General features: G+C 40.9%; 3 protein-coding genes across 4 annotated transcripts in view; 2 read left to right on the forward strand and 1 right to left on the reverse strand.

The window, feature by feature from the left end:
* The first annotated feature begins 1,730 nt into the window (after nt 1-1,730).
* spon1b (spondin 1b) lies at nt 1,731-75,714 on the forward strand. Of its 2 annotated transcripts, none has more exons than XM_054776211.1 (16): nt 1,731-2,184; nt 4,207-4,313; nt 17,756-17,889; nt 36,543-36,616; nt 37,790-37,912; nt 38,552-38,700; nt 63,021-63,085; nt 64,475-64,676; nt 65,669-65,809; nt 66,896-66,971; nt 68,179-68,361; nt 71,152-71,322; nt 71,966-72,130; nt 72,244-72,402; nt 74,879-75,130; nt 75,211-75,714. In XM_054776211.1, the coding sequence occupies exons 1-16, from the start codon at nt 1,965-1,967 to the stop codon at nt 75,372-75,374; spliced, it is 2,385 nt and encodes a 794-aa protein (XP_054632186.1). In that variant the 5' UTR covers nt 1,731-1,964; the 3' UTR covers nt 75,375-75,714. The 2 variants fall into 2 exon arrangements, with proteins under 2 accessions (XP_054632186.1, XP_054632185.1); XM_054776210.1 differs by having other exon boundaries at nt 1,735-2,184; nt 71,963-72,130.
* A 12,408-nt stretch (nt 75,715-88,122) lies between these two features.
* On the reverse strand, nt 88,123-127,509 carry syt9b (synaptotagmin IXb). Its single transcript, XM_054777325.1, has 8 exons — nt 127,065-127,509; nt 107,640-107,815; nt 106,582-106,799; nt 105,131-105,671; nt 94,192-94,312; nt 93,908-94,079; nt 93,694-93,823; nt 88,123-92,326 (listed from the first exon to the last, which is right to left on the reverse strand). The coding sequence occupies exons 1-8, from the start codon at nt 127,210-127,212 to the stop codon at nt 92,249-92,251; spliced, it is 1,584 nt and encodes a 527-aa protein (XP_054633300.1). The 5' UTR covers nt 127,213-127,509; the 3' UTR covers nt 88,123-92,248.
* Nucleotides 127,510-139,923: 12,414 nt separating this feature from the next.
* The window catches only part of olfml1 (olfactomedin-like 1), an 8,584-nt gene continuing 4,328 nt past the window's right edge, over nt 139,924-144,179 (forward strand). The window contains exons 1-4 of the mRNA XM_054776789.1: nt 139,924-140,505; nt 141,767-141,870; nt 142,958-143,148; nt 143,340-143,443. Of these exons, the coding sequence (XP_054632764.1) occupies nt 140,362-140,505; nt 141,767-141,870; nt 142,958-143,148; nt 143,340-143,443 (543 nt within the window). The 5' untranslated portion in view covers nt 139,924-140,361. The remainder of the gene's footprint in view (nt 140,506-141,766; nt 141,871-142,957; nt 143,149-143,339; nt 143,444-144,179) is intronic.

A 144,179-nucleotide genomic window follows, 5' to 3' on the forward strand; every position in this document is an offset into this window, starting at 1 on the left:
TAGTTTTGTGCAGTGCACTGAACATTTGTGCCTTGGCCGGTTTGCTTGTGCCATTACTTGTACACCGCTGTATATCTGCAACTTTCCTGACTTTGTGGCTTATTTCCAGTCTTATTTCAAGTCATTATATTTATTTGTATTGTGCAAGGTGGCAGCCGTCATTCATGACTTGCAAGAGCAGTGCTCACGTTAATTAAATGACATGTCGTTGTTATGTATGCAAGTGTATCTGGCGAGTGTGCCGTGGGTTTGGCTTTTGTTCCTTATTTGGAGTCTTCCTCTTTATTTCTATTATGAGATGTGAATGTTTTCATTATGAAACGGCAAGAGGCGATCACAGTAGGCCTACAGTCATTCTGTAAGAAGTTTCAGGTGGTCTTGGCACAAAGTCAGTCTAACTTTAGTTCTTTTTTTTTTTGCTGAATTAAAAAGATGATTTGCAAATGTCAAAAAGGAACTAAATCTGAGAGTGAAAAATGCATCCAGCTATATTGCAGTCTGCTTCAAGCCACGCAGCAAAGATAAGAGTTTAAACCCTGCATTTCCATAATCCCTTCTGACTTTGTCTTTTACTATGTAATAAAACTTGAGGAAAAGAAAGAGCGAAGGAGTTGCTGCGAAGAGTGTGACACAAAAGCTTCTGAAACTCTTATGGCTTAAAGGTACTCTAGCCCCCCCGCTGGTTACAGTAGACAGTGCACTTTAGTGCGGAATTGGCACAGCATGCATGTGATCCTGTGTGAAAGGAAAATAGTTTATCTGATGGAAGCAGCTCCCATTTAAATGAATGAGTTGCATTTTAAAGTTGTCTCAGATATACTGTCTAGATTTACCGAAAACAAGACTAATTTATCACTGATTGATAAAAACTAGCGTTTCAAGAGGTCCTCCTTTACGAATGAGTTGCGTTTCTTGGAGGTGTCGCAAGTTGAATTTCGGTGTAATTCAGAATTTATAGCCAAATTAACACCAAGTCACTCACACCGTGCACAAAAAAGATACAGAAAATACAGTAATCTATACATTCAACATATTTATACAAAGATGCAAGCTATTGCTTTCGATTTCATAGAAGCGAACCATTTCATCCAACCTTTATTCTTGATGATGTTTGGAGTGGTGAAGTGGTTTGAACCGGTCGTGCAACCAGTGATGATCTGCGTTTTTCCCCCTTATTGAGCATTTTAGTGATGTCTGGTTTCACTTCCATGGTGGTGGCTTTCCTTTTCTTTGGCGCACTGCCTTCGGGGGAGTCTGCCTTGGGTTTGGGTGATATGAAGACGGGTGGGAGGCTGACGGCTGATGTTGCCCTTCGTCAGTGTAGCTGTGCGTGAGTACGCATTGTTCTGCTGCGCATACAACTCTCGCGAGGCTCATATTTTTTAACCAAAACGCTTAAGTCGGAACTAAGTTATATTATGAGACTTATGTAACCACTCGGCCTTTTAAACCGAGGACCGCCTGTATTTAAAATTCCCTCTGAAATTTTCACCTCTGATGGCATTCAATGGGATAGGTTTGCATCTATGAGTGCGATTTTTTTTTATTTGCTGTTTTATGGCTACTTTTGTCGCGCAATATTGAACAAAACCTGCTAAAAAAACAGTTAACGAGAAGCTCCAGCACACTGTGTGTGTGTGTGTGTGTGTGTGTGTTGGAAGGAGAGTTCCTTCCCTCGCTCTGAGCCTACGAGACAAGTGTGTGCGCTCACTTATTGTCAGTTATAGGCAGCTTCACTGATCTGGGATCAGCAGCAGCTCCTGTCACTGCCCCTTCTTTCTCTCCTCTCCTCCAAAGAAGTGCGCTCGCAGTCTATGGCGCCATCCCCACCTCTTCACCTTCACTTGTGACTGACACGCTGCTGAGGATCGCTGCGTGCGAGTTTCTTCAAAAAGGAGCTGAACGACTTTTTTCTGTTGATTAAAAGACCACCGCGTCGTCGCCTACGGGCTTCTGGCATCGCGATGGGAATGCTGCTGCTGCTTTTGTATTATTATGCGCTGTCGAGTTTTGTGTGCAACGCGATTGCTTTCGTGGAGGAGCCATCCGGAGGTAGATCGGACGGGTACTGCGGGCGTATCCTCCGGGGTCAGACACATGGGACCCGGCGGGATGGGCACCATGAGTTCCGTCTCAGAGTGGAGGGGGATCCTGAAACCTACCAACCTGGCAGCACCTACAGAGGTAGGGTTTGGTTTTTGCCTCCGAATCTGTGCTTATTACTCCTGGTGGTAAGTCCAATGGAGTGCTAAGAAGTTTTTTAAAAGATCAAGAAGCATGTGGGCTTGGAGTATTTTTCCAAGTTCAATGACAAGCCACACCTTGACGGTGTCCAAAATAAACATACATTTAAGAGATATATGTAAAGTTTTAATATGAAATATGAGTTTATCGCATCCAGCACATATATTTACCTTGGACAATTCAATTTTACACACGCAGGCAGCTTCATTTTGTTCTGCTCATTATATTACTAGCATATACTGTATCATGTCAATTATCAAATCAGCAAGTGGTTACTTGTTAAGAAGTCACTCATTCTTGTGAATTAAATGTATTAGAATTGGTGCCAAATTCCTCAAACCACTCACACACCCTCCGGGCTTCAGCAAGAACAGAGATAATTAGACTGCTTAATGTTGTAATGCCTGACCTATATTCACTTCCTCACCTCTTCCTGCTGGAAAGTGGACACACACACGCACACACACACACACACACACACACAAGGATCAGCAAAGATCTGGCTCCAATTAAGCTGACCCCCAGTATTTAACCATCAAACATCCTGCTCACAGATATGATTTTAAAACACAAAGACACAAAGCTCAACTGAACAGAATTGATTCAATGTTTTAAAAATTTCACCACCACATTTAAGTTCGGAAAGTCCAGTTTTGATTTTTTGTCGCCTTGTTTACACTCTCCTTGAATTCATTCTTATTTTCACACTTAACCTGTGCAGGGTCACAGTTGAGCTTGACACTATCTTTGGTAAGAGGCGGGGCACATCCACTGGTCACCAGTCAATCACAGGGCACATACAAACCATTCACACTCACACCTAATGAAGGGGGTATACGGCGAAGCGAGTTTAGTGGGTTAGCGAGCTGTGTTGAGTTGAAAGCCAGACTTGCGTGTCCAGTGAAGTGAGCTCTCTTTTAAAGCAGCTCTATCACCATGGTAACTTGGGCTAAACTCATAACCTGGTCGGGACCAAGAAGACAAGAAGACACGGGACAAGAAGACACACTGCAAAGGTTTAAAAAAAGAAGTTTTGCTCCAATGTATTTATTTTTAAAATGGATAAGTGTTAAAATGTCAAAGTTATGCAATGTTGAGCGTTGATAAATTAAGTGACTAGTCGGGTATAGTTAGTATAATAAATCAGCGTTAACTTGCCCGTTACATGCTCAGCGTTATTCTGTCATTCCTGGCTCTATTGGCGGCAACAGTGTTGCTTTTAGCAGTCATAATCTTCAGGGGTCTCCTCATAACGCTCCATAATAATTACGTATTCATTTTTTGTAAAATACACTGGCTGGGATCGTTTCACTTTTCAGCGGAAGTAGAATAATATGACGTCAAACACCCCCTTTCATGTGAACGGGCACTTAACACAAAGCCGAAAACTGGACTTGACAAAGTAAGTTGATAACCACCATTGCGGGACCAATTGGGATGACTGATTGCGGATGTTAGGTTTTGTCGAGTTACATCTTGAGCACAAAGCCTGGGTTTGTTGAGCCAATTTTGCCGTATACCCCCCCCCCCCCCCCCCCCCCCCCCCCCGTCTCCAATTAACATAACATGCATATATTTAGATCGTGGGAAAAAACAGAATCAAACCAAAAACAAAAGCACGGAAAGTGTGATCTCTGGCTGCGAGGCAACTAGTTAATCACATCTTCTGCTTTGCTGTTGCAGCTTTTATGAAACAAATTGTTACACTTAAAGGAAACAATAAAGTTACAAAACTCAACACTGAAAAAAAATGCATTCAAATATGCATTTGCTGGCTTATTCGTTGCAATTTCCCTTGCTTTTGGATGTTAAGTCACTATTTACAGTGTTCTGCGGTAGTAATGCTACTTTCTCACCAGCATCTTGCAGGGTGATCCTGCATCATTGCAGCATGAACCTGATAGGCAGGCTTTACTGCTCAGTGTCGGAGGTGTTAATATACACTCTCTGTCCTCCCTACAGTGATCCTCTTGGCAACCAGCCCTGCTTATTTCAGAGGTTTCACCCTTATTGCATTGAAGGAGGGCAGGGAGGGCACCGTAGATGATGACTACACCGGCCAGTTCCAGGTGAGACACCGCAGAAGACTCTCTGCACTTTAAGTTTGAACTTTCGATTGAATGAAACTATTTGCATGATTTAATGCAATAAGGGGTCCTTGCTGTCTTCTGAAACTGTGGTTATAATGAGGTGTTGCTGAGAGATGTAAGACGAGTCTACATTGGAAGCCAAAAAGCAAACATCTCATGTTGTGGTGTAGGAAGAAACGGAACTCTTCCAACTGTTTGGTGCTGCTTGACTTAGAGACTGACGTGGCGTTCTTCCAGATAAGTAACAGATATCTGTTCTAGCAGAAGATGGGGAGGAAGGAGTGGGAAAGGAGACTAGGGAGAAAGTTATGGCGCACAAAGAGGTAAATAGAGGGAGTTTGAAAGAGCACAGACCAGAGATGTGAGTGATTTTGCTAAGTAGTAACATAGCTCCTGCTGAGAAGCTGCGAGCCACCAAGGAGAAAGCCAGATTTCCTCAATTACCTCCTGTGCAGTGTAAACAGGAACACACATCTGTGGTTGTGTTTGTACATACGGACTGTAACCGGACTCCAAGCAAACAGAACAGGGGGTTTCTTTTATGGTGCTAGCAGCTTAGAAAGGAAACCCTCCCTTCTTGGTTGTGACGTCTCTCTTTAGTTGTTTTGTTTGCACTTTTTATGGTCCAAAATTAAACTATTCTGCTCAAGTGGGGCGTCCAGGAAGTCCTTTTTAAATGTTCTTCTATTTCTTATGAAAGCAATTTCGATGTATTAATAAGTGCATTTGCGTGCAGCATGATGAGATGTCATGATCATGTTCTGGATCCACACGGAAACGTTTTCAGGTCAAAACAGCAAATCATTTTACCGTTTCAGCCACTCATCCACACGGAAATGGCGTTCTAGGTGCCCTGAAATAGTATTTTTTGACAACGGCTTCCAGAGGGGGAAAATCTGAAAACGCCGGCTTATATCGCGATATGTCGATATTTAATAAAATATTGATATTTCTTTTAAGTACGTTATCAAAAACAAGCATATCGTTCATATCGATATAGACTGGATTTGCCGGTTTCATGTTTCAAGATGGTGCCGCCCGAGGGGCAGCTAGTGACAGCAGCTCCATTATTTTCCTCTGCGTTTTTAGTGTTTAATAGTGTTTTAGTCGTATTTTCTTTTTTTTTGTACCATACTGACCTCTTAAGCAAGTGTGCAGCTATGGATATTAATTACTGTTGGCACACAATAAACCTTGCAATCCTACCTGCACTCAGCACTCGCAGCGTCACTTTTTTGCTTGGGTGAGCCAGATACTCTTTTTAGACGAGTATCAGTTACGGATAATGCATTTTTGCTGTGTACGAGCATGAAATGAATACAGCGTCATGGAAAATTCTCATTGGGTTACTGATGTATTCACTCTTCGCGCTCTGTGATTGGCCAGTCACACACAGTGACTCGCGCCTCCCTAGACAGACTCGCTTGGTGTCCCATTAATACCAAAATTTGCGTGCAAAAAGACCACTCTCCTCGCACTCACAATGTCTGAATTTGCGGCTCCCTGTGCTCGCTACTCACTCTCGGTGGCTGAATAAGCGCTCACTGCTTCTTATTGGTCTGTATGATTTTTTATTTCCGTCTGCTTGCTTCTAATTCGGCTGGTGATATAAAGTCAGTTGGAAAACGTTGCTTGTAGTACTGAACGTGGTGATTTTGAGAAAAATACAGTGAACATGGCTGACAGATTATTTTCCTGTTTGCCATCACTGGATGTTTGCAAGAATCACAAATCACAATCACACAAATCATCCATCCATCGATTTTCTGTGCCTTTTATCCTAATTAGGCGTAGCACACACAAATCATTAAAAAACTTAAAAACTTCATTAAAAAATATGTTCTGTAAGTGGTTATTTTACGTTTGTGATTAAAAAATGTAATTTGAATTTCAATTTTGAGGCTGTTCTGTAAATAGTTTTTAAACAAAGAATAAATATAGCAACTTCTGATCAATCCATGTCAATTACAGACTTAAAATAATGTACTGATTTAAGCCCCACCCATTCCGATTAAACCACGCCCACTACCGGTTTATTCCCCGCCCGCAGATTAGATTGGTGAACAGATACAGATAGTGGTGTACTCCCTTGTTTCTACTGTAGTAATTCTGTACTGTTTAAACTTACTTACGATTTGTCAGATCAAAATATGATCACTGCATAAGACTTTTGTCCAAGCGTGTGATAGTAGCATGGTTCCGCACTCTCAGCATAATGGGTCTGTAGTTCTTTTAGCATAAACATAAAACTGAACTACTGTACGTCCCTTCCTGTTGAAGGAAATTAATATTTACTGGCTGAACTCCAGAGCAACAGGTGGTCAGCTTTCTGCAATCAAAGGAGATGGAAGTGGATTTTCATAACGCCAATACATGCATTCAGCTGTACAGAGGAAATTACAACACCACATCGTCATCATAAAATTCAATAAAGACAAAACAGTGCTGCTGAAGCAAATAGAAAGAAACCAAGTGCATTCCTTTTCAGGTCAATACAGGGCACATATTTTTGGTTCTAAATACGGGACAATTCTGTTTTTCAAGGGACCCCGATTGAGGACTGATTTAAGGCAACCTTCATGGAAATTAGCTTTGGGACATCGGACCACCTCGAGGGATTGTTCCTAATGGGCACCATTACAGGGTGTGGTCCCCACAAGCTTTTAAGCCGTGCATAAAACTACACAGACTTATCCACAAATTGTGTTTAAGCTAAGTTAGTTTGACACACACTAGCTAACTACAAGGTGAAAGGCTACTTAAAGATCAAGAAGCAATTTGTGAAGTTGAGAGAACATCACATTAAAAAAATACAGCTCAAAGTGAATAAAGCAAAACAATGGATGGATGGAAGGATGGAGAAAGTCAGAGTAACCGGAGAGAACCCACACAAGCATAGGAGAGTAGAACTGCAACAATTAATTGATTAATCGATGGTTAATCGATGAATTGGGTAACCAGCCTCTCAATCAGCCTTTCAGCCTCTCAAATGTGAATATTTTTTATATATTCATAGGTCATCCATGAAAGCAGACCTATTATCTTTGTGTTTTAGCCAAAACAAGATATTCACACATATCAGCTTTGACTTTAGAAAACAGTGATGGGCATTTTTGCCTCTCTTCTGGTATGTTGTGGACCCAACCACTAACTGTAGGCGTTTGCTTCATATTAATTTGGTCCATCTATGGCCTAACCGATTACTGCATTAATTGAAACAACAAGCTTCAGATTAATCGACTAGGAAAATGAACATGATTGTATTTTTTGTACCTTTATTGTTTCACTGAAGCTATTTGACAAACATTTGGATTTTTTATTATTTAACATTATTTTAACAGACAACCTGGTGTTTGTGCGCTTAAATCTTCTATTTCTGAAGAAAGAGGTGGAAATTAAATGTGTTTTATAAAAATGCGATTAATCGAAAAAATAATCAACCGATTAATCGGTTATAAAAACAGTTAGTTGCAGCCCTATAGGAGAGCATATAACTGCCCCACAGAAGGCAGTCAAACAGAGCAAGGCAGCGGTACGAACCACTCTGTTACTATGCTGTCCACTCTCAAGCATTTTTGAAACTTCTCTTAATGTAAACATGTCAGATCTGTCGTCTCATTCTTATTAATGCCAGCACATATGTGCCTAGCAAGCACCTCAGTGCCAGGGGAAGCCCAGAATAGAAAAACCGTGGGATGAGCTTGAGTAAAATGATAGTTGATGTACTGGATTTTGTTGAATACATATTGGAGAATCCATCAGACATGTTCTATTATGGAAAATACAGTAATTATTCATACTTTCATGTTCACGCAGAAAATGATGAAGTTTTTGGGGATTTTTAGACATGTGGAACTGCGAATGTTTAGCTGTCCTGCGCTTCGTGGACTTTGGTGGTTTCTGAGATCAGTCCCGGAATGCATGTTGAATCTCTTTCACTTAAAGGACACAATTGAGAGTTACTCATCAATATTTTATTATGATAATTCTCAGTCTTTGTTTCTTGCAAGCTAATTTTTGAAATCTTTGCTAACGCTCTTATTCAATTGAAACTTATGTTCAGACTGTAAATGACAAATGTTAAAGCGTAGATAGGTAGTGTGTGAGTCTGCTTGTGTGTTTTTCCCAGCCATCCTTAGATTAGAGTGGGACATGGGTCATATTTATCTAGGGCAGCAAAGTGTTATTGCTCAGGGAGACAAACGGAGAATGTTTGGATTAGGGGAAAGATGAGCAGACGTGATATATATTACCAAGCACATTTTATCTAGGGTTGTGGTTTAGCTTGGGATAAACAAACCTAATCATTATAAGTGTCTCAACCATGGCAAACGTTTTATATCAAGACAGTTACATAAGCTAAACAGAACTCATAAGGCTTTAGGAATACGCTGCAGGGTTTCCTCTGGGATTTTTTTGAAGCTGTGGTAGTCGGCTGCATGGGAGGCGGACTGCCGCCGCTGTGTCGTCCCGCTGCGTTTCTCTCTGCCTTTTCTTCCTCTCCTTTCCTGTCAAGCGCCAACAGGACAGACAGGGGATTCCTGTGCACGTTTTTCAACATAAAGCATAGTGAAACGTTTTTATGATATTTGATATTGGAATTTGATATTATAATTCAAACTAATTGTGGTCAGTATTTAAATAATAGGCTATACATGCATCTATTATAACACAGGGGTGCTCACACTTTTAAAATGACCATGTCCCTAAGATCTACCTCCTACTATAAACATAAGGAATATATGTATCTAGTATATTTACATTATAAATCTGAGTATTTACGTACATTGTACATGTATATCAGGGGTGCACACAATCAAAATGATCTAACTGTTAGTATAAAACACAGCATATATAAAATCTAACTGGTAAACGTTGCAACTACTTAGGGCTGGGTGATATGTCGATATTTTTAAAATATCGATATTCAGTTTAAAAATGATATAAAAAACAAGCATCTCGTTCATATCGATATAGACTGGATTTCATGCGGAGGTCTCATGTTTCAAGATGGTGTCGCCCAAGTTGCAGCTAGCTAGAGCAGCTCTGTAGTGCTTTATTCGTACTTTCTTGTTTTTTGTGCCATACCGACTTCTTACGCAAGTGTGCAGCTATGGATACTAATTTTGTTACTTTTGTAGCTTGTGTCTTGTCTTGCTTGTTGGGGGAGACACATTCATTCCCGGCTCCATCGTTTCAACTTTGGAGCAGCTGTTAGCTTTGAGCCACTCACCCCTTCGCCGAACGACCTGAGATCCCCGCTGAGATGCACAGAAGAGGCTGCATAGCGGGAGTGAACAGCGGAAAAGATGTTATAAAGGTTGCTGTATAAAGACGGTATAAACCATGTTTACCGTCTGTCACCATGGGGAACGTGAGATGGAAGCGCTACCGCCGCTAACTCGCCTGCAGAGAGGCTACCGTGAGTGCAGCCTGATTATGAAGATTATATTTTACTTTTTCTGCACTGCTCAAAAAAATACAAGGGAACACTTAACACAATGTAACTGTCCACTTGGGAAGCAACACAGACTGACAATCAATTTCACATGCTGTTGCGCAAATGGAATAGACATGGAATAGTGTGTTTTTCCCGCTTTAATTTTGAGTGTGACCCCAAATCACAGTATTAAAGGGCATCAAAACAGTTGATATCATTCAGTAATTCACAATTCAAATCAATATGGCAATAAAGATTGTTACACATAATTCCTCAAGAGTTGTGTACATAAACCAAGTAGTATGTCGGTCAAAATAGCTAAGTAGCGTATCAAATATTACAGATATCTATAAGAGAAATTAAAGGGATTGCAAAAGACATTGTAGCCGAAGTGAAGGCAGCATATTAAAAAGCTTTCAGGAAAGGGCACATTTTCCAATTCATTGTGAAATAGTAGTTTGACAAACGAACGAGGAGAACACACATTTCTAACAATTGACTTTTTTTTTTACACACTGTAACTAGCCGCTACAAGTGAAAGGATCATTTTTGTTATAGATGTAGACATCTTACTGCTGAGTTGGTTGCATGAAAGTTGCATTGTCGCGGAAGCACGTTAAAAAAAACAACAACAACAACAAAAAAATCATTTCCAAGGTGTGGCGGATTTGATTTTACCGTGGCGCTGCGCCACGATCCATTACATGCAGTGGAAACCCTGGGCCGTGTAAGATGTGTGCATGGCTAGTTAGCTGATAGGAAGGATAACCACACATATGTGATTTGAAACATGCACAAATACTTTTCAAGTTCAACTCATGCAACTCTCTTTCTTTCATTTACAAAGACAAGCGTACGCTCACTTACTCTGTTCTCGTGAACAACTGTGTTATTTACACTGTTCTTATTTAACATGCATGGGTGTAATGTTTACATAAATAATACCCTGCTCTGCATTGATCTGAGTATTAAATGCATAATTAATTCAAGGACTATGGATGTGGGGATAATCTTTCCACTACACGACTTTGGCTGTGTCATATTTTACCAGTGTATACATACTATATACACTCATTAAACATTTCTTAAAATATTCACCACTCTTACCACCTACCACATTATTCAAGTGTCATTTATCCGTATCTGTTTTTCAGCATATATTAGTGTCTGAGCAAAATAATTATGGTGCATTCAACGTTTTTTTAAACATTCTTCACACGTTAGTATTTAAAAAACTTTTTTTTTTTTTTTTTTAGTAAACCGCCCACCAACTGCTCATAATTAGCAGAGGACATCAGGTTGTTGTACAAACATTAAAGGAGACATATTATGGAAAACTAACTTTTTAATTGCTTGTATCTCTGGGGTGCTTGCCAAACCGTTAATTGTAGCTCCCTTTGTTTTTCAGTAAGTTGTTCCGATTTTGTGTGGATTGTGACGTAACAGTCTGGCTAATAAGACCAGTGACATGCGGTCAGAGGAAGTAGGTGAGGCAGAGCCTGCCTGAAAAATAAACAAACGAATGATGATGACATAAAATAGCTTATTAATATTTGTCCATTAAACTGTATTATACATGTATTTTCTTGTTTTTAACATGTTCTTAATTACACAATCCTGAATTTGAACATTTCTTGATCAAATACAGTGCGGAAAACTGGCTGCCGCCAGTGTTTCCTCTTGGTTTATTCGAAAGCCCCGCCTACCGTCTGAGTGCACTCAGTGAGCGCGCTGAGTTAGGTCATCGTGCCTGCTATTTTCTGTTTGTCACCTTGTTGCCAATAATATAATGTTGCAGAAACATTTATTAAGCACAATGACTTTCTACAGCCTGTGTAATGTCGTTAATGTACAGTAAGTGTGACATCATTGTTCTAGCTAACTGGACAATAATATACACAGATACGTCATACGGACATCAGTGCAAAGTGGATGCATTTTATTCATGATTGTTAGCCCTTCTTGTTGAGATTCCGGATTTTAAACAGGAGGAGAGGAGCAGGGGAGCTCTTTCTGCCGAAGACCGAAGTGTATAATGTCTTGACTTCAGGGCTAATTTCTTTCTTTCCCTCCGGTGACTGCAGCTGTACAATACCTTTTAATTACTGTTTATAATTACAAATTGTATAATTACTAATTAAATACTTATATAACAAAGACATTGTGGCCATTAAAGGTGGAAATTAAACAAATAAGTCTCATATGGAGTACGACGAGGCTATAGAAGGACACAAGGCAAATACGTGACGTGCAGCCTGACAGGTTTTTGTTTGCACTTTGCAAAAATAAATACTGATGCCAGTAAAATGCAGTTTGAGGCACACAACAACACAAAACTGTTGTGTGTGTGGCGACACTGGAGTGCTACTCCTTTGAGTGTGAGTCTGCTTAAACACAAGAAACACATTCTTGCTAGCAGTGGGGGAAATAATCGATTCTTAGATGCATTGCGATGCGGACATTGACGATTATTAATCGATTAATAAGTGACAATAATGGATGCTGATGGAACAAAAAAACGGAACAAAAAGACGGAAAGCGGAAGTGCCACCCGAGCAGTTTATGGTGGTGCACCTAAGTGTAATGGTTGCCACACTTGGGAGGCGACAAACTACTGCGATTGGCGCAAACTCATCGCCAACGCATAGCAAACCCAGCACATGGGTGACGACGAGCGGCTGTGACCAGCTACACTGCTGAGTGACGTGTTCACATCCAGGGCGGATTGTACAAGTCTCCCACAGTTTTGATTGGCTGCCAGATGTGGAGGGAATTTGGGCGTGTCAAAGTAGTTCAGAGGAGGAAAAGCGGCCGGTGTTGATCGAGTACTCTTGCTAGTACCGGATCTTGCTCTGGATCTTGAAGATAAACTGACATAAATGTCAATTTAAATGAATGTAAACTGACCCAATATGTTTACTCTGGCGCCAACGAGTTCCCATGCCGCTGCTTTTTCGCAACGCAGGCCTCTGAATCGTAATCGCATCGAATCGTGAGGTGGCCAGAGATTCCCACCTCTAATTCTTGCCATGTTTTTTGAAGATTGATTGAATATTTAATGAAGTTGTGACACCACTGCTTTGGTTGGGGGACTCCAGCATTCAATGGGAAGTGATGCAGTACTAGTGAAGCCCTGATTTTTTGCCCGTATTCTGCATTAAATGCGAGCCTTTGAATGATGGAAAGCCCAAGGCAAAATGCCAGTGCCCCAAGGTCTTCATCGAGACTTTGTTATTTGTAAAAGTCAACTCATCTTTAAGTGTCGACGTGACATTTCAATCTGTCAGCCTCTCTTGCCTGCGCTTTACTCTGGAAAGTTTCATCTCAAATCGAATCATTAAAAGTATTTTTTTTGTCTTCAATTTTAACAGCCTATCACTGCTTTTCATTTTATTTTAAACATGCGACTGTGTTTACACCCACCAACACAAACACACAGCTGCGCACTCATAACATTCTTATTATCAGTATTCTCCTGGGATCTTGGGTGTGTTCACGCCTTTTTTTGCCTCAAGCTTTGGCTCTTTGTGTGTGATGGTGTGTGTGTGTGTGTATGTGTGTTTGCTGTAGTGTTTGAACAAGGTCTGCGTTTGCTTGTGCAGGCACTCTGTAGCTTCTGTGTTTACCGTCTCAACAGAGAGCGAGAGACTGAGGGAGAGAGATTGAGACAGACAAACCGTGGACACACACAGACATGCCAGCCGCTGCAGTGAAAACAAACGCTCCTTTGCCAGTCTCCCACACCTTTTCTCGTCCTTTATCATCCTCCATCTCTTTTTCTGTCTGAGCCTCAATCCGTTACACACACCTACAAACAAGTATCAGGATGAAAAGGACTGGCAAGCTAATTTCGACTGGAGCATCAATGACTTTTTTTTCCTTGGGATAGAGTCTGATGATTTGCACGAGTCTGCCCATCTGTACACCCAACTTTGTTTCCAGGCCAGTTGCATATGCCATGTTCCAAAAGCAAGGGAGTTTCTTTTCTGGTTATGTGATACACCCAGACAGCATGAATAGTTTATGTGCAGTCTTAAACACGTACTGTTTTTTTATACACTCTCACCTAGTTTATCACAGTGATATGTGTACAGTAGAGATAATTTAAGGGGTATGTTAGCAACTGGCTCAAGATGACCAACCAAAAATGTAAGACCACAACCACCAGCTAGCATTTGTTACCAATAGTGTTTAAAAATATATATATATATATAAAATGCATACAAATTGTCAGGCATTTCAATTCGGTCCGAATAAGATGACTGGTGTTCATGGCTGCCACTCTCATAGAAACGTACATGTCTGTAGCGATTGCACACAAACAGTTACGGACACTAAAAAACCGAACTGTTAGACCTATAACATGTTCTTTGACAATACTATTGATTACAAACAAATACAAATTATATTATTACCTTATCTAGATACTGCACGAGATTGAGCTTGCACACACACAACTGTTGTCACATGTCACTCTCGACTATCTTGGTTCAGACTGGTACAGCTGTATACATGATTCCGAGCCTTCGTAATGAACTGCCACACTTTCGACAGAATTCATAATTTAGAGAAAGCTCGCCCTCCACACGGCTGACGTTATTTAGTAAGGTACATTAACCTTAATCTCACTGATTTGCGCTACGTTAATTTAACCTTGTCTCGGATCTTCCGCTCCATTCAGGAGGAGATGATGCAACATATAACATGTGGTGTTGTGGTTTTCTGTCTGTTTTTTTTTACATTTTGTTTGCCGACAAAATTGCAACTTTATGATTTGTTTTCCTTCATTCCTTTCGCTTCCTTCTCGCATTATCTCGGCTCTTCAATCTTCCCGCGCCATCCGCTTCCTTCTTCGTCCTCTGCGTGGGTGACATTAGTGCGTTGGCGACGTAAGCGATTCGTCGAGGCAGAAAAATATCCTCGATTATTTTTTGTAATCAAGGTACTTGAATTATTCGAGGAATGCTTGCACCCCTAATTTCGTCATTTACTATATATATTAAACTATACTGCCATGTTTAGTGTCAATACGTGTTTGCACTGCAAGCAATGAAATGATGACATTTGCGACTTATTAGGTTATGATATTAACATTAACATGTCGACGCTGTACTTAAATAGTGTTATGTGCTCACACATTACTTTGATTGATGCAAAGCTATGTGAAATAGCACACGTTTTGTCACACCGGCGCCACTAACTTTAAGTCTTTACGAATATGTACAAGCATATCTGTTGTAGTCTGTGGTCAGAGTAGCAACCGAAAAGAGTGGTCGAAATTACATTAAAAACACAGACTTTCCCTTGCATGATGCATGGGCTGTTTGTTGTACATACTGAATCCATAATAATGGCAATGAGTACCAAACAGTATCAAACATCATTTGCAATTAAACTGTAAGTTATAATGTAAAACGTCTTGTAGATTAGTGTATAGAATGCTGCAATAAAGAAAGCCAGTGCAGGATGAAAAATGGAAAATGTGTACGCTCCAGGCAGGGCAGCCAGGTGTATCAGAACACCCACTGGAAGTGTCATGTGGCCTTCTGTCTTATTGCAGAGTGCAGAGTGACACAAATAATAAGTACAATATGTCTTTTGAAATATTAGAGGAACAAAAAACTTAGGGATAGACATTTTTAATAATACTGCAGTTTCTGGTCAATATTGACTAACTGAATTTTTGCCTAACTTATCATGAATTAAATTATAAATAAATACTTCAATATGGTGAAAAGACCAGCTCTAAAAGTACCAAAGTTTAAAGGGACACAGCTTTATTAACCTCACTCCATGACTTTCCATCAGTCTGTCAGTGTTGTACGTTTATACCCGGTTACAAAAAGAGATTTTGAAAAATGAAAATGATAATTTTTTTACATCAAAGTGTGGACTTTGCAGCCAACATTCACTTTTACTTTCTGCTGAAGCAGAACAGGAGATCAACACCTTTTGATAGGAATCAGAAATCCATGTATTAATTATATCAGTTTGTCATGAAACATGTTTTGCATGCCACATTCACACAGACACTTGTTTTGTATTTCTACTTGATTCTCAGCCTTCTACCCCTTGTGCTTTTCTAACGCCTTTGCTGCCTGCCTTCCTTGTCTCTCCTCACGCTCCTCAGTTTGCTTTGTCTCCCTTTTCGAATGCCTTTTAGGCACTTGTTTGTGCCTGCTTTTGATTGACACAGCTTCAGGCTTAAAGTCACAATGAGTGAATAAAGAGGCATGGGGGGGGGGGGGTCATTGCAGAAATCCAGCACCGTATTTATGTTTGCCTGAGTGTGCGTTTCCAGACTGTTGTACACACATTGTGAATTTGCATGTGGCTGTGTGCTTGTGTGTTACAGAGGAGACGTGCAAGTGTGTGTTTAGGTGGTGAGAAAAGGAAAAATAACCAGACCGGGACCGTGTCTCAAGTCAAGGCAGTTGGAGATCATTGGTTACATGTGAATGTTTGTAGGTTTAGACTTTAAAAGGCTCCAACTACCAGACACATCTTGAATACACAAGACCTCACAAAGCGACTGAAAGGGTTGCTTTCTTTCACACTTCACATTCAACTGCCAGTGTCTCTCTTTGAATTATACATTTGCATTCTAAGGTATAAGAAGGGCTCATGACACATTAGACATTTTTATACACAAAAAAAAGGCCCTGTGTGTTAATACATGATGTCATAATGAAAAAAAAACAGTACAGACACGTATGTGAGACTGTAATGAATAAAATAAACCAACCACGGCACTATCAAGAGGTTTTAATGTGAGCTACACAAGTAAACACAAAGGTATGTAAAAACTAGTGATACTCTGATCAGGTTTTTATGCTGCCGATACTGATACCGATCATCCACAAGTTAAATCGTCCGATACCGATCACATAGATTAAGTGTACATTTTTAAATTAAAAAAAACATTTATTTTCATAGTTTATTTCATCCCAAACACAGCGAATATGTTTTTTTTTACCAGAACATTGACAAAATGCTGGTATCCGCAACTCACATTTTGTATTTCAGAATACATTTCTTTCTAGTGTTCTCACATTATTAACAGAAAACCTGAATGAAAGGCTGAGATGAAAGAATAATAAATAAAATTGTAACACAAACAGTAAGAGTCCAATACAGCACCAAACTGACAAATGATGTGAATATTTTAACTCTTTCAATGCCAAAGATGTCTATTGACGTCTTTTCAAAAAGTAACGTTGACTGCCAAAGACGTCTATTGACGTCTTTTGCTTTTTTTCATCTTGTGCAGGCAATGTATTTCTGTCCCAGTAGGGGACAACAGTTCTCTTTTCCTCCGACCGGCAGTGACAGATTGTCTATGAAGAAGACGGATTGTGGGTTGAGAGAGGACAATGCATAAATTGAGCGGAGACAGAAGATACAGGCAGCTAACACTGTCACAGAGCTTGTCTGGCGGTGGAAAAGCCTTTAGTGGTGACGCGATCACAACAGATAGAGGTGACATGGGTGATGTAGGTGACGTAGACACAAATGCAGTTGACAATGGCAGCCGAAGCAACAAGCTAGTGGTTAGCGTTGCTGAGCCATGTGGCGCGACACCGGAGCCTGACACCAGAAGAAATTCAGAGTCGGGTGACTCAGAACCCGACCCTGATTCTTCTGACGTCTGGATCGGTCGGCAGACCCCACAGTCACCCTGCTCGAATTTGCTTCTCTGCAGAAAAAGCTTATTTTCTCTTTTTTTTGGTCAAAATCAGGTGCTTTTGCCGAAACTACAGTACCTTATGTTCTACCGCCAATATCTAAAGACCCAAAAATGTTGAAACAAACTTTTTTTTCCGATGAAAGAAGAGAGTCTAAAGTTTCTTTATATTCAGTGTTTATGTAGTCCTAAAACTCAAAGTTCAGCAAAGTTCCCCCAAAACTCTGGCAGGATGGAGCTCTGAACATGGCTGGCAGTCAATGAGTTAATAAAGATGTTCTGTTCTTGTTTTTTAAGATCATTGATGAAGAGGACACACAGTTCATGACCAACTGTCCCCGTGCAGTGACGGAGAGCACACCTCGCAGACGCACCAGGATCCAGGTTTACTGGACAGCGCCACCTACTGGGAGTGGTTGTGTCATACTGAAGTAGGTTTCTCTGAATCTCCAACATAATTTAGGGGGTGGGGCAAAATAGACGGAAATGTAATTGCATGTGATTTATTCTGCTTACAATGTCCTGTTCTTTTAATAATATTATGGCAATAAAAACTTGCATATGGCAATGACTTTATTTGCTTATATATTTGGCAACCAAAGTCCAAATTAGGAATTTCATATTAACATGATTGATATTTTAATTACTCACTTCTGCTGGCACCCCGTCACCTCATTATATGTTACATTGTCTTTAATAAAATTGTTTCAATAAAATTGAAACAGTGAATTTTGTATTCAACATAGTGACTTAGTTCACATGGATAGCAACACCTGGCCATTGACCTTCTTTTAATAAAAGTGTATTTTTAGTCCTGCTGTTCACACTTGGATATTTCGTCAAACTTCGAGGAACAATTGCCCCACAGATAGAAATAAAAAGTCAAAAACCCACAAGGCGTCCGTGCCAAAGTGGCAGTAAGTTAGCCCACATTTTTTCTACTAATATTCTTTGCAGTAGCCAGCCTAGCGCTGGGCAAATACAGTGCTGATTCGTAACTATAATGCATCTGTTGTAGCGTGCATAAATCCAAAGGGTTGTCTTTGATTGCAGTGTCACTTCTAATCTTAGAATAATAATGTGGGTTTTCATGCTAAATTGCTACCTAAAGAACAATCACTGTCACTCTTCTTCAGCTCTGTGCAGTGTGTTTCATGCCACGGCTAGACAAGCAGCAATGGCTGCTCACTGGTCTTGTATTTTGCAGTGTGCTTTGAGTGGTCAGTGTCACTGTCAATCCAAAAAACGTACTCGTCGACAATTTTTGGTGTGTGTTATATCATAGTCATCACATTATTGTGTTATTGTGAATATGTCACTTTCTTGGCTTTGCTGTGAGTTCGTGGCTGCGTTTGTTTGAATCTGGTTCCCGGAAGGTGTTCTGGTCACGATGTCACAGCCAAGATGGCGGCGGTTCAGAAAACTTGCTGGGGGGGCGTGTCAAATTTGTATAAAAATTACAACTTTATTTAATTTGTATTTCATAGTTGTTGACTTATCTATGACAGTAGTATGTCAAAAATGTTTTACTTACAGTAACTAATTTTGTTATTGTTTTTTTCAAACCTTTTTTGGTGTTATGAGCCCTCTAAATGTGTTTAAATGTGCAGATATAACTTTCCACCCTCAGTGTGTGACTGGAGTAAATGCATAATGGGTTTCACTGTGAAGCACCTTGGAAAAAGATGCTAAAGATGCTCCAATCCATTATGATTGTTATTTAGACAGTTCAGTTTGCAAGTTTGTTTTATATCATCTGGTCGTTCTAAGCCCGATACGCCTTACTTTCTTACAAGCACCACATATTTTTTCTTCAAATATACATAATTAGCATTCCTACCTCACCATAGACGAGTGTTTTTTTTGTGGCATTTTCTAATGCTTGTAATTGTAAGACTTGACAAGCGACATTTTCAGTCATATAAAGTGCAAAAATAAGTACATTTCAGGAAAACTGTGTACACACAGGTTAAATGGTTGCTCTTCTCTGAAATAGGTTCAAAGCGTTAAAAAGTCAAGAACTTCTTGCAAGCAGGCTCTTTCTTTCTCTTTCTTCACGACTTTCTTCTTTCTTCTTCTCCTCTGTGTTGCTTTCGCCTCCTCACCTAAATTCCCGAGGGGTATACTCTCCATGACTCTCACATGGCAGAGTGAGATGCTCCAACATGTCTTTACCTCCCATACACATGGCCAGCTGTTAGTCTAAATTTATTGGCTGCTTTGTCTTTGACAGATGGCACGCATCCATCTCCGTGTTTGTTGTCCAATAAATTTTGCTTTGCAGATAGTGGCATCTGTTCTGCAAATTCACCTCCTATTACTGTCACTGTCTCCTCATCAGCAGAAACATTCAAAATCACCGGAAAGTTCTGTCCCACTTCCTCTGTAACTTGGCTGTCACGTGACCTTTTTACTTGATAGATTCCCCTTTTCCCCATGGCGCAGTCTTCTGAATCATATTCATTATAGACAAAAAGGTTGTACTATGTAACTCATCTGTGCTCTCATATGTGGAACTAGAGTGAAAGAAGCACAAAAAGGCACATTTTCACTCAGAACTTTTAACTTATTTTATTTTTAATAATTATTAATCTGAAAATTGGTTTTATTTCGAGTATTTCATTATGTATGCTACTAAGACTAGTAAAACTTACTTAATCTTTACTTGCTGGGAGAATTTAATTAGCTGTTTTGCAATCAACATGCTGGGCTGAGAAGAAAATGCATTCAGGATTCAATGTTAACATTATTGCACTTTTAAAAAAAAAATGACAAATAATCTACGGAAATGTGACAAAGATTTGCAAAACTGCTGATCTGATTGATCTGATGTTCTCATCTATTTTGCCCATTTTGTACCAGTCCTAAGCATTTCTGTACCACTACACCCTAGAAAGCTCTCCAGCCAATCATTCAAATCAGGCGAACTCAAGTCAAGTTCAGGCTAACTTTGACTATGAACCGATTTCACCGGGAAAACCTGCCTTTCCACAGAAATGTTATGCGGTGGTAATAGACATTGAACTTTCAACATGGGTAAAAGTTATATTATTAAAACTACAGTGACAAAACAGTGAAATATTACTTGGTTTTCGTTCACTGTCTCTTTTTTCTTTTGTTGCAATTAACTTTTTATGAACATTTCTCTATAGTGCACCACACCCCAACTCACAACCCAATACCCCCACCGCCCACCATCTCCTCCTTTCCTTTTCCCCATATTCACTGTCTCTGTTATCGTATGGCCAAGCAGAACACCTAACAAAATTGTCAGCGGAATTGAATGCTCAAATGAAGCATCCACACGTTGGAGACTCAGCCTGTGAAGAATAGATAGCGGTTTCTTTTACGGTTGGGACACTAAAGGCTGATTCCGCCCAGGGAATACTTCAATCATCTTTATTATGTGTGTCTGTCTTTTATTTGTTCATTGAATGCACACAGAATGATGAGCAACTCCGCATCTGTCTCCTTTCTTCCTTCAAATAAGCACTGTGCGTTGCGCTCTGATAAGGTGTTTGACCACACTGCATGTTTCTGAGTGTTAGAGGAATCTGTGCTTTTGTATTAAATATAGCTGCAAAAAAAGTTGCAAGTGCCAGAACACTGATAAAGAAGCTGAGAAGCACTACTGAATTCAAGAAAGAAGTCGCAGCAAGGAACGAAGGTAGCGTCAGTTACAATAGGATTATAATGTAAAGTTTCCTAGTTAACTGCAGAGGGAATGGTTTCACGGGGATACATTACAGAAAGTGAGCCGGGCCAGTGTGTTTGATGATGATTGTACCTGCTGCTGAAGTTTGCAATAAAGTTCAAGTGAGCAAGTATATAGTGCTAACCATCCCCTCTTTAAAATTACGTATGTTAGCAACGGACTACAGTGAAACAGCGTCCGTGTGGCTTTTCCATCTCCTCCCCTCATCCCGTCACTCATCACCGTGTTCACCAACAAGTTTTCAATAAAGGTAGAAGTGTTGCGCGGCGTGCGCAGGAAAGCAGTTTGTAATGGATCCCAAGATGCAAAAGACAAAAGAGGTTGTAGGACAGGCTTTAATAGTCTCTGTTACCGGTCAGAACAAAAAACAACGGTGCAATAAGAAAACTCAAAAGGGCACCGCGACAAAAAGAGAGAAACTGTACCAGGCTGGAAGGAGCTACGGGACATGTAGCAGGACTGCTCAGGAGAAGGACTTGGAAGCGTGGTGTAGCCTAGTGATCCGGAGGAATAGCTGAGTGCCGGAAACAGCAACAGGTGAGTATAAGTAGGTTAGTTAATGATGAGCAGCTGCAGCACATCCCGCAGCTCCGCCCCAGGCAGGAGGGACCAGGGTCTGAATGCAAAACATCAGCCTGAGTAAATGCACCAAAACAGTGACAGTCAACAATGACCCAAACATACCAGTCTAGTCACAGCAAGGTGTGACAGTATTCCCCCCCTCCGTCAATGGACGCCCCCTGGCGGACTACCGGGCTTGTTAGGGAACCTGCGATAGAAGTCAGAAATAAGTGTTTTGTCAAGAATGAGCGACCGGGAAATCCATGACCGGTCCTCTGGACCGTAACCCTCCCAGTCGATCAGAAACTGCACACCCCTGCCCCGCCTCCTGGCATCCAGGATGGTCTTCACTGAGTAAGCCGGATGGCCCTCTATCTGTTGCGCGGGAGGAGGGGGCGCAGGTGGGGGATTCAAGGCGGAGGACGCCACCGGCTTAAGGCGGGAGACGTGAAACACTGGGTGGCACTTGAGGGATGCTGGCAGTTTAAGGCGTGCTGTGACGGGGTTGATCATCCGCTCCACTTCGTAGGGCCCGATGAATCTTGGGGCCAGTTTCTTTGACTCCCCCCCCAGGGTGATCTCCTGGGCAGATAGCCAAACCCTCTGACCGGACTTGTAGTTTGGGGCTGGTTTACGACGGCGGTTAGCCAGTCTTTGGTTGCGTCTGGCGGTGCGTAGTAGTGCGTCCCTAGTGTTGCGCCAGACGCGGTGGGCGCGGCGGAGGAACGCTGCCACTGAGGGGGTTGTACAGCCCGCCTCCTGGGATGGAAAAAGTGGGGGTTGATAGCCGTGGACAACATGGAAAGGGGAAAGGCCTGTGGAGGAACAGACGAGTGTATTATGTGCATATTCGACCCATGGAAGGTAGCTGGACCAGGAAGACGGGCGCTGGTGACACACGCACCTCAGTGCCGCCCCCAAATCTTGGTTGGCCCGTTCCGACTGTCCATTCGACTGGGGGTGATGGCCGGATGATAAACTGGCTGTGGCGCCCAGCGACTTGCAGAAGGCTTTCCAGGTAGCTGACGAGAATTGTGGGCCTCTATCGGAGACCACATCCTGGGGGATCCCGTGAAGGCGAACCACGTGTTGGACCAACAACTTGGCGGTCTCCAATGAGGAGGGAAGCTTACGGAGGGGGATAAAGTGCGTCCATTTGGAAAACCTGTCCACTATCGTCAGAATGACTGTAAATCCTCTGGAAGAAGGTAAGCCAGTGACGAAGTCTACTGCAACATGAGTCCATGGTCGGGAGGGAATGGGGAGGGGTTGGAGCAATCCCGCAGGGGCCTGATGAGAGGGCTTGCTCCTGGCACAACTGGTACAGGCCGCAACGAAGCTTCGTGTGTCCGCTTGAAAGGTCGGCCACCAGAAACGCTGGGCCAGAAGGAAGGCCGTCCGCTTGGCTCCCGGATGACAGGCAATCTTGGAGGCGTGGGCCCACATCAGCACCTCGGAACGAAGCGCCGCCGGCACAAACAGTCGGTTGGGAGGGCAACCTGCTGGGGGAGGGGAACCCTTGCAAGCCTCTGCGACGCGTCTTTCTACCTCCCATCGGAGGGCCCCCAGGATCCGGGACTGGGGGAGGATGGTCTCCGGAGAGGAGTCCTCTACGGCGGGCGCAAACATCCTCGATAGTGCATCGGGCTTCCCGTTGCGTGACCCTGGGCGAAAGGTGATGCAGAAGTTGAATCTGGTTAAGAAGAGTGCCCACCGTGCCTGTCGGGGGTTCAAGCGGTGGGCAGCGCGGATGTAGGCCAGGTTCTGGTGGTCCGTGTAGATGGTGAATGGCTGCGTAGCGCCCTCCAGCCAATGTCTCCATTCCTGAAGGGCTAGTATCACCGCCAGGAGCTCCCGGTTGCCGATGTCATAGTTCCTCTCTGCTGGGGACAGGCGTCGGGAGAAGAAGGCGCAGGGGTGCAGTTTCTGATCAATGCTGGAGTGCTGGGAGAGCACGGCCCCTACCCCTGAGTCGGACGCATCTACCTCAACAAAAAAAGGGATAGAAGGATTAGGATGTATCAACACCGGAGCAGAAGTAAACGCTGCCTTAAGACGTTTGAAAGCCCGGTCCGCCTCCAGCGACCACACAAAGGGTAGTTTGGAGGATGTAAGCTTATTCAGAGGTTCTGCTACCTTACTAAAGTTCCGTATAAAACGGCGGTAAAAATTAGCAAACCCCAGGAACCTCTGCAACAGCTTCCTTGATATAGGAGTGGGCCACTCGACCACTGCCTGGATCTTGGCAGGATCCGGCTTAAGTTGACCCTTCTCCACAATAAACCCCAGAAAAGATACTGAGGGTGCATGGAACGTACACTTCTGGGGCTTAACAAATAACTGGTTCTCCAGGAGTCTTTGAAGGACCATTCGCACCTGCTGAATGTGTAAGGACATGGAAGGGGAAAAAATTAAGATGTCGTCCAAGTAAACGAATACGAAACGGCCAATAAAGTCCCGTAAAATGTCGTTAATAAGGCACTGGAAGACGGCCGGGGCATTGGTAAGCCCAAACGGCATCACCAAATACTCAAAATGCCCGAGTGGTGTATTAAAGGCCGTCTTCCATTCATCCCCCTCTCTCACGCGCACCAAATGATAGGCGTTGCGCAGATCTAATTTTGTGAAAATTACGGCGTCATGCAGTGAAGTAAAAGCAGAATTGAGAAGGGGAAGGGGGTACTTATTCCTAACTGTGATCTTATTGAGGGCGCGGAAGTCGATGCATGGCCGCAACGACCCGTCTTTCTTTTTAACAAAAAAAAATCCGGCCGCGAGAGGGGAGGAAGAAGGGCGGATATGGCCAGCGGCCAGGGCGGTGGAAATGTACTCCTCCAGGGCTCGGTGTTCGGGTTGAGAGATATTGTACAACCGGGACGAAGGTAGTGGTGAACCAGGTAATAAGTCTATGGTACAGTCATATGGGCGGTGAGGTGGAAGTGTCATGGCTCGGTCAATAGAAAAGACATCGCTAATGGAGTGGTACTCCCTAGGAACCAAGGACAGGTCAGGAGGGGTAACAGGTAGAGACTTAACCGGAGGAGCGGGAGAAGATGCGGTGCGAAGGCAGTGACTATGGCAGAATGTACTCCAATTCGAAATCATTAATGTTTTCCAGTCTATGCCGGGACCATGCTGGCGAAGCCATGGTAGCCCGAGTACAAGCGGTGCTGAGCGCGAAGGCATGAGAAAGAAATTAATAACCTCGCGATGGTTACCCGAAAGAAGCAACGATAGGGTGCGGGTTTGATGGGTGATATTAGCCAGGAGACGTCCATCGAGCGAACGGACATTCTTGTGATTCATTAGCTCTATAGTGGGAATATTCCAAGTCTTTACAAAATCACAGTCAATAAAATTCTCGTCCGCTCCTGAGTCAATAAACGCACTAACCGGGCATGCTCCCCCTGACCATGATAGCATACCTTCCACCTGAAGTCGACCCACCATAGCCGAAGGAGCAGCAGACGCTGGTGACACCGATGGCGACTGTTGAGGAATGTCCCCGGTGGAAGAGGAGCGCTGTCTGGCGGGTCGAACCGGGCAGTGGGAGATGAGGTGTGCTGCGCTCCCGCAATACAGGCACAGCCGCAGACGAAGCCGTCGACTCCTCTCAGCTGAAGAAAGGCGACTGCCTCCCAGCTGCATGGGTACAGCGACATCCTCTGGTGGCAATCCACAACTGGAGGAGGGGGGAAGGAGCGGTGCAGGGAGGCCCCCTGGAGGTGGAAGAGGGAGCTGACGTGTCGATTCGGAAGGCTCCGTCCTCCGCTGAGCGCTGCGTTCCCGTAAACGGTTGTCCAGGCGAATGGACAGCATGATGAGCTCCTCCAACGTCTGGGTCTCGTCCCGGGAGGCCAGCTCATCCTGTAGGCGCGAGCTGAGGCTTGCCCGGTACGCGCTTCTTAGTGCCTTGTCATTCCAGCCGCTTTCAGCCGCCAAAATGCGGAAGGAGATGGAGTGATCCGCCACTGACGAGGAGCCTTGACGTGTCACGAGAAGGCGGCTTCCTGCTTCTCGTTCTCTCAACGGGTGATCGAAGACACTCCGAAGTTCAGTGACGAAGAGAGGCATACTGGAACACAATTCCGGCTTGGAGTCGCACACCGCCATTGCCCATCTGGCCGCCCGGCCGGAGAGTAGGCTGAGCATGTACGCCACCCTGGCTGCATCTGTTGTGTAGGTGTGCGGCTGCTGGGAAAAGACTAGGGAGCACTGGTGAATGAAGAGCTGGCACTGTCCAAAATCCCCTTCATAGCGCATTGGATGGGGAATGCTGGGCTCCCGTGATGAATAAGTGGCCGGTACGGCGATGTCCGTGCCTCCGGCGGCGAGCGGCGTGTGGTCGGCAGAGACGGCGGGAGGTGCACCTGCCAGCTGGGCGTGCAGCTCCCGGACGAGTGTGGTTAGCTCGTTAAGGGTTTGCTCGTGGTGGCTGATACGCTGGCCATGAGCTCGGAGCGCCATTCTCACACTTTCATCCTCCGCGGGATCCATAGTATTGACTCAGCTATTCTGTTGCGCGGCGTGCGCAGGAAAGCAGTTTGTAATGGATCCCAAGATGCAAAAGACAAAAGAGGTTGTAGGACAGGCTTTAATAGTCTCTGTTACCGGTCAGAACAAAAAACAACGGTGCAATAAGAAAACTCAAAAGGGCACCGCGACAAAAAGAGAGAAACTGTACCAGGCTGGAAGGAGCTACGGGACATGTAGCAGGACTGCTCAGGAGAAGGACTTGGAAGCGTGGTGTAGCCTAGTGATCCGGAGGAATAGCTGAGTGCCGGAAACAGCAACAGGTGAGTATAAGTAGGTTAGTTAATGATGAGCAGCTGCAGCACATCCCGCAGCTCCGCCCCAGGCAGGAGGGACCAGGGTCTGAATGCAAAACATCAGCCTGAGTAAATGCACCAAAACAGTGACAGTCAACAATGACCCAAACATACCAGTCTAGTCACAGCAAGGTGTGACAAGAAGTGATGTTAAATATTCATTTACCCATTTCATTCATCATTTATGTGTATTTCACTTTGTTTTCTGAATGTAAAACATTCACACTAAGTGTCTGCCAATGTTTAAACTAATGAAAAAGGATAAAAATGCTACTATGCTAATGTTAGTTATGCTATCAATGTTAACATGCTAACATTAGCATGCTACCACTTAGCATGACAGCATTGTGTTTCTATAAGTCTGTACTTACAAAAATGGTGAAAAGGGCTACTATGCTAACGTTAGCATGCTAACATGCTAACACCTAGCATAATAGTCCTGCTTATACTGTATAACTATAATTCTACTACGCTAATGTTAGCATGCTAGCAATGCTAAAATGCTAACAGCTATCATGCTAGCACATAGCATGATAGCACTCTAAACGATAACTCTAACTGTAACCCTAACCACCAAATGCTGGAGGCGTCGCCTTTAACAGTAAAAACACAAGACAAAACTAATTGGCTCCCAATCGGCTCCCAACGACGCGAGCCGGCTCTTGTAGTTAATTTTAAAGATCCGGCTCCAAGAGCCGATTTGTTAGCAATTGACACATCGCTACGTGCCGCTTAGGAGTGACAGACATCTTAGGAGGGGCACCTGAGGGAAGCTTTAAAGTAAAGGCCCACACCGTATGGCGTAGACCAAAAATTTTGGGTAGATATGCATTCACACAATTATTCTCTGTAAAAAGTGTTTTGTGTTAATATTTTTGGGTGTCTGGAACGGATTAATTAGATTACATTTTTTTAATGGGAAAAATGTACTTGTTTTTTGTGCATATAGATTTTCGTCGGACGTCTTTGAAGGATTAATAACAAAAACCAAGGTTCCTCTGTACATGATTAATGTCAGCAGCGTTGGGTTGAAGTAATTTTAATGGAACAAAGAAAAGCACATGAAGTTACAGCCAGATGAAATAATACTTCCTTATGACTCTTTTGTTAAATGTCCATTTGAATTTACACCGAGGTATGCAAACGCTGGACACCTGAAATATATCAGCTGTGAAACATGCACCTCAGGTTTTTTGGCAAGTAGAAGATGTCAGCAACTTTTAAATAGTGCTCTCTGTCAGGTGTTATCTCTGCTCAGCTCAGCTGCTGCCATTGGCACTGGAACTCATTGAGCACTCTCCTTGCACCTTGAGGGAGGAAGTCAAATGTCAGACCTTCCTCGGCTGGCCGTTGCTTAACTCTTCTCAATCATCCTGTAGAACTGTCTACCGCCAAGGAAACAGCAAGTGCTGAGTCTCCCCAAGGGTGAGATGAACTTGGTGCTTGTTTTGACCAATTTTGAAAACTTTTGTAGTACTTTCTTAGTTTCAATTTCTTACATACATTGTTTTTCTTTTGTTGATCACCTTAGATCAGCCGTGTCACTCATTTAGTTTCAGGGGCCACATATAGCCTACGGTAATTAGAAGGCAAGTGGGCCGGTCCAGTACAATCATAACATAATAACTACAAATAACAGTATGTTTTTCCTTTTGTTTTCATGAAAAAAGTACAAGTACAGTAGAAAACCTTTATATTTAATGAAATTTATCCTTATACAAAAGATCATGAACAACCTCAGATTTCTTAAGACAAAAATACCAAAAACATTGAAGTCAAAGGTATTTGGAAGTGAAAAATATAGTATATTGCACTTTAAAATTTAGGGCATTGCAAGAATAATAGAACTCCACCAAACCAAACACTTTATAGTGAAGCCGTTGGCTTGCATTAAATTGCACATTTTTTCAGCATTTTTTACAGCGAGAATTCATTTTTACAGAACTGTCTTCTTTCAGTGCTGTTGGTGTCCAAAGCATTATTGTAAAGGAGTTAGTCATATTTTGTTCTGCACGATTAAACAACTCTCTCTGCTTATTTCTCGTCAGACTAATGTTGGTGAATGCTCTTAGTTTCTCGTGACACGCAAGTTCTGCAGCCTTCATTCTGCATGTTTTAACAAACTCACCGCAGGAATACGGCTTTCATGCTCATGCTAATTCTTTAGCAATTAAGCAGCCGCCTTTTACTACTGCTTCATCAAAAAATGATCTCGTCTCGCCTCATTTTTCCTTGCACAATGTCATATTTTTCTCATAGTGGCGCAAATATTATATTGCTTGAGCCCATGTTGATTGCGCAACAAACACAAAGGTTTCCCGTTCATTTCTATGAATACATAGGAAGCTTGAGCCTGCTGTTCTACACAGAGTACTCCTCTGACTAATACATTACCATCCCAGCGGATGACTTAGGAATAGCATGTATTCGATTTTGAGTTTGTGTCTTTTGTGCATTTTTATACTTTCAAAATTTAACCAGCGGACCTTATTGAACTCCCTAGCAGACCGGTTGTGGCCCACGGGCTGCATGTTTGACATGTGTTCAGCGTATGTGGTAACCTCTGTGAATGTCAGTGTCTTTGCACTTTAAACGTCAGTAATCACATTATGTTGATATATAAGTAAGATGCAGACGTTCCCCGACCAACACCAGTGTTGACTAAGTTGTTGCATAGCTTTCTTGGATGAAGCCAAGTATTGCACCCCCGAAGGTTTGCAAGCACTCTTTGCGTCCTTTTTTTTTACCAGTCTAGTATACTCCTTATCTAAATTTTAAGACTAGTTGAAAAATTGCAAGAATTTACATTATGCCCTGTTGGAGCTTAAGGAGGTTCTAAACAGAGCTTCAAAATGTAAAAAGAAGAAATGGGAGTGCGACAAAAAGAACATTTAGGAAACAATTGCAAGCAACCTTGAAAATGAAATAGGCTGTTTCATCAGCTGATCAAAAGTTTAAGACCACAGCCCTTAAAAGCCAAAATCTTGGCAAACATGTGGATTCAATGTCATTTTCCGTCAGCTTTTCACACTGTCATGATCTCTTGATGGCAAAGGCAAAAACGCTTTCTCAGTCCGATTGTTGAGCTGCACAAGCAAGGCCTTTAAACTTCTTAAAAGATCCTGAGGGTTATGAAAAAAAAGCATGGTACCCCGAAAAAAGATGTCACCGGCCCTGGGCCGCAGGATCCGATTGGCTGCCTGTCAATCCTCAGCCCAAATGAAGGTTGTTACTGGTGCTGAGGGCGTCTTAAAACCATCAGATGGCATCTGTGAGAGAAGAGTTTTAAGAACAAAAAAGGCCTCAAAAACCCTGTCTCCTTCAACTACCGTCTTAAAACTTTCAGTTTAATGGTTGTTTGTAATAAATTGATTACTCAGTTTTTTTTTTGTCTGACTCACATTTCTTCTGTTTGCATTTTGAAGTTCTACTTAGAACTTCCTGAAGATCCAGCAGTGCAAAATGTAAATTCTTGCAATTTTTCAACTGTTCTTAAAATTTTGATAAGGAGAGAATTGACACCCTTCGTCAGCCAATGAATGAGAAAGTAATTAAAAGTCCCTAATGCCTCCAAGTCCACCAGTAAGTCAAGAAATGTAAGGAACATGTACAGTACCTCTTTGTTAATTATTATTCAAGTTATAGAACATTTCAAGTACCCTCAAATGGGAAATTAGACTATTAATACATGCACGCACACGTTCCGAGATGTGTCATATCATTGAAAGACTTGAAAGAAGGAGGATCTTTTTCTCGGATTGACTGTAAAGTAATAATGTTTCTAAAAGCTTGCTGCATGACGAGGACACCAGAAAGAACGGTGTGCAACAACTCAGCAGGAATGTGGCAGGGATCCATAAGAGAGTAAATATTTAACCAAGTCCAGCTGTTTAATATTCCATTAACTTCTGAGATGACATTGTATATGTGTTTGTGTTATTTATACAATTAGAGACATGTAGCGTCACAGTGCATTCATTTGTTGTATAAACTCAAACACGAGGGGTTACTAAGAACAACTCACTGGTTGAATGAACTCTTCTGCATGTGGAATATGGCATTTTGTAATCTCTTTTTAGCCAAAGTTGTTCATGGCTGATGTTGCCTTCAGCCTGATAGTTAGGTTGCAGGAAGAACGGCAAACAATCCATTTGGAGACTGGTTGGTTTAAAAGTATTTATCCCATAGGAAATAACAGTAAAATAATTAATCAGTTTCAATGTCAAACTTATAGAGTGTGTTTACTGTGAAGGAAATTATGTGCTGTTTAATATTCTAAATTGTCATACAAGTGTAAAACTATATGGAACACGGTTAATATTAATAAGCAATAAAACGTGTATTGTTAGCTAATTGTTTTATTATTCTGTACAAAAACAAGTTAATCAGTATAAAATGTAATGACAAGAAAACACTAAGTTTGACAACATGTGATGATACACATTGAGTCTGACTGCTTCAGGGCCGATTATTAACTGACTACAAGGGAAGCTGAATGTCCCCTTTAAATTTAATAAAAGAATTGGTTAAATAGTGCCCTGCGATTGGCTGGCGACCAGTCCAGGGTGTACCCCGCCTGTCGCCCGAAGTCAGCTGGGATAGGCTCCAGCATGCCCCCGCGATCCTAATGAGGAAGAAGCGGTATAGAAAATGGATGGATGGATGGAATTGGTTAAATATGCATTCTTAAACTAAATGTGTAGACTTAAAACGTCATTAAACGTGTGCTAGAGTACACTTAATTTTGTGGTATGTTGAGCATTATCTGCTGTTGAATGAGTTGCTGTCTGATGCAATATCTTACCTATTTAGCAGCACGGACGCTATGGTAAATCTTCATTGTCACCTCTTCCTAGAATTCTTGCAGCCACAGCATGAATTGAAAATGTCAACTGACTGGACAGAAGGCAGTGATCTGGATGAAGATACATACATTGCACTGCACTAACTTACTGACTTTTTGCTCTGGTTGCTACCCTCATGCTTAGGCCATGTTCACACGAACAAAAACACACATTTGCCCCTCTCCATCCACATAGTGGTGTTTTAAAAGTATTTCTGTCACCACGAATACGCATTCACATTCATGCACACGCCAGAGTAAAGGAGGCGCTGCAACAATGGACTGTTAAGGCAATTTTAATTAATCATAAGTGCTGATGACGTCAATTCCATAGGCAGCACCATAGCAAACATGGCAATTCGCAGGAGAAGACACATGTGGACTGATCACGAAGTAGCGTTTCTTTTCAGTAGTTTATTTCACATTTGTCAGCAAAATGTATTAAATATAAAACTGAAAATGGATGAAACATACGGTATGTTCTTTATTAAAATGTAGCAGAGGTTGATTATCACTACAACGCTGTGAAGTGTAGTTCATTTTATCGGTCAAGACAGAATTCCATTGGCTGTGACGCTGTCGTTGCAGAAACAATTCTTTGTGTCTGGCAAATTGTCCTTGTTTAATTGCCTTCACGACAGTAGTTATGCAGCACACGACAGCCATATATAACAACGAGGCTTTCAATGTGTGGGCAAAGCAGCTCAGGCAAATGCAATCACGATCTTCTTGCCATGCGAACATTCCGATTCTTCCAAAATGCATAGAAAAATAGCCGTTTTTTAAAAAGCCGCATTCATGTGGACAGGGACTTAGAAAGACTTAGAAAGGCTCTTTTTGGATATACTGGCCACAACTACCAGAAGGATGCTGTGACCTTAAACACACTTACAAACACTTGTCCACACTCAAAGGACTGTGAGGAATTTGCTTGTGGAGGCACAAAGTACACAAGATTAAAGTTCAATAGGAGTTATTTGTGAAAGTTTTGCAGTACAAGATATTTCCGGCTTGTTAAAAACGATACTTTGAAAATGTTGCTTCAGTGTTGCTCATTATCACTCAAGCAGTCTGAGCATATATGGCAGCCATTCATAAATATACTGTAATAAAAATAAGATAAGTAAATACTGTATATATTGTTTTGATATTGAGATGGAAACAACTATCATCTGTTTTTACAGATGTTGTTAAACATAGGGATGGATACCATCTTTTTCCAAAACCTGAACTTTAAAAAAGGGAAATATATCAATTTTGACGTAAACAGCAGCAGTGTTAAACACAAAGAATATGCAGAATGTGCGTGTGATGTTCAGAATTCCACTTTTCATGAATACACCACACTTGTCCTTACTGTTATTGGTTCATAGCAAGTGTTTTGCTAATTTAGACATGTCAAGGTATCCGGATGGTGGAATGTGTGAGCGGTGTCTGTGTATTAAGGTCAGCGATAGCGTCAGACTCTGTGTTCCTCTGTCGAGACTTACAAGACATTACTTGCGCAATAACCCCTTCTTCAATATATCACCCACTTGTTGCAGGTGGCTGCATTAATTTACCACTGAAACGAGGCACCGATAGCCACATCATTTTTTAGTCTGGTTACTATCGTTTACGCCAGTATGGAAGCAAGTTTCAGTACCCATGCCTAATTACACATTTGGATATCAAATATAATTATGGTTACATATTCTGTCTAGTTACACTTCATAGACAAAAGTATTTGGCCACAAGATCACTGCCTGTTCAGGAAGTGGATATCGTGGAACCTTGTGGTTGTGGTTACCATCGTTAGTCTGTTCCAGAAGGTCCGACTCTAACCGAAACGTACACTAACCGAATCAGTGTATGTTAACATTTTTGACAGTTGTGATGTAACTGTGTTAGTTAGCAAAGAACTACAGAGTCAACTATTGATGACATTGACCAGCGGTGGAGCTGACTTCTGGCTCCTGTTTCTGTGTAGTCACAAGCTAATAGGATGCTAACAAGGGCGTTTTGTGATAAAAATATATTAGGAACACAGATGGACTCACACACTTAATAACACAACAACACGCGCTGTATTGTACGCTAACTGGAAAATGTACGCAAGCCGACACCAAATTTTGGCGGACATTTTTTACGTTAACTGAAAAACACACTAACCAGGGCATATACTAACTGGGGTTCCACTGTATCTTTACTTACCGATCTGTCTATCTATCTAGCTATCTAGTTATTTAGTCCTGTATCTAGCATTACTAACAATTTCACAGTTGCTAAATTCCTTTAGAGGCAGGCTATATTTCCTTTTTTCTCAACCATTCAGCTACCTTGTCATAGTTCAGTTCCATGTACTGTAACACTATTTTTCCCTTTGAATAATTTATTGTGTTTTATACAGTATTTCCCCCGTAGGCCCATTTCCTGTACGAGCATGAAAGAAGGAACATAAAAGGCTAACTTTGTTTGTTTTTCCCAAGTTAAACTCTTCTTACTTGGACAAGTTTTATTTTTACAGTCATGACTTCTTTAAAGCTGATCGGTTTGTGATGTCAGCGCTCTCTTTGCCTCCCGAGATGAGTGAGACTTTGTGGTCAGGATGCACCGCGTAGTGTAAGTCAGAAGACATGTTGTGGAGATGGTGAATATATATATTTTTAACTTCCAAGGGCCATATCTTCAGAGATATGATTAATAGAAGCCTGAATGGATTGCGGCGGTAGAAAAGCTGGTAAGAACTAAATGAGCCATGTTAAGAAATTAGACACAGTTAGCTTGGCAATATGCTCTGTTTGGATTGCTGTTAGCCGTGTTTGGATGACAGCTATAACATGCCTAGAAACTTGGAAACACAAGCAGTATATCACATAAAGGATATATTCAACAACTGCAATACCAATCCAATCACTCCAAGCACAATTTTAAAAGTTATCCATGTACTGTAGCTTTCAATTAGAGATACAGTATATTAAATGTATCAGAGGAATGAGCTGTGGGGCCCTAAGCCCCCAAGGTGTGGTATTGACAGACAGGCTGTCAGTTACGATACAGTATATGCATGTTGTAGGAGTTACCCAGCTCAAGATGTGGCCGTCTGCACACCGGAGTCAGGGTTTAATAAGGAATCCAGGATGAGTAGTTACACAGGGGAAAAGAAGGAAAGACAGTGTGTGTAACTCCATCAGACAGTCCAAAGGAACCAAAGCTTCTATTGAAATATAGTGTACGGTACTAGTCTGCTACATTAAACCATTGCATTAATTGATACACACCAATTGACCATTGGATTACTGAATCTCTTCTGTCCTGTTGAATAATCAATCAGTTCAAGTGATAATGGTCTGTATAGTCCACTTCGTTTTCAATTTCATGCCTAAGCAGTCAATCTTTTTGCACCATTTGCTGTTAGATTTATACAAGCAATATAACTAATATCTTCACTATAATGTCTGCAGTTCTCCCCCCCTGTGTACAGTCAATGTGTTTTTGCTCACTTGTTTCAGTTTTATGTGTCTCTACTTGATCAAGTGCTGGCACCCTGAAAACATTCTTTCTACCTTGCTGACAATTGCAAAAGAAGAACTGGAAACGCCACAACCCTCCCAGATTTAGTGCAAATTAGATTTATTGGAATTCCAATTGCAATTTGATTACCCGTACCATGTAGTACCATGTACCATTACTTTTCAAATTACTTTTTCAAAGTGCTTTTTGTCTCACTCCCCTTCATGCTTTTGCATATTGTAGCTCTAAACCTCTTAAGCTTAAAACCTCATTAAGATCCAAATGTGCAAAATGCAAATTCTAGCAATTTTTCAACTGATGTTAAGATTTTGATCATGTCTGTAAATATATAGCTATAATTGAATGCATATATGTACTGTATATGTGTATGTATATATATACAGTATATATATATATACATTGAGCACATTGCCAGAAATCTTTTGTTTTTAAATGGAGACCACAACATTTCGACCTTGGCAGAGGTTGACGTTTGACTTTATAGTTGACTTTATAGTTTTGCTCATGCAAATACCAGAACTCTGATAAAGGCAGTCCTCGTGTTGTGGTGTACGTCCATATTAATTACTTAATTTTGGTCGTAAACATGTGACGAGAACTAGGCACAGTGCGGTGCGCCGCGGAAGAATATGCTATGTGCGGCTGACACACAGCCACAAAACTCTCAACACTGGACTGCTGCGACCGTCATTCAGGATAAAGGTAGTATCGTAACGTCTACCCGGATCTTGTCAAAATGATGAGGAGTTGGTCAATCAACAATCTCTTTATTGCAAAAACAAAACAGGCTACTGCCGGCCAAACTAAGCCAAAATCACATCAGCAAACGCAACTGTCGTCTCTCCTCTGAGCATCCTCCTTCTGCACACACATAGTCAGGACAGGTTACGTTCAACGACATTCAAAAATGACAAGTTACTACAGTATCTTTGAGGATGTTAAAGTATCTGCTCCTATGAAAGCGAAAATAAAAGCAGCAGGGCTTTGGCTTTTATTTTCTTATTACTTAAAAAAAAACTTATATTAACTTTTACATTTTCATTTAATTCTTGAATTTAGTGTTTTATTACTGTATTTTATGTCCCTCATGTGTTCTGTGTACAGTGTGCGTGACTTAGGAGTTTATTTAGGTATAAGATTTGACGTACACCAAAACTTGACTTCACAGACATCAGAGTACGGAACTTGTACGTACCCTGACGACCCCGTGTATGTAGACTATACAAAACACGCCTTTGCTGAATGAACAGTTGCCATAAAACAGATCATCAACATTAGAGTTGAATATGCAATGTATTTTCAGATTGTGTTAAACTTGCACCTGGCATTTTATGTGCAAGCTTAGTCTCAAGCCTGAGGAAAGACTTGGCTTTCCTTTCCCTCATGATTGCTCTGTTACGTTCATATTACGGTCGCATGCTTATGTATTGCAATTTAATAACTACTCAGGGAACCTTCAAGGAACCCATTACCTTTTCTGTCCACAGAAAAAGACTACACAAATTGGATTTTTAGGGGGAAACAAAATGACTGTATTAGACATGAAATATTCGGTCTCACTGATTTCTCTCCCAGAATGTAATATTTTCTACACTTTGTACGTGCAATTCTTTCTGTCTGCAGGGCGAGCATTGTCCAGAAGAAAATCATCTATTTCCAAAATGAAGGTTCTCTTACCATCCGGCTTTGTGAGAAAGGTAATGACAGCTGCCCATCACCTTACCCTGGTCCTTACTTACTGCTCATTTAGTATCCTTGGGCTTTACTCTGTAGCTCATCTTTTTTTTTATGAGAGCACAACAGCTCCCTGTCTTTCATGCCATTTTTAAAAATGAAGCGAACTGAATCAGAGGGAAGCTGCGAGGACAACATGATCTCCTGGGAGTCTGTGTGGAAATATTCTTTTTCGATTACCACAGAGATGCACTTCAGCTTTTAGCTTCCCTGTGAGGAGAAAGCCATGTCAGATTTGCAACAATCCCGCCTGCCTTAGTAAACAGTCCCTGAACAGTTGTAAGACAAACAGATTATTGGATTTATCTCTGATGAATATGCTAATTTAAACAATGAAAACTAGAGCCAGGGCAAATCGTATTGTGACATAATCTCAGAAGGATTTGAGTCATTTTTTGAAGTCCTTTTCCCCATCCAAAATCCAATTTTATGGGCTATTATGCACGCAAGTCAGTCCCCCCATTTCAATTTGCTGACAAGCTTTGTGCTTTAGAAGTTATACTCATCATGCAAGAACTTGGATGTAAAGAGATGATTTCTTATGAGTAATTTGGTAAGTCATAAATTACAATACGCCTCAACCTGTCTTTGCAAAACACTGGTCAAGGGCAGTAATGAATATTTATGACACGGCTTCAAGGCTAAAGTCGTTTATATACCATTTTATACCACGGATGCACTTAGAGGCCTACATGCATATGTGTCAAAGTTTGCACAAAGGTACTTTTGTGTGTTTTCTGTCAGGAATATGATAGATTTTTCGTTTAATATATATTATATGTATATCGGGATGACAGTAGCTCACTGTATAAGTACTTGGGCTTCAAAATTGGGGGGTCTTGGTTAAAGTGCCAACAGGGACAAAAATTTCAACTAATTGTTGGAGAGATGCTAGTTTGCTTCCTGACTACTGCCAAGCTGCCTTTGAGCAAGGCACTAAATCCCCTGGTCTCAGCTCAGGGGCACTGTACCTCACTTTAACATCTCTTTTTGCATGCCTGCATGTGTGTGGCCTAGTTCTGTGTGGCGTACAACACAATAGGCACAGCAGCATATAAGCTAAATTTCCCCTTGAGGGGTTATAATCAGTATAATAACTATATAAATAAAAGTACATATTCTTTCTCTTTGTGCAGAGCGTGTGTTTGGTGAGGCGACAGCAGATCCTGCCATGGAATGCTGTGCTTGTGGGACAGCCAAGTACAGACTAACCTTCTATGGCAACTGGTCAGAGAAAGTTCATCCCAAAGACTATCCCAGTGAGCTCAAACCACAAGCTTGCATATTCTTGTGCATATACTCTATGTGCACAGAAGTAGTGTGCAATAAAATATGCATTCTCATGGCAATATCATGTACAATTTACTTGTAATTACTGACATAATATGTTTATAGTTAGATCCGGTTACCTAAAAGTAAATGTATTACGGCAAAGAGACAAACTTCAGCAACTTTAAGTTGTGTCTTCAATTTATTGAAAACACTAGTAAGGTCACCAAGACCCACAAGCAGCAAATCAAAGTGTAAAGCATCCCCAGGGAGGATACTCAGAATTTAGTGATGTTCATGAGCTCCAGACTTTAGACTATCATTGACGGCAAAGTATTTTCATCCAAGTTTTAAGCATTTTGGTTATATTTACCATTATGTCAACTGGACAGATCCTCGAAATGTAAGACATCTTCATGCCTATAATTCCTGAATGTCTACACTTTATTGTTTTATTTCAAAATTACTGTAGTGGTGTGTGAAGACAGTTAAAATACAAATACTTCCAAATTGACTGAATTGTATTCATAACAATGGAAGTAGTGAGGATTTGCGTCCCATCCCAATAATCTAGACAACGGTCCCAAAGGTTCACTTTAGGAAAATGTACATTTTTTTCTGTCCTACAGGACGGGCCAACCATTGGTCAGCATTGATTGGTGCGTCCCACTCCAGAGGTTATGTGCTGTGGGAGTATGGAGGCTATGCCAGCGAGGGAGTCCGTCAGGTTGCTGAATTTGGCTCTCCAATCAAAATGGAAGAAGAGATTCGGCAAAAGGTAGGGTTCAGGTTACGAGCCATTTGCCAATTGTTTTTTTCTTATACTGTACTTCAAACAATCTCAAAGTGGACTTCACTCACCTGATCATTAGATTTTCCTTCAAAAGGTGTAAAACAATGAAAAAAGAAACACAAAAACTCACTCAAACCGAAACCTACCACAACCTACAACAAGGCACTTCCATTTCAGTATTGTTTTTTTAAAGGGAAAAATATTGAAGTCAGTTATTATTAAATTAGATAAAGTGTTTTGTGTTAATTTTTACCGCTTATCCTGTTCAGGGTCACAGGAGAGTTGGCGCCTATGCCAGCTTTGGTCAACCATTCAGATCTCACATTCACACCTATGGGCAATTTGGTGTGTTGAATTAACATAAAATGCATGCATGAGATTCAAAATTCCAAACATTAATAAAGATGCTTGTACGGTCCCTGCTCCAGTCGTCTGGGTGAAAGGGATGCATAACTTAAGACACAGACACAACAGATGAAGTGCTCAACTAATAACTTATTTTGCAACAAACTTCTCACAAAATAAACCAAAATAGAGACAGGGAGCCCAGCAACAAAAAGGGCTCCCTCCTCCCGTGATCATGTCGAAGTGTCTTTGGGCAAGATACTGAAACCCCAGTTGCTCCTGATGCTGCGTCATCAGTGTCAAAGCGCTTTGAGTGGTCAAGCGCTATACAAGTGAAAGACCATTTACCATCATTGTGGGGGGGATATAGATGAAGGGAGGGAGAATTGTTTCCACAAGGCAGCATTCAAACTTTAGTGGCATAATTGGCAATGGTGCATGTAATCTGCGTTCTTATACTGCTGTGACAATAATAGCTATACTGGGCCACATGAGAGAAAAACAATCATAGTTGTGTCTCGGGGTGTATCCTCACAGTTTGATATGTACCTCGGTATTTAGGTTTCAGTTCAGTTTATTTTTGGTCCAGTAAGGGAACACTAGTCACACTACCTGGGCTTGTCAAGGTGCAATGCAGAATGTATACACAGTGGGAAAAGGTGAAAGTAATCTAATATAGTAACACTAACACTATTGTCGCTGTCTGATTTCTAAAACAAAAAAAAAGCACTACAGCAAATTGGAACCACAAAATGAATACTGACTCACCATCGGGGCGATAATAGCATGGTTTGGTGTGTGTGAGTGATGGGTGAGTGTTTTTTTTTACCCCATCGGATGGGAGTGGCAACAACATTTTCAATTCCATTGTGGAAAGTTCTGGGTAGTTAATTTCTTGCTTCTGAAAGTGGTTGGTGTCAACCGCTACCTGCATGTGCTATGTTAGGAAGTTATGAGCATATGCACTCTTTCCTCTGAGTTTTTCCCCTTTCTCTCTGGCTAGTGAAAGGTGTGTTCTGGCCATTTCCAAGAGAACAATAGCGTGTTGTCAGTTTTGGTTTGGACTGTTGTGTGCAAACATTAGGGGCTGACAGGCAGTCCTAACTCTTCTCTTGGCTGCCTCTGCCTGTCTGTGTCTATTAAGTACCACAACACAATGGAAACTTCAGTCTGTTTCATCATGGAATGTAATAACTTTATTATAGCCTGAATTATAAGTCTTGCAGGGATACATTAAAAGAAATAGTGGCTTAACAACCTATAAATGACAAAATACTTCTTACTGTATACTGCAACGGTGATGATGTTCTTTTACACCAGTCTGTTATTTGCAAAAATGCAAAGGCCTACTTTAACAGAATATCTTTACAACTGCTTTACGCCCACTTTTATAAGATTACATGTTTTCACTTGTTAACTGTGAAAGAGCTACAGTTTCAATTCACTTAGCGTGTATATTTTTAAATCTTTGAAAGCTTCAAGTTCAACATGGGTGAAAACCTATGCCTGCTATAAAGGTGGATAGTTGACACGGGTCAGTAATCCCCATTTTAGGCGAGAATCCCAACTATCCCCAGGAGCAATCAGCTGTGGTGATGTGCGGACAAAGCCTTAAAAAAGCCTCTGTGCCTCTGTCTATGCTGACCTCCAATTGTCTTATTATCGGAGGAATAAAGCTGACACAAGACAGGCGGAGACAGAAAGAGACAACAAGGGAAACCTGAGGACTTTAAACACAACATGATGCAATACGTGCTCCTGTAAACTTGACGGTGTTGCAGTGCTCTACAGAAACACATTTTGGTGTTTGGTGACAACAACTAGCATAGATATCTTAGTTGATAAACAGTTAATAAGAACACATGGTAGAGTTATGTTTGTGGGCTTGCTGCTGCATGTTCATGGTGTTCAACTTGGCCACCAATCAAATCTGTCATTGAGTAAGGCATCATTGCACAGTGCCCAGCATGTATCAGCACATCACCAAAACATGCAATGAAGCTCATTTTGGAAAGCTCAGTGTTTCACACAGGGCCAAAACCAAATCTTTCTGTTTTGGCACTTACTGTACTGTACCCATTACAGGGCAGGTCCGTGTTCTACTCGCCTTTGCATGTTGCATATTCTCGCTGTGCTCGCGTGGGTTTTATCCAAGTATTCGTTGTACAAACTTGCACGTTAGGTTAATTGGAGACTTTAAATTGTCTATAGCTGTGGATGTGAATGCAAGTGGGTGTCTATATGTATGTGCCTTGCGAATGACCGTGCCATAAATAAATAAATAAAAGCCACAAATTGTCACAGCAAATTCCGGGACGATGCGGAAGCAAAATGCGTGCAGGTGAATAATATAAATTCAATTGGCACAGCTCATCTACTGTAATCATGAATTGGTTTGAATCTTATATTCAAACAAGAGGGCTTCACAATGTTGAAGTGCAGGATGTAAAAAGCACGGTCAGTAAATCCTAAGCCTTTGAGTGCCCGAGATCACTGACTCTGGACAAGACAAAATCCCTATCTAACTTAATTAATGTCAACTGTAAAATGTCATGTGCTCTTACCAAGGTTTCATCCATCTTAGATCACACAGCCAAATATCAAGAGCTGCTGGCCAAAGCCATTTGTTTCAAACTTGTTTTTTTTCAAATATGGTGCTCTGCTGTTTCTAGTAGTTGTGCTCATGAAATGCCATTCAGTGTGATTAATTTGTGTGATACAGAAGATTAGATTTCCTTTTTTAAAAAAAAAGTATTAACAGAATTATAAAGATAAGTGGACACAGTCTCAGCGGTTCTTTGCTGTTCTTTGTCTTTGAGTACCGCGCCCTGTAGCCTCTCAGGGATAAATTGCTGATGATGACATTTCCGTTCATTAAAAAATGTCAAATGTGTCACCGTGACCGTACCAGCCCATAGAAGTTGGTCATTTCTTCCGTAAATGTCTACATATTATTTAATTTTATTATTTTTATTAATTAATGTTCTTTTTTATGTTACTTCTGTTGGCCTTTTACTGTGTCCACCTTAAGTTTCACTGCTTACATTGCTTTCTTCATTGCAGCATTATTTTTATTTTCTTTATCCTTTCTTACACATTTTTATCCTTAGTTAACAAAAGGTGTGATTACTTAACTAAGGGTAAAAAACAATCACTATGCCGTAAAATTGAGCGCACAGGAATATAATATGCACCAACCAAATTCATTCATTTTCTATGCCGCTTGTCCTCCCACCAAATTTACGGAGAAAAACATTTTTGCACATATATAGGCCACACTTGTTTATAAGCCGTAGGTGTCCATGTTGTAACAGTGGCTATTTACACAGAAAGACACACTATAAACCTTGCAATCCTACCTCCACTATGTGTTTCCAGCGTCACTCGTTAGCTCCGGTGATGAGATGTGAGATGCTTTTTTTCGAGTTCAACTGTAACGGTCCAAGCAGTCCAAGCAAAAGCTGTGGCAATTATACACTTTATCAAATCGACTTGAGATTTGTCCCAAACACAATCGCTGCATAAAACTTCAAAACGTGATATTAACGTCCACTTCACTAATCCAATTCACGACTTTGTGACTCTGCACTTTAAGCATCATGGGAACTGTTAAAATATGTGTCTTAGGTGTAATTTGATTGCGATAACATTTACATTGATTTTTAAAGGCATAATTTTTACTCTGCAGCAACCAACAGAAGCAACAAACACAGCACAAACCTTTGCTGAGGAAATTTAATCTAAAGGGAAGACAGCAAGATGTGATGCAGGACATACAAGGCCTGTTGTAAACAATCCTATATTGGACACAACACAGACTGCTAAAGAGGAAATGGAGTTTCTGCTGCTGCTGCTTTTGAATTTAAATAAAAGTTATGCTACACTGTGTCACTGCTACACTGTTATTCCATTGTCTACCGCTTATCCAAGGTCAGGTCGCAGGGACAGCAGCCTAAGCAGGGAAGCTCAGACTACCCTCTCCCCGGCTACTTTGTCCAGACCCTCCCAGTGGATCCTGAGGTATTCCAAGGCTAGTTGAGAGTCATAGTCTTTCAGGCGTGTCCTGGGTCTTTCCCGAGGCCTCCTACCAGTTGGATGTGTTGGTAGACTTTCTCACCTTATCTCTAAGGGAGAGCCAGCCACCCTACGGAGAAAAGTCATTCTCCATGGCTTCCCCGAACTCTTCCCACGTCCTAGTTTTTACCTCCGCGACCACCAGAGCCGCAATCTGCTTGGCCTGCCGATACCCGTCGGCTGACTCTGAAGTCCCATGTGCCAAAAAGGCCCGTTGGGGACGGCATCTCTCAACGCTGATGTCCACCAACGGGTTCTGGGAGTACCGCCACGACAGGCACCGACCACCTTACGGCCACAGCTAAGATCAGCCGCCTCGACAATGGAGGCACGGAACATGGCCCACTCGGACTGAAAGTCCGCTGCCTCCCCTTTTTTCCCACTTAGATTAGGGTCTGTTGTGGATTAATTTAGATTAATCACAATTAATTTAGTCATTCTTGTGCTTCTTAGTGGAACCTTGCGCAATGTACATTTTGAGATGCAGCTTAATTTAATAACGCTTATGTCTTTGACAATATTAATCGGTACCGTGGCTCATGTGCCAGAGGGGTCGTCTCCCAAGCAGGTTCGATCCTCGGTGCATGTCGAAGTATCCTTGGGCAAGATACTGAACCCCCAGTTGCTGCTGATACTGCATCATCAATTAGTGACCGTGGTAAAAGTGTGACAGAGCTTTGAGTGCCATGAAAGTAAGCTGATTTATTCAGGTTTTTTTTCCAATCCACTTGGTAATTGTGTCGGTGCATTTGTCAGAAGTAGACTTCTTGAGGCCTAGACGTTATGTTGGTTTAGTGCAACCCTGGCATCATGGTTCCTGAAGTAGACACATTTTGAGTCATTGTGTGCAGTGCTTACGTTAATTGTGGTTAAATGTTGAATCGGGCTGTCAAAGTTAACGCTTTAGTCTTGAGTTTATCCAAATTATATTTAAAACCACTATTTTTTTCAACACTTTGGAGACACTTTGGAGAAATTTGGAGATAGTGGAAGCTATGTTGATGGCATGTGTATGAAACATTGAAACGCACCCCAAAAGTGTCTTATGTATGGCAAGTTAAGCTTTAAAGTCCAACCAGATGGTACTGTTGATTAGAACAAAATTGTATTGCAGCTGTGAACTATAAAAGTAGATTATAGAAGTTATATGATCGTAAAATATCAGCAATAATAAGCAATTGAGGTGTACTATCAACAGGACTGTTGCTGACTTTGTAATAAAAACGATGATGGTTGTAACAGTGCTGGTGTCTGCATCTCTGGAACCAGGAGCACGTATTATGGGCTGGCAGAAAGTGTTAGAGAGAGAGACAAGTTAGTATTGTACATAGACAATATATTAATGTTAAGCAGGTACATATAGAGAAGAGGAGAGAAGAGCTCGGTGTAGCATGAAAGATCCACAAGCAGTCTACTGTAAGCCTATGGTAGCAGCCTGGACATGCCTGACTGAGACATAAGTATAAGCTTTAGCAAATATAAAACTTTTAAAGGGGATACATTACAGAAAATTGACTTTTTAATTGCTTCTATACACATTTGGGTTTAGAGAGGGCCTGCCAAACCGTCAATTGTGAAATTACACAATTTTTATTGCCACCTTAATTCCTCTATTTGCAAAAGACCTCCAAGTTTTTGAACTCCAGAGAAAAAGCTGTCATTGCAGAAAAGAAAAGGTACGCAGCTCGCAGCTGAAGAAAGATAATGCAGAAAGAGCAGGAAAAAGGCATAACCCCAACTAGAAAAAGGAAAGCACGGATAGTGTGGGTGAGGGAATGGCTGGCTAGAAGACATCACTTTGGACATCATGATCACATATTAACAGAACTTCACAAGGAAAATTCCAAGACGCTACAGAAATGACTTGAAAATTCCCCCAGATTGTTCTGAGAGGTGGTGGAAAAGTTAACCCATGCATGTGAATGAGATACGCTTTGATGCACACCGCCCCCATTGTTTACACATACTGCAGGTAGCGATGTGTTTACACGAGTTCACGCAAGTGGCACCAAGATTATTCATGCCAGAAATTTTTAACATTTAAAAATGTTCATGCAAACTGGCGTGCAGCCCTGCACAGTTTACACATACTTCACACCTTTTTACGACCAATTTACTCATTGGCATGCAAATGTACGCACCACTGCAGGGACAAAATTGATGCATGTGTTAAAGTGGCTTATGTGAGCTGTCGATGTCAGAAAATGTGTCTTTTAACAAATTGTAGATTGCAGCGCAACCATCCGGCTTATTTGCAGAAGACCCCACAATTTTCTATGCTCTGGGCGTAGATCGGCTATTGTCTTTTCTCTCAAGCAACTACACTGAACCACTATTATGTCAAAGCTAAAAACTAAGCAGAGCTGCAGTGTGATTGGATTTCATTTGCAGGGCAGGACAGCCCTGAACAGTAGAATGTTCGTTGTGGTATTTTGACCGAACGATGTCACAGACAAGTCACCTAAGAAGTGTTTTAAACGGAAAAAAACTGCATATGTCATCTTTAAAGGCAAACTGCGCTTTTTTGGAATTTTGCCCATCATCCACAATCCTTATGTGAAACATGAGCACACATGCCCGTTTTTTGTGTGTTCTAAAGAGAGAAAAACAGTTAAAATGAGGCTGCTAACAATGCACGTCATGGGACACACCTACTTTTTGGATTATAAAACCCTCTGAAAAACCTCCAACACCGTTTTATCATTTTATATACATACTGTGACCATGCACTAACAGATATATTCATGATAAGATGTGATACTCATAGTAGTTTGCCGTATTTTGATCATTTTAAACATTACCGGAACTTCTTTTGTGGGCGCAATGATTTCACATCTAATGCTACTTCTGTCAACAACAGCAGCGTGTCAAGCGCGTGTCTGTTTGTTACTACTAATTATGGCAGACTTTGTGAGAGCCGCCGCAGACGACTACTTTTGGACAAACGAGGATCCAGAACCTCATCTTTTGGAGCCTGAATATACGGAGGATGAGCTACAGGTTTCAGAAGCTGTGCCCGCAAGAAGAGAGAGTGAAACTCCAAATGTAGCAGATCGGGGGCAAATCATTACACCGGCATGAGTTGGTGGTGTAAATGTGGAGCTTGTCAAGCCATGCCGACAGAAATGGAGTGTGGCATACAGTGTTACCATCCATGGAAAGGCCTACCACTCACACACCAGTGCGGCCACGATGCAGATGCACCTTTCTGGCTGGGGGCTCAGAGCGTGAGGGACCCATAACCCTCCTCCTCCCGTCCCTGGTTCCGGTTTCGGCCGTGAAAGACGTCTGGAATCTGTCGTTGGAAGGGTGGTCTAGTACCCATTAGTGCATTAGTGCTCTGCATCTTGGGGTCATCGCCGCACTCAACCATGACAGCGTCGTGTGTATGGCAAGGAGGACATTGCGCCAAGAGACTGCATCACAGCAAATTAAGAATTGTTAGCGCTAACAAACCCTGCAGTGATAGCAGTGATAGTAACTTTTTAAGAGTAAGAGTAAGAGTAAGTAAGAGTAAGTCACCATGATATTGATTGTGATACACGGAGCACATAGCACATAGCTGTGTATAAACAAAACATGAATGTGTGCTAATATTTATTAATGCAGATAAATTGGTTGTCTAGTCGTAGTTGTTCTAATGCTTGTTCTTGTTTTGCAGTCAGTACAGATTGGTGCCCTATCGCATTGTTTTGAACATTGTCATATCGCACTGTTTTGAACAGCGCTTGGTAGTGGCGTGAGGCACTGCACAACTACGCCAGAAAAATTGTTCTTTGTGTTATATGCTACAATAACAATGTCGCTGTAGCTCAGTTTATATACAGGTCAGTTATGTAAATTGAAGTTTTATGGAAGTTTTTGGGGGGCTTTATAGTCTCAATGCATTGTTATCTCCCACATGCTAGCTGTGTTTAAGCTGTTTTTCTCCCTGTAGAATGCGCAGAAAAGAGAAAGACAGGTGTGGTCACGTTTGACAAAGATTGTGGATGATGGGCAACATTTTTTTTAAAAGTGCAGTTTTCCTTTTGAATAGAGAGGGAAGGATCCTGATAGCATTTTACTTTCTGATTATTTTTCAATCTTGGAACCGCAAGTAAACGTGATACCTGGGAATGAAGCAAAGGTCCAACACTCCTTCACTTTTTGTCTGTTCATTCATGTTATGTCTGTTTTATGTCTTAGATGTGTCTTTTTTTCTACCTTATTTTCTTCATTTGTTTCCTCTTTTCTTCTCACATCACAAATATCTGAATGTTTTTTTTCTGAACAAGAAGAGAGTACTGGTTAGAAGAAGTACTATCCTTCAGCTTCATATCTCTTCTCAAAACACTTCACAGGAAATTGCTGCAGACGTGCCAAAGATACACACAGGCAGATAGGCAAACACACAATCACACACACAGAAGCTCTTTGGCACATCTTTATTGCTTCTCAAGAAAGGCAAAATGGCACAACTGAATGACGAATAGCGCCATGAGTGCCTTCTCCTTCCTACTTTTCACATGGTTGTCACCCCTCAGATTGAGAGCAAGGACAGTCCTACTGAATAAAGTAGTCTTTCTGGCTCTGTGTGCATGTTCACAAAACACTGCTGTTTTTCGTGAAGTTTTGAGAAAACTGTCAAGACTTTACATGCTGCTGAGAGTACTTGATTCTTTGTGGGGCTACTCAAAATGCCTCAGCATGGATTTTTTTCTGCCTGCTTGGTTGTTTGCCAGAAATACTGTTTGTCTATGGCCTTCATTGCTGTGCTGCTTTTTTCCCCGTCCTTCTTTCCTCCCATTTACATTCCATTGTTCTCGTCGCAAAAATTACAAAATGAAAAGCTGTCTCAAACAGGATTTTAATTGGCCTTGATTTTATTATGTTTTGAAAGTGTGCTGTGATTATTATGACAGTATATAAAAAATAATATTGAAACCTTAATTTTTTGTGGTAATTTAATCCCCTTTTTATGACCTACACAACGGAATCCTGTACATTGAACAAATATCACAGTTAGTAACAGATTTCTTGAGAGAAGACAAGGAAATGCTATTTAGAGTCAATGTAGCATTTTTCTGATACTCTTATTTAAGTGTATAGTCACTAGATTTAGGTTCATGTACCGTAATTTCCGGTGTACAGGCGCTACTTTTTTCTTAAACTTTGAACCCTGCGGCTTATACAGCAGTGCGGCTAATTTATGGCTTTTCTGATGTTGCGACTTCTCCTATACTTAAGAACTTGTACTAATTGTTTAAATACTGTGTCGCTTGCGAATCAGTGAGGAAACAGTAATTCTTTCTTTGGCAGGAGCCAATCACGAGCTACAAGGTAACTCCCCACGAACTTGTAAACCCATCAGAAATCACAGTAGGTCATTACTCGTATAAGCGTCTGACTCACGGTGTCATATTAGAAAGAACACTAAAATCATCACACAGCAATTTAACACTCAAAAGTTAGGTAAGAAACAATACAATATGAGTTTCGAATACAAAAACAACTATTTTACTGGCTTCCTCATCATGCATTGCTTCCCAACAAAGCAGATCATTCAGTTGCTTCACTCAGTTGCTGATTCACTCAGCTGCCTGTGGAGGACAAAGTTAACAACAAGATGAACTGTGTGACAAAATCAAGCAAATCCCATTGTCAACAGCAATAACAAGAACATCTAAAACTTTAATGATGTACTGTTGCAGCTTTTGTTTTAAAGGGACACTTATTAAATTGCTATTATTTTTTCCGGAGAAACCGGTGCAGTTTTATTTAACTTGAATATAGTCCTCTTCTGTTTATTTAATTTATTTAACTGTACAGTCAAACCTTTTTTATTAATGTGAAATTTGATGTTGTTTTCTTAATTGCAATGGAGATGCCACAATATTGTTGTAATAATGTATTGAAACAGTAATTTGATGCGCAGGATTACATTAGATTTGATATTCATATGAGCTAGTCTGTTTGATGCACTTTAAGGCAAATTGAAGTTTTGAGCTTTGCTGTGAAAAAACCGCCCATTCCGATTTTGGGCGATACCATTTTTTATTTTATTTTGTAATAAGTGACAGCATACACATTCAATGCTCCAATCTTATTTCGCTGATAAACATTTAACAATACTTGTGAAACAATACAAACTTGTGGTTTTAACTGCAGGTAGTTCTCTAAAATATAAATGAAATGTTTAGAAAATTGCTGCGTAAGCAACTAAATTATATCACTTCCTTTAGTCTTTGATTTTCCACATTTGAAATACAAAAAAAAACTTGCACAGCAGGTTACACTGAAGACTTGATTTGAGGCTATTACCAACAATAAAGTGCTCAGTGACTGAAAATGGATGGTCATCCAATTCCATGAAGTCCATAATTTTTACCATATTAGTGTAAGCAGTTTTTTTTTATGACACTTTGTTACCACAAGTAAACAATTTATTTTGAAGGCCGGACGTGTGTTGGGTGTGTTCAGAAGGTCTCTTGACCGTTGCTGTAAATAAAATAGAGATGAGCTGTAAATAAATTAATAAACATGAATAAACATGCGTCCTGCAGCCTTGGCTCCCTTCCTTTATTTACACCAAACTTCTATGAAATGAACAGGAATCTTGAAACCCTTGGTTACAGTAGCTTTGCTCTTTTCACTGCTCATAACCGTTAACAACAAGCCGCTGTTTTGGCTCCAGCCTTGATTGTTACCTAGTCTTGATTGTTAGCTGTCCATGTGGCAGAGCAAATGGGGACAGTGGCTGACTTCCAAACTTTTGCGGAGGTACAGAAGAAGATCAGTGGATAAGATCGGTTTCATATCAGGATCCGCAAATCGTCGATATCTGAAAATTTATTAAATCGGCGCCGAAATCAGTGCATGCTTCGTGCAGTCTGAGTCGCACACACATAGCCGTGCTGGCATGCTTTCTGAAAGTAAGCTAACCCAGTTAGCCTCCACTCATGTTCGGTGATGAGTAAGAGAGGAAGGTTTTTTTTGCCGACTTTGTCGATGTTTCAGGTGGCCGCTTCAACATGTTTAGTTGGCTAGCATTTATGAGGAGATGAGCGGTTTTATTGGCCAATTGTACGACTCTGGAAATCATAGGGCCCTAGTTTTAGCTTTTATGAGTGGTTATACCTATATGTGTTTTATACACGGTTCTGCGGATATAAACTAGAGACCCTGCTTAATCCTGCATATTTACGTTCGTATTTTATACACACCTGTTGATTAATGTGCAGTGTCCATTCAGTAAATTAACAGGAAATACTAGACACTGTCACAAGTTCTTGTAGTGCTGATAAACATGTCTAAATATGGGCTTATTAAATTGAAGACAGCAGGCACAGTAGTGCAAGAGATCCTATGTAATTTCATCCATCTTTGACCGCTTATCTGAGATCGGGTCGCGGGGCAGCAGCCTAAGCAAGGAGGCCCAGACTTCCCTCTTCCCAGCCACTTCGTACAGCTCCTCCCGAGGTGTTCCCAGGCCAGTTGGGAGACCTAGTCTCTCCAACGTGTCCTGGGTCTTCCTTGAGGCCTTCTACCGGTCGGACTTGCCCTCAACACCAGGGAGGCGTCCTGACCAGATACCCGAGCCACCTCATCTGGCTCCTCTCAATTCGGAGGAGTAGCGGTTCTACTCTGAGCCTCTCCCAGATGACAGTGCTTCTCACCTTATCTCTAAGGGAGAGTCCAGCCACCCTACGGAGAAAATTCATTTCGGCCGCTTGTACCCACGATCTTGTCCTTTCGGTCACTACCCAAAGCTCATGACCATAAGAGAGGGTAGGAACACTTTTTTGTGGATTTGCATAGGGTTTTTCGAGAATCGATAAAACGTTACACTCGTGCATGCAACACAGTTCTAGTTTTCTGTATGATCATGCAAAAAGGCAGACTGTTATTGATGCATATGTCATGCTTGAGGGCAATATATCAAAAGTTCACTCCAATAAAAATGCTGCTCTGCCATCAGCGTTGAAGTGCAGTGGTGCAATATTGATGATTTGACAGTCTGCTGTCAGCTGCGCTATATTTGGAATTACCGTCACTTGTCTCAGAGAACAAGAGGTGTGTGGGAAATGAGAAACACTTTTCAGCACAGTGATTTGTCTTTCTGTGTATACTGTACATTGGTCTGTCATTGAAAGTATGACTTGAGCCCACATGTAAGTATCATGTAGTGCTAACATAATAGTTGTGTTGAAAAGTGTATATCTGAAGGTAGTCCGCTGAAGTACTGGTGTTAGAACATGGATACACATACTCCCATACTCACAGTCCTGTAAAAGCACGCACAGGGTCTTGCAGGAGTTTGAGAATGCTTGTGGCAGGCTGAGTCTCGCAGTTAATTCTAATTGGCTACAGGAGGGAGACAATTGAGCAAATCAGGCAGGGATAAAGACTGTCAGCCAGGACAGAGCCTCCTCCTTGGTTTCAAAGACACTTTCCTGTTCAGTGCCTGGCCAATAACAAATGCATCGTCAGCTTGTATTTTGATGCAAATTTTTTAGGTGACAGTTGCAAGTATAAGAATGGAGACGTCCAAACCATGACTAGTTGAACATAGAGCTCTGCAAATGCAGACGAAAACTGCATGTAGTGTTGTTCGTCCTTCCTACGGGAAGAGAATCATCTTCATGCGTCATCCATCGGTGGTGTGGCATTGTTACGGAGATGGACGCGTGGATGAGGCCAATCCACAGTAGGGTAAGAGAGTTCAGCGGCAGTTTTTGTTGGAGGAGGAGAATTGCCGAAGACACAAGACTTGTGTAATGTGTGCTTTAACTTGGCAGTTTTGATGTGCTGTGCCTCGTGCGCTACTGCTCCTTTCCTGATTGCCCCTCGCCATGCTGGGTGATCCTGGAAGAGAGTCCCCCAGGAGTTGGGGTCTGTCAAAAATTTTCTGCTGGCTTCAAAATAGACAAGAGACAAGACCAGTTCTTTGAGAATAATGAGAGGTGCAATTTAATAACGTTAAGAACAATTTAAATTGTTGGCATTAGCATCGCTGAGAACATGATGCTAAAGAGTGTTGGCACCAGCAACATCCTTGTTTTTTGTTTGTTGATGAAGTTAGGCAATGGACAATGGAGGAAAGGAATGAAACCATAAATAGGAATCCTTATTTCTCACTAATGTAACTAAAAAGGAAATCACTGACATTGTCAATAATTGTAAAGCAAATGTATTAATAACAATGAATTACTCACAGATAGTCAATACGGATACAGAGCTAACATTTCAACCTCCATGGCACTGATTGAAATCACAAAGAAAATTAGTAACGCTATAGACCACAGAAAGTGTGCCGCTTCAGTATTCATGGATCTTACAAAAGCCTTTGATACAATTAATCACAACATTTTAACAACAAAATTAGAAAGTTATGGAATCAGGGGATTAGTTTTGAATTGGGTTAAAAGCTACCTACCTAACAGGAAGCAATTTGTCAAGCTAGGAGAATACACATCTGCAAGTTTAATTATTACATGTGGAGTACCCCAGGGGTCAATATTGGGACCAAAACTGTTCAATTTGTATATCAATGACATCTGTAAAGTGATGAAAGAAAGTTGGTATAAAAGGTGGCGAGAAATACTTCAATATTGAATAAAGCAAAATTTGTTCTTGATCAAAAATCACGCCACACGCTTTACTGTTCTCTGGTATTACCATATTTAACTCATTGTGTGGACATATGGGGTAATAATTAAAAAAACAATATTCACTCGCTAAATGTACTGCAAAAAAGATCGGTGAGGATCATTCATAATGCCGCGTATAGAAAACATACAAATCCTTTATTTTTAAAATCAAAAATATTAAAATTTGCTGATTTAGTAAATTTTCAAACCTAAAATAATGCATAAAATTAATAATAACTTGCTACCCAAAAATGTCATAGTATTAAATAAGCTTTGCTTATTCCTACTCCTTTGGGAAATCGTGGAATCGTGAATTGAATCATGTGATGTATTCCATTGTAACTTGCATGCATGTTCAAATAAAACTGAACCAAACCAAACCAAACATCAAAATTTGCTCATGACTTTCCATAGTCCATTAAGACTGACCGTATCAAAGGCTTTTGTCAGGTCAACAAATGTGTTGTTGATGTCAGCGTTTTGTTCCTGACATTTGCCTTGCTGCTGGCATGTAGCAAAAATGTTTTCAAGCACGCATTTTGATGCAGGCCATTTAGGTGATACTGTAGTTACAAATATGAGTAATGGAGACGAAACCATGACTAGATGTCAACGTTTAAACACGGAGAGCTGTAGATGCAGACGAAAAGGGTACATTGTACAAGCAACATTTCATTGCAACAGGGGAACAAAACCTGGACACTCATGTTGCTTTACAGACTGCTGAGGAATAGGAAATGTCCACCCTGGTGATTCTGATTGACCTCATAGCTTTCCAGTTTAAAAAAATGTAGGAGTGGTCTTTCGGTTATCACAGCAAGTCACTTGCATGATTTGTTTTGCTTTAGTTTTTATGCTGGATGATCTTCCTGGCGCGACCCAGCCATTTATCAGTGTTTGGGTCCGTCAGTAGGGAACATGACTGACAAGCTCGAGCGTGTTGTTTACTGCACCAGGTACATCTCATGATCCCAGAGGACCGTGCTTTGATTCAGACATTGAAGAGAAGAGCAGGGAGTAAAACAGATGAGGCAAATTAAATGCATTGCAAAAGAAAAAGCTTCTAAAATTTCAGTCATCACAATGGAACCTTTTAAGGCAAATAGCATGACGATTGCCGAATTCTCTGTTGAGCATCAAAGGCATACCATAACATAGCATGGGCAAGCTGTTGTGATTGACGTACTTTGTGAAAATAAATATCAACTTGTGTTGTATTTGTTTAAACAAGGAACAAAACATGCCGTTTACATTCTCTTATGAGATAAATTAGTCTGTTTTTTTTTTCTCAAAATGGTGACGCAGTGAGTGGCTGCCTTTAGAGCAGCTCTCTTGCTTTTCTCCTTTTTTAAATTTCTTTTCTATCCTGTGGATATGGACACGTCCACGTTGAGACTTGTCTATTCTTGCACATTTGTACGTGCCATGAGAGCGAGGTCCTACATTGGTGTGGTTCCCTGTTTACCCAGGGAGAAGCTGTATCGAGGCTGCAGAGCCGCCGCTAAGATGAAAGCCAAGCGGCTAGCAAGAAAGTGGAGATTTCTTCTATGATCATGGGAAATGTGAATTCACTACCGAACAAGATTGACGAGCTGGCTGCACTGACAAAGAACGTCAAGACCTTCAGGGAATGCAGCTTATTGTGCTTTACTGAAACGTGGCCAATTGCTAATGTGGAGCTAGCAGAGTTCAACACAGTCATAGCAGACAGGGACACAAGAGCCTGTGGTAAGCGCAAAGGAGGTGGGCTTGCACTGTATGTAAAGAAACAGTGGTGTCATCCTGGGCATGTGAACATTAAGATCCATCTGCAGTAGGGACATCGAACTCCTGGCTGTCAGCCTACATTCCTACTATATGCCCAGGGAATTCAGTCACGCCATTGTTATGCTTGTCTACATACCTCTGGGCTGCATGTCACGTCATCCACTGCACGACGGATAAACTCCAAACGCAGCACCCTGAGGCTCTTGTCTTGATCTCTGGGGACTTCATTCATGTGACATTTGACAGAACACTGGCTGCCTTCTACCAGTACGTGGACTGTAACACTAGGGGCAACAGCTATAGACGTAATGTACGTAAATATCAACGATGCATACATTGCTGCCCCCCTACCTGCAGTGGGGAAGGCAGACCGCAGGCTGGTCCTGCTCAAACCTCACTATATAACAAAAGTGAGGAAGTTACCCATGACGCTCATTCAGTGGTCCCTGAGGCTGAGCAGGCTCTGTTAGACTGCTTCGAGACCGCTGACCAGGATGCGCTGCAGAGCCCTCACAGTGACAATGTAAAAGAAATGATCGCTTGCATCCAGTAAGGACTGTACGCTGCTTTGCTAACAAAAAGCCCTGGATAACAAGTGACATCAAACACCTTCTGAACCTGAAGTAGAAGACCTTCAAAGACGGTGACACACAAGCACTTAAGCAGGTACAGAAGGAACTAATAGTCAAGCTAAGGGCAGCAAAGGAGCAGTTCAGAAGGAAAATACTGTACAAACGAGAACGCAGAACAACAACATGAAGGAGGTGTGGCAGGGAATGAAGAGCATCACGGGCTGCAGCTCAAAGAGGGGTGCCCACATTGAGGGGGATGTGAGAATGGAAGACCAGTTAAACCTGTCACGCCTGGTGCGTGGTCGTGCAGGTGTGAATCCTCGTATGCAGAGGCAAGACACTTCCAGGTAAGAATAACAGCTTTACTGAACACTTTTGCAAACAAAAAGCACAGCAACTTAAAACTACGGTGCAAAATAAGAGTCCGAATGCACCGCGATAAAAATGGAACAAGTACAGAGAGAGGAATTAAAGCTACCTGTGAGACAGGCAGGCCACTGGACAAGCAGGTAGGAAGGCAAGCACAGGATCAGCGTAAAACAAGGACACTAAGGTAAATGACTAGAGAGTCGGCTGACATTTTTTAACAGGATTGACCAGCCCTTCCCACACACAGCTGCCCCCAGCAGCTCAAGTAAGTGCAGAGCTAAGGAGGCTGTGCCCCAGCAAAGCAGCATGTCTGAATGGAGTATCACCTCGACTTCTGAAAGCCTGCGCGTGGGCGCTGGGAGACCCTCCACAGCGCATCTTCAAATTGAGCTTGCGGTTGGGGAGGGTTCCACAACTGTGGAAGACGTCCTGCATCGTTCCAGTCACAAAGAGACCACATCCTGGTGAGCTGAATGAATCGCATGTGATGAAGACCATGGAACGGCTGCTGCTGTATCACCTGAAGCCACCTGAGGCCATACACTCGACTCTCTGCAGTTTGCATACAGGGAGAAAGTGGGAGTTGAGGACGCCATCATCTTCTCGCTCACCTGTACAGAGGCAGTGGTGCTGTGAGGATTACATTTTTGGACTTCTCCAGTGCCTTTAACACCATCCAGCCTCAGCTCCTCAGGGACAAACTGACACAGATGGGAGTAGGCTCACACCTGGTGGCATGGATCACAGACTACCTGACTGGCATACCTCAGTACGTGTGACTGGGGAACTGCGGGTCTGACACTGTGACCAGCAGCATGGGAGCACCGCAGGGAACTGTCTCCTCTCCTGTTCTGTTTACCCTGTACACGTCCGACTTTCAGTACAACTCTGAGCTCTGCCATGTACAGAAGTACGTGGATGACACGGCCATCGTGGGACGTATCAGGAATGGACAGGATGATGAGTATAGAAAACTGATCCAGGACTTCTTTGACTGGTGCGACACAAACCACCTGCACCTCAACACCACCAAGAGCAGGGAAATGGTGGTGTACTTCAGGAGAAACAGGACACACCCAGTACCAGACTACCAGACTGTGGTAGCTAGTGACGTCCTGTATGCAGTAGTGTGCTGTGGGAGTGGCCTCAAGAAGAAGGACACCACACGCCTGGACAGACTGGTGAGGAAGGCAGGCTCTGTCATTAGCTAAGCTGGACAGCCTGACATCTGTGGCAGGACAAAGGACACTGAGGAGGCTCCTTTCCATCATGGACAACCAGCATCATCCAATGCACAGCATCATCTCCCGACGAAAGAGCAATTTCAGTGGCAGATTGCTATCACTGCCCTGCTCAACTGAAAGACTGAGCAGATCATTCTTCCCCCATGCCATGCGGCTTTTCAACATAACAGAGTGGGAGCGATAAAAACACACACAGGACTGAACTTATTAAATCTTCATGTATTACTATTATGATGTATTATTATTATGATATATTATTATTCATTATGTATTATTGCACTACAAATTTCACATGATCTGACAAAGGTTTTTTTACAGTATGTGTTTATTTATTCTTATTGTATTTCTTACGTTTCTTGTATCTCATGTCTTGCCCGGGTTGTTGAGGTTGTTTAGATCATTGGAAAGAGAAACCTAAACAGTAAATAATCCCTTTTCCACTTTAAACTCATATAATTTGGCTTTTGGTGATTTTCTGTCTGACACAGTGGGTCAAAACTATTGAAAATTACAGACACACTAATGCCCTTACTGACCACATCCTTCTTAGCCTTTCGATTAACTTTTCATTTTTGATTCATCAGCACTTTGTTTGGTTCAGTACTGCCTTTCTTGTTAGCTAGAAATTGGATAAGTTATTATCAAGACCCCCATTTCAGCCTCAGTGCTCATGTATGGGTTGACATTTACAACATGACAGCATCTTGACACAAGTCCCCTTCCGTCTTCATTAGGTACCCAGGAGCCAGTTATATTTTTTGTCCATCAGCCCACTATGTTCAACACCCTTAGACAGGTCTGTGACAAGATAATTACCATGGTGCCTAAGGGAAAACGGCTCAGAGTTGTGTGGCAGCAATTCAGTCCATAAGGAAGAATTAGATATATATTATATATGTTACAGAGAATACATAGTATAAAGAGAATTGTATATTACCTTATGATTAAACAGTGTTTTTTTTCCATCCACAAAAAAATATAAACAACAACTTCAAAATAAATCAACAGGCAAACTGACAAGAGGTAGGATACAGATCACCGGCCAATATATACGAAGCGACTGACAGAAGACCACATGGACAAAAAGTATTGCGAAGGCTGGCCATTCAACATGACCATCCATCTATCCAGTATTGATACCTCTTATCAATCTTATCCAACTTATCTAACAGGCCGCTAGTCAATTGCCGGAAGATTGAAAGAATTATGTCATTATTTTCTTGCATCCCTGACTTAGGAGTTCTTGTAGCTGTGCATCTAACCCAAGTTCCTATTAGGTAACTATTCAAGAAATATAGTATGTCTACAGCTTTTTTCTATGCAGTCTCTTATTATTATCTTCCATGCTCACTCAATTGTTTGCTAATGCATTGTTTTTCACAAAGACATCGTTAATGAACTAAATAAGGGTGTCGCAAGATCTCGTGTGATTAAAACGTGACGAGATTTCTCGTTTGGACTAAAGCTGTCTCGTGGAGCAGGGCAGCCAGAAGCCAGACTATGAACTATTGCATCGCTACTATGAATGATAATACACGTAATATCGAAGTGGCAGTGTGCAAGGCATTATTGTAAGGGCACATTAAGTGCTTAACGCACACCTTGCAACCCTCCTCAGTGTTCCCAGCATCAGTGAGTGACATGTGGCTGTTTTTTTCATTGAAGTTGAACAGTTGTTGCCGTGTTTATTGTCCAAGCATATATATATATATATATATATATATATTAGCTATTTCTTATATATTGTCATAACAGTGGTGGTTTATTTGGTCACAAAAAATGTAGATCATAATATCGTTTAGCGTCAATTTGTGGGACAATAATCATTTCCAAACGCTCCTGCATTCTTTTGTGTATCAGTTCTCGTGGACCCAATCTTAATAATAATAATAATAATCTCGTCTCATGATTTGGTCATCTTGTGACACCACTAATGGTAAATGTTGTATAATTAGCATATAGTGGCAAATTTCCTTTAGCTGGTATCAACATTATGCTGCAGAGATGTGTTACAGTCAACACCAGCTACTATAATACTATGAAATACTATTAGTAGGATAGTTTCTACTTCTCTCTCCAAGCTGTTTTACCCTGCCATCTAAACTGTTTTGCCAGGTGACCTTGTAAATAGTAAATTGCAAATACAGTATTTCTTCTGCATACCCTCTTGTTTGTCTTGAGAGCTTAAAGCTTCCCACCGCAATCCATACAACTTTCCATGGACAGCTGTGAAATGTGACTGCAAAGACCCTCTAGCTTGATCTACCTGTTTTTCCAGGTGGTCATAAACAAAAATCACTGCGAGTGTTGACTTTATTCTTGTGAAGGGGGTGAGGGCATGGGCTTGTTTTGACTGAGTTCAATCTTGTCTTAGCTCAATGTCAAAACTTTACTCCCACTTTGTCTTCTCTCAATTCAGCTTTTTACTTTTCTACAAGATCTTTCTTCACATTCTCTTTGCTGCACATATATATATATATTTTTTTTCCATCCCTTAACATGATTTTGCACTAATTTACTTGTAGTAATAGATTTGGATACAACTATTATACAGAAATGGGCTTTGGGCCTTGGAAGATTTGCTAGATTCATCTGACATTACAGGTGGGAAACCAGGGAAAAATAAAAATCAAATGAATTCACTACTGAGACGACATGTAGAGATACAAAACAAAGCTAACAAATAAAAACAATAACATAATTTCCAGACAAATCCCAGAGAACTGTTCTGTGAATGAGATGGATATATAACAATTCATACTGCAACATTTCGAGCATATTATGGACTCCATACATGGGAGGCGACGTTGCCTCTAGTCCTTTTATTTTCAAAGGAACCTGCATGACAGTATCTCCGATACGAGCAAGATCTGGTAATAGCAACTCGGTACTAGCTAGCTTTTTTTCTACTGAACTACTGTGATACCCTAAAGGTCCCTCCAAATGTGACAGCCAATCAAAACCATGGGAGATTCGTAATTCACTCTGCATGTTCGTGCGTCGCTGGCCACAACCACTCATAGCCTCCCGTTTCTACGCGTTGGCGATGGGGTTTGCCAACTGTGGTCGTTTGTCGCCCCCCTTGTGTACAGCCCATTTCTAGACTAATTTTAGCATTTTACCATAACGGTCTGAAATGTAATAGAATAAGTTAACAGGGAAACATAAAAACCTAAAAAAAAAAAGGTCTACCTTCACTTTGATAACACAAACCACAACTCTTTGTTTTGTTTGTGTGCTTAACGCATGATGTAGTAAAGCATGCATATCGTTGCTGCTTCTTTTCATGCTCTCATAAAACAGTGGTTCCTTTGAACTCAATCTATGTGATTGTTGAATTAGATCGCTGCAGTTTTTGTTTTCAGGATCAGTGATCTCAGAAGAAGATTTTGGCAGATTTTTTTGTTTTTTGAAGAGGGTGTTTCTCTAGTAAAACACAAAAAGAGCCTGCCAGAGGCATCCACATCACCCGGGCTGCCAGAAGCACACAACCAGCTCTTATAAGAGCACATAAACAGGTTTGCTTCCTTCCCAATTTTATAAGGAGAAGTGGCTTTGGACAGTTGAACAGTTCCAATCAGTTATCTGTCACCTGGAGCCACGTTACGACATTCATAACCTGGGATAAATGTGTGAACATTTATTTCCCTTGTGTTTTGTTAATGGATCCAGTTTTTATGATTTGTTTGAAAAATTGCACAGAGACAGAGACAGATGACAGGTTTGAAATACAATCCATGACACCAGCAGACAAATGAGCCCCATTCAAGTCATGAATTTCCTTTTCTAACTGTGATTACGTGATATATAGTTATACAATTTGTATTCATTCATTTATGCGTCACACTTGTAATTTCACAATATCATGCTAAAATCCTTTCACTAAGTGTATTGCCATACACTTAGTACCCTATTATGAAATAATATTTTGTAATACTATTCGCGCTTAGGCTTTTGCGGCTTCACTCTGTCACACTTTTTACAAATATACAGTATTTATTAAAAAATCATATTGCGGTTCCTCACTGCTTTGCGGTTGACTACGGCGTATTATTAGTGAAAAATATGGATATTTAAGCACATTTTATGTGTTTTTGGCCTACATTTAGCATTTTCAAGTATAATAATGGCTAAATGAACCGAAATCCATATATATGGCATACGGAAGAAATACTGTACTCACCATTCAAAGACAAATCCCTGGGTACGCGTAGCTAATGTAGCATCCTCATCATCAAACAAGTTGCAGTATTTTCACAGGATAGTGGTTGTGTGTAAGAAGTGTGTGTGTGTGTGTGTGTGTGTGTGTGTGTAAAATTATAATGTCCAAGTAGGGAACTTGGGAATTTGCAAGCGACTTTACAAAAAAAAACCAAGCCCAAAGTCGCTTCTAAAAGTCGTGTCATAAAAAATATCTTACATAGGCAGTCGGAGTCGCATCTGTGACTACATCTTCCTTAATTACATACACGGACGGCCATTACAGTTTCTGGAAGATTTTGTAGCAATGCGTGCAGAGGCTGACATGCCATTACAAAAGTTAGCCAGGCTACATCCATTTCTCAATTACTGGGCAAACTGGTCCATTCATGTATTGCATCAATAAATGTAAGAATTTTTTCTTTTAATTAACGGACATTTTATTCACTAACCCCAAAAAAAACACACATACACTATGCTGGTAAAAATAAGTGTAAAATGTAAAAAACGGAATTCTAAAAAATTTTAACGGAAAAAACGGAATTTGGAAAAAATAAAACTGATTTCATAGGGCCCTACATTATTATGCTGTATAATTCATGAAAAAGTTGTCTCAGCAAATTTTGTCAATAACAATAAATTGTAGGACAATTATCGTCCAATTATCGTCCAGCAAATTTATGTTCTAATCTCGCCTCGTCTCATACGCATGGACGCAGCTTTGTGCATTTTCTCGTCTGGTGAGTTGGGTGTCTTTGATGGCTTTGATTGATTTTTCATCTATCAGATTGACAATTGCTTATTTTTCACCCATAGAGAGCTCTCTGGTTTTTATGTCGTTTTCCGAGGAGGAGGAGATGTTTTTTGGGGGACAACTATATTAAGAAGACAAGGAGACAAAATTAAGCCAGTATTGTGAAGTGAATATTGATTAACAGTGAACAGAGTGGGAGACAACATGAATAGCAGTCATTTGTAGACTATTGCACTTAATAGATGAAATGAATACACACTTCCGAGAAGCTTTATTCTTTCCAGGCGCTTTAAGTGCATAAAAGCTGAGCCAAGGCGGTTCAAAGGTGAACTTCATGTTTGAGAGAAACAGAGTAACAGAGAGAGGAGGATTAGATGTAATGATCCAGAACTGTGTTGCATACAAAGGCCTGCTCCACATTTTAGTTTATACATCATTTCTTCCATATTAATGTAATAAAAGACACACCACATCCACAGGCTGTTATTAATGGCAGCTGTCTAGTTCTTGGGAACAATTTTCCATCATCATGTTTTCCTCTATACCTATATGTCACAGTGTTCCCCGAGGTGACCGTGTCACGTTAAACCTGACACAGGCACGATGGACCAAGTCCTTAGGTTGTTATGTGCACTCATTACAAAATCTCTGTGGTTCACCAATGCACTCAGCCAACTACATGAAAATGCACACAATGTTTATATATACAGTATATATATATATTCAATATATATATTATTATATATGCAACATATATAGTATGCATACCTGTCTAGATGTGGCCTTTTCTAAGTGCATGTGTGTGTTGCTGAGGGGATAGAGTTGCATATGGGGTCAGAGAAGCTGCAGAGCCCAAAGCTCTTGTGCGGACAAGATGGATAGATTTTTAACTAGTTTTTATCCACACCACTTATCAACAGAACAACCTCCCTCTAACACACACACACACATTTGTTTTCAGACATTTTATAATGCTGATCTAATCAGTAGCTGGACCACAGCACATCACATCTTAGTCTACTTTTGGCCGAATAAGAGATGTGATTTTACTGATGTTTTATGTGATGTGTTGTGCAGTCAGTGAATTGTCTGTGAAATAGCATTGGGTGTCAAGTTGCTGTGTCCGCTGTGAGGTTTGTCACAGGAACAACTGGGTCTCTTTATGTGTTTTTATATCTGTAGAACGCACAGAAAAGAGAAAGACATGTGTTCATGTCTCACATAAGGATTGTGGATGATGGGCAAAATTCCAAATAAAAGTGCAATTTTCCTTTAAGTCAGTGAAATATGGCATGATCTTAACCTTTTTTCTGTCCCTTTATTTAAGTGCTCCTTTTTTGTTTCCGTTTAGGGAGATGAAGTCCTGACTGTCATTAAAACCAAAGCCCAATGGCCTGCGTGGCAGCCGCTCAACCTGTAAGTAACACCCTGTCACTTTGTCTACTAAACAAAACACGTGTTCAGTCCCGCTTGGAGCAGCGCTACATTAGCAACGCGCTAGGTAGTCACCGGGAAAGATGTTCAACACATCAGCAAAACATACATACATTATAATTTGTCTCATTTGTTATCCATCCATCCATCTTCTGTGCCGCTTATCCTCACTAGGGTCGTGGGTATGCTGGAGCCTATCCCAGCTGACTTCGGGCGAGAGGCAGGGTACACCATATAGACAAACAACCATTCACACTCACATTCATACCTATGGACAATTTAGAGTCGGCAATTAACCTAACATGCATGTTTTTGGAATGTGGGAGGAAACTGGAGTACCAGAGAAAACCCACGCAAGCACAGGGAGAACATGCAAACTCCACGCAGAGATGCCCAACAGAGATTCGAACCTAGATCTTCCCGATGGCTTAAATGTCACTTTGCAGATGTCATATCAGTCAGCTGACATTAAGCTCCCCTCCTGATTCGTTTTTGAATTGAATTGACAAACGATACATATGCATCACTAAATGAAGACACAGCTGGTAGGACACAAGGGAAGGTTCCCAACTAGCTGCTTTAGTCAGGACTGGTCTGTGACAATAGGTGTCATCTCCTGCTTGAGCTTGAAGCTTGAGAAGGTTGACGGGATCCATATATTGCTTATTATTAGTTGCATAGTGGATTTATTTAAGAATTTAATGTTATTCTGTATAGGTTCAGCCAAACATTATCATCTTCCATATGGCTTAATGTTAACATATTGGGGCATTTCGAGACAGAGGCAGTGTGTGACAAAAGTCAAGTCCACAGCACAACGGAATATGCAAATTAAAAAACTAACAAGAGAAGACCAAAGTGTATCTAAAAGCACTGTGGGACAAACTAACAGCTGACATAAAGCAGAAAATACACAGCAGGGTAGGAAAATTACTGCTGTAAAATTACAAAACCATGAGCAAGAAGACACGATAAAAGGAAGAGATATCTGTACCATAACACGGAAGACAGACTAAGCAATGAGTAATGCAATAGTTATGTTTATGGTGGATTGTTAACAAGAACACATTTCTTTCTTCCACATCTGAATAATGGAAGTAAATAAATAATCAAAGTATTTATTTATTTTTTTACCTTTTTAATTTCCACCACTAACAACAGTTAGTATTAGTAATGCTAAAGTTGGAATACATTTTTATCACTTTAAGTTATTTTTACTTATGTTGTCATCCATAGTATGTGCAGCATTATTACCTACAGTACATTACGTACCCTGCTGCAGCTTCCTTGTGACCTTAAACAAATGATAGAGGAGAACGGGTGGATGGATGTACCATATTTACAGCTTGTTTCCTTCCCTTTCCACACCAGGCGTGCTGCTCCATCGGCAGAGTTTTCTGTGGACCAAACTCGTCACCTGATGTCCTTTCTCATCATGCTCGGACCTAGTCCTGACTGGAACGTAGGACTGTCAGGAGAGGACCTTTGTACCAAAGAGTGCGGCTGGGTCCAGCGACTGGAGACAGAGCTTATTCCCTGGGATGCTGGCACTGACAGTGGTATCTCGTATGAAGTAAGGTGATTTAATACTGATTTTAATTCACACTGATTTGGGCAAAAGTAGTAGGTTAGAGCAGTGGTTCCCATACCTGATTCATATCAACAGATTGTGCAGGTGCCTCTAATTCTGTGACTGTTGAGTGTAAATCAGCTGAGATAGACACAGATATTCGACGCTAGCCAGCGAAGAAACTGCCCTGCCAAATAGTGAATAGTGTGCTGAGTTAAACAGGCGACTGAAGTGCTGCTGGTGTCCCTCAAACCACCGGTGCTCATGGAAGGGAATATCCCAAAAAAGGGAGCAAGACTTATGCCTGGAATAAAAGGGCATAAAAAAACCCAGGTCCAGGCACTCAAAGAGGTTTGAAAACATCAAAAGGCCTTTAATTTGATGGGCTACAAAACAGTAAAATACACAAACAGTAAGTGCAGTCTGCACTGTACCCTGAAGAGTTACCATGACTTGCTATGCATAAGAAAGTATACAGCAATAATGCTCACAGTAGCTTACCGGTAGTTTGGAGAATTACTTACATTTGGGGACATGTACTGTACGTATAAGTTGATGGCTGTTTTTTAAGGTTGAAATAATACAGAGGCTTTTGGTTTTTCAGTGGTACTTTGAAGTATTTTTTTCTCTTTCTTTATAGAAAGTACTAATTTACTTTATTGTCTTTCAGCAGCCTGAGAATATTGTTGATTTATCAGATTCCTATTATCATCCTATTATCCTATTGACTCATCCATTAAAGACAAAGCATTTGATGTTCTTATGGATCTTAATCATGCAGTGGAGGTACTGTATATGTTTTGCCAGAGCAGATTCACTGTTCAACAGTTGAGTCTACAGTAGTACACCCCTCCTGTTGTACAGAATAGTAAGTGGAGAGCAGGCACGCCCACTCTTGACATAATGAGATTGCCATCCCAAACGACTTGTTAACTTTTCATGTCTGCCATTTTATACAATTAGTTCACTTATGTTTTGTGTGTTTATTTTTCCAGTCGCCAAACAAGGCCACAATTCCCCAAGAGAAGATTCGGCCTTTAACTAGTTTGGATCACCCTCAGAGCCCCTTCTATGACCCTGAGGGTGGGGCAATTACCCCTGTGGCCAGAGTGGTGGTGGAGCGCATTGCTCGGAAGGTAAAATATGTTCTCTGCTTTATTTCCTGGATCATTCTGGCATGTTGTGCCTTTTAAACTCACACAGTTGACATTCGGAGGTAACATGCACGGTGGTCTAATGTGGAAACCAATAATGACATTTACCATATTGTTTAGATTGTAACACCCCAGTCACACTAGAGGCAGAATGAGCCAGAATGCTGTCGGAATTGAAATTCTTGGTTTATTCTTGGATACTGTATACTGAGTGCATTCGAAATATGGATTTGAAGTGGAAAAATATAAAACAGCATTCAAAAGGTATTCTAGCTTAACTCTGACTGCATTCTAAATATTCTTGCTCGGGATGATGATGATGATCATGATGATGATTGGATTTATTTGAACATTCTTTTTTTTCCTCACATTCTTTTACATCAGTGTACATCACATATCACAATTCCAAATGTCCAAAAGGAGCAGGAAGAAGCAGAGCTTAATCAATCCTACCCCCCTCTTTGTTTCACATCCAATAGCTCATACATGTCACAATTACTAATACATTTCACATCAATTGATGATACATGTGTTCATTTCCCATACAACATGTTCCCTTTACCAGTTCTGAATAACACGAGAAATATAACAATATAACAATGTGTTACAATGAAATTGAGGTTTTTCACCACCGTTTCGACATGTATCGTAGTGTTTGTGAAGAGATTCCGCCACGATTGAGCGGCCCGCGCACAGCACAGTGAGGGGGAACTACCACTGCAGCTACAGAGCCGAATGTCCAACGTGAAACGAACTTCACCGCGGTACACCGTGGACATGTCTGCACTGTGGTGTTGCGTTTTCTTCTTCTTGCGGGTGGTGGGAGTCGAGTGGCAACCAGCTTTGAGGCGCATTACCATGCCTACCATGTTGAAGTATGGCCCAGATGTTACAAACGTTTTACGGCAATCTTGTGGCGAAAGCCAATATTATCCGATCTTCAAAACACAGCAGATCGGCAGCCGATCTCGATCCCTAATATGTTGTCATATTGTAAGAAAGAGGTTTTGAACAGATGTTTTTGGGGAGGCATTATTTGCGTTATTGTACTTGTCCTTGTCTGCACAGGGAGAGCAGTGTAATGTGGTACCAGACAGCATTGATGACATTGTAGCTGACATTGGGCAAGAGGAAACGGAGAAAGGTACAGTGTACACAATCACTCCATCACCATAGAGGATAGATGAAACTCACTTACTAGTTGAACCGTAAAGTTAAGCCTAAATTTTGTGTTGGAGGACAAACCACTTATAGTAAGCTGGCTACATACCAGAAACTAGAATATGTACAGTGTCATGTGCTTGTATTTCTTCCAATATCATTGGTCCGCATTGTTTGTATTTATTTTTTTTATTTACTTAACCTTTATTTAACCAGATGAAATACCTATTGAGACCTCTTTCACAAGGGTAATCTGGCCAAGAAAGGCAACAGCATACATAATGAAAAAAACAGACCTTGAAATATAAAGACCAAACAATTTTTTTTAAGGTGAAGGAGTTAATATTGCAGTAACAATTTAAGAACACAGGCACTTTCTGTTGTCGGTTTCTTAAGCTAGCGCAGCAGGCTTCCAATGAAACAAATTGTGACATTTAAAATTTAGGTTGGAGAGCATTCCAAGCATAGGCAGACAAACTTGATGCTTTTTTCCCTGTTTCAGTTTGAACATGGGGAGTAGAAAGATGCAAAACATCATTGGTTTTTCAGTTCTCTTCAGAAAAGTGCATAAATAAGTAGGACCCAAGCCAAGAAGAACTTTATCAACCAGAGTCATCCAAAGTGAATATCGCCTTACAGTCAAGGAGGGCATGCAAGCTTTAGCGTACAGTTCGCAGTGGTGCCTCAGCCTCAAAGCACAGCGGTAGACCGGAGTCAAGGACTGTAGGCAGCTGTATGAAGCACACATATAAACAACAGTACAGGCAAAAGAGTAGCTGACATCAGAAGCTTTCTAGCTCTGAGAGAAAAACATGAGTTGTTTCTAAAGTAGCAACCAAGTTTCACCCTTAATTTGTAATGAGGACTGTAACATTCATCACAAGATTTTGCTCAACTGCCTTTAAAGCAGTCACCACTGTTTGACATTAAATCAATTGACACATAGCACAATGTATCCTGGCATATTTAACAAATTTAAGTTTACACAATTCACTCCGTATCCATCCTCACCAAACCAGACAAAGAAAAAAACATCACCGCATATACAGTACATACAGTAGACGCAGTTTGGAATCCTATAAAGATTCAGTGTTTCAAATGAAAACAAGAGACGACCATGTGAAACTGTGGAAGTTTCTCTTTGTGACATCCAAGTCCACCCAAATCAACATTGAAATTTTCCATCCTAGATGACACCCCCGAGACGTGTATTTACTCTGGCTGGTCTCCCTGGTCAGCTTGCAGCAGCGCCTCATGTGATAAAGGCAGACGGATGAGGCAAAGGATGCTTAAGGCGCAGCTGGACCTCAGCGTTCCGTGCCCCCACACTCAAGATTTTCAGTCCTGCATGGGACCTGGATGCAGTATGCAGGGTGAGCACTCATACACATTTATCAGTTTTAAAAATTGTCCCGTGTAAAATTTGACTCTTCCTAAACTTGATCCAACCCTACTTCTGTAAAGTTGCAAAATCTCTGTATAGACAGAATGGAATAAGTATTACATAAAAGTCAGTGACATGGGGAGGCAGGTGAGGCAGAGCCTCACTTGTCATGATGAAAACAAAAAAAGAAAAATGACCAATAACATAAAATAAATATTAATATGTGTCCATTGAACTGTATTCTCCGTATGAGTCCCATCACTTTTAACATTTGCTTAAGTGAAAATCACTGAATTTGCACATTATCCGATCGAATACAGGGAAGAAACCTAAGGTGAGGACACCATCTTGGTTTAGTACGCAAGCCCTGCCTACGATAAAATAATGTTGCAGAAACATTTATTATACACCATGACCTGCTACAGCCTGTGTAATGTCTTTAATGTGAGTGTGACATTATTCTTGCTAACCAGACAATAAAATAAACAGAAATGTACTTGCAGTACCGATGAAGGGTTGGAGAGATGTGGTAGATGTCCGTGCACAGAGGAAAAGCCAGTGCTTTGTAAATTTGTTATTTTATTGAAATACCCAACCAGCAGTGCTGGCTAGAGCTAGATGCTAGACTGCCAAGATGAAGCATTACATAACCAACCTCGCCAGGAGGTGATCAGACTTTCAAAACTAAGTGTCAGCACTTTTCCTGGAGAACTGGTAAGAACACATGCTTTTCAGTTAATAAAAAGTTAATGAATGGGACTAAGAAGTATCCGAAAACAGTTTGGAAACATTTTTTAACCAAAGTTAATTACTCTTTTAATGTGTAACCTGTATTAACATTTAAAAAAACTCCAAAGTCAGTACCTCACCGTTTGTCACTGATAAAAGTCGTATTAAATAACTTACTAAAACGTTGTTCAAACCCCCGGTACCCCCACCCTCACACACCCTCTGTACTTTTAGCTTTTCTACTGAAACTTTCATTTGATGAAATGATGATCTAGTTAGTTTTAGCACATCATCATTCAAAGAAGCATCACTTTCTCCTGTTTCGCTCGTGTCGAACTTGAAGTCGCCCTCATGCTCAAACATGTTGGGCAGGTTGGGGGTGACGTTGAGGATGTACTTGATGTTGTACTTGCTTAGTTTTGTATTCAAAAGTTATACATTGATATGCACACATAAGCATAGTTATTTATCTTGCATTGACAAGTAGATAGTCTGTGACTCTTGATGATTTATTTTTGCTTAAACCAAAGGAAAGGAATGGAGAAAAAAAGTGGCTGTGTTAATTATTTTTTTCACAACCTGACAGATTGTTTTATCGGGAAATTTAATTGGGGCCAAGGTTGTACAGATACCGTGTCAACAGAGTAGATGGTTCATGAAGAGAATGTCACATAATACAGTCATCTCTAATTAGGAATTTTGGTGGTCCCTTATCTACCTCAGAGAAGCATTCGGATTAGCTATTTATTCACAGCCGTCTTTAACAAGCATAACCATTACAGTGGTGCTGTTCAATGAAAATATCGTGAGGCACCATCCACCTATGTAGCCTACATGCAAGGACTCTCTTTTATTGTCGGATTTCATTTTTTACTTCCAATTTCTCTGTCATTATATTATGAATAGCGCCCTCTAGCTAAATCACTTCTGATTTCACTCAAACATCTTCTCATTCAATACAATTTAAATTGACAAAAGACACAAAAAAAGACTAAAAACATAAGCAGTTATTGTATTTCTGGGCACTTTCTCACATCAATAAGGCATTGGATCAGAATGAAGTGAATCACTACTAAAAGCATCAGGTATCTGTTATTGAGATGAACTCTCAGGAGCACAAATGTTTTCAACAGGCATGAATCACCGCCTGCATCTTGTCTACGATGTAGCAATGACAGAAAATATCTCGTTTCAGTCCCTCCAAACATGAATAATACTAAATAAAAACAAAGATGGCGGTGTGGCTGTTTATGTGTCTTGATTTCGAATAGACGTCCAGCGAAGAAGGCAGTATGAGCGTGAGGATGACAACTGTACTATAATTCCCTCTCTCTGCTTTAGGTTAAACTGTTAAAATGGGCAAATATTTTATGCTCACTCACGCAAGTGATTCTTAGCAACACAATTTGAGAATTGCATTAAATCATGTAACCTTTACCAGAGCAACTGGAACTGTCAACTGATGTAATGACACTCCTTTGTAACTATCCATTAAAAGGTTTTACTACTACTGCATATCTGGAATACAAACATTTCGTGGGATAAAGAAAGATCTTTTTTTAGTGTCAAATGCTAAGTACAGAGAAATTAGTCTCTGTTAGCGTTTAACCCATTCTTTTGAGGAGCAGTGGGCAACCATTATGTGTGGGCGACGTGGGTGAAGTGTCTTTCCAAAACACACAACATTAGCGACTGCGATGGAGGAAGCGGGATTCAAACCAGGAACCCTCTTCACCTCCTGAGCAATGCCGCCCACAACTCCAAATCAACTCGTGTAAAAAAGTATGTTGTTTGCAATTTTGTCAACTCCCTCTGCTCAAACATGAACAGCGGGCATTTTTATTTTTTGAGTAAACAACTTAGCGTGCACATAAGCCACTGTGATATGCACTAATGGCTGCCTAATATGAAAGAACTGAACTCAAATGAACAGCAACACTTCTATAATATAAAACCTGCCAACTAGCTTAACTCCTAAATTCTTGCAAAATGAAAGTAAAATGCGTGCAACAGCCGAACGTGTTGTCATTTCTACTGTCCTGATGTGCAGAGCCATCGACATGCATGATGTCAGAATGGATAAGTTGGTCAGCCTGCAGCGTGTCCTGTGGAATGGGAATGAGGTCTCGTGAGCGTTATGTGAAACAGTACCCAGAGGATGGCTCGCTCTGCCAGCTCAACACAGAAGAGACGGAGAAGTGTGTTGTCAACGAAGAATGCTGTGAGTCGGGTGTTTTATCATTTCGCTTATTGACATTGTTCTGTATTCATTATAGGCAAATCTCAGTTCTATATATTCCTCAGACATTTGGACAATTCCATACAGGCAGTTTGGGAAGGAATTGTCACAGTGCTCAAACAAAGAGCTACGGTTGGATGAGTCTGGCAATGAAGAACTTGTCTGGCCTGCGCAGAGCCATGATCCCAATGTGATAAGACACCTTGTTAGCTGGGTCCTCTCACAAAAATGTTGGGTTAGAGAATGGACAGAAATCATATCTGTTAACCCTCCTGTTTTCACAGGGAAACTACCATATATTTGCCCTTCTTTCCCTGTGCCCTGCCGTTTTTTTTCTTCTTTTGACTTTCATGAAAAAACAGGTCGACACTCTAAATTAACAATGCCATAAAATACATCTGCTCCCGCAAAAAGTCATTGTGTCACGGACACACTAACCACTCCAAAATATTGCAGAAAGTCTTCCTGAAATCTTCTTTTCACTTTCTGAAGGTGTAATGACCAACTTTTGTCCTTAACTATGCATTTTAATTAGCACCACATTTAAGAGGCAGAAACTTAATTACACAAAGTGTCTGTTCTTTTGAGATTTTTGTGTGTGTTTTTTTTCTCCACCCCATAGCAGCCAGCAGCTGTGTGGTGACAGAGTGGGGGGAGTGGGATGCCTGCAGCGTCTCCTGTGGCATGGGCATGACAAGACGTGAGCGCATGGTTAAAATGCCTCCTATTGATGGATCAATGTGTAAATCAGAGGTGGCAGAAGTGGACAAATGCATGATGCCAGAATGCCGTGAGTTAAAAAGTATTTACTTTCTCTGTAAGATGATGGTATCAAATATGATAGGCAGCATGATAAAGCTGACTTTGTCGACTGACTGATTCCAATAGCGTATGTCTCTACAGACACCATCCCATGCATGCTGTCACCATGGTCTGACTGGAGTGACTGTAGCGTCACCTGTGGACGTGGCCTACGGACCCGCCAGAGGATGCTGAAGTCCGATCCTGCACAGTGCAATGAAGAGTTGGAGCAGACTGAGAAGTGCATGCTGCCTGAATGTCGTAAGTGACTCACTATCCCAGTTTTTACATTTGTTCATAGTCATTCAGAGTTAAATTGGAAAATGTTCTTGTTGAGAACTGGTTCCCAACATTTCAAATTTTTGGAGTCAGTTTCTAATTTTACGAACAATATTTACCAAACATCGAGGAGCCCTAGGCTGTGGGCCTCTTCAGACCTCACTGTTGGGTTTATAAGGTCATGTTACTTCTAAACTAAACAAAGTCGTTGCCAATAGACCTGTTCTTCTTTGTTCCAAATGAGAATCAATAAGACCGTCGATAAAGAACTAAATCATTAGCAGAATCTAAAATGGAATTGTAAAAATCTTATGCATTGCCATCTTTACAAATGAGAGACATCCTAAGTTCTTTTGGAGCAAATAATAACCGTTTTCAGTTTTTAAAGCTGAACATTTACTTTAAAAGCCAAACAGTGCGTGTAATATTGCTGGTTAAACAGTAGCCACCAGGAAAGTAGCTGTAATCTTCCACCTCCTCCTTCCGCACAAAAAACGCTAGTGTTCTTCTTCATTGTCGGAACCGAACATCCCCACAATTCCCTCGCCACACACCACGCCAGTCTCACTCTCTCTTTCATTGTCGCTCCTAGCGCCACCCCCACCCTCAGGCAAATAGTCCTCAGGGCTGTCCTCCCCACCACCCAGCAGTACAGCCCCCCAAAGCCCGCCAGCGACAGTGGACCTTTCGACATTGCTCCACACTGCCAAGATTCACCGGCAGACCCGAGCCAAAGCCACCAGATTGATTGCCTTGAACCTGAAAGCTGCATTGCATGCACCGCTCCACGGAGCGCAAAATGACTGCTCCAAAGTACACAAGATGTTGTGAGACCAGAACGTGACAACAAATTAGCCACATCACTGAATAAGCCACAGGGTTCAAAGCGTGACAAAAAAGTAGCAGCTTATACACTGGAAATATAGCTAATTATTACTTCAAGATACTTGTATTACTGCAAAGATGTTTATTAATTTATATATTATTGGAAAGTCATTTGTGAGTCAAAGTAACATTCACCAATAATGGCCTGAAATGAAACTGAAAGGAGAACTGAAACAGACGCAAATAAACTGGCAAAGCCTGCATCCTGCAGCTGTAGTTCCCATCGTTTATTTACACCCAACTTCCACGAAATCAGTGGGCATCTTGAAACCCTCGGTAACATTGAACATGAGACAGACGTCATTTATTGTTTGACTTCCGTGATTCTTACTGCTTAGAGGAAGTCCAGTGTAGCTCACTCGCTTCTGTCGATATCATACCATACCTGAGTCATAACGGCTTTACATAGGGGGCTGTGGGGGATATGTAAACAAACAACCGCGACTAGACTACTAAATAATTTGCGGTTGCTTGCAAATATAAAAAAATACGTTTTTTTTTTGTTTTTGTTTGTTGTTTTTTTTTGTTTACCCGAATTTAAAATGAACCCCCATATGGAGACAATGTTTATATATTATTACATATTATATTACATATTATTCCTGTGTTTTTTGTTAAAATATATTTCTATATCAGAAAAGAGGTTATTTCTATTTCATAACACAAACAAAAAAAATCAGAAAAATGTTAAATGATTTTAAAACTTGTCCAAAGTCACTCTCTTTTATGATTCATATTTTTCACAGACGAGAGCATAGTGAATTGTATGAAAGTAAGAAAAAAAAGTGAAGGATCATGACCATGGATTTTAGTAGAAAAAGGGATGGGATGTGCAGTTAAAATTAAAATCTCTTTCTAGAGGAGTAAAACCATGCATTGCTATAGGGGAGTGCTGAGCCAGGGTGCAGAGTAGAATTTTGTCCCAAAGGCAATGAGAATTGGAAGGGGAAAAAGTACATTTAATATAGCTAAAAGATAGAGAATAACGTATCAAATCGTTTTTAAGGGACGAAGGTTGCGTTACTTGAAGGAATGGGAGAATCTCCCCGCTTTTTCATTTAAAATATAGATGTTCTGCGAGCCTCTTCATCTGCTTTATACACAATGTATGCTGTGCCAATGTAGTCCAGATGTGAGTGGTAAGATGGCGTCTCTGTGGCGTGTGACGTATGAGCTATCCACATATATTATACAGATCAGTGAGTTAAGCCACACTTTGTAGTCTTTGTTGGTACGCGCCGCCTTCTTCTTCATTGGTGTTTGCGGTTATTTCTTCCGGTTGGTGGACAGGGCATTGAAACTAGGAATGGAAATTTAAAAATTTGAAGGATCCTGGGAGAATGTTTGTCCCAGTTGCCATCGATGCTGGAGACTGGATGCTCAACCCTAGTAGAGAGGTTCATGGCTGGTGAGGCACTGACTCTTTTGCAGGTTTTTACGTTTTAATGTCCTCATTTGAACAATTAGTTTGTGATGGTAGACTTTCACTGCAAATTTTCATCTTGTTTTTTCCTTAGTTGTTACAAATGACTTAAGTGTGTCTCTCTGTATGCACGATGTACATTTCTTCCAGCCATCGACTGCATGGTCTCAGAGTGGTCGGAATGGTCTGAGTGCAACAAGTCTTGCGGTAAAGGACACACCATCCGAACTCGCATGATAAAACTGGAGCCACAGTTTGGAGGAAGTGCTTGTCCCGAGACCATCCAGAGGAAGAAATGCAAGATCAGGAAGTGTCGATCAAAACCAAAAGACGAGAGGGGTGAAGGCAAGAGGAGAAGGAGGGGTAAACAGGGAAGAGATGCAGTTTTGGAAGAACAGGCAGGTCGGTGATGAGCTGATAAGAAGTTTGATGTGCCACATGGTACGTGAGATGCTACTCTGATTTCTTTTTTTCCCCAAAAGGATGTGGGATGCAGCCATGGACCGGCTGGACAGACTGCACCAAACCATGTGGAGGGGGCATCCAGGAGCGTTTCATGTTGAAGAAGAAAAGAGCTAAAGGCGCAATGTTGGCCAACTGCAAGGACCGGAAGGAGATACGCGCCTGTAATGTTAATCCCTGCTAGGGGGTGCTGTTGAGTTATACAAGTGTTAAAAGAGGGTATATGTATGTCACTATTGATGTATTTGATAACAATGACATGGAGGAATGTTGATGTTGTGTGTACAGGGCAGGTGACGGATGGATGTATGGTTGGTCATTATGACTTAGTGAGGTGACTCAAAGAGCAGAAGGAAGCCAGAATAGGTGAGGTGAAGCCTGTGTATAACATTAGCTCACAGGCTGATTGATTTTTTATTTTTTTTTACTTTAGAGCACTACACAATTATTAAGTAATAGCGCTGTAGTTTTCATGTATTTTGGTCATTTTTGCATCTACGGCATGAAATAAATCTGAAAAACAGCTGGGATAAAATTCATCTTGCACATTTCTCAGAATAATCAATCTGCTTTAAGTGGAAACCGTCAGCTTTTTCACTGGAGCTGTCGCTAAAATATGTTTTTCCTCTAAAAATGGATGAACGAGTGTACACAATCTGCACTTGACACCTATGGAGGTGGTCCGGCTGTCAAAAAGGAGTCGAGGCAGTCGCAATTACAATGTTTTGCAGTACCACTAGTTTAGTATGTAGCACAGAGACAGGAAGTAACATTTATACTTCTCATCTTATGTGAGAATTTTTCCCATTTTCCAGCATTGTCAACTAGCCATATGACATTACATGCAAAATAATTTCATGCTCAGTGTGGAAATAATCCCTTGCTGATTTTGTAACTTGACCCCTTATAATTATATGAACAGTCCATATTTTTGATAAGTTTAATTTAACAGAGACAGACAACATATAAAAAAATCCAGAAAACAAATAAATATGCGATGCCCAAGCAAAAATTGACTTGGTGGAGGAACACAGAGGTTAGACATTTCTTGTAGTCACCAGGTTGCACACATCCGAGGGTGGATTTTGGTCCATTCCTTTTTAAAGATATTCTCTGAATCCTTTTGGCTGCCTCCTCAGATTTTCGAAGGGTTTAAGGTCTGGAGACTTTAGTTTACGTTGGAGTACATCTTATATTTAGAGTTCCACAATTCAATGTCTGAAAAGGAGTAGGCAAGAAAAGCTTACATCATCCTTCACCTTTGAATATCACAGCAATCACGGATTAATTTGTTCACTTTGTTAATTCAATATACACAATCCACAAAGTGCTAGGGGCAGCGGGGGCCCCGGGCCTAGGAAGACTGGCTAGGCAACTTCAAGATCTCAACGTGCTTCTTCTTGTGCCACTCATTTGTCGTCTTGGCCGTATATTTTGGGTCATCGTCATGCTGGAAGACTCATCTACGGGCCCATCTTCAGTGTCATCCAAGATTTCGTTGGTACATGCCAGTCAGTCAAGGCGGTGAAGTCTTCCCCAAGACGGAATGTTTCCACTTACATGCTTGAAGTGAGGATGATGTTCTTTGTGTGAGCATTTCTCTTCCTCCTTACAGGTCGAGTCCAGTTGGAGTATGTGAGTCTAGAACACCAAAGTGAGTTACCAATGCTTTTCTTGGCAGTTGTGGTCCCAACTCGCTCCTCTCTTGTAATTCTGAGCTCGATCTCTCACTTTTGTCAGAATCTCCCTCACCTTTCTCCGATGTTGCAGGGAGCTCCAGAGTGAGCGCAATTGACTGTTACTGTGTATTTCTTCCACTTTGAAATGATCACACCGACAGTGGTCTCTATCTCACCAACACTGCTGAAGGGACAGGACTAATTTATGCGCGGGATTTTGTCAGAATACTCGCTAGTTTGTTGGACGGTGAGATATATCACATAGAAATTAATTTATAACTTGCATTTAATTCATGTTGTCTCTCTGTTAAAATAAATTACCATAAAGGGGTAAACTTTCAAAATAAGCAATTCACTCCACTTTAAAATGGTCAGATTACGCCAAGTATGCAAAAATGGGCACCATTCTTTTAAAATGTTACGGCAACTTTCATTTGTTAATGCCGGATGGATGTTGAAATGAAATGTTAGTAGTTAGAAATCACGGGAAGGCAATTAAATATTGACAGTTTTATTGAAGCACAGTAAAACCATACCTTGTCATGTTTATCTGGAAACCAACCAACATTTCTGAGTAACAAACGTACTGACTCCAGGTATACAAGTATATACTGGTCATACCAGCTAATGTAGCATTAGAACTGCAACAGACAGTATCTGCATGTGCCAGGGCAAGTTAGCTATCATCCAAAGTCTGCCTGACAGACTTTGCCAGTCTGTGCCTCAAAAATGTCATATCATACACATTGCTGTGTTCTGAATGCTAAGATAGGATTTTGTCTTGAGAGTATTCAAACGTGTCGGACAAGGAGAGCATACTGAAAGTTTGCATTGCGTTTTTTATTGGCGGTGCAAAAAAAATGATCTTAACATTTGTTGCTGTTTCGATGAAATGGGCGATCAAAGCTCTCATGACTGCAGGCATTTTCCACCAGTGAGGTCGAGAGATTTGGCAGCCGTAACAGTTTGTGTTTGTTGGTTTGCAAGCCTCTTGTTGCTTCTGTGACAGTTTTGTATGAAACCACATTTGCAATAAAAGGGGAATGTTGAAATATTGTTTTTGTCATTGTTAATACAACCATTTGTATTAAGTCATTATTTATTATTTGCTACTTTTTAAAAAGAGTTATATACAGTCATGGAAAAAAAAATATTAGACCACCCTTGTTTCTTCAGTTTATTGATCCATTTATATAATTTAATCAATTATATAAATATAATGATAACAAATATAGTTCATAAGAGTTTAACGGAAGAGCTGATATCTAGGAAGTTCCATGGTTTTCTTGATGATAACCAAAATCAATTAAATAGCTCTAGCATTGTACTGCCAAACAATGTAACTCTTATGAGCAATTTTTGTTGTCATTGTTATATTTGTCCAAACAAATGTACATTTAGTTGTATCAAGTATTCAAATGAACAAGAAACTGAACAAACGAGGGTGGTCTCATCATTTTTTCCACGACTGTATATACGACAGTATATATATTACATTATATTATATATATTTTATTATATTTATGCCCTCTGCCCTCAGGACGGAGGTACAGGATGTTTAATGCAGCACAACCCGTCTAAAGAACCCGTTCTACCCCACCGCCAACAGATTCTTAAGCAGCTGATCAGAACATTACACTACAGACACTTTCATACCAACCTGAATACTTGAAATTCTCCCTTTTTGCACAGCACACTGCAGTTCTTTCATTTGTATATACTATTTTTATGCCTTAATATTTATCTTGTTTATTTTACTTATGTCTTATCTATTTTTACACATTTTTTTTATTCTTATTCTTATATTTTTTTATGCTGATATTCTGAGGATCCAGCAAGAATTTCATTGTATAGGGAAACGTGTTTCTTTACTGTGCACATGACAATAAACATTTTGAATATTAAATAACATATATTATAACACAGTATATTGTATATTATTCTCATACGCTACAAAAATATTTTACTATCATTGTTACCTTTTTTTAAAAAACATTAACTAATCAGCTTTTTTAATATTAAAAACATACAAACGGATTCCTAAAGAGGGATGCAGACATTAAACAAAAATAATACATTTACATATTTTTTTGTCTAGGGCCATGGAAAAAATGATGAGACCACCCTTGTTTCTTCAGTTTCTTGTTCATTTTAATGCCTGATCCAACGAAATGTAGCTTTGTGTGGACAAATATAACAACGACAACAAAAATAGCTCAAGAGTTAAAGTTTTTGGCAGTACAATGCTAGAGCTATTCATGTAAGAACTTAAGTGATTTTGGTTATCATCAAGAAAACCATGGAAGTTGCGAGATATCAGCTCTTAAATTCAACTCTTATGAGCTATATTTGTTACATTTGTGCAAAAAAATGTACCTTTTAGTTGTACCAGGCATTAAAATGGATCAATACTGAAGAAACATGTCTAATCAGTTTTCAATGACTGTATGTTCCTAATACTGTTCCAGTTTGATCCGTTCTCGAACCTTATTGTGTACTTACATCATTACTCCACTAGATGGTGATGGCACAATAGAAGTTTTACTGATGACTGCGCTCTGAAGGATATTTGGTCAATCATAAAGATACATTTTGGAAAATGCATAATGAATAAAATAATATGAAATGCTCAATGGTGACATCATCTCCTATGCAGAAGGACTTACAAGGGAGTGCAGAATTATTTGGCAAGTTGTATTTTTGAGGATTAATTTTATTATTATACAACAACCACGTTCTTAATGAGCCCAAAAGACTCATTAATATCAAAGCTGAATATTTTTGGAAGTTGGAGTGGGGCTTTTTTAGTTTTAGCTATTTTAGAAGGATATCTGTGCGTGCAGGTGACTATTACTGTGCATAATTATTATTAGGCAACTTAACAAAAAACAAATATATACCCATTTCAATTATTTATTTTCCCCAGGGAAACCAATAGAACAGCCCAACATTCACAATTATCCATTTCTGACATTCAAAAACAAAACAAAAATGAATCGGTGACCAATACAGCCACCTTTCTTTGCAAGGACACTCAAAAGCCTGCCATCCATGGATTCTGTCAGTGTTTTGATCTGTTCACGATCAACATTGCGTGCAGCAGCAACCACGACCTCCCAGACACTGTTCAGAGAGGTGTACTGTTTACCCTCCTTGTAAAACTCACATTTGATGAGGGACCACAGGTTCTCTATGGGGTTCAGATCGGGTGAACAAGGAGGCCACGTCATTAGTTTTTCTTGTTTTAGACCTTTTCTTGCCAGCCACGCTGTGGAGTACTTGGATGCTTGTGATGGAGCACTGTCCTGCATGAACATCATGTTTTTCTTGAAGGATTCGGACTTCTTCCTGTACCACTGCTTGAAGAAGGTGTCTTCCAGAAACTGGCAGTAGGACTGGGAGTTGAGCTTGACTCCATCCTCAACCCGAAAAGGCCCCACAAGCTCATCTTTGGTGATACCAGCCCATACCAGTACCCCACCTCCACCTTGCTGGCGTCTGAGTCGGACTGGAGCTCTCTGCCCTTTACCGATCCAGCCACGGGCCCATCAAGACTCACTCTCATTTCATCAGTCCATAAAACCTGAGAAAAATCAGTCTTGAGATGTTTCTTGGCCCAGTCTTGACGTTTCAGCTTGTGTCTTGTTCAGTGGTGGTCATTTTTTTAGCCTTTCTTATCTTGTCCATGTCTCTGAGTATTGCACACCTTGTGCTTTTGGGCACTCCAGTGATGTTGCAGCTCTGAAATATGGCAAAATGGTGGCAAGCGGCATCTTGGCAGCTGCACGCTTAACCTTCCTCAGTTCATGGGCAGTTATTTTGCACCTTGGTTTTTCCACACGCTTCTTGCGACCCCTTTGACTGTTTAGAATGAACCGCTTGATTGTTCGATGATCACGCTTCAGAAGCTTGGCAATTTTAAGAGTGCTGCATCCCTCTGCAAGATATCTCACTATTTTTGACTTTTCGGAGCCTGTCAAGTCCCTCTTCTGACCCATTTTGCCAAAGGAAAGGAAGTTGCTTAATAATAGTGCACACCAGAGATAGGGTGTTGATGTCATTAGACCACACCCCTTCTCATTACAGAGATGCACGATGACCACCTGATACGCTTCATTGGTAGAAGGCTTTCCAGCCTAAACAGTGTGGAGTAAGACAACATGCATAAAGAGGATGATGAGGTCAAAATACTCATTTGCCTAATAATTCTGCACTCCCTTGTATGTAGATGTAAGCTGTTTTGTGTAGCATTTGCTTCTAGGGGTGTAAAGGTACACTAAAATGTAATTTGGGTTTGGTTCAGTGTCTTTAAGTGTTCGGTTCGGTTAAGTTTCGGTACAAAAAAAGGCAGAAAAAAGTCGTTAAAATGCTTTTATTTAAAAGACTGCAAACTGAACTTTTTTCAAATGAATAAAAGCGACCCATATGGGTGATATTTCTAATAAATTAGACACTGAGTTTTGTTTTGATAGAAAAAATAATAATAAAAGAAACAGTTGTACTTAAACAACTGTTTAAACGTTGTGGCAAAATGTAATGGACAGTTCCGGTTAAATGGCTCTCTGTTGCGAAGTCCAACCATCTGTCGTAAGTGAAATAGCGGACACGTGTGATAGCTCGTTGACGACATCACTTTTAGCTTTTTCATAAAGTGATGGTATTTCGCAGCAAGGTTCAAGAACCCTTGTTCACCCTTGTTTATTCAGTTTATTGATCCATTGTGATGCCTGGTACAACTAAAGGTACCTCGTCCTGCCTCGTCCTGGCTCCAAGAAAAATAGCATAAAATATAACCGAAACGGTTAAATACATCCATGTGAACCGTTAGACCCCTATTTTCTTCCACTTGCTGGCAAATACTGCTTTTTACTTACATCGATTCCATATGCAAGTAGGTCACGGCAGAATTAGGTATGATGATACTACAGGACCGGTACTTTATTTTAATAGTTTGATTGATTTGATTGCATTTGTATATCATATGCAATGCAATAAAAGCATCTACATGTTTTATCGCAAATCAGTGTCTGAGGAAGACAAAAGAAATACCTCAGACTTTAGACCTGATTCTATATTCACTGTGCTGAACCTTCATTTCTTTCTATCAGCTCTACTTTTTAGATAATGGATTGTCTGAGGGGCAAGAACACCCTGCACCTGTAACTACGCTGGTCTCTATTGAGCTTGTGCTTAGCACCTGTTCTTGTACTGCCGTGACGAGCGCCTACTGAAACCATCAGCCACTGAAACGATTTCTTGACGTGAGCCACTTCTGTCAGTGGTACATGATATTACTCTTCTTCCTGAGGCAGTCACTAGAATGCTTGATTTGAAGTGAAATATGCATTGTGAGAAGCTTCTTTGTCGTGATACCAGTGGCGGAGGCAATGAATGAAATGTTTTTCATTGGGGTGGCCAAGGTGAGACCGTTGCTCACATAGGGGTGGCAAGAATTTGATACCTGAGTGGTCTGGATGGCACTCCTGTTTTAACTTTAGACTTTCTGCGCGCTCATGCTGCTGCAGCTCCCATTGTTAACAGAATAATGTGCTGTGCTGAATGACGCTTCAGAATTTAAGTCAAAGTCAACATAGTGAGAAAACTTGACCGGAACCGACAAAAGTAATCATGGAAAACTTACCTGCAGCTTGCAGTTCATGCAAGACGTGCTTTTATCGACAGCTCCTCCACACCGAAAGTTGTGTGCTGCAGTGAAATGCAGCGACCACAGTCACCCCTGGGAACCCTGTAGCTCCGCTACAGCTTTTATCGCCTCCTTCGGGCAGCTTATTACGGCAGGACATCTGATGACAGGCAGGGCATACGGTTCACCTTCATGCCTCAGATTTTGTTCTTCCATTCAGCTGAGTTTTCAGGACCTGGCTCAGGACTCGCTCCAGGTATTGGGCTGAAGTTGGCTCACTTGCATCCTCTTGGCACAGGTAGTGCACAGGTTAGTCTGTCTGGCCTTGCAGTCCTCAGTGACAACCAATTCTTTTTTCCTAGCCCCGCTCTTGTGGGGAAAGATGTGCCGACTGATTTTAGCTGCTACAACAGGAACTTTCATGTTGAATGGAATTGCTCACTTCTGGTGAGAAGCATCCTTATACTTGACCATTTTAGTAGGTGATGCTCGGTTGCCATCGTATCAACAGGCCTGTGTATCAGCAAAATAGTATGTAAGCTTTTATTTTGAAGTAAAAACATGACATATCAATATGCAAGTCAACATCATAACCACTGTGGCAGTGTTTCTGCCTCTGTATAGTATTTCTAAGTGTCTCATTACATGAGCTGAAACCAGATGCTCAGTCGTGGTGGGAAACTCGATTCCTTTTACTGACTCGAGTTCTCATGAGTCATTCACTGACGTGAATCGGGTACGCACAAAGCCCACGCACAAACTTTCACATGTGCGAAGTTGCGCCCGTGAATCAGTGAAACTCGCAGGCTGAGCGAATGAATCGTTCGTTTTGTTGAGCTGTGAGGCAGCTCAAGCAGGAAAAGGAAAGGAGAGTTGATTTGAAACAAGAACCACATCTGTTGCTTTGCAAATGCTGTTGCACAATTTGTGACGTGTAAACTTGTGAAAAAGGTGTCGGACGTTTCGCTCCTCATCCGAAGAGCTTCGTCAGCGAACTAATAAGTGCTGGTAGCCTAGGCCTTAAATACAGTAAGAGTGGGCGGAATTGGTGTGCCAACACCCTCCTCCTATTGGTTCCTGACACTAAGCCTGGGCGGAGCACTTATTAGTTTGCTGACGAAGCTCTTCGGATGAGGAGCGAAACGTCCGACACCTTCTTCACAGAAGTACAGATGACGTCTCAAGAAGCCTTTCCCTCGTTGGACAACTCCTGTACGACTGAGAGCCTACACAGACGACGTGTTAACTTGTTTCCTTTTGACTTGCGGTGTTGCAGTAGTGATCAAGTGAATGAGTTAATGAAGACAAATACTTGTCGTTCAGTTAAAAACTTGCAAGTTTTGAACAACTTGCACATCTCCAGTGCTTTAATACCTGCATTTAATATTGATGATGATCGTCTGCACAAGGCAGGTGGCCTGGTTGCATTCAATGTGTGCCACAATTCAAACAAATTGACAGCTCAGAGGCAGGAGTGCTAAATCTAATAAGATGACAGGTTCAGCAGGCTTATTGGATTCAAATAGTGGTTGTGTAACGTTTGCCTCAGGTATCAAATCAGCTGGAAGCTCCAAGACGATGTCAAACAGAATGTCTTATTGTAACTCGGCAAGGTTGTTGCAATATTTGAATGAAGTGAACAATTTGATATCATAGGTGACTGTAGAACATTTGGGCTCTTGGTATGGTTTGATTTATTCCGAACATTCATACAGGTTGCATTGGAAAACTTCATGTTACATTCTAAAAAGTTTTTTTTTACAGACCGGGGTTAGCTAGTGTTTTTGTACCTGACAGATTGGACTGCCCACTTGCAGTCTTCCGCAGAGTGGTCATGAGATGTTCCTGTGACGTCATGTCAGCTGATTTACACAGCTGTTGTCGCTGGCTTCCTGTCAGTGAAGGCAGGGCGACAGCGCCATCCGCCGTCCGACTTCTTTAGGACCACATCCCAGGTGTGAGGGAGTGCAAAGGCCCCCTCGTCCCGGTTTGTGGTCCTATGAACACGTTTCAGAATCTCCATTGCCTCTTTGATCCATCGGTGGTGTTTGTCGTCCTGTCCCAACTAACTGAGAATTTGTTGGCGGGTTTAATGTTATTGTTCTATTATTCCTCCATAGTATAAAAGTAGTTGTTCATGTAATTAGTTTGTCTAATATCAAGAAACAAAAAAAGTTTCAGTTTTCCGTTGTTGTTATGCGCTTATTTACTTTCTCCAATCCAATCATGAGATAGCAAAAGGTTTCCACTTCCAAGTCTTTCGGTCCTCCCGTCTTTCGTGTTGTATTGTGAATGTCATTCCATTTTTCTTGTTGTCATGGTGATCCATCCGTCCATCTTCTATGCCACTTATCGTCACTAGGTTTGTAGGGGTTTGCACAATTTAGAGTCACCAAGTACCTTGAATCTTTTCCTGCTTCCTCAAGTCGCGTGCTTTCCTGGCAATGTCAGCGTTGCATTTGTTAGATGCTAATGTCAGAGGCAACGTTTATACCTTTCAGCTTCTTTCCCTGTTTCAGCAATGCGGTTTTGAATTCCCTATTGGTGAACTTACCGATGATGACAGGTGTGGTGTTGTTTTTTCCATACAGTGGAATGCACATATCGATGGTGTCGATATCTGCAGCCACCTCCTTTGATTGTACAAAACTGGCAATTTGTTGCTTCATTGAAGCAACAGCCATTTCATGTGGTTCTCCTCTGTTCTGGACTGCCCTGGCATTTGACCTGGGTATAATTCGGTGCCCCGTGAGGATCACATCGTACATTTGTGTATTCTGATCCATCAATTCAACTGTATTTTTCATTTGCTCAATTATTTTCTCCTTTGCTTCTTTCTGTTCCCTCACAGTGGCGCGCAAGACTGCATTATCGCTCAGTAGTACCTTGATATCATTGTGGAATGCTCTATTTTCCTCCATAACGCTTTTAACCTCCCTAACATCAGCGCGCAATGCAGCGGTATCACCGTGTAGTACCTTGATATCATCCAGTAGTGCCTTGGTATCATTGCGCAGTGCTCTATTTTCCTCCTTAAGGTTTTTGACCTCATCGTGGATCTCAGAGAAGGTCTTCTTAAAGCTGTTATTCTGTGATTGTACATTTCTCATCTGTCTTTGCAGGCCTCTTAGATCGTGCCTTATTTATGCTACAGTTTCCTGCTGCTGTTTTTTCATTTCCTCCTTCAAGGCGAAATATAAACCAAACCTTCTCTGGCTCGATTTCTGATTGTGGACCTGGAATTTACATCCTTGGAGGGACCATATAATATAAAATCCTCCTCATTCAATGGCATTTAGGGCCCTGTTTCTGATTGTGGACACGGATTTCCAGGACCGGTATCATTTTGCTTACCGCGTGGCATTGTTGGTCGGCAACCATTGTGACAGCAAAGCTCTAAAAAAATGTGCTTTTTGTGAATTTTTGATAGATCCCTCTCACTTGAGAGCAAGACGTGGGCATGAGGAATTTTGTGCTGGCCAGCTAATGTCACGTCAACTGCCATGACTCTGTAGTGATTTTAAATTCTTCAGCGCTCGGAGGCCCCCTTCTGGCTTTTACGAATTTCTGTGCCAAACTGACTACTGTCATTGCAAACTCTCCACACGCTCTAATTGCTCTGTAGTGATTCAAAGTAAAGCCCCTTTTCTACCGCAGGAGTTTTACCCCGGGACTATGCATGTTTGGACTGAAGGAACTGGGGCTGAAATGAAGTTCCTGGCCATTATCATCGCTGCAGTACAAACGCAAAACACAATGAGCCACAGGAATGTTTTAGTTCCAGGAACTTTGGTGGAAAAGGGGCTTTAGTCAACTCTCTTCTGTTCCAGGGCCCCAAGCATTTGCCTGTCTTGCCTGTTGGCAAGCAGTGCCTCTGAGTGTGGCTTTAAACCAATTAAAACACAAGTGAACTAAAAGGCTGGTAAGGACTGATTGTCTAGACACAATAGGACATCACCGATACCGATGGTATGCACAATAAACATTTTTGGAGGAAGCATGGCAGATGAATTCCCTTCAGCATTCACGTGATATATTCTGACTTGTATTAAACATTGCTGGTTCCGCTTGCTGATCCTGCGTTTGCTTGTAGGAATTGTAGGAAAGGGATTTTGAAAACAATGTGGTTGGATATGGTACACCTAATGATCTGTTACACTGTTAATGGGGTATAAACAGCACAGAGCAACAGTGCGTAGGAGTATATTAAAATTAAGCTGCTTTCCTACACCTACACATTTGCATAAGCAGAATTATCAGCCAGGCACAATTGCTGGCAGTCATGATGAGCATGTGTCTTTTTCTCTGCAGCCCCCCTCTAAATTTCAACTGCTGTGCAAATGGGACAAAGCAACGATCAAGACACCCCCTACAAAGTAATGGTTTTCTAGGCCACAGACTATGATCCCTCTCCTCTTTCTTTCTGACTCTTGGATTGTTTGGGATTTTTCCAGTGCCTTCACCACTGGTGGCAGTATAAGGTGGTATCTGAAGACCCCAGAAGTGGCTTGGGTTGTGCAATAGCTCAAAGATGGTACATCTCAGGGGTTCGCAACATGTAATTGATCGTGGTGCTGTGCCACTACAACATAAAAGCCACCACACCTTAAAAATGAGTTGTTGGGTTTTTTTTTTAAACTTAAAAACAATTTTAAGTAATAAATTGTATGTTTGGATATATAGGCTATGTAGCTACATACATAGATTATTATTTACAGGCATATTGACCACAATTAGTTTGAAAACTATTTAAAATAGCATAAAAATGTTTCACTGCGCTTTATTTTGATAAGCATGCACCGGAATCGCTTGTCTGCCTTGCTGTCACTTGCGCATGTGACCAGATACGCTACACGTCTTGTGTTGGCTTTCACTTTTTTTTTTATTGTAGAGAGAACAATAGCTCGTAAAATGTGTAGTCAATTGACAACAGCTTGTCACATGCTAAGCCTATCTATGCCAGTGTGTGTTATCGCTCACGTTTCAATATCATTCCGCTTTCTGGCTTTTTTGTTTACATGCCTGGCTGGCAGCATCTGGCTAGCTCGGAGCTACAAGTCGCTATTACGTTCATGGGACACATCAATTATTGATCATCATCACAACTGACTTTTAAAAAGTGTGACTTAACAATCTTGCTCTCTTGTTATCATTATAATACTCATGGCTTGTCTTCAAAACACTAGTTGTGTGTCGAAGTTGTTCAACAGAAACACGTCGTGTGTACAGCTTTAGACAGTGACGCCATCACAGGGTTCTCCGACAGGTAGCTCACCAGCTGATGTTGAGTAGTGCGCCAAAGAATATTTACTTCACCTCTTATTATTTTTAGTGTTCTATTCACCTGTATTTAATGATGTACTTTGCAAATAAAGTGCAATTTAAATGCTGGCAGTCCTCTCAGCAACTTTGCCATTAAATTAACAGTATTGCAATGTTCTAAATTCATGTTGTGCTAGTTGTTGGAAAAAGTTAAGTTAATAAATAACTCAGAAAAAAATTGCTATTTGTCTTTTTTTTTTTTATTTGCAGACACAGCAGCATCATGACAGTGGCAGCAGTCCGCCCTCCCATCCAGCCCACCCCTACAGCTTCAAAAAAATCCGAGGGGAAACCCTGCATCTACACACAATAGAAAGGTTTGTTGCTCACAGCACAGTGTCAAGAGCAGGGAAGTGATATCAGGAGACAGGCCAGTATATCAGGAGTTATAAAAGGAGGTTGTAGGAAGTACAATCGAGCAGCAGCACTATCACTATCAGAGTCCTAAAACTTGCCTCCAGAAGACCACTCTTGTGCATGATTCTGTCCAAAGCAATGATGGGTTGTTTGACTTTCTCCAACACCGGAAGTGTCAGATTTGGAGCCCGGTTCTTCACAGATGAGCGCATGTAACTGACATGAGAGAGTCTTTATTCAGCACCATGATCCAACACGACCAATTTGGCTGTGGGTCAGCGATGGTCTCAGGAGGCTGATCCACAGAGGGCTTCTCAGAGCATGACCTAGAGTGGGTCAGCCAATCCCAATCCTTCCGTTTGAATAGGCTGAACTTGAGCTTCATTTTTTTCCACTTGCAATCGCTATGATTTAAGTCTGCATATTAATTTGATACCAAATTGAAAGGGAAAGTTTAACAAACATGATAAAGCAGTATCCGAAGTGCAAAAATACATACAACCAGCGATAAAGCCTCATTTTCATGGGAATCCGCACATACATTGCCAGGTTTTCCCAGTGAGGGGATCGGAACACCAATATCAATGACATATTTAAGATTAAACAACATAATCATCAAACTTACTTATTCATATACAGTAACTAACACAGAGCAATGAGCAACTTCCTGCTCTGTCGCCTTCCTTCTTTCTGATCTGACTGTGCGCTCTGCACTGTGACACGTTCAGGCACACTCGTAATTGTGAGTGTTAGGGCGCTAATTTAAAAAAAAATTTTATTCACGTATCTCCTCTGACAATTGGTGTTAGTGATCTGGGATGCGTGATATAAGTGTCCCCGTAGTGTTTTCAAAGATTCATTTACAAGCCAGCAAGCAAGCAAGCTAGCGACAATACAGGAGACAAGGCAGCATGACAGAGATTGATTGACAATGGTCTACAGCCAATCAGGAAGCAGAAAACAATGACAACAGACGAGAGAGGGAAGAGAGAGACTCAACTTCCCACAAGGCAATTCTTCTTAAGTAGATTTTTATAATGTTTATGCTTTATTGCATTTGTGAACATTTTTACATTGGTGGGCATTACAACAATACTGTCAGTGCACCACTCCCAGCAGCTGGTACCATTGTAGTTACTGAGAAGTACAAGACAATAGTTTACAAGGAAAAGTAATATTTCGGGTCCATCAATACACATAGAGGTATATACTTCATAGTTCCCTACTATGTGTTACTGAACATTGGAAAGGACTGCTGTCATTGTTATCATCATTGTCACTTCGAGGGACAAGACCAATCAATAATTGTTTGTGTGTTTTTGTCCCCACACATACACACAAACCTAGTCAACAACACATTTCCTTTCAGTCCCTATGAGGCACACATACTGTATCATTAGCACTTAGCACTAGGCATGGCAACCACAATGAACCAAAACGCTTATGTGTTGTTAGGACTGCTAGAACATGGTGAGATGCAGCCCCTGGGGTTTCCCCTATCTCTGTTCCTGTTCAGTCATTAACTTAGCATGCTCCGGTCTGTTGGCTGTGAGTGTTAGCTATAGGGCGAGGCTGCTTATAAATCATTGTTTTAATGGATTGTGAAATGATGTCAGTTAGAGTCAAACATATTTTAAAAATATAAATGATGCTGTGGGATTCAACGTCAGTACAGGCACAACGTATGACACTACTATGTGTAAAGTACATGTGACTCTGCGTCCTGACAAGTTCTTCAATCACAATAGTTGGTAGGGAGCACCCGCATAGCAGGTGTGAGCTTGCTTATATTGTAGGTGTGTTTCTCACTTCCATCCCATCCATCCATTTTCTTCTGCTTAGCCGGGTCCGGATCATAGGGGCAGCAGTCTCAGGAGGGAAGTCCAGACTTCCCGGTCTCAGCCACCTTTTCCAGTTTCACCGAGAGGACACCAAGGCGTTCCCAGGCCAGCTGTGAGGCATAATCCTTCCAGCGTGTCCCCGGTCTGCGGCTTTTTCCCAGGTGGGATTGCGTCCGGGAGGCATCCGGCCTAGATGCCCGAGCCACCTTGACTAGGTCCTCTCAAGGTGAAGTGCAGTGGCTTTAGTCTGAGCCCCTCCCGGATCTTGTTCTTTCGGTCACAACTCAAACCCTTATAACCATACGTGAGGGTGGGAACATAGATCGACCGGTAAATTGAGAGTTTTGCCTTCCGGCTCAGCTCTCTCTTCAAAATGACGGTCCGGTACAGAATCCGCATTACTGCAGATGCTTCGCCGATCCGCCTGTCTCTAACCTTCCCTCACTCGTGAATGTTTGAACTCCTCCACCTGGGGCAAGACCTCACTCCCAAGCCGGAGGGTGCAATCCACCCTGAGAATCATAACCTCAAATTTGGAGGTGCTGAGTCTTATATCCCAGAAGCTTCACACTCAACTGCAAACCACCCCAGTAAACGTTGAAGGTCACAGCCCGATGAGGCCATCAGGACCTCATTGTCTGCAAAACAGCAGAGATGAGATCCTAAGGCCCCCCAAACTGGACTCCCTCGACGTCTTGGCTGTGAATAGAAAGTCTGTCCATGAAGATTCTGAACAGGATCGGTGACAAAGACCAGGGTGTTTCTCACTTGTTCTCTCTCGAACTCGAACTGTTCTCATTCATGTCAGTATAAACCAATCCATCCATATAGAAATATTTATTAATTATCATTATACAACTTGTGGTACAATATGGTCTGACAAAGAAAGAGCTTTAAGCAAAAATTGATGACATGTAATGCATGCATTTGACTTACAAACACAGTTTGCCACTGCTATTTATGAACAAAAACTTCCCAAAAACTTAACACTTACTTAAAACAGGTTGGAAAATACAAGATTAGGTTTCAATGTAAAGTAAAACTAAACAAAAACGGTAAAAAAAAAAAACAGCATCATCAATAACATGTTTTCTGTTTTGGAATGTAAATTATGCTTTATTTAGCTCAGATGTCTGTGCCTTCTGCGATACATATTCATTGTAACTGACAGGACTGAGGCGGAATAGCCATACAAAATAAGACTTTTGACAAGTGTCACTGTTAACTAACAAAACAACAAAGCACAATTAATTATATGCAAAACAACAATGCAACACAGGCGTGAATAAGATAATAATTGTGAAAGATGAGTTGACAGAAACATGAATTTCCATTGTTTTGAGTAGCATTACGCCTTTAAGCATCCACAATACATTTGATCAGCATAAAGATGAATGGTTATTAAGAAAAGGACAGACAGGAAGACGTATTCCCTTCCAAATATATCCAAATATGGTGTTATGCAGTACTTTATGTGGATAGCTAAATGGTTAAAAAATAATATTGGCGGTTTCTTGCTTTTTTTAAATGGATTCCTGTTTCAATGGCTAGTTTTATTTTGCTTATAGTAACATGTTCCTAAATTAGGATGGTTGAAATTAATCTGCCCTCAGCAAAATAAAACGCATAAATAAATATAACCAGCCACCATAGATACACACATGACAATTAGGATCAATTCTCTGCAACACATACCAGGTTTACTGTCACCAACATTTTTCAGTTTTCATTTTCTCTATTTGGACCACACCCTGTGAAAAATGTTACTTTAACATGCGGTTAAAAACAACATCATTTGCTTTGCGTTAGTCTATGTACATATACTTGAAGCAAATGCATGAATATATTATTTATATATTTACAAGAAGCATACACCGTAAGAAAGTAGCTCAGAAATCAAAACTAAGGTTTTTGCGAAGACTCTCGAATGAAACTGTAGAGAAAATATTGTATAACACCTCATCGATCACAAATATTTAAGTTACACTTTCCACAAAAGCATGTTCCACCTATTTTGACATTTTTAACAGCTAATTCAGTAACAGCGAAACAACAAACGGCAGCTTTTCAGTTGGAATGTAAGTTTTTCGGTTGTGAAGTAAGTAAGATGTAGAGTTAAGCCTTAACGGTAGTTTTTAGCAGGCCCATTTTTCAGTATTTCATTTCAGTCTTAGTTTGCACGTGCGTGTGTGTGTGTGTGTGTGTGTGTGTGAGATTACGGTGAGGGTGGTGCCTTTAAGGAATTGGTGGATCCTCCTTGACTTCCACTCCCTGCCGCCCCCTGTCCTACCCACTGATTCCCCACAAACAAGACAAGAAAACAGAAACAATACAGTTAGTAACCGAAATATATCAAACGTCTTCAAAGTGTTGGATATAATCAGTTAAGTCTGTGCCAAGAAGTGACAGCTGTCATCTATAAAAGATAGAAAGACCTAGAAAAGGTACGGTAGATCCAGACAGATGCAGTTTTGATGATTCTAATCATCCCCTTTTGTTGTCCAGCAGATACAGCATTGACAACTAGCATGAATTTACACAAATCAGTCCGGCATCTGTTTTGGCATGCTCAGTTGTTGTTGTGTTTTTTTGTTTGTTTGTTTTTTTAATGAATGTGGGCTGACAATTCAGAAATAGAAACATCTCTGTGAGTGTGGCAATCTCTCTGTGGCTTGGGTGGGGAGTGGGGGGCTGTTTATATAAGGCATTTACATTTGTATTTATTTTTTTTACTTTTCACGCTTTTATTGTAGTCATTTTTCTTTTTTTTTTTTTTCTACATTTATTTACGCTGTCATTTATTTATTTATTTAAATCAAGAAATCAAGTAAATGTTTTTTTTTTTAAATCAGCCATGTCATATTTTTAACATGAATACACATAATCACATTTAAAAATAATTTATTAAGGCATTTGGTCAAGGAAATGAGGAAGAACGTGATAACTGCGTGCATACAAATAATGCATACATTTGAATAAATATCATATCTCAGACATTTTATTGTAATATTTGACTGTGACCCATGCAGAATGGATCCACATCCCAGAATGGATCCCAATCCACCAGTTGAGAACCACTGGTTTAAACCATCACACACAATCACACAATACAGTCAATAAAGTCATGCATGTTATTTCTGAGATAAAAACCCCTGATGGGCCCAGAAGGAAGCAGCACATGATGTGTTGCTATGGTAACCCAAGCCGAATGAGGATATCAAAGAACCCCTCCATCTTGCTCTGGGTGGGAGGGGGGAATAACAGTATATCTGTCCTGGGAAGTAAGAAGGGGTCAGACATTTGAGGGACCATGATGGGATTGGGATGTCTCCCCCCTTTCGAGCAGCCACTCAAAATTTTATATTTTTGCTTCAATCAATCACGCCATAAAATAAATCTAAGACGGTAAATCTGAAATTGACAGCCGCTTGGTGAGGATTTTTTTTGAGACATAAATACATGAGCTTTTTTTGGTATAATGTGAAAATATAGAACCTGAAATGAGCCTTTGGCATTTAACCGTTATGCAAAACATTTCCATTTACTGCGATCAGCACAGAAGACAGCTTTTTAAACTCTACCTCATTTCGTTAGGTTTTGAACACAAATCATTTGAATGATTCAGTTTTGATTCTGTGAAAATGACAGAAACAGGTGTACCTCTATTAGCGGGTGCCAGTGTGCCACAGGCTTGCGTGGATACGTCAGCATCTCACTCCAGTGGTCCCTTCCCAGAGTATCAGCCTCATTGCCCACCCTGCACACCCCGATGACTTCATTATGTCCAACCCTACAAAAGTAAAACAGCAAATTGTTGAAAATCCAAAATAGTCTTCATCTCAGGAAAGGAATGCAATAGTGTTGATTAACTGACCGATCATAGTCCATGACTGCTATTAGTAAACTGATTTGCTCAATGTTTTCCGGGGGAACATCAAACACAATGGCTTCATTGTAAACTGGGTTCAGAGTGTTGCGCTTGGTTGATGTCTTCCTCTTCTTTAGCCTCCGGCCCTCACACATTAGTGACACCTTTACATATGGATCTAGAGAGGTAGTGCGTTCAATAAGGATATTACGTTTACAGACAAGAATATGCCTCCAGCAAACGTCAACATGCTGTTTATCTGACTGAAAGTTGTGTCAATGAGAACCCACCTGAAGCTCCAGTGATGTCCATGGCTTTGAGATTTCTGGCTTTGATCATAGTGATGGTGAGCCTGCCAGCCGTGGGGAGATAGCACAATGAGAACATCAGCTCCCCCAGGTCCACATTGTCCTGCAAATCAATATATACATATATATATATATACATATTTGTTTTTTATTCTTCTTATTTTAAAATTAATTTTAAGAAAAGTAAAATGAAAAAATATGACTTTAACCAGTCACAAAACAATATGTAGAAATATTTATTGTCTCAAACAATATTATTTTTTGACACCAAATAAGCCAATTTTTTTATGATAACATATATTAATAATAATAATAAATCATAATGCAATATTTTTAATCTTTCACTGCTGTAAAATTGTGGAATTGGTTATTTTCTTATAGGCAATTTGTACTGTCTGTCAAACCTTTGGAGCATTTCTTGATATGCTGGCTTTTCAACTGTATAAAAGAGCACCATATATTTGGGACAAGAAAACTACACTTTCTGTGAACGCACACCATTTTGCGTTGTTCCGTTTGTATTTCCTTTGCCGATCAAAGGTCTCAGTGAGTGTTGAATGTCAGGATGAAGGTTCTGCATCGCGATGTGTGTTTTTTTTTTCTCAGATGGGAAAACTGGGTCGGGTGGATATGTTTGACGTGGGCAAGTTTGTTTGTTGATACCACTTTTCAACAAATTTGGCCTACTGGCTCATCCGTTTTGATAGGCTCACCTTGCTCATTCAGTTTGAAGCCGGAATATTCCCGTACGGGGGCTGTGGCATATTTTCCACATTTTTTCCTAATTTCTACTATGTTACCTTGCACTGCTCCTCACAAGGCTACACTCTTCTGCTGTATGCTAGCAGCGCCTCCTTCCCCTCCAGAGACAAAGCGACTGTTTGACTGACAAGAAGTCTCACTCTATTCTACCATTGTACTATGAAGTGTCTAGGTGCTTAACCAACACAGAGTGACCTGCCTGTTTGGAGGCGAAAAAAGAGCAAAACACACACACATGCACATGGCAATATATGGAGGCTGGCAAAATGATCAAGTTCATTTTCATTTATCATGTGATTAATTTATGCTACAGATGGCTAGTATTAAACAATAAAAACACTGAGGAATTAAACAAGTGAAGCACTATTTCTTGAACTTTATACAGACAACAGACTTGACAACCTTATCTGCTTGCTGCAGCTTGCTTCACTGAGAAAACACACACACAAACACACACACAAACACACACATACGCTAGATTGACACGAGCTGAAACCAGTTAGAAGCAGACACATAGCCACACCACTGATAGATGTAGGGGAGCGGTCCCACCCTTGCAACGGTGAAACCCGAGTATAGGATATAGAGTAGCAATTTCCTAGTTGGAGGCTTCTTCCTCCGACTCTTACAGTGAACGGACTGAATCCCTAGCGCTAAGTTTTGTGACATCTTCTCGGCAATTGCTTCACTAAAGATTGGAAATACATTGTAGCCCAACAATTGAGAGTCACTATTCTACAGTACACGCAACTATTACATGTAGCGTAGTTGGATTTGCCCACTAAAATGTATGACAGTAGTATAAACTTACAGTACTACCTTTTGGTCATAATATGGCAGACACAGTAATAGTCAAGACCGCATCAGATAATCACTGCATAATAAGACCTCTGGCTATAATGTGTGTGCTTCTTATTTAATTCACTGGTGAGCACTGTCCTGCTACTATGATGCCACACAGTTCACGCAACATCTCCTGTGTTGACCTGTCATCAGCTACATGCCCGCAGTGGAAACCTAATCTAACCTAATCAGCCCAGTGGAAACGTGATTATAGTGAAGGTAGTCACAGCTTTCTCGTGGTATATCCTGCTATTATTGTCATCACAGCTTTCTTGTGGTATATCCTGCTATTTTTGTCATGAGGTCAAAAAAGAGACAGACAAGCCCTAATACTGTATGTCAATCAACAACAGATGTTACATGCCTGAGGCATTCCCAGGCCAGGTGAGAGACAGTTTGTCCAGCCACCTTCCGATGAGACGTGCCCGGAATACCTCACCAGGGGTGTTCAGGAGGCATCTGAACCAGATGCCTAAGCAGTAGCTCTACTCTAAGCCCCTCCCAGATGACCTCTCTCACCCAGTGCTCACCCAGCAAGTGAGCATTGAGTGAGTGCGCACGCAGGGAGCAGCAAATTCAGACATCGTGAGCGTAAGGGGAGTGGTCTTTATGCGCGCTGAGTATGTTTTTACGCGCGCCAATTTTGGCATTAATGTGATGCCAAGCGAGTCTGTCTAGGGAGGGGTGGTCGCTGTGTGTGACAGGCCAATCACAGAGCGTGAAGAGTGAATACATAAGTAGTTACCCAATGAGGATTTTCCTTCATCACGATTATAGATAATGACGAGCTGTACCCGTTTCATGCTCGTACTCTCCAAAAGAGCATTATCCGTAACGGATACTTGACTCGTCCGAAACGAGTAACCGGTTCATCGCTAGTAGAGACATTACGACGAGGACGAATATCACACTGCTCTTCCCAAATCTGAGTTTTGACCTTTTTATGGCTCCGCCTCTACAGGACCCCTGAATAGACCTTACCAGAAAGGCTAAGGAGTGTAGTAGGAACAAGTTTGAACAAGAACAAGACAGTTCCAAAACATGCAGAGCCTTGAGGAACCATGTGAGGAGCTCATCCATCCCTAGATCCATCTCTACTACCGCTACCCCAGAGATGGGACAGCCCATACTACCCCATTGGAAGTCTTGTCATGGGACTGAGGAGGTCAAAATATTCTCTCCCACAATGTCCCGGGTCGAGGTCAGCAGAACACCATACTCTCGTCATTATTGACAATTTGATGAGCAAAGAAGTTCAAGGGTTCCGGTCAGGTTCATACCCTCCCACTCATGTTCTGGGGGCGGCGGGGGGTACCAGTAGCCCGTGTTTGTGTGAGGGAAAGCCTGTTTTTCTTCTTCATTAATATTAGGAAAGTTTTTGAGGGATTGATGGGTGACTGGCTGGCCGGATGGATGAATGGTTGGATATTGCCAAGCAAGTCAATATTTCAGACTGAATTGATACCAGTGTCAGTGACAGTCACATTATATTGAGTCTTTGTCAAGTAACTAATTAGCCAGAAAGTGTAGTTAAAGGTCAGATGTAGTACTCTCACTAGAAAATCAATGTATCACTTAAGCCATCAATAAATTATAAATGTTCCCTTCTCAGTGTGATTAAGATTAACAGAACAGCGGGAAATGAGCAGATACTTGAGCCTGCCTCTGACTTGGCATATTTGTTTCAGTCTTTATGAACAGTATAATACAGTTTATCCCTAATGACCTAAATTGCAAAGATTGTACAAAAAAATGAAAGTGAATCAAAGTGAATTGTAATTAAAATTTCACAATATATTGTTATTTAAGTTAGGGTGCTTTCACCTTGTGACCTTTTGGTCCACTTTAATTGAAACTTAAATTGATTCTACCCCATTTCTGGTCATATGTGAACCAAAATATTTGGAGAGAAAGGTGGTGCTTTTTTCTCCATGTGGCTTTGCTCCCTGTTCACACTCATACCTTAGGCTGCACTGTGCTGCACATTTCTTAAGGCGTCCGGGAGTGAGGTTTAACCAAAGTAGTATCATAACCCCACTAGTTGGCACCCACTGCACTTCTGTTTGTTTATTCTGTTGGTCTAAAAGGTCAAATTAAGAAAGATTCAAACTTTTACACGTTTTTAAGCTGTTATGTTTTGCGGCTCCAGACTATTTTTCTTTAGTGGGTGAGGGGTTAAAATGGCTCAGTATGTGCGCAGTCTAAAATTATTTCCAAGTTTCACCGTACCGTAAATACCGTAAAGCACCGTGTATAAACCACACTTTTTTCCCACTGGTAAGAAGCAAAAAATCGGAGTGCGGTTTATACAGGATGACAGGTCTGTGACCAGACGCAGAAATTGACTAGAAGTCCATTTTAGAATAGCCGTCTGTGGGTCAGACAGTTGCTTTGACTTTAACGCCCTCTGCTGTACAGTTGCTGAAAATGCTAGTGTATGCAACTAACTAATCTGACGGCTGTCTGTATTTTCACACAGTGAAACGATCTCTATATACACTGAAGCTAACCTAAGCTTCCATTAAAACATTGCAGATCATGTAAAATACAATACAACGTTGGAGTTTATTAAAATTCACACTGAAGCAATGCAATAAAATAATAGAGAAAAAGAGAAGCAGTGAACGATAAGACTTCAAAACATCTCTGAAAATTGCAAATTTCTTTATTTTGATTTATTATTATTATTATGATTATTATTATTATTAATCTGTGCTTAGCCATAATATTAAAGAGCTAGATGCCGAAGTTCAGATTTCTTCTTTATTTTTCTTTTTTAAATTGCTTAGTACCTTTACGCATGTTGATTTGAGATGAAAGAGTTGGCAAGCATTTATGAACTAAAATTTTTTTTCCCCCGCCGTGAGCCTGAAAATGGGGGTGCGGTTAATACACGGGTGCGGTTTATACACGGTGCTTTACGGTATGTAATTTACAGCGACTGTAAAGAGTTCTGTTTTGGTCTTTGCATGTAATACGGCTACACCTACTACACATTGTGCTGCTACACATTGTGCAAAATAGGAAAGAGAAAACCAAAATAAGAACACAAAACAGGAAATGACAGGAAAGCTAAACTAAAGTCCAACCTGACATAAAGCATCTTCCTTCAATACTTTTAATCTAGAACTACACTTGTGGAAGAATCACTTGGAATTGCATGCAGGTCTTTCACATTTTTTCTATAACATGTATTGCGTATTGCAGTATTTGTCTTATGTTGCACAAAAAGCCTTTATTTGAAAATGTATCCAATGTAGAAGATGCACAATGTGTTAATTCTACAACAATCAGTTTGAGGGAAGAGCTGCTGGTAATGAAGTGCTGGACAACATTGGATATCGCTAAGAAAGCCAATATCAAGCATCTCTACATAAAGGTCCACTGGACTTCAAGAAGCATGCTTGCTTGCTACAAACCCAATAAACCATTTTTCTCAATGAAGACTAAATTACATTGCCAAGACCAGATGTGCGATATTTTAAACTCTATCATGTGATCATATACCTGTCTAAATTGCAATGTTCAGCATATTTGAATGCTGTGCAGAAACATACTTAAACAGGCAAGCATAAACTGATCAGCCTGCAATTTAGCCCTCCAGAGATAATGTGATATCCTGCTACACAAACACTCATTGAGCCTGCTCTCAGACTACAGAGTGCTGGTCGCTACTATTTTGAGCATTCATATCAAGGCCTGCGATCAGTATTATGGTCACTTGTGCTCAGGCAATGAAATTAGACCAGGGCCAAAAGCCCAAAAATGAAGCAGGGAGAAAAGAGGAGAGCCCATCCTCTCCAATTATAATACTAGCACCTTTGCCCCCTGAGGAATAGTGAGGTTATAGCATCAAGTTTCTTGTTTACCATGTCTTTAATAATGACGAGCCCAGACTAAATTGGTTCATCACCTTTTCACAGTCATTTTCATATTTCAACTCATGTGACTCTGAAAGACATTGGCCCAAATTTGATAACTTTACAAGTGTTTCCCCTTCCACTGTCCTCCCCCCAACAAAAGATGTCATGTCATGTCAGATGTCAACCATGTGGTCGATAAACAAGCCAGGTCAGAGTTTCCTGTTCAAAATCAGAGTGTTAAGCCAAATTCAACTTTACCGCTTGGTGGAAAGGAGGCTCTACCTTGTCACTTTAAACTTTGATGATTTAGAAGGGCTGAGTCATGACTCATGTTAATTGTAATCAGAAACAGGGACACAGTAGGACCCTTTTCCAGTTCGTTGGGATAAAATGTGCACTAATGCAGTGATTCCCAACCAGGAGTATACTGTACATACCCCTAGTGGTACATGAGCACACTGCGGGGGGTGCGTGGAAACATTAACTCATTCAATGCCAAAGACGTACTTTTTTAGAATCCCAAAGGCCCGATCCTGAAACATATTTCTACGTCTTTTATGTTTTTTGGAGCAAAAAGGTGGTGATGCAACGCTCCACTAATGCGTTTCACTTCAGAGCACTTTTATGCCATAAAAACGGCCACAAGGTGGCAGAAGTGCATTTGGTAAGAGCTCGGCAAAGATCAAGTGAAGGGGAAATCACAAATGACAGGAAGAAGGAAGTGAGAGAGCGTGGAGGAGTGTAGCGTGCAGAAGGAAATTTTAACGCACACACACGCACACACAAGCGCAGGCACACACACGCGCACACGCGTGCACACAAATATTTCAGTTCCACATGTGAAAATTTGAAATTGTTCATGGCGTTATATTTGTAAATAAATTATTACGTTGATGTAAAACAACCCCTTTTTTGTGTTGTTGTTGGTATCGTTGTTTAGGTATTTGAGCTGTCACAAAAGCAAAGACTACTTGTGTCAAAGTGAAAGTTATGCTTGAAATGCATCTTTTCATAAAATGCTGGTTTTCTCCCTTTTCTAGTCAAGCTGGTATTTTCCTGAAACTTACCTATGTTCTACTGCTGATTACTGAAGAACGGACAAAGGTAGAAGCAAACTTTTTTTCTGATGAAAAAAACATCAGAATCTAGAACATCAACACCACAACACCAACAGTTTGTTACACCACCATTTTATATTGTGAGAAAATTTTTTTCTATTACTTTGATTGAAAAAATCTTTCACTGTCCATGCGAGTTCAACAATATTTGTTTTCAGAGACATATGCATTATCATATTTTTTCCAAAGGTCTTTTAAATATGTTTTCTCTGATTTTGTCTGACTTATTCTTATTGGAAATGGAGCCGATAAAAAGCCTGTTAAAGGTCAAAAGTCCTCTTGTTCCCTGTCTCTTGGGTGGGATCCAATTCATCACAGTCCTAATTACAGGGCTTCCAGTCAATAGTATTGACACGGACTAAATGATCTGCAAGTCGTAGTCGTTTATCGTTATCTGAAAAAAAAATCTTCATATAAGGAAGAGGAAAAAAGACCGATCACAAGGCAATCCCAATGACTGACGCCTAAATGCAAATTATGCCCCCAGTTACTAGAATGTCTCTTCAAAATCGTTACAGAGGCCAATCACCTCTAAGATTGAGTCTGCATTGAGTCTGCTTGACTTACGCCATTACTGCTTCTGCAGTTCTGATGTGCGGAATACAAACTGTATTCAAGCGCCTCCATAAATCTAGACAGACTTTCGAAGGCCACATGAAAACAGAGATTGAAAAGGGATACACAATAGTCAATGTGTCGAATTCGTTCACCCCAGACTACACTGTGGCCTATGCGGCACATTCATATGTGCACATTAAAGACGAGCGCACATGACCGGGGGTTGCTGAGTGCCTGCAGCTATGATTAATGCACATATAGTGCAGACAGCACAGGGTCCCTGATTGCAATCCCAGGGGATGTATCCTAGTTCTGCTGGGGAAAGAGAAAACTGTTCATCTTTCCCAACCGTGCCGATGCCCAACAAATACAAACACTCCAAATCAATTATAAACGTTGTAATCATGCGCTGCATATGGATTTTCAATTATGTTTTATAATCTTTAATTCATTATGACTGTGACCATGGCAAAGCGGCATCAGAAATATTTCTAATTATTATGCTTTCGATGTTTGGAATGTTTTAGTCCACGTTAATAAAACAGATCTAAAAGAGTGAAACAGGAACAGTCAGAAAAAAACAGATGCATGCAATTAAAATCTGAACTCCTCAGATAAAAGAGATTGCTCAGCTGTAGTTCACAACAACTAGTTTTAACAAGGGCCAAGACGGTGTTAAAAAAATCATCCACGGCAGATCCATCTATCCATGCCACTTATCCTCACTAGGGTCACAAGGGTATGCTGGAGCCTATCCCAGCTGACTTTAGGCAAGAGGCAGGGAACAACCTGGACTGTTCCGCCAGACCATCGCAGGGCACATATTCACACTCACATTCATACCTATGGACAACTTAGAGTCTCCAATTAACCTAACTTGCATGTTTTTGGAATGTGGCAGGAAACCGGAGTACCCGGAGGAATGCCACGCACGCACGCACGGGGAGAACATACAAACTCCACACAGAGATGCCCAAAAGAGATTTGAACCCAGATCTTTCAGGTCTCCTGACTTTGTGGCCAACAACTATTAGGCCAGAGTTCCATGGCAGATGTACCTATCAAATATCTGAGCATATTCAAGAGGTAGGAAGTAACAAGTTACTTTTACTTGCGTTACTATAATTGGGTAGGTTTGTTTTTGATTTTGTCCAATCTTCAGTGTTTCAGTAATTTTTGCACAACTTGCCAAAACTTGCCTTGTTCCCTGACAAGGAGTGGAACTGCAAAATTCACAACAGGTGTGTGATCCATGAATCGACCAATACATATCCTGGTGCAATTACAATTGCTACTTAAACGGTCCGTTCCGTCATGCTGTTCGCATTTTGACATCATGACACCAGGACGAAGTCGAACAATTGATGAAAAGTATGTCTCTACCGCCAGGCTTCAAATCGGATGTTCTTAGAGTTAAGTGGCCACTGAGCTTGTTGGAGTGTTGGAGAGTGTCATCAACAAGTTGCAAAAGAGATACAGGGAGACTGGAAGAGTCACAAAAGTCATCCTGTGTGACTTTCTGTGAAAACGTATCGGTCAATGGAATTTTGCTGTTCAGTTCCTTGTTATAGAACAGCAAGTTATGCAAAAAGTACTGTGCATGCGCATTCAAAAGTCTAGAGAAGGTCAAATTCAGTTCACATGTAAAGGTTCATTGCCCTGAGATTGGCTGGTGAAAAAGTCAGCTGGGATAGGCTCCAGCTATCCCCGCAACCATATTAAGTACAAGCAGCATAGGAAATGGATGGATGTAAAGGGTCATGCATTTTAAGTTCATCCTGAAATTTCACCTGGAAGTACCAAAGTTTTCCGACCCAGTGTTTATCAGAGACTCCCACATTTTCCATATGTGGTATCCAGAATGATGAACTTCTTTTAGCTTTTCAGATTCTTAATTATACGCATTCACTTACTGGAATGCGGTAGACACAGTTTGTGTGCTACGATGTACATTTTTTCATAAAATCACTGTACTTTGCTTTAACACTCTTTGCTCCAAATCTAACACAACAATCTGTATTTAATAATAATCAAGGCAGAGCTTGCTTGACATCACTGAGTCACACTGTGTGTCACACCAACGCTATAGATACATTCACGTGAATATTGTAATATACATATCATCTGGGGGTTTCTGTCACACCATTTCAAGTGATGTGTTTGGGTATCTGGGTCATCACCCCAAAGATTGCATACAGCTTTCATTAAAGATGAACTGTCTCTGAGTATGTTTCAATGTTTCTGTCACAGATGAGTTCCGTGCTAGACACGAGTCCATTGACACTCCACTCTAACCTGAATGGAGAAGATTTTGGCCTTAATTTGTCAAATGAGCAGATGGTCAGTCTCAGGTTGTTTGACCAAATTGGATACCAATGACCTACTGTATATAATAATTTTGGCCTCAATTAATCAACTACTTGGACCAGCTGTTTAAATCCAAGCTAGGACTTCCGAAAGGCACTAAAACACAGATTCAGCACAGGTTGTCACGGAGCGAATAAGGAATAAGGGTGTAACCTGTCGAAACACTGTATGTTTGTGCGTATTTGTCGTATGTTCTAAATCAGTGATTCTCAACTGGAGGGTTGTGACATAAAAGTGGGTCACAGAGCCGTTTTCAGTGGGTCACAGGTCTTTGCCTGGGCAAAAAAAAAAAAGCCTTTTCTGTGCTGTTCGCTTGCTCTTGCACTTTGTATGAGTAAATACCTGTAAGTGAATTTTAATTAAAGGTTTGGAAAAAACTATTTGGACATTTTTACATGTGCTGCAGCGTGATTAACAAGGGCCTCACGGTCTCTTTAGCTTTCACATAAACAGTCATGGAAAAATGATATTGTGCACTATTGTGCACTCTATTTATTACAATTTACAGTATGATGGTGATCCTTTTTCCGTGAAGTTTATTTTCACAGTTTACCATTTCTGGTGTTATTGGGCTGAACAGGACGTGATGTAATGGTGATGTTTCTTTCACGTAACACAGGGGGAATGGATGGAACCTGCCTCAAACGCCGTGCGAGACTCAACACTGTGTCCTTCAAAGCTAGTTAGTTAGCACAAGAGTAACACACTTCACCTTCTGCGGAAACATGACGTAAAACAATAGTTCCCCAGAGTGTATTGGTTATGAAAAATGTTTTTTTTTGTGGAGTTATATGCACAAAAGCCAAAAATGGTCCTATCTTGCAATGTTAAAGAATCTTTTAAAACAATTCCTGGATCCAGACAGTGATCCGGATCACCCCCAAAATTGAATCAGTTCTTCCATATTTCATTTTCGACAGTTCTTGGTATGTCGTGACTGAGGGAGAAAGTGATCTTAACGTTAACTTTATACATTAAAAAAACTGTTGCAACTAACATCATAATCATAAATTGAGCAAAAAACGCTGCGATAACCGTGCAAGAAACCTGTGGTTTGATCAACATGTACACAACTGTAAATAGTGTATACTGTATAACTTCTTGATTTCTATTACCTTGATTTTGCACTTTCTGTGCTCTTGTGTGCTTTTGCACTCTGCTTTTGCTGCTGTAAACCTGCAATTTCCCTTTGTGGGACTAATAAAGGCATATCTTATCTTATAATCTGTATCTAGGCTGTGAATAAAAGATGTAAACAGGACGTGAGTCTTCCAAATCTTCCAATCTAACGTAAATCTTCCGTCTAACGTATGAGCAGCATAAGAAATGAGACTGACGTTGGTAATATGATAAAGACAATGAAAAGATAAAAGTATTGAGAAAAATAATATGTAAAGGGTTGTATCTTACCGATGTGACATATTGTATGTCCCGGCACAATTTGGTCTCTCGTGGGAAGTCTGCAAGGTCCAGGAAATTGTCCACCACCACTTGACCAATCAAATCATGGCGAGTGAACCTATCAAAGTCATAGACACTAAAGTGCAGCTTACGACTGGACAACTCGGTGTATGCCACTGGAAATAGAAACACCTCATCAAATATTGGGTTGAGAGTTTTTCGGTGCACCTTAGTCTGGTGCTTGGTTTTACGGTCAGGCAGCAGGTAAATCTTGACGTAAGGATCAGAAGTCCCTGAGAAGTCCTTGGCAGGTAGATCTTGAGCCTTATGAATCTTCACTATAAGTTGCTCCAGATCGAAGTCAAATTTAAGGATGAAATGGAGACGTCCACAGCCGTCCGGTCTACGTCCGTCATCTGGATCTACTGAGCGTTGCTTGTAAAGCTCAGGTTTGAGCCGACCTAAACCAGTCAGACTCTCCTGGCGCTGGAATTGAGCAGGATTGAACTCTGGATTGGACAGGTTCATCTGACGACGGATGGAGTTGTGCCTGTAAAGAAAGTAATGTTAACGTGTATTCAGATCCTGTTTAGCAATTCAGTTATTAATTATATGACATTTCCAAAAAAAGAAGACCTAAGCTGAGTCCAAAAGGTGTTTAGTGCCATGCTCAAGGGCACCTAAACAGTCAGGAGGCAGACTAGCATCTCTCAACAATTCCAATTTATTTTTGTCTGTTTATTTGTGGGCTAGGTTGGGGATTGTTCGATTATGTCATCATCTAATTTGCATCCATGGCAAATGTACATGGAATTTTTATGGGAGACAAAAAGTGAGCAAAAAACATGAAAAGCAAAACAAATATGTTGAGACATACGAATTAACTTTCTTCTGTTGCTTCTTTTTGTATTGTCACCAGCAAGACGGAGGAGCCTCTTGTGGGTGCTTTGTGATGCGCGGTGGGGAAGACAAGAGTTGAGTGATACATGCTTTCACATTGGTGTTGCCAAAAGTCTCCATTAAAATTTGTTGCTAGATGCTTTGTTGGAAAACAGAATCTCAAGGGGGTCTGAATATTCTCTAAATCTAGTGACAAAGTCACTAAGTTGGCAACATGGATGTCATGTTATTCTCTGGCAGACCAAGTGTATATGATGTGTGTTACGAAGCAGAGTTACGATGCCATCTATTGTACGGAGATGGAACGACAAGCTACATTCACAGACAGTCCCATTATAATGTGTTTATAAGCGAGCGTGAACAAGTAGTGGCAAATCTATTTGTGGTTGTCCAAATTTATTAGTGGCAAACACAAATGAATGAATGTGTGGGAACTATTGCACATTCTATTGCTCACAGTTTGTGTGGGAGTGGAGGCGTCAACACAAAAAAGTTCACATTCAAGCACATAAATGCTTCCTTGAAGACCCATGGTCACTAAAGGGTCAATGTGTACTGACCGTACTGATGAGGTGGGTTCAGTAATTTGTCTTTGCACTCTGTCCCTGGCCAAAGTGTGGCTTTGGATGTGGTCCACCTTGGCCTGAGTCTCCAAAGGGATGTCAGGTGATGTGTGGCTGATCTTTAGAGCCGACTCTGGGACAGCCACAGCCAGTGGTGGGCCTGTGGGCTCCTTCATGCAGCCATCTTCACTGTACTCCCGATCATCCCCATCCACCTGAAAAGAAATATTTTTATATAGTGTGGTTGACACCTGTCCTATCAGTACATTATGGCCGCAACGGTTTTATTATAGTCGTCCCTCGCTATATCACGGTTTGAATATTGCTCTGTCACTATTATTGTGATTTAAAAAAATAATAGTTTCTAAATAATTGCTGTTTTGTGGTTGACTATGTCCTATTATTAGTAAAAAAAAAATATTGAAAGACACGTTATATGTAGAAGTCTAGTCGCTAGACATCGGTAATGTTATGAAACATGACTTTAGATTACATTACCTTTCACACTGCAGGGAGAATGACTACTAAGCCAGCAGAGCCGAGCTAACATGCCATGGCCGAGATCGAGTGAAAAAAAGGTTGTCCTCTCATTCCATGTGTAAGTGGTGAGTTTTTGGCTTCTTCGCCCTTCTTCCCCGCTCTGTTTAAAACACTTTTAAGTTTACAATAAGTCAATTGGAAAGGCCAACTAAGTTAGCTTGGTAGATTGCTATGCTAGTGGTGGCCATCTCTTATGTCCCTGCGGTGATACCTTAGCCTGCGCAATGTGATGTAAACAAAGAATAATAGGAGTATAAAAGTTACTATATGGGGTTATTTTATGTCTACAGGGCTATAATAATGTTAAAACCCATATTTAGAAAGTCATAAACAGGTTTTCTATGCTCGAACTACGAAAATATTCCCTTTATTAATATTGAATCCTACTTTGCTTATCCTGGTCGAGTCTGGAACCAATTAACCGCAATAAACGAGGGCTGACTGTATTTCATTGTGACATATCCGGTACATCCAGTTAATGGAGCTTGAGGTTGACAGCTTTTTTTTCGTCTTACCTCTGTTAGGACAGGCTCTTGGTCCCCTCCCAGAAAATGTGCCCCCTTGAGGACATCTGGGAGGAATCGGCCACTCAGGGGTACCCAGCAAAGTTTCCATGATACAAATAGGGAGACGCTGAATAAAGCCAGACCACATGTGGTCACCAGCAGGGACAACAGGCTCACTGATACATCTAGAGATAAAAGAGAGTGAGAGGCTCGGTGAACATTTTTCCAGTGATTAAACAGCAGCACAGACACTGGCTCAACGGAGAAGTGTTTACTCAGAATTCTTACCTAGAAATAAGCCCAAACATTACAGTACTTCTGAAATCCAATATAAGAAATGCAACAGTGCTAAATAATAATTCTTAGTTTTGAATGACATTATCATGCATCCTTTATGTTTGCAGTTGTGTAGCTGTCTGTACTGAGTGATGTTTCTAATTTCTTGGATCAATATTTAGCTACATAACGGATTAATTCAGATGAACAGATAATTAATTCTCGGATTGATGAAGCTCGTTAGATTATACAGGTGTACATTATACAGGTGTACCAAATGGCCAGTACATGTATTTTCACGATAAGATTCAACAGCATTATATAATCTGAAGTGTTTGACGTGATGTCAAAATAAATGTTCTTGCTTCTTGTCTGTCAACAATGTGACACTGATGGAATAAACAAAGTAGAATTCAGCTGCCAGCGCAGTGGAGAGCTGGGACCTTTTACTGAATGCTTTCCTTGCCAGCAATTCCCTTTTAAAAGCAACATTTGCATGTTTTAAGGACATGGCATGTTTTCAAGTAAAAAACAGAGGGGAAACAAACAATTACATCAACAGAAAATAAATTAATACTGCTCTATCTATCTCTAAATACAAACAGACAGGCCACTGCATAAAATGGTTGTATGAGTGCATGGAGACGTAGCATGGAGGCTACGCTCAAATAATGTCACCCTCCATCTGATTCTCCTCAATCAGACTAGAAAATAGATTAGCCGAAGCATTAAGATAGTATTCAAAAATGGATGCTCTAAAAAAGCACCCTTCTTAAAAACCCAAAGAGAAAGGTTGGGGAAATGTTGTTACATTGGGTTATTTATCATTGAGTTTGGAAAAAACTGTTTGTCAATCAGACCAGCTTCAGGAAAAGTTCCTCTATACCAGTGCTTCTCAAATAGTGGGGCGGACCCCTTGAACTGTCAGGGTGTGCGTGAGAGGCAGGGAGGACTTTCAATGTTAGTGCAGACCTGCCAACATGTATGAATTTGTTGTACTCAGCATGCAATTTGACTCTTGAATACACTTGTATACTTCACTGATCTCCATTTTGTTGCATTTTGCTGGTTTCAGTTTCGAGTTCAGTCTGTACAGTATAGATAAACAAATAGATATATCAGCTTCTTAATAGTATTTCACATTTGGGGGGCACAAAAGCATTTCTGTCTGCCACAGAGGGCATGACAGAAAATAATTGAGAACGACTGCTGTATGCGAAAGTGAAACATTGCATTTACGGCACACCTTAAGCCATAATTTAAGTCAACAGTATGATACAACTTTGTTGGCAGGAATATTCAAGCTCCTTCAGGATAGAGTTTTGCAACAACCTATGAGGGATTATGGGAAACCTAACCTAATCACTGAGTCATAAAAGTATCAACTCATAGCAGTGCTTTACAATAATTCCAGTTCTAAGATTGTTTACTTTCATAGTGATATTTTGTCAAGCGTTTGTTGTTGAGGCAACCTTTAAGTGCAGTTGCGCACACAATTGCACTTTATTATCATTTATTTATTCATTTTAGCCAGGAAAGACAAATGTATGGTATCCTGTCAAAGATGCTGGAGGTGAAAAAGAAAAGCTGCAGGCAAGGCAGTGCCCAAGTGCAAAGTCTTGTCGAGCTGCTGAAGGAGCAAATGGAGGGAGACGGTGAAGAAATGACACAGCTGGTTGGACTTCAGAAAGAGTTTTTAAAATCACTTAGCAGGCCTTTGCCATAAAGTCAAGTGCCTCTGAGGTGAATCAACTTCCCAAATATTGTTTTACACTGCATTACAAGCAATGTCAGTTTACTATTTGTAAGTTTTAAATGCCTATTTGATTCATTTGGAGAGCTAGATATTTAAAATGTGTTTATTTTACCAATCAAGGATGATCTTGCATTAGAAAATCATTGTTTCCTTTCCTCTCACAAAAGGAAGTGAAGATGTTCTCCAAAAAGTCTTTGTCTTGTTTTGTCTCATCCGCTGTTGAAATGTTCGACCCACCCACCGGAAATGTGATCCAGGAGTTGGGGAGATCACCCGAGGAGTGAAGAGGGAGAAACGTTTGTACAAATGAGATGTGTGCTGTCATTTAATGGGGACGTTCAAAGATTCAGCGGAGTTATTTCAACAACAGCACTGTATGTATATCCACGGCAGCTTTGTTTTATTTGATCAGTCACAACCGGTGTGTCACGAGACATGCAACTCATAAGACGAGACGAATCGGTAGATATGTTTGAGGTGGGAAGTTTATTCTGTTGCCTTTTATGTTGCTGCCACATTTGAATAAATTCCACATACCGGCTTGTTCCTGCTGATGGGGCCCCCCCTTGCTCATTAATATTCCCACAAGGGGCTGTGGCATTTGGATTTGTAAGCATCTTTTCCCCTCCTAAGTTCTACAATGTTACCTTGCATTGCTCCTCACGAGGCTCCACGCCTTTGCTATTCCTGCCTGTTTGGAGGTGAGGGACGAGGAAAACTGACACGCACGCTCATGTCAAGATATGGAGGCCGGCAAAATGATCAAGTTAATTTTCATTCATCATGTGATTAATTTATTAACTTATTATCACGAGACAATTTTTTTCTGAACGACAAATCTCATCACGTTTTAATCGTGACTCGTGACACCCCTAGTCATAAAACTCAAATTTGATAAGTAAAATATTGTTACCTGAATCGATCGTGACTACCCCCCTCAGACAGTGAACAATGAAAAAGGTTGTTTTAATTTTAAACAGTGGCGAACTGAAAAAATAACAAATTTAAGTGTGCCATTTTTAACATATAAACTATCATTTCTGTGTAATACGAACTTAAGAATTATCATTTGCATCATGAAATACTGCTCAAAATAAAACACAGATGCTGTAAAATATGCCTCTAAATTTAGGTAAGGAAAAAAATGAGGAAACAAAATGATTACTAAACGCTGTATTTTGCAAACGGTACAGAAAGACTTCACCGGGCCATGTACGAGGTGTGTCAGAAAAGTTCCAGGATTGTTGGTGTTGAGCGCATTCTTCCATGTGAGGGGCATCATCCACTGCGAGTCCTTGCCACAGGGCCAGACGATCAACCAGCAAGTCTACAAAGAAATCCTGCTGAGTTTTCTTCTTTCAATGCACGAGAAGAGGCGAGAGTTGTGGCAGGACAACTTGTTGTTGCTCATAATGCCCTGAGCATCCAGCAACCTCCCCACTCACCAAACATTGTTCCGTGTGATTTTTTTTCCCTCTTTCCCAAGCTCAAGGGGCTTATCAAGGGGACGTTTGTATATTTATTTTCTTGAGTATCTGGGAAAGAAGACTAACTATCTAAGAGCAGGACAAGGGTTGGTGTAAATCAGCAGATAGTCATTCCCCATTTACTTCTGGGAAATTGTTGTCTAAACAGATAAAGTGCTAGTTGATATAGGATACCACTCAAGTGTGAATAGGCTTCCACAGGCACGTCTAAGCTTTCCACAAGCACATCCAACAGCATGGTGGAGACGAACCTCTGAGATGAGAGGAAGAACTTGAGGGATAATTATGTTCACAATGTCATATTCCATCATATCTCCACTGGCTCTTTTTCATTTTCTCTCTTGTCATTCTGAGTCAAACTCATCAGAAAGAGTGCCTTGCATTGCAGTATTTGAAGCCACTCAACTGAATGTACAATATACTTCTTTGCACAGCAAATGATTACCGCCAATAAATATGTGTGCCTGAAAATATATACAGACCATATGTATATGATGCGAGAGAAACCTTGAAAAGTATTGAAAAAATGTTAAAATAAGTAATGCTCTAATACTGTATATTTCACTACAATACGGTTCTGTTAAAGTTAAATCACAATACATTACTGGATTTACTAGTGTGCGGCTCAGAGCCTGTACGTTGGGGTTAAACCCGGTGAACGAGAGGGTAGATTCCCTCCGCCTTTGGTTTTGGGGATGGGTTGTGATCATTGAGTCTGAGTGGACTATGTTGCCTCTGAACTGGGGCCGTAAGGTGTAAGGTGCCTGCCGTGGTGGTAATGGCAGCTTACAGGTACCGACAGGCCAAGCAGTTTACTGCTCTGGCGATCGCCGAGGCAAAAACTCGGACATGGTAGGAGTTCGAGGCCATCTCAGGAGGGGGAAGCTGACATGGACTTGATGTTGTGGACCGATGGAAGGAAGACCTCCTCAATCCCACCGACACGTCTTCCAATGAGCAAGCAGTGCCTGGGGACTCCACAGTGGGCTCTCCTATCTCTGGGGCTGCATGAATTTGACTGCCAAGTTGGAGGAATATATACTCAAACTCACCGGGAGGTGATCAGACTTTTACAACAAAGTATCAGACCTCTTCCTGGAAAAGGAGGGTGCATGTACTTCCCATACAGATAAAAGGTAAGAACACAAATATTTTTCAGTGAATAAAAAATATAAATAAATGTGACTAAGAAGAACCTGAAAACAATTTGAAAACGCTTTTATAACCAAACTGATTTAGTTTCTTTTTTTCTTTTTTTTGGATTATCCTGTTAATGAGCAACCTGTATTAATTGAAAAAACCCCAAAGGAGTCAGTGCCTCAACAGCTATGAACCTTACCGCACATCACTGGTTCTTACCCTCACCTATGATCATGAGCTTTGGGTAGTGACGAAAGGACAAGATCGTGGGTACAGCAGCTGAAATGAGTATCCTACACAGGGTGGCTGGGCTCTCCTTTTTAGATAAGGTGCGAGGCACTGTCATTCGGTAGACACATCGGACTGAAACCACTGCTCCTCCAAACTGAGAGAAGCCACATGAGGTGACTCAGGCATCTGGTCAGGGTGCCTCCCGGACGCCTCCCTAAGGAGGTGTTCAGGGCACATTCGACCAGTAGGAGTTCTCGGGGAAGACCTACATTGGAGAGACTATGTCTTTCAACTGGCCTGGGAACACCCTGGTATCCGCTGGTAGGAGCTGGACGAAGTAGCTGAGGAGAGTGAAATCTGGGCTTCCCTGCTTAGGTTGCCCGCGACCCGACCTCAGATAAGCGGAAGAAGATGGATGATCTCTTAGCTGCATTGCTTCCAGTAGTGTACGTGTATGTTCGATTTTTCTGAATTTTTTTTTTTGTCAAATCAGATTTCGGCTTGTTGGTGTGGTCATTGTAGTGTAATCTTCCCAGGGGTGAATCGGGGCTGCTGGCCCATGTCACTTAAACACTATCTGTAATAGTGTTGTTTCTTTAACCAATCAGATTTTAGATTTGCCTCACAGGGCCAGCTAGCAGGCCCACAGTAACGTCAGTATTTTGCCATCCTCCGACTGGTTGATCAGAACAAAAGTGTGATGCCCACAATGGCTGACTGAGGAGGAGAACTTGAGATCTCCGCTGAACTGCTCCAACTCAGAGTACGACAAGATTAGTGTAGAGGTGTGGAGTTGTCCGAACGCTTTCTCACTGAGCCATTCCATTCACAGTTGTCCCTCGTTTATTGCGAATCACTGCAGGGACAGAAGAGACGGCCACCTCTTTAAACATAGCATACTACCGAGCTAACTAATTAACCTCAAATGTATTTATTGTAAACTTAACAAAGGGTTTTCCATGGAGTGGGAAAGAAGGAAACTTCCTCTTTGCAACGTCCGGGTAGACATTAGAGATTTCATCCCCAATACATGAAATAACTCTCTCTATAATGCCGCACCTTGTAATATTGCCGTTTTGATATGGTATTGATGGTTTGTATAATTGCAAAGTAATAGTGGTAGTAATCAGATGTGGACTATAACTCTGTTAAGTTTCCATTGAAGGCCCAGGTACCAAATGTATGGCAAGCCATTGATATTCACTGTTTACTTTGATGCTCGTCAAAAAAGTCAGTGCAAGTCAAATAACTTTAAATATGTGGAGCCTTCAAAACGTGTGATGAAAAGAAATTATTTTCCTGAGTCCGTGCCAGATGAATAAAAGGCAGCTACAGAATGTGAACCACTGAACTGGCAACGCTCACGCTGAAGTATGACAAAATATTTTGGTGTTTCAGTAACACTGAAAAACACTCAAAACATTTGCTTGAATGCTCCGAAGCGCAGTCAGCATTCTGACTTGTGAAACGAGGCTGGTACAAAACAGTCTGTACTTACGTGCAGCTCGGAAGTTCCAGCCTGAGTGAGCTGAACGCAGTGAAGCTGATACATAGTGCATGCCTTGTGTGGGTATATACTCTCACTTGGCATGAGCACACTTGCCATTGTGCTCTTGCTTTGATGTGTCACACAGCTGACTGCGTTAAAATGTACTTGTGGAAGCATTAATCCAAATTCAGTTTTGATCACAATATAGTGTATATGGTCTGCAAGTCACTCCAAACTAATTCCACTTCTTTTTCAAATGAACAGAACACTTCACTGCAGTACCTTTATGACAGCCTTTCCTATAGCTACAGGGTGTCTCGACATTCAAGGTCCCTTGCAGAGTGCAATCATGGCCTTCAGTTCTGTACAGCTGGGGGCAGCTAATTGCATTCAGAAGTTCCGCTAATCAGTAAGATCACTATAGAAGACACCGCAATCACATTATCATTAAATATATCTGAGAATTTGATTAATGCAAAGTTTGCTTGGGCATGTGTCCTGTGGAGTGAGCCACACTGCTGTTCTTTGTTCCCAGGCATGAATGTAAGCAACATGGAGATCCGAGCATTCATTCTAACGCTCAAAGAGGGCCCTCTTTACTCCCTGCGCATCCCCCAGGACAACCAGAGGACTCCTGCTTTCTCTGGCCATGTCCATATAACATGAATACTATCATTCCTCACCACAGTGCGGTTCCAATTTTGCGGCTTTATTCTTTCTCAAACATATATTAATTAATAAATCATGTATTTTTGTGTTTGAGTCCGGCCTTTTATGAGTCAAGAAAAATGCAGATTTAAACACATTATATATATATTTTTTACCCTACATTTTCAAGCACAAATATATTGCACAATTAATAACAATCAGTACTTGTGAAGCACAAGGGGGTGTCAACTATTGGACTTGGATGAATCTTTTAAAATTAGGCTATCAAATATCATTATTTCTGATCATACAATTATAATATAATTTATAATATAATTATTATTGGCGCTCAGTGCCAAGCTAATTGTAATGTCAAGTTAATTACGTTCATATTAGGAGTGAATTACCTAAGCAAGCGGATGATCAAGACGAGTTTATTGTTTTCTGCAGAGTGCTGCTGTCAGAGAGAGAGCCTCAGTTTTCGAGGCATCTCATTAAACTGCACTGTAGTCCCTCCTCCCTTGAGTCAAGGTCTGAGAGAACAGCGCAATAAGATGCAGCAGCCAAGTCAGCAGTAGGTCAATAAGAGACAATAACTGAAGTGAAAGGGCATTGGAGAGTGGGCCCAACGGGAAACATCTGCATAATGTTGAGTGCAGAGTGGGAAAATTGCGATGCACTGACAAGACCTGATGGAAGAATATGCAGGTACGCAATTTAAAGGACGCGAGTTCAGTAGAATGTTTTGGAAAAGCACATTTTAATGAAGGTTAAGAAGAGAGATAACCATAATTTCTTTAGGTCATGCTGGAATCTCATTTGAGGCTCAAAGTCCTTAAGTGAGTCAACAGTGTTAATATGTTGCCGAGCAACAATACCTCAGAATGCAATTATGGGTGTTATGATGCAAGTCTCCGAACATTTAATGAATCTCAGTAGTATCACAGTAACAAAACGAGTTTTTGCAATCTAACCTTCTCAAGCAACATATTGCCTGATGATTATGACGTGTTTCAGGCATTAAGGCAAAAAAAAACCCACACATGAATGCATTTAGTTTATTCTACTATAATATAAATCCTAACCTGAAACTATACTTAGCAAAACATATGCAGTATCACAGTTAATTGGCTCCCGAGCCGACCGTGATAAGTGAATTTTTGTAAAGCAGGATTTCTTATGTATAAATATTTTTGTAGTTAGAGCATAGAAAACCTGTTTATGACCTTCTAAATGCGTTTTTTTAACATTATTAGAGCCATGAAGAACATGAAAGACATTAAATAACATCCCTAGAGTCACCTTTACACTCATATTACCCAATATAGTAGACATTATAACAGTATACCATAAACAACACTCATGCTTGTGTGTGTTGCTATAAAGGTGTTCCCTGAGGGGGCCACAGTGACAGGCGGACAGGAAGTGACGTTGATGGTTCAGAGTTGAGTTTCAGGTTGGTGTGGGTTACTGCAGCAACAGTAGCCCGTGTTATTAGAGATTTTTATTTGGGATTATTGTGCCGGTTGCGAGGTAATTCAAACTTGCAATAAAAGCCTGTTGTTCTGGTGATCAAGTCTGGCATTTGTGTGTCTCACCGAACGTTACTGTAACTTTACTGACACCTAGTGACCAGCGTACAATACTACATATCATTCACAGCGCCTTTGAATGCCTCTTCTGAATGCCTTCGATTTGTACTTTACTTCATCTAGCCATTTTTATGCTTAATTTAGACCAAACATATGTAAAAATTGCTAAAATATGCATATTTACTAATAGTTGGCCGTATTAAACCACAAAACAACATGATTTACTAATTAGTATATTTTAGAAAAACTATGATAGAATGAAGCGGCAAAATTCGAACCGTGAAGTGGCGACGGACGACTGTATAGCGTAACCTTCTTTCGAACACTCCAGTTTTCAAATGATCCATTTTTTTGACAACTATTGTTCCAAAAACACTGTCTCGGTTATTGTACAATATTGCATGTAACAAACTGTCGCTGTGATACCCTTCGGTATGTTGCTGTACTTGCATGTATATTCAGCCATCTTAGATCACGCACCCAAACCAATTCTCCTGATATGTAGTTTATACAACACTACGGCATCCTGTAAGGGACAATCATTTGGCAAACTCAAATGAGAATGTTACCCCAACAAAGCACCCTACGTGTTTCTGTCCCTGCACTTTTTATTGAGTACGACTGCTAAATAACCTACCATCACGCCAAAGAAAGTTGCGAGTGCCAGCGATTTGATAAAGAAGGCGAGATTGAATTCAAGAGAGTACAAAGACGGCGTCTGCGTGGCTGATCTCGCCAGGGTGAGATGAACAATAAGTTCTATTCCAGCAAAGCTACAATAAATCAAAGAAGCTAATCTTGTGAAAGTGGTGAAGGTGTTAAGAAAATAGAGATCACCAACATAAATAAAGTCGCGCGAGCACACAACATTTGTCCATGCGTTCTTGAATATAACAATGTTGGGAAGTTGTTGTTGCTGTGCCCCTCGTCTCGCCTACCCTCCTCCCTCTCGTTTCGTCTCATCCGGCTCGCCATCTTCTTCAACAACTGTCTTTATAGAGGTTAAAGTGATGTTAAATGTTCGTTTAGCCATTTCATTGGTCATTTCGAATTATTTTGCACTATTTGCTGCATGCAAAGCCATACTTGTTCTTTATAAAATGTAATTTTTGTTAATATTTTCGGTTTATCACACACAGTAGCACAATTCTAAAAATGTTGAGGGAGCGTGCAATAGGCATGTTGAATGTGTAGACCGATGAAACATGACAAATGCCTTCTCTTAAAAATCCACAGCAATTACTTGTACAGTATATCTAAGTATTTGAGTTCAATTCATCAAAGATGGTAGCAAAAAAAAAAAAAGTGTTGCCTTCTTCTGCTGGCTCGCAATGAAGGCGGTCCCATCTTTTCCCTCACCTCTCCATCATCTTCCCTGTTTTGCTTCTCACGCTTCTTTTAATCCTGTCTCTCCGCACTGTTCTCCAAATCTACATCATGCAATTAATTGGTCAACTGGTCTCTCCACGGAATCTCCACAAGTTCTTCTCAACGAGAAGCTGAGGTTCGGGACAACCTGTCTGCCAGTGACAGTGTGGGGAAGTGGAAGGTCATGTGCCTGGTGATTCTTTCCTTGGAGGACATCAAAGACATCTACCTATTCAGAACCATGAAACAGGTCTGTTGCTGATTGGATTAGGCACTGCCCTGCTGTATCACTGAGTTCAACGCGGCCCACAGCTGCGCATCATGATTGATATGGTGGGTAAAGTCGTTAGCACTCTGACTGTGACTGTGAATCACAACAGGGAGAACATCTTGGAGATCTTGGAGAAGCTTTCGGCTTTGCAAAGGCAGATGGATCGATTGAGAAACCAGGATGGACAAACAGATTAAGCCAGGTCTATTGGAATGTGGCCACTCGCAGAAAACCCAAACAATCTACTTAGTCTGCACCTGCTGGTGTCTTTACCTGGGCCCACTCAAGGCTGTCACCACGGCAATTGCTGTGTTATTGCGATGACATCTCACGGACTGAGGCTCCAAGTTTGGGATATAGGTGGGGCGAACTTTTTATGGCCATGATCAACACTCTCATACATGCACATACGCGCGCCACCCCTCCCCCCGCCCCACGCCTCCATTGCTTCACCCCACCCAACGCAGGGAGGAGGGATCCACGTTACGCACTAATATGGCTGCGATGACTGGCTGGCTGCCGGCCTGCGCTGGAAACCTACATCTTCAAGTTTCAAGTTTTATGTTGTAATGTGTGCTTATTTGTGCCTATGCTGCCAAGGTTTTTGCCGGTCCCTCAATGTACCCCTCCCACAGGAACATAGTTTTGGACTGTTTTTTTTCTCCTCCCCTCTCCTCTTGGTCTCCCCTTTCCTCTCCCCCTATTATCGCCCAGTCATCCTGTCCTGTCTACCCCCCCGTCATATTGTACAGTATGTTGTATACGTACGGACGGACAGTTGCACAATTTCACTTGTACCTAGTATAAGTGACAAGTAAAGGTCATTCTCTCTCTCTCGCTCTCTCTCACATATTTTTTGAGCGTGCTTAGCCTGCCTCGGCCTGCCCTGTAGAAGAAGCGCTCAAAAATGCTCCTAATCCAATAAACACCACGACGGCAAGGTGCCAAGCCGAGCAAAAACATGTTTCAGGTTTATGAATCTTGTTTAAAAGCTGATCGGTCTCCATTTACTGGCTATCAGTAACGTTATGGGATAATGAAAACAAAAGCAAGCAAGGTAATGTTGTTTACACGGCAACATTGTTTATTCAATAAATTGGGTTGGGTATCGTTTACATATGATCTGATACCGGTGCCAAATAGGTACTTTTGAAACAGTTCCGGTGCTTAAACAGTGTCCGAATCAGTACTCAAGAATGAAAAACAAACTAATCTGACTGACTGGGGTCTCTCACAGGCAGACCCCAGTCAGTCAGAGTCCACAACCGCACATCCAGCTCAAGAATTGTGAGCACTGGGACCCCACAGGGGTGTGTGCTGAGTCCACTCCTCTACACGCTCTTCACCTACGATTGCGTGGCCTCCCAGAACAACACCAGCATCATTAAATTTGCGGATGACACTACAGTCATCGGACTGATCACTGGTGGTGTTGAAACATCATACAGAAGAGAGGTGGCGGACCTCATAGCTTGGTGTCGTGATAACAATCTCCTTCTCAATACAGATAAGACTAAAGAGATGATCATCGACCCAAGAACAAGGGAAAAGGAGCCGCATAGACCCCTGTTTATTGATGAGACTGAGGTGGAGAGGGTGAAAACCTTCAAGTTCCTTGGCACACACATCAGCGAGGACCTCACCTGGTCTCACAACACCCAACAAATTCTGAAGAAGTCCCAAAGGAGACTGTACTTCCTGAGAAGACTGAGGAAATTTGGCATGTCCACCACAATCCTGAGTTGCTTCTACAGATGCACCATCGAAAGTGTCCTTACCGCCTCCATCACTGTTTGGTACGGTAACTGTACAACACGTGATAGGAAGGCACTCCAGCGGGTGATCAAGACCTCACAGAACATTGTTGGGGCAGCCCTCCCCTCACTGCAAGACATTTATACATCTAGAGTCCTACGCAGAACACACAACCTCATCAAGGACAGCACACATCCTCAACACTCATTATTCACACTCCTACCGTCAGGCAGACGCTACAGGAGTTTGAAGTCCAGGACCACAAGGCTGGCAAACACCTTTTACCCACAGGCCATCAGGCTTCTCAATGAAGCACTCAGACACGCCACACGCAACACACACTCATAGCACTTTATTTATTTATTTGTATTATTTACTTGTATTAATGTCTCTTCTGTTGTTGTTGCTTAATTTCTTGGTATTTATGTATATGTGTTTATGTTTCTTATGTTCTTATTCTTTCTTGTGTTTTTCTTTCTTTTCTTGGGAGAATGAACAGAATAAGATTTTCATTGCATGGTATAACTGCTGTTTTACCATGCACATGACAATAAAACTCTCTTGAATCTCTTGAATCTTGAATTTTGTCTATGAACAATGGAGTTCTGTTTTTACGGAATTTTGTAACTGAATAACAATTTAATAGTAATTTAAATACTTTAATACCATACTTATCTATAATATTTTATGTAAATATGTATAATATAGTATTCTTCATCTCCTTTATATGTGAAGTTATTCACTCTTGTTGTACTTTGTAACCGAGAGTGACGTTAGACCAGAGTCAAATTCCTAGTGTGGAATAAAACTGATTCTGATTGTAATCTTGATGTTCAGTATTCTGGTGTTTGTCAGAGTGATTGGTGGAAAATGATGATGTGTTGTGTTGTGTGAAGACGTTACCTGCACAATATCACTTTCAAGCACTTGATGCAGGTAGCTGAGTCAGTATTAATATAGTACTGAAATGAGACACTGACAGCTATTAGTTTTAGTTTACCGTTTACATCGGCACCGGTGCCATTATGATACCAACTTTCAGTGCACGACAAATTTTTGTCATTTTTTTCTAAATAAAAATTGTTTTAACAATTTGTTCTGGGTTGGGTTTTTTTTTTCCAATTAACCAATAGAGCAGAGAACTGGAAATAATAGTATAAGTTTCTATAAGTCATATAACATTTTGAAGGCAGATATTATATCAGGGTGAGAAGAATATACTGTAGTGAACAGAGCAGCAAAAGACAGGGCAGGTGCTAGCCATGTAAAAGGATAAGATGGATTTTATTTTATTGTTTTATATATTAATTACATCGTGAATGTTCATACCCCTATAGTTTTTTATATTTTCTACATTCAGTGAATTAATGAGTGAGGCATATTCTCTGGATCAGTGATCTGAAGTGACCTCAACCAGCTGCTGTCTACATTTAAGTTATTTGAGGTGTTAGTTTACTTCATTAAAAGCTATAAACTAGTGTTAAAAGTGTTCTCCAGTGCCTCATTTATCTGCTGTAAGGCAGTGGTCACTTCTTCTACGCTGGTGAATTCGCTCGAAGTTCTTTCTTCTTTTCAGTGCATACCAGCCATTCAGACGCTAAATAAGGTACTGATAAGTCCTTGTTTAAATGGTACAATAAACAGTCTTGACATTTTACCACAGTGTATTGATCAACCTTAAAACAGAATATATTTCAACTGTATTTTTACAGAGCTGATGGCCAAGTGGTTAGCATGTTGGCCACACAGTCACGAGATCGTGACGACCTGCGTTCAAATCTCCGATTGGGCATCTCTGTGTGGAGTTTCCGGTTTCCTCCCACATTCCAAAAACATGCAATTGGTGACTCTAAATTGTCCATAAGTGAGTGTGAGTGGTAGTTTGTCTATATGTGCCCTGACATTGGCTGGCGACCAGTCCAGGGGTACCCCGCCTCTCGCCTGAAGTCAGCTGGGATAGGCTCCAACGTACCCCCGCAACCCTAATGAGGATAAGCGGCATAGAATGGATGGATGGATGGATGGATGGATGGACAGAGTTGGATCTGGAGTCACAGCCAGTACATTTCCATTGACTAAAACAGTGGCATTTCCGAAATTGTTCGGCTTCTGTAATTTTCACACTTTGACATGAAGTCCCTGTTTACATGCAGTATGTCGAAGTCTATCATTGACCAAACTCTGTGTGCCTCCGGAATTCTGGGGGGGAATTTTGGTCATTTCAGCTAGTTCAGCTACGTGGCTAGAGGCAGAGAATGCTACATGCCAACTACACCAGCTTGTCAAATGGAATGATGAAAAATGATGAAAACATAGCTTTCAACAGCTCTTATGTGCGGTCGGTAACGTTTTTGTGTGTTTAAATGACATCTGCTTTGGCTCTTGTGGCGATGGTACTCCTGAGAGGCATAGAAAAAATGCTACTTTCATGTCGGCTGCGGATGTTCTTCTCACTGAACTATAAGAGGCAGAGAACACTTTATTCTTTTAAAGCATTCTGCCACTTATTAAACAGGGATGTTTTTATTGTATCCATATACTTCTTCTTCTGTGAATTGAATGCTGTTAAGAGCGGCGGCCCGTTCCTCCAAGGAGACTGGAGTCTACGTGTTAATCCAATCTTTAAAAAGTTGAATATGATGTAATTAAGCAGTTTAACAAGCCAGTTTCACCTGAATTCACGCAGTTTAAAAAAAAAAAAAAAATTATTAACATAACCTTACAATTGAAATCAAAATATCATGGACTTAATTGTAAATGTTTGTTTTAATCTTAGGTGGCTCCCAAACGTCTGGCTTCAGTTTAACTTGCAGTAATCACAGGGTGAATCCAGTGTGGGCCTTGGCAGCAACAAACACTAAACATGCTGGAAATGGGCGGCACACTCATTTCACTGATCCATTACACCGAACGAATGTAAAATATCATCCGGCAAAGAATCTGTACAAGCCACAGCTCTCTTATTGTAACACAGCAATGTAACAATGCAGGGTTTCCGCTTCATGTAAACGATCGTGGCGCATCGCCACGGCAAAATAAAAGGCACCGCACCTTAAAAATAAACGTTTTTTTATTCCATGAAAAGTAACACATTGTATGAATGGGAATGCTATATCAGGGGTGCCCATTACGTCAATCACGGAGCTGCTGGTCACCCACATCATAAACGTCTTTCCACTCTGATTCACCCTCCCAAGTTAATGGACAGTAACACAAAACTGTGCAGATGAGTTCCAAGTCCAAATGAATGAGAAAGCCTCAGCTGATGTTGACCCAATTCTAATTACAGGCTACAAGGTTTTACATTTGCTGTTTGTTGCATCGACACATTCTTGAGGCCAGTAACTGGAGCAGCAACATCTCTTTGATCCAAGCAGCTCTTAAAAGGGCTCCAAACACAAAGCAGCAGCTAACAATGAATCGGGCAGCATTTCTTGCTCATGTAGAACTAATCAACGTCACACAAAAAATACTGCCCCAGCACTGAATGTACGTGTATACTGTAAAAGTACCACATCCCCTCACGAACGCACTTGCATTTTTCAAATGACTGCCATTTCAGCTGCCACATTTACATAAACAGCGGCTATCTTTACATATTATTTCTATTTTTCATATTTCTTATAAAGCTAAATGCATGTTAAGGTGGTGCTTGCACAATGTTCCATTCATAATCAAATTTAAATGTTATCATTAGACCAGTCATCATGTTCCTCCTTCCATTCTTCCCACTCAATACAGCGATATAAACCAAATATAGCATTTTCGGGAATTATTTACATTGTGACATTTTGATAATTCTTTCTTTCACTTCTATCTATGCCAGGGGTGGGCAAACTTTTTGACTCAAGGGCCACATTGGGTTAAAAAATTTAGCGGATGGCCCGTCTATACAGTATATAGGTGGTCATTGAACAGAACAGCATACTTGCTCACGGTGCAACAAAACAAAAACACAACACATCCACAGCAAGTTAACGCATCAAATAAATCAACTACTACTACTACTAAGTGGGTGATAAACAACAACCAAGCGGTAAACGGTAACTTAAAACCGTTGCCCGCAAGACATGCTGGGTCGCCCAGCTGCAACAACAATATGAAGTATGAACGATAAAACCTGGGATATCAAGAGTTGTTAACACCTCCTTGTTTACTTCTCCGAAGACCTCCTCAACATATTTTTCAATCAAGCAAAAACGTGCCAAACACGGCAAAATGTTGAAAGAGTATCCCAAAATCTACCCAGCATGCCTTGCAGCATATATGGGTGTTTTTTTGGCATGGGTATTGTGCATAAGTATTTATTTGTATGCCCACATGGTGCAGTAGGTAGCTTACTTTGTGCGTCGTGTGTGTTGACCTGTCATGTTGTGTTTTTGTACCAGCTACAGATTGCATCTGACTAGTTTGGCGACTCAAGTATGGCACAACAGCACTGAAAGTCATGTTGCTGACTACAGTTTCGATGTTAAAGGTTTAAAAAAAAAGAATTTGGAAATGCCCGGTGGGCCGGATTAGGATGCGTGGCGGGCCTGATGTGGCCCGCGGGCCGCAGTTTGCTCTCCCCAGATCTATGCGGTAGTCATGTTCCTCATAAGTTCTGAATAATGTGGTCTGTGGTACTTTACATGTACGTATAAACAGTAAATGACCTATAAAAAACGCAGGTCCCAGGGAGGAGCGAGATGGGAACCTCTGCTATACAACATAAGTGATCTCCATCCCAGCTTACGTTTATTCGTGTAATAAATGTGTGTAACATGTTATAGATTATTACAAACAATGTACAAAAAGGGGTAAGCAGATACAGTATTGCTGGGTGCAGAAAAAAAGTGAAAACGTGACTGTAAATGATATTTGTTGCGGCTGTGCTCATAATGCTTCAGAAGACATGGTACCACAGATGTGATACAGATAGTCTGAAAATGTTATCATCTTTAGACAAATAGTCAATGACCTACGGGCAACTAAACCCGCATGCGCCCCTAGAAAGACATTTTGCTTTTGCTTTGTCTTGCTCAAATTTTACACACATGTGCTTGTCAGTCCCCTAAAAGTGTGTACCAAATTTCGTGGTGATACTTCAGCTTTTAAGTCAGTGTAACTTATGGGGTCAAACTTTACGGTTTAATAGAAGCCCCACCATCTGGTGCATTTGTTAGAAATACAATCGCACAGGCAACAGATTAGGGGTGCATGTTTTGCCAAATGTTCACCCTTTTAAGTGCAGCAGTTCAGGTTTAGAAGAAATACACCACGGGGTGTCCTAATTTAACATAGCCTGTACTGCTGCTCACCAGAATTCAGTGACGTAATGAAGTGTATTAAGTATGGTCAGATGGTCAAATTGGGACCCTGAGCAGAATTTTATTTGGAGCGTCCCCCACCCCCACCGCCCAATTACAAAATGACTGTAACACAAACAGGAGCACCGCCGGGAATTCTGTAATTCTGTAAAAATCGTACTGGGCCCCAGCTGTGGTCACCACATCTCAACTGACCCATTAAAAGCTATTTTTCTACAATTGTACTTAGTTAGATGCATTTTTGGAGTCATAGGAATACATGGGAAAGAAATTGTTCAATAAATTATTATTGTGCTAAATTAATAAATAGAATTTTTTATAAAAACCCGCATACTATGTCTTAAAAGGAGGCAACTGTACTCCTACCCCACTAGGGACTGGCAGGTGATTAAGCCTTTTTAGTTTGCCATTTTAGTCTTTTATTCTGCTGCATGCTGTCAATCAGTGTGGCACCAAGCAGTGTCACATTACTCCTGCCTGGGGTTGACTTCGTGATCTATGCGTCACGGCAGCGATGCGCATCCTTTGCACATTTGATGAGAATGTGCCCCCTTGCGCAAAGTGGGACCCCTCATGTATTGTAGAGCGTGGTCTGTGTTTAGGGAGGGGCGGCTCCGAGTACGGAACTGATACTACACTTGGAAATGTGTAGTTGCTTTCCATCCATCCATCACCCTTGAACAAGTAGTTGCTTTATTGATGGATATTCTGAATATATGCACTCGTGCTAACATCTTTGACAGTATGGCAAAACACAGCTTTCTCAGTGGTGTTTGGAAAGAAAACCATTAGGTTGAAATGCTATATAGTGCTTTACTTTTGATTAATGTTCCACTGTGCTGTAACATAACTAGTTGGCAATTTAATATACTGGACTGATGTGCAAAATGTTCTGAATGTTCATGGTGGGCCAATTTATTCAGAAATGTGGTTAATACTTGCAACTGTTGTTAAAAATTGCAAGCAAGTGCAGTGCTCCTTTGCCACTTTGCAGTTCGAATTTCACTATCACTATCATGGGTTTTCAAAATAAATCAATTAACAAATTACCGCTGTTTCGTGGTTCAATACGGCCTATTTTTTGTAAAAAAAAAAAAAAAAATGTACATATTCTTGGCCTAAATTAAACGAAAATACAAATATAAGGCGTTCAGAAGAGATGTCATATGTAGTATTCTACACTGGTCACTAGGTGTCACTACTGTGGGCCTTGAGTTTGACATCTGTGGTTTAGATCAAGACGAGGGTTACCATCTGCGTGGTATGTGTATGTTACATTACGACTGAATTTAACTAGTTACAGAACCATTTCGAAAATGAATCAAAACACTCAACAATAAAGCCCTCATTTCCAGCGTGAAGTGTCTCAACAAGATGAGGTTGTGTGTGTGCACTTGACTTGGCTGCCTCCACTGACTTGACAGGACAGTTGTTCGTTGTGGATCAAACTATGTGTGCGTGCATTTAGAGCAGTCTAATACAAGAGGAAGTGGGTCACAGCTCCTCGGGGAACCAATCTGGTAGCTTGAACTTCCTCTTCATCATACATGTTTAATGATGGATTGTAACGTTTTTAAAAGGCAGCAGCCCAGCCTCAGATGCAATTAACAAAGTCAACGTTGGAACACACGGAACAATAAATTTACATCTTTCTGCTGTTGATATATGAAAATAGACATGCTAAATCATATGAATAAAATATCCTGCTGTATTGTTTCCCTGAATAATAATTTTCCAGGCTTTTTTTCTCAGTCTAAATATTCAGTTTAACAGATTTTCTTTAGAAGCAGGCAAAAGGATTTTGCGCTGAGTCAAACAAGCAATATTAACTGGATCGTAGCTCTAGGCTTGTTTGTTTTTCTGTACATGTATAGTGCTGGGAGCTATGGGAAATGTCGGGTGGGGCTTCTGTCTCACTATGTACAGTCCATTAGAATAAAAAAAAAAACAACTCTCCCTTTCAGCTTGCTCCACAGACTGATGATGGACTCTTAAGAGGCGCAAGCAACAAGTTCACGTTTGCCACTTTTCTCACAATAGAGCGAACTAAGCATTGAAACGTGTGAAGTCTAAAGAGCCATAACTCATGAATGGTGTTACTTGGATTCTTACCAGAGTCGGAGTAACGAGGTCTGGCCAGGTCCCTGAAATAGTAAATGAAATCTAGGCAGTTGTCGTCCTGCACCTCTCCCTTTGAGCACAGGTCGGAGAGCAACTCAAGCGCCTTTCGACAAATCTCATCCTCTCTTTCTGCAGGCATTGCCCTCCAGCATCCTCCTGACTGCTCGGCCACCCTGGCTGATCCTTCACCTCTGTCACACCGCCGGAGACGCTCCACAGGCACGGCACCGCGGCTCCACCCCTGGATGACTACGCATCTACGAATTAAAACGAAACCTGAATTTGGAAGTAGCTGTCATGCAAAGATTGATGTTTCGAGGAGTTTCCCTCAGTTTAAAACATCACTGTTGCGTTTTCCACTTCCGCGCTCTCGACTGTTGTTTCTCCTCTCCGCTACCGAATGAGCGACTGGAGGTTGTCTGCTCTGGGTGATCCTCTCAATGCACTGGGATGCTGAGACACACAGGAAGTTATTATGCCTCCATCAACACATCTCCTCCCTCTCCTCCTTCAGCCAGTCGAAACAGCAAGGTCCCTTCTCAGTGTGGTCTGATGTTTAAGTGTTTTTTAAGTGTACTGGAGAGGTATCTTAATTTTTGTCAGATAGGTAAAGATTTGATTATTCCTGCACACTTAAGTGATGAGGTAATGTCCCCAGAGCCACCCATCTGATGTAGTGCTAAGAGGCTTAAATAATGAGAGGTAATGCATGTGTCTGACCTTTACTGATAGGAGCAATAAAGAACAAGCACGATGGATAAATGATCCATTAAAGCCCTGATAAATCTAATAAAAAGCTTCCTGTTCGTGTCTCAGTCTCCTTGTAAGTCAGGCTAAAATGATCAGAAACAGCACAAAGCAATACGCTTTTTTTACATTCACTGGTTAGATTTGACTCTAAATTAAATTAAATGTAAAATAAAATTAAATTAAATATGTACAGAATGTAGTATCACCGTGAACAGCCCAATAACACATCCCAACACTTTATCCACTTTCCTCATCCATTGTGAATTATCACTGATTGTGTATTTATTTTATGAGTGGTCTATGTGGTCTGACGGGGTGTCCAAACATTTTCCCCCAAGGGCCGCATACTGAGAAAGGATGCTATTTTTCATTTTGTAAAAAAGGTTCAAACCAGTCCAAAATGCTAAGAAGTTATATATATTTAAAGGTGAAAAAACAGTCTGCGTGTAATATTTGTGTATCAACATTTCAATTGGATCTCCTCTATAATGGTATTTTTAGAACGTGATACAGGCCAATAAAAAATATCTTTGGACTCTCCTGTTGTAAGGGCAACTTTAAGAAACTTTAAGAAAATAAACTTAACTTCTCAGCTGAATTTACTGGCATTATTACAACATATAACTCGTAGATGAGTCAACCGTTTAGTGATGAACTAACTGCAAACCATTCATTCATTTTCTACCACTTATCCTGAGCTGGATTCCCCCCTGGTTGACCCCAGACTGGTCGCCAGTCAATCACAGGGCCCTTACAGACAAACATGTCACTTACATTCACACCAATGAGAAAACGTTAGTACCCAGAATAGACCCATGCCAGCAGATTCGAAGTCAGAACCTCCTTATTGTGAGGCAAAGGTGTGAACCACACCAAGCACAAGTCTAAAATACATGAAAGGTGTCAATGTAAACAGAAAAGTAATTTTCATCATCATTTTGTGGCAGGGGGCAACCATCAGACACAGACATCAGATCACTGAAATTTGACGTCATGTACTTATGTACTTCTTGTCCATAAGTATACATGAAAATGCAGCATAAACATAAAATTCAAGTAGAGTAATCCCTCAGTTTATTGCAGTTAAGTGGTTCCAGATCCGACTGTGATAAAGTGAATTTCTGCAAAGTATGAATCCTTATTTATAAATGGAATGTTTTTGTAGTTAGAACATAGAAAACCTGTTTGCGGCCTTCTAAATAAGGCTTTTTAACATCATAAGAGCCCTCTAGACATGAACTAACACCTCTATAGTCATCTTTTCACTCGTATTACCCAATATATTAGACACAATAAGAGCAAATAAGACATTTAGGACATACATAAGACTAGTGCTTGTGTGATGTTCCTATAAGTGTGTTCCCTGCGGGAGCTGAATGGCAGACAGACAGGAAGTGACGTTCAGGATTCAGAGTTGAGTTTTAGCTGGGCTAAGTACACAGACAGTAGTCTGTGTTTTTATTAGGGACTCTTATTAGGGATTATTTTTGCCTGTTGTGAGATAATTCAAACCTTCAATAAAAGTCTGTTGTCTGGCAATCCAGTCTGGTATTTGTGTGTCTCACCAAGCATTACTGACACCTCGTAACCAGTGTAGAATACTACATATCATTCACAGCATCTTTGAATGTGTCTTCTGAATGCTTTACATTTGTATTTTAGTTCATTTAGCCAGTTTTATGCTTGAAAATGCATAATTTAAAAATGGTTTCAATATGCATATGTATTGACTAATAATTCAACCACAAAACAGCATGACTTATTAATATCTATTTTTTACAACCATGATAGAGTGAAGCCACAAAAATTCAAACTGCAAAGTGGCGAGGGACGACTACAATCTTTCGCTGTCTCAAAACGTGTTTGTATTCATTTATTCATAATCTAATGTTTATCCAGTTCAGGGTCCTGGGTGAGCTGGAACGTATCTCAGCTGACTTTGGGTGCGAGGCATGGTACACCCTAAAGAAAAGAAAAGAAGGTCAAAAGAACTAAAAAAAATAAAATACATTTTTAAAAAAACAGGAGTAAATGCCCCTTGAGTCATAAATCATCAACTACCGAATCATTTTGGAGCAGTTAGTAAAAATGTCTATTTGCAACAGGTGAAAGAACGTGCCAGCAATACACAGCCTTTACACAATTGCCAAAAATGTTGAGCAAAATGAGGGCCCCATGTATCGTGGCGTATTCTGCATGTAGGCAACGGCGGCTCTGCCGTTCTTTATCATGCCCACATGTCACCTTGATGCTAGCACGCTTTCACGGAGCAAATCAGAAATAATGAAAAATTCAGTAGTTGAATTGTTTTTGGATTTTCTTTCTTATTGCTTATAAGCTTGTCGGTGTATTCCTGTCAATAGAAAAATACAATCCATACAGTTGGTTCAGCATTCATAATAATAGGTGCACCTGCAATTCACCTCACAGATGCTCCGTTGTATTTGAATTGTGGGTGATTCAGATTCATTATTGGAGAGGATTCAGCCAGGCTGAGAGCCAGGCCCAGCTGCCTTCGAGGGACAAAGCGAATCTGTTCATCTCAACACCGGCTGCTCTGTTCTTCAAAGCTTGTGAAAGAGCAGCGTCCGGTTATCAACTCTGAAATGAGGTTACAGGGATAGTTGATACGTTTCACGATCTTGGCTCCAAATGCTAATTGTGGTTAACTGGTCTCAAATTGACTGATTCATTGTAGCATTTAATGTCAAACACAAGCTAATTGGGTTAAATAGTGCAACTATCGATATATAGACTACTGCAGATTAGGACTGTCAAAGTAATGTATCATGAAAGATGCCCAATGATGTCCTTATTTGATTATTTTTATGACAAGTTCTTAATCACTGTAAAAAGTTACAGCTGTGCATAACAACAACAAACACTAGGCCATTTGTACCGTGCTTGGGCCCGCTTCACACCTAAAGTGAAGATGAGGTGGGTCAGGGTATGGCACGTTTGCGTGCACATGTACACATGCACACAGGCAATGAGCCAAGTCATGGAATGACTGTAATTCGATCGATCCTCGCAACAATAACTGACGCGTTGTCATAGAAATAAAACAGAAAGAATAAAAGTAATCCAAAAGGCAAATGCCACTGCACGTTTGCTCACCTGTGACTACATGTCAACCTGTCATTTCATTCACACGATCGCTCATCACGCAAGTCATTCTGAAAAAAGACTTATCTGACCACATCACCTTCTCCCAAGACTTGTGTGAGTCATTCAAGGTTTCACTCAGATGGCGGTTGGGACGGTTTTCAACTTGAGATGGTCCTGTATGTGCCATCTTGAGCAGAAGGGCCTTGCAGGCACTGCAGGACCTCAATCTATTATGGCAAATGGTGTTACTATGTTGGTTTTCTTGCAGACTGAGGTCCCAACTCTCTCTTGAGATTATTAACCTGCTCCTGGGCTCCTGGCCACACCTGTCTCAGAATCATCTCAACCTTACCGCACGACGTAAAATCTTGCATGGCTTTCCAGAGTGGATGTTATTTTGCATTTCAGTCTGGTCTTGTATCCCATTCCAGTCTTGTGCAAGTCTGCAAGCTTGTCCTTGAGGTCCCTTGAAAGCTTTTTGGTTTTAGGGACACGAGTCTGTGACTGTCAAATTTGCACAGTTCCTTCTCTGACAGCCAAATCCATCGTCTTTAACTTTAAAGAAGCATCGTATCCATTTCTTCGTGTTTTCTACAAGTATGATGGAAGATTGTCACTGTGCATGTGCGTTAACGTGTCTACATTCCGGTACAGTAGGTGGCGGTATGGACCTAAACGTTGTTTGCGACCCGCCATAAACAAAAAGAAGAAGAAGAAGAACGCATCTACATCAGGGTAGCTCAGTGAAGTAACAATACATTGTGATTGTCATTAAACCTAATTAATTGATATACCTGGGGTTAAGTTGGCATTCACCTCAGCCTTGCTGCGCCAGGCAGTCTCAGAGTAATTACGTTTGTAAAGATGGGGCTGCAGGAGGTCAGACCATCCACAGAGAGAAAATAAAGTGAAAGTGTAAGTAAGAACACAGGCAGAGGAGGTCAAAAAGTAGTTATAAACTATGTTAGTAGCAGGTATCACAAAAGTACACAAAATACCAGTGATGTGCAGTCAGGGCCAGCAAAGACTTCTCTGCTGGTCTAACTACGACCAGAATCAGAGAAGTCAATCAATAAATGCCAACGTTACAGAGTGTTTCAGGATGCCTGCTGATGTCGTGGAAGTTTGGTGTAAATGAAGGACAGGAGCCACGACTGCAGGATGCAAGTTTATTATGTACATGTATGGATTCATATATGTCAGCACGTCTGTTTTAGCAAAATTCCAGACACCTTCTCACCCCACACAACACTTCAAGACTTCAAGACTTCAGAGCGATGTGCACTACATCCTGTTTACCTGTGCTAACAAAATAAGGGTGTCATAAAAAACAGCTTACACCAGCATTGAGGCAGCAAAGTATACGAGTGCTAATATGGTAGCTCAAGACTCATAACTCATAGACAAACCTTTTAAAAGTTGTTTGATATTCTGCACCCAGGTTAGTGTCTATTTAAGTGCCTGCAGCATCAAACCTTCACTCATAAACGACAGCATATGTGGAAATGTTTTTTTCATGAGCTTTTTAGAAGTAAGCATCTTTTGTGAAAGTATACGCCTGTGAAAATAGATCTGTGAGAAATTCATAGTAAAGTTGATAAAAAGGTGAAATCATTAAACAATTCATGGGCAAGTTCAGACATTTGATCCAAAAAGAACTGGTCTATTTTTTCATGTGTTTTGCCTTATAAGTCCATATTTATACTGGTACATGATTGACCAGCAGAGGGCACTGTGACACTGCTAATAGAACCCACAGATACAGGAAGACGAGGAAGAGGAGAGAGGAAGGCTAACAGTTTTATGATACAACCCGGAGAGAGCGTGTGATTAAAGTTTATAAAGAGTTAATAGGCCTGCTTAATTCTACACCACCCACAGAACACTACCTCTTTCAGAAGAGTCTAACAACGACAACCATTTGTCCTTTTTTTCAATAACTCCTCCTCCTTCTCCACCCCAACGACGTATGCTCGACCACTCCTCTTCAAAGGTAAATAACATTTATCATTACGTATTATTATATCACTTTTATTATTGTTTTTTTCATCAATTATCCTCGTTTAATATTACTACTGCATCCAAACTCATATTTACATACATACGCATATACTGTATATGTATACACGTACATGTAGTACCTATATCATTGGTAATATTACCTTTTCCCCTACTTAGGAACAAGTCGACTTAAGAACGGTCGTCTGGAACCAATTGTGTTCGTTGGTTGGGGACTTGTAGTGTGTGTAGTGTATTTTGTATAAAGGTTCAGCTCTTGCAGGGACCTTCTCTGCTTGTCTTTGCACTTAAGTAGCTTCAGTAGCTACTTCAAAGGAAGCTGTAGGTTTCTGTTTTCTGCCGAGGGGCCGTAATCATATCAGTGTGTTGTCTGACAATATCTGCCTTGCAAATTTAACTTGACAGCTTCCTGGGCTCAAAAGTTTGGTTATGCAGCCGAGTAGCCCCTAACTGTGCATGTGAAAATCTTTTTAAAACGTAAACGGTAATGATTTGATGATTTAATAGTTTCTTTCATGATATACGGTCCCTTCTTATTAGGCATAATATCCAAGGTAATATTTTTTTTTACAGTACCGACCAACTATGACCTAACATGAAGTGGTATTTGTACATCGGAACGGCAAGTATAACAAAAACACACGACACTTTAGTATGCTGACACTTCAGTGTGGGTAAAAACCCACGACACTTCAGCATGCAGACACTTCAGAATTAGAGTAAAAGATGAGAGTTTATTGATGGTCGGTGTTCATGAATATGTTCATGTTCATGAATCCACAGAGGGCAGGGAACGCAGCAGCACAAAACACAGGCGGTCAAAACGAGTAGAAAAACAAGAAGAAACAACCTTACTTGAACATTGACAACAGCCGGTGTCACCACGAGAGAGTTGTTAACAATCTGGTGAGGTTTCCACCTTTCAGAGGGCATTTAAGGGATGCCATCAAGGATGATGCAACAATGATTCCACATCAGAGCCATCAAAGGTGTGCTGCCAGAAAGGAATGCAAGGCAAGGGAAGGGGGGGGATCTTGGGGATCTTGACACCATCATTCATCAAAAGATAAACAGACATTTAGATTTGACTCTTGTTATGTTGTTTGTGTTTGCTCACGGTTTTTGACAATGGTTGATTACAGTTCAAGGATGAACTATAGCTTCGTTGAGCAGAACTGTGTCGTTTTTACCATCTTGGTGTGCTGGGGGGTCTTCCCAGTCGTATTTTTCAAGCGATTTTTTGAAACAGTGTCTGTCTGGTGTGAAAATGAAGCCACATATTTTACAGAATGAGTCAGATTATGCATTTTCTATTTACAAAATAAGATGTGGAGACAAACACAGACTTTGATGTGTCTGAAAATATGATATTATAGTTAGTATTCAGGAATAAAAAGCATATCATTTCAACAGGCCTTCTTCCGCATCCAAAAAACAGCATCTTTTTCTGGATGTCTATTATTCAATACCCACTGTCTTGCCAGCTGTTTACATATCCTTGAACTTCCTCTGTTATTCTCAGCAGATGACATCCAATCATTTCAAGTCCATATGTAATAAATTGGGCATTACATTTTTGCCAACAGAAAATTGTCTGTTTTTGCGTACAATTCTAGCCATTTTCTCGCGATGGTAATACCTGAAGAATGCCATGAACGAGTAGGGCTTTGTAAGTTTCATTTCTCCTCATTAACGTTTGTATAGTCATGATTGTGACATAAGCATGTAATTATGCATTCCAACTCGCAATCTGCATACATAGCTATTGACTCATCTACCCACACCGCAACACACAGCTCGGGGGATGTGGTCCTGCCATCGCTGAACGTGAATCTATTCACTTGTCTTGCTGAGACTCCATGGATATTTTAAAGGTCTCCTCCACAAATTGTAATGAATATTTCATAAGGGTACATCTTAATGTCTGTTGGTGTGTATGTGCACGTCAGTGGGTGAGGAATGCACATGCAGAGATGCGTGGTTATTGGCTGGTTCATACATCACCATTACCACAAGCATGTTACATACGTTGTTGTCGGGTAATGTATGGTACGTGCAGTGTTTCCACTACATGTAATTGATCATGGCGCACCGCCACGCCTTAAAAATGTGTTGTTTTTTTAACTTGAAAACAATATTAAGTAATGTATTGTATGAATGTATATATATGCTATATAGATACACATATTGATTATTATTTACGCACATATTGACCACAATTAGTTTAAAAACAATTTAAAATATCATAAAAATGTTTCACTGTGCTTTATTTTCGTAAACGTGCACCGGAATTGCTTGTCTGCCACATTGCCACTTGCGCATGTGTGACCAGGTAAAAGTGCGCGACACGTCATGCGTCGACGTTCACTTTGTTTCTTATTTTCAAGAGAATGAAAAATAACCCATAAAATGTGTAGTCAATTGACAAAAGCTTGTCACATGCTAAGCCTATCCATGCCAGCGAGTGCGGTCGCGCAGGTTTCAATCTCATTAGTCTTTCTGGAATTTTTGTTTACACATTTTGCATGGCTCTCACTGCCTCTCTGGTGGCAGTTTGCTAGCTCGTTTTTGTCCCACAGGTGAGCTACAAGTGGCTATCACGTTCATGGGGTACGTCAATCATTGATCATCATTGCAACTTACTTTTTTAGAGTGTCGCTTAGCAATCCTGCGCTACTGTTATCATGATACTACTTATGGCTTGTCTTCAAAACACTAGTTGTGTGTCTGAGCTGTCCAACAGAAACACACTGTAAGTAGTGATGCAATCACAAGGGTCTCCAACGGTTAGCTTGTAAGCGGTAGCTCACCAGCTGATGTTGAGTAGTTCACCAAAGAATATTTGGTTCACCTCTCAGTATTTGTATACGTAAGTGTTCTATTCAAACATGACACCTTTATTTAATGACAAATGAGCACACTGAGTGGAGATGTGCACAATAGCTAACCGCTCCGTTCTTTCTGTCAAAGTAGCTTTAAATAGTGCTGCAATTTGGATACACCTGTACTATCATAAACCTTATACTCTTTATACAGGACAGATTTCTATACCAAAAATATTTTAATTGTTTATTTTGTTAATTGTGTTATTTTGAACAAAATATATATATATTTAATTGAACATTTTATTTCCCATGCATTCATATTACTCTAAAACAAGCATCAAATTAAATTTTTTTTTTTGTCAAATAGTACAACATGTTGTGCTTTTGTAGTAGTCACATAGTACTATTGGACTAAATAGGTCCGGTAACAAAAGGAGGCTGGAAAGGAAGCCCTCCCATGCAGCCCACCACCACAGCTTCAAAAAATCCTAGGGGAAACCCCATGACAGTGATTGATCGGAGTGTAAACATTGTGAAAGGTTGAGTACAGTACACCTATCCGTTGTTAGTTCTACAATGCCTCATTTCTATTACTATATTATAGGGGTGTCGCAAGATCTCGTGATGAGATTTCTCATTCAGAAAAAACTGTCTCACGATAGTAAATCAAACTTATTGATTACACGATAAATGAAAATGAACTTGATCATTTTGCCGGCATGCATGCATGCATGTCTGTTTTCCTCATCGCTCACCTCCAAACAGGCAGGAAGAGAGTTCACTCTGTGCATTGGTTCAGCAGCATCACACGTAATATAACAATGGCAAAAAGAGTGACACGTCTTCTCAGTTACACAGCCTCGCTTTGTCTCTGTGGAGGAGGCTGGGCCGCTAGCATACACACTAACACAGAGAAAGAGTGACGACTTGGGAGGAGCAATGCAAAGTAACGTTGAAGAAATCAGTAGGGAAAAAGATGCTTGCAAAGCCAAATGCCACAGCCCCCGTGCGGGAATATTAATGAGCAAGGTGAGCCCATCAACACAAACAAGTCGGTATGCCGAATTTCTTCGAAAGTAGTAGCAACATAAAAGGCAGCAAATAATATCATTTAGCGCAGGGGTCTCAAACGCAATTTACCTGGGGGACGCCGGAGGTAGAGTCTGAGTGAGGCTGGGCCGCATCAAGCATTGGGAGTACGTCTGGGAATCTCAAGGTAGCTCACGATACCACACGCGATACATGGCTCACAATAACTATAATATCTTGATACAGTAATAGGCTGAATCAAATAAATAAATAATTTCACAGTTTATATTTTGCTGCATTCAGCTGGGATAGGCTCCAGCCTACCCGTGACCCTAATGAAGACAAGCGGTGTAGAAAATGGGTGGAATTTTTTTACCACATTTTTTAAGTGACTCAGTCACTCTTAGTTCAGTGTAGGCTTATGTGTGCATCCTACGAGTAACACTGGCTTGCCGCAGGCCGTATTACAGTAAACTTTGAAGACAAGTTGCGGGCCGCAAAATGTGACTCGGCGAGCCGCAAATGGCCCGCGGGCCGCGAGTTTGAGATCCCTGATTTAGCGTCAGTTTGTAGGACATTTCAAAATGCACCTGCATTGTTTTGTGACTCGGTTAAATAAAAAAACGTTTGTTTGTCCAGTCATATTTTTTCATTGTACTCTTCTTAAAATTTGTGTTCAAAATCTCATCTTGTTCTCCTGGACCCAATCTCGTGCATCGTCGCGTCTCGTGACTATATTATTGTTTTCATGAATTGATTCTTACATATACTGTATGTATTTTACAGTACATGAGTAAATATTAATGGCCCAGACTGATTTAATACATAATAAAGTGCAACATTAGAACACAATATTGTTTTTTTTAACCCTGATACTTTTCACTTTTCTGATGTGAGGCTTGTACTGGGTTTATTCTTTTTCCTGATGTTTCCATGCCCCTTTTAAAAGCAGGTTTATGCCTAGACCTGCTCATATATTTTTCCGATGCTCAGTGTTTCAATATATTAAAAATGAAGTCATTTATTTGATTTGGTCAGCTTTAGAGAATGGAAGAAAAGTCTGGGATGTTGTAACAGTTTGAGGCGAACAGCGTTTTAGTGGCTGTGGGTCTTAAAGGTCAGAATGCCACCACAAACCCCTTTTTCCTACTGCTTTATTGTTTGTTGCTTTAATGGTTGGTTACAATGGAACTCCACAGGTCAGGTAAATGGTAATGGGGTTGGTGTGTGGTTGTGGCTGTGTGTGCAGCTCAACAAGGCGTGTTATTATTCATAGGGTGTGCTGCTCTCTCGTGGTGCGTATGTGCTATAACTTCAGGGGTCCAATAAAATATCAACGGGCAACAAAAGCAAGATAGTATAATATAGATGCTACTGTCAGCTCTTATTGTATTGCACTTGTCTTGTTCACATTAAACTGTCCAACCAAGCAGTTGCCTTTTTATATGCAAACATTCTGGCATACTGTTAAAAGCTGACATGTTCTGTAACAAAAAGAGTATGAAACAGACCCAGGTGGCTCTAAAAAGCACCAGATGGAGACCAAACACGAGTAAATTGAATTATTCATAACGGTAGTGACAGGCTCTGATCCCAAATCACTCAGAATGAGTGTAAATCAAGACGAGAGCTATGAACTATGAAAATCAGTAAAACTTTGGTGAAAGTGTTTTATCTTGTATTCTCAGTTGCTGTGAAAAATGGCAGTTCATTTCCACACACATATGATGCCATTGCAGTCAGAGAGTATAGCGCAGGCGCGTGCGTTGAGCTTCACGGCTGGTGAGGCACTGACTCCTTTGGAATTAATACAGCTCATTAAGATGATAACCAAAAAAGAGGAGAATATTTCACTTTGTTTCAAAAAATGTTGGCAAAATGTTTTGAGATACTTCTTAGACCCATTTATTTATTTATTTTCTAAACTGAAAAACATTTGTGTTCTTACATTTTATTTGTATTTGACAGGTGTCGGCAACCTTTGACATCAAAAGAGCCATTTTTCCTGCTCTTCCAGTCAAGAAAAATGGTCTGGAGACGCAAAACATGACACAGCTTATAAACTCTTTTTAAAATTTTACCTGTTACAACAAAATAAGTCAACTAACAGAAGTGCAGAGTGCATACAGTTGTGATAAAAAGTTGACATACACTTGTAAAGAACGCCATCGCCATCGCTCGCTTGAGTTTCCAGTTATTTCCACAACTCTGATTTTTCTCTGCTAGAGTGATTGGAGATAATTCAGTGCAAGCATATTGAATTGCCTGTGATGAGTCAAGTGATCGGCCTCACAATGGCCGAGTGGATAGCATGTTGACCACACAGTCAGGAGATCTCCACTTGGGCATCTCTGTGTGGAGTTTGCATGTTTTTTTGCATTATTTGGATATTTCATACTCTTTTTGAAAACACACATTTTCTCCACTTTGGTGTAAAACAAAAAACGGCGCAACAAGGGTGCTGAAGAGCCGGGTTGTCGACCACTGGTATATGAAGTACGTGCAGCCTTTTCTTCTCCAGGAAAAGTTCTGATACTTTGTTGTAAAAGTCTGATCACCTCCTGGTGAGTTTGGTTATAATCTCCATCTTGACAGTCAAATTCATTTGGTCATTCATTCAGGAGAGCATTACGATATATTTAATGCATTTGATTGTCTCCCAAATTGCTGTTTTTTTCTTCTGTGTAAGGACGGCAGTAACAAGCACCTTCACACCTCCACGCCATCAAGCGTGGGTACAGTTTTCACTCAGTGAGAGAGTGAATGTGAATGGTTGTTTGTCTCTATATATGTCCTGGAATTGACCCTAAACAGGATAAGCGGTAGATAAGCGGTCTGTTCATATCTAAGTCCTGTCACAGAATAAGGATGGATGTGCTAGGATTTTTTTTTTTTACCTATTTATGCCTATTTTGTCATTGCTGTTGACAAGAAGAAATGAGATATGAGGTTTCAAACTTATGGTAATTTAGGGGGTTAATGATGTTAGTTTTCCATGTTAATCCAGTTGTGATGCAGCTGCTTTGTGTGAGAGCTGAGGACGTGTCACTGGGTCACATTACAATAAAAATAAGACCAATCAGCTGTGAGTTGCTAATTTCTTGCTATTTCCTATTTTTGTTGCTTTGCGGGGCACCACCCCATTTCTTATTTTTATTCCTCATACCTCAAGAGCACAAACTCAAGAATGCAGTAAAAAAGGGGGAGAGTGAACATTAGGAAAAGACAGATGGTCAGATAGGAGGAGGAGAGAGGGTTGAAGCTAAAAAGTGAGCCAAAGAAACCACTGGTCTATGAGCAAGAACTAAAAGAGAAACAAGACAGAATGTTCTGGAAGTACGAGTCAGACCAGAGCCTTTTCTAACCCCAACACGAGGAAAAAGAAAGAGGAACATCTGTTTGTCAACAAAGTCTTTTGACACATCAAGACGACTGTTATCAACAGAAGGTGGTTTGTTTTATTGTGTCTTGTTCGCAGGAGAGGAGTTCAATGAAACGTATTTTGCAAGAGAAGTCTCGGCTGTGACTGCAATAGATTCCATGCTGATTTACTGGCAATGGGAGAGCAAACAATGTCAGGCAGAGAGTTTCTTGTGCTTTTGCTATATTTGTGCTTAACTGTGACTTCAGTCAAGAGCCAGGGTTTCTCCCAAGATGCCTTTATCATCCAGTACCTGGAGAGGAGATTGACTCAGATGGAGGTAAGTGCGAAAGAAAACTTGACACATTAAGTGTTTTTTTTGCTGCACAGAACCCACAATGAATGTATAAATGATATCATCTTGTTTGACGTGTTTGAGATTACAATACTGTGAAAAAGTTGGATGTCACCTTATGAGCTGATATGCAATGCGATCGATTACGATCGATTGGATGAGGGTGACGCCACAGTGAAAATAAATCCCTGTTTCAGCACCATCTCAGCAAAATCTAATGGGTTCGTCTTTGGCCCATGAGTCATCCCTGAACAATCATGTACTGGCTATACTGTAGGTGATAAGGGCGGAGCCAACTGACACCCTCTTGGGCCAATGAATAAAGATGATGCTTGATTATGTCGTGACGTACAGGTAAAAAGGATGGAAGCAAAGACATAAAGGACCCAATCACCTGAACAAAAACAAAATACTTGCATCTGGACTGACTGCTGTGAAAGGCGTGACTAAAACAACAAAGCTCACGGTGGGCTAAACTTTAGCACAGTACAGCATGTTGGTATTATATGCATGCCATGGTCAGTGAGGTGTGCACCATATGTGTCAGTGTGGAAACAGAAATTTGGATCGTGAAATCACAGCTTTGTGTGACAGTGATTTTAACAAAAGCATGAATCAGTTGAACTGAGTGGGTCATTAGATAAAATGAGCTCCTAAGGCACAGACACAAAGGGCCCTTAGGTTGTAAAAATTCCTGTGGACACGCACTCAAATAATGATGTGTTTGTATTCAAATTTCCATTTGTAAGCGGAAGAGACAAAATAACCATTTCAATATTGGCAAAAGTGTGATTTAGCCCTGTCATTATACTGTATAAGTCATTATATAAGTGAATTTTCCATCCATTCATTTCCTATACCATTAGGGTCACGGGTAAGCCTACTCCAGCTGACTTTGGGCGAGAGGCGAAATACACACTGGACTGATTGCCAGTCATTTCACACTCACATTCACACTCGTATGGGCAGTTTAGAGTCTCTTACTAACCTAATGGATTGTGGGAAGAAGCCGGGCTGCTTGGAGAAAAGCCACACACACACACACACACACATACTGTACATACACACACAGAGTAAATGCAAACTCCACATTCCCAAACAGGGATTCAAACCCTCGATATGTGTCCATCATGCTAACTGCTTGGCTGCGGTGCAACTCTGAAGGAGAATTTTTCATGTCAACAATTAATGTTCTTAAATTCACTCTGCTTTTATAAAATGTTTTCTTCTCTGTCATTGCTGTCAGGAGCGTCTGAACCAATGTGAGCAAAACACAGTGAGCATAATGCAGAAGACCTACGATCTCTCCTCAGAAATGAGAGGCCATCGGTCTACCTTCAGTGTTATGAGGTACGGTTACCTAACGCACAACCATGGTCTAAGGGTGCATTCACCTTGTTGTCATGTTTGGTTTGTAATAATTGTGTATGAAAACTGGATTAAGGCTCATCCCAGCCTTGCGCAGGTCTACAATTTTGTCCCTGGTATCCTTAGACAGCTCTCTGGCCATGGTGGAGGTTGGAGTGTGGACAGGTGTCTTTTATACAGATAAAGTGTTCAAACAGGTGCCATTAGAAGAGCATCTTAAAACACAAGTAACAGGTCTGTGAGAGTCAGAATTCTTGCTTGTTCGTAGGCGCCAAATACTTATTTTACACAAGAATGTACAAATAAATTCTTCAAAAATCATACAATGTGATTTACTTGACTTTTTTTCACATTGTGTCTCTCACAGTTGAAGTGTACCTACGATGAAAATTACAGACCGCTCCCATCTTTTTAAGTGGGGAAACTTGCATACTTATACCTTTTATGCCACTGTGGTTCTCCAGCAGAGGAAGTGAAATCATTCATTACATTTATTCACTATATTGGTAACAGCGCAGGAACAAAAGTTTGCTGTTAAATATTTTGTGAAGCGCTCTGTCATTCATTAATACCATTAACTTTTTACAGACTATTTTTAATTCCCGCAGTAATAAAGGACAAATTGCTTCCCTTTTGCACTGAAAACGGGACATGTACCTCTGTTTCTGAACACTTTTTCAACGCAGCCCTAGAAGTACTATCCAATCTCCTTTCTCGCTTTCCTTTATGAAAAACAAATTGCATTTTACCAGGCAACATTGTATCTCTTTGGCAACTACGAAGCACCGTCAGCGGTCTGTGTGCTAAGGCAGGACCGAACCATTTCATGCAGATATCGTGGGTGGTTGGTCAAAACGAAGGTTTACTTTTTGGTCAAAGTGGATTTAACTTTTACGGCCATAAACAAAGAGATCGTTTTTGATCATTTTATTACTATATTAGAAAAAAAATCTCAACTCAGATAGCAAAACCATATTTTAATTTGTGCCTATTTTTAGGGGCCCCTGTCAATCACGGGCCCTTGGAATTGTCCTAACTTTCCCCCCCTTTACGCGCCCCTGCACTTCAGATCAGAGGTGAAGAACCAGCTGGAGAGCGTATCTGCACGTGTAGACCGAGTGGAGCGAGAGCTGGAATATCTGGAAAACAAGATGCCTGCCCAATCTGACATTGAGATGGAGGAGGCGCTGCTTGAACAACAGATAAAAGCTGCAGAATTGGACCAGCTAAAAAAGAAAGCCAAAATTAAAGTGGAAAATGGTATGAAGTACATTACTGTCTAGTGGAATATCATTTCAAATAAAAGGTTTGTTAACAAAAAAAACAGTAAAAAAGGGCAGTAGAGTGACTCTAAACCTACAAAAAAAAATGCACATACCTACATATACTCAAAATTGTGCAACAGTATAATTTAAAATATATATAGTCATTACTGCGTCTATCATTTGTAGATTGTAATGCTGCCTTGAGTCAAATCAAGTCTCTGAAAATCATGAAGAAGATGGGGGACACCTCCGGCTCCTGGTTCAAGGACCCTTCTGACGGATCGATCAAGGTCAGTTTGAAGAAATATCAGGGTAAAAAGGTTTCCTGACTGAGTCGCTAATGGCATCAGTAGAGACTTATTTCTGTGATTCACCAGAATAGTAAGTGGGTGATCGGTTGTCACAACTTATTAATAGTTATTTTAGCTGTGATGTGGAGTTTTTCAACCGGTGGTCTTAAAGATCCACAGAAAAAATATAGTGCTCATTATAAAAGTTAAGTTGTAGTGGTCTTGTAGTGTCTGATTCACGAGATCCAATTTTCAGCTGTTACACTAACACAGTAGAGTGACCATTTTAATTACAATGTAGTGGTCAACTAAACTGACTAGCACCACCCCCACCCAAAGTCAAATGGGTTTGTGAATTGTGGAAATTCTTGTAGATTGAATTGAACTGCTTACCCTGTTCAGGGTGATGGGGAGCTGGAGACTATCCCAGCAGACCCTGAAACGATACAGTGTCTAGACAACGATTCACACTTCCTTTCACACTGTCAATGAGTCTGGACGGAACCCACACCGTCTGCGACTGAAGTCAGGAGAGTCAACACTTGACCATCATTGACTGTCTGCTTCATTTTCAAGGAATTCAAATGACTTAGAGAAGCAAAGCTAACTCAATAGCCACTTGATCATTTTGTATATTTCAACTGTCAAAATCAGAATACCTTGACAGGCTGCAAATGTGAGTGGAAGGATAGTTCAGATTATTATTTTTATAAGAACGAAAAGAGGGGAATTACAA

The sequence above is a fragment of the Dunckerocampus dactyliophorus genome, chromosome 5, assembly GCF_027744805.1.
Source record: "Dunckerocampus dactyliophorus isolate RoL2022-P2 chromosome 5, RoL_Ddac_1.1, whole genome shotgun sequence".
In the NCBI taxonomy this organism is placed as follows: Eukaryota; Metazoa; Chordata; class Actinopteri; order Syngnathiformes; family Syngnathidae; genus Dunckerocampus; species Dunckerocampus dactyliophorus.

Bases quoted from the DNA above. Each gene is read 5' to 3' on its own strand.
- spon1b (XM_054776210.1), top strand. From the start codon at position 1,965: ATGGGAATGCTGCTGCTGCTTTTGTATTATTATGCGCTGTCGAGTTTT. The intron at 17,890-36,542 runs GTAGGTTTCTCT...TTCTGTCTGCAG, and splicing joins AGTGGTTGTGTCATACTGAA to GGCGAGCATTGTCCAGAAGA. The intron at 38,701-63,020 runs GTAGGGTTCAGG...GTTTCCGTTTAG, and splicing joins AAGAAGAGATTCGGCAAAAG to GGAGATGAAGTCCTGACTGT.
- syt9b (XM_054777325.1), bottom strand. From the start codon at position 127,212: ATGCCTGCAGAAAGAGAGGATGAGATTTGTCGAAAGGCGCTTGAGTTG. The intron at 105,672-106,581 runs GTCAGTACACAT...CTTTCTTTACAG, and splicing joins GAACCCACCTCATCAGTACG to GCACAACTCCATCCGTCGTC. The intron at 94,313-105,130 runs GTAAGATACAAC...ATTGATTTGCAG, and splicing joins ACATACAATATGTCACATCG to GACAATGTGGACCTGGGGGA.